Source organism: Amphibalanus amphitrite, unplaced genomic scaffold, assembly GCF_019059575.1.
Source record: "Amphibalanus amphitrite isolate SeventyFive unplaced genomic scaffold, NRLGWU_Aamphi_draft 001156F_arrow, whole genome shotgun sequence".
Classification (NCBI taxonomy): Eukaryota; Metazoa; Arthropoda; class Thecostraca; order Balanomorpha; family Balanidae; genus Amphibalanus; species Amphibalanus amphitrite.
Genome location: NW_024882650.1, coordinates 1 through 139,061, shown reverse-complemented (window position 1 = coordinate 139,061; position 139,061 = coordinate 1). Strand labels below are relative to the sequence as shown.

Sequence of the window (139,061 nt, the reverse complement as noted above, 5' to 3'; positions counted from 1 at the left end):
CTTGTTAGGTCGTTTCTACAAACAACCACATACCTGCATTTTAGGAACACAGAAATGTCAAGAAAATTGTCACATAGCCTTCGGCCTCCCAAATCATTTCGTCGATTCACGCATCCGACCGTGCCCCAAAGCGCCGGCGCTATCAAGGGTCATGACCAGTTTATTGCCAAACGCTTCTTATACGACCAAGTGCGGACGACCTATACGGCTCCGCAGTTCCCGTTTATTCTGCTGATATAGTTCGTTTTTCTTAAGTTTGCCCCTCACTGTAAACGTCTCTTTGAACACAGCACGAGAATTGCTAGCTGAATTACTGAGAAAACTGGTTAGCGCACATTGTATTGTAGATATGAATAATATTTTCAAAAATAAGTTTTTAACACCGACGATTTGACGTTATGTTAAGCGCCGTGCAATTTATTTATTAGTTCAGACATAATTCCTGAGGAATCGTCTATCCCTGTGGGCCTGTAGGTATTGGCAAGTACGATTTACGAGTCTGTGAAATAGTAAATAAATTTGATGAAATTGATCGTCTATGAAATCTTGTCAAATCAGTGTGCGCCAACCAGTTTTCTCAGTAATTCAGCTAGCAATTCTCGTGCTATGTTCAAAAAGACGTTTACAGTGAGGGGCAAACTTAAGAAAAACGAACGTTGGTGGTGAAAATCCGCAGACGGAAGCGACTGAGGACAGTATGCGAGGTCTCTTCCCTGCCTAAGTTGCACAGTCGTCTCAGCGGATGGCTCTCGCTTCTTTGATGATTCCGCGCTGATGCCAGGAAGCAATAAAAAGGTGTAGCTATCTAGGGTGGTCTAGCTATCCAGGGCGGATCTTTTCATCGCAGGAGCCTTTCAACCACAATGGAAGAAGCATGCATTTGTCGACAATCATAAACGCAACCAGCTTTGGGACAAGAACCGTTTAAGAACTAATGAACAAATTGCAGTAAGCACTCTCCCCTCACACATCAACGCAATGTTTTCCCTGTTGGCATATGCTCAGCATTCTCACTCAGCAGTCAGTGCGTGAAAGCCAGCATAAAACAAACCGTGCATAGTGCGTAACTTACGCACATCACTGCAACAATGTATCGTAACTTCGAAGGAATTGTGTAAAAACAGATGCTTTGTTGTGCACTCATTAGAAAATAAAACGTTTCAGGTAAGTGAAATACGAGTAGTAATACATATTTCCAATGCAGAACTCCCCATTGAAATAAAATTAACCCGCGCACCGACGGGGGTCTGCGCCAACTTAGTACCGACGGGGGGGGGGGGGGCGGATGACCGCCCCCCTTGAGATCTCGAGAACGAAGCAAGATAGCGACAAGCGGTAAACGGCATCGGATACGCACGGTCAAGATCTACAATTTTTACTAAGGTCATTTTCAGGTCAGGTCAAAGATGACGTCACAGGGGTCGAAAAAGCCAAAATGGCGGTGCTAAATATGGAGAGTTTTTCTCGAATAACTTTCGAATTGGTCAAGATAGGAACAAACTAAGGGCATCATCGTGATCCTCTCGTCAATCCGCATCGAATGATATATATGTTGACCTCGAAAGGTCAAGGTCAAAGGTTGACCTCAGGTCACGTGACCTCGAGGTCATCATGTATATCATTCGATGCGTCTTGACGAGCTGAACACAATGAGACCATCCACGCGTCTGTATCTTGTTCCTGTACGGAGTTATTGGCCAAAAACCTTTGGTGACCTTTGATGACGTCACATGACCTCACAGCTGCCCAACAGCAAAACAGACCTCAAGGTAGTGAAGGTTGATCGTATATGAAGTCATGTATGGTATATGGGGCCATTCCGACCCGTTTTAGTGGTAAAAACAGGGAGTTGATTTTTCCCCCATTGACTTATAATGGGGAGGTCGCGAAATTGACCTGACCTTAGGTCACCGATATCAAAATTCCGAGATATACAAATTGTAGCTACTAATGACCTAATAACATCCTGCGACTTTCAAAGGCCTCCGACATCTACTGTAGCTCTGGCACGGTGACAAAGTTGCAAAAAAGTGACTTGAGGTTGGGTCATTCAAAGTGACCTGGTGACCTGACCTTGAAAAATAGGAGGTTCAAACTTGCACACCATGTGTAAAATGGATAAGGGAATAGTCATACCAAATTTCGCGGCGCTACGCGCCGCGGTTTTCCCGCTATTCGCGAAAAACCTCAGGGGGGGCGGATATCCGCCCCCCCCCCGTCGGTGCGCGGGTTAACACGCGCAGTGGAAGGGTTGCGAATACTACGCCCAGTGGAAGGGGGGGGGGGCGGATGTCGCCCCCCCTAAGATCTCAGCTCCCAGTGGAGCTAGAAAGACGAAATTTGGAGGGTAGGTGGGGGCCGTGGGGAACTCTGTTGTGTGTGAATTTCATGACCTTAGGTCAATATCTTCAAGGTCAAATGAGGTCAAATGTGGTCAAATCTGCCATATTAGCGACTTTTTTGCGCTTCCACGCCGATAACTCAAAAAGTTACCGGCCGATTTTTTTAAATCTTTCACTATACGAAAGAACAAACATTTGTGAGTATGTATGGTGAATTTCTAGATAATCCAACAATAAATATGGCAGTTAGAAGCCTGCTAAGGGTAAGATGTCGCCGGCTGAAGCGGCGTCGGCCGACGCGGGAAACGCGGCAATCACAATTTTGTGTTTACACACTCATAACTCAAGTTGTTACCGGCCGATTTTCAAAATTTTTTAACCATATGATTGCTTGTACATTTCTCAGTCTTCTCACCGAATTTGACGCGAATCTAATATAATTAGCGGTAAGGAGCGCGATGTAAAGACGGAACCGTCCCGCCCCGGCACAGTCTACAATTCAGGCGGCGCGTAACGGCTAGCGCCGGCCGCCGCGCCGCCGCGCCGCCGCGGCGGCAGGATGTTTGACTTTACACCGCTATTACTAGAAAAGTTGTGAACCGATTTTCTTACTTCTTGCACGAGAAGATCCGCAATTCAATTCTGGACAGGTAGCCGAAATTTCACATTGATATTATGCTTGCGACGCGAGTTATTGGCGAAAAACAGGAGGGGTGGGCGAAATCCGCCCCCCCCCCCTTCCACTGCGCGTGTTAAATGAACAACTACGAGTTGGTGTATTAGTATGTGCCAACAGGGGAGCCCCACTTCTGGCGAATGACAATCTGTCTTCATAGCTGCCAGCATATGGTGGCGACGTAGTGACACTCCCCAGAACTGCACGCCACAATTCTACATGTTGCCGCGCCCAGGGGCCTTTCATTTTGCTCCAAGCGAATCGCTCCGGAAATATCGTACACTTCTGTTCAACAATCGACCATTTCGGTCATTGGTCGGCGTCGCTTTATTTGGCGCTCCTTCAGTCCAGTCAAACACCAGAGCTGGCCGACATTTATTAAACCGCGCAATACCCGGCTCGGGTCGCTCCTCGCGGATGAGGCCGCGGCACTTATCTGGCGAGCCCGCACAGGTCCAGGCGCCCGGCAAAAACCGTATTGAATTTCATAAGCCGAGCGGCCGAGGTGGCCCGCGCACGCGGACCTGCTGCGAAACAGCGGCCGTAGCTCGGTGCTCTAGTGGATGAAGCCCTGCGACGGTCCTGCATGATCTGGGGCAGCGTGTGTTGATTAGTGTGGGCTGGTTTTTGGACATGCTGCGTTTGCAAATCATTATTTTTTTTGTCCTTGCTGTTAATTTAGCTCTTTATGACAGTATAATGTATATCAGTGGCCACAGCTGACATTGATTTGCCCACGATGCATTGTGTTCGTTAGGTTTGAGCCAAGTTTCCCTAAACCGTCATGATCCAGAAAATTGAATTTTTCACTTCACAATTTCATACACACAATGGTAACTACATATGTACGAATTAACGGTGATGACGACATCTAGCTGACGAGAAAGAAAATTCAGCCTATGATTGTCTCCGGCAAATGTTTTTTGCCCTGAAAAATAATTAACCCTCGCATGTGGGGGGGGGGGGGGTCGGATGGACACCCCCCATGGTTTTTCGCGAATAACTCGCGTAAAAAGCGGCCGATCGCGACGAAACTTTCAGTACCCTCACATTAATCAATTTTACACCTACCCTGAAAATTTCATGACCCTGACCCAAATGACCTTTGACCTGTGACCTCTTTTCCGAGACCATGTTTGGCCGGAATCGTGATTCTGCGTATGTCGGCTCGCATTAGCCGCGCGTTTGCAAGCTTTTCGTGGTTTTAAACGTTCAAACATGTGATTTGATGTTGCTTCCATGCATTAGGGTGGGTGTCAAGGTCACCTGAAGGTCAGGTCGTCACCTTTGGTGACCTCGGGTGACCTCGGCTCACTTTTTCGAGCTGTACATGTTTCTAGGCTAGTTTTTGGAGCTGAATTCGAATTTAGCAACCATTTGAACATTTACGAAGTAGTTTTGGTGCCTTCGTAACATGTTACGAAGCTGTCAGAGGCGGTTGACACGTACTACGAATACCCGTCACGACGCCTACTGGTTGACCTGACCTGACCTGACCCGACCTGGTCTAAATGCTTAAAGACATCATCTGTGATCAAAACTAACACGATATTCGTGAGCAGCACCCCGAAAAACCCCTTAGCAGCCACACTTTACGACTTTCTAACAGGTGGTCCCGATTTTCCCGACTTTGGGTCATTGTCATTGACCTGACTTGGAAGGTCAACCAATGACCTAGGACCTTAAAATTGGGTATCATCGGCTTCCTCTCGTCACGGGCAACACGCTCGTTTTTTATCCGCGAAGCTCTAGCTCGATCAGGGGCCAAACGGCAAGGGGGGGGGGGTCCAACCGACCCCCCCCCCCCTACACATTAGAAGCTAGCAAACGCCGCACACATGCAAGGGTTAAAGGGACCCTCCCACCTTCAAAAAAGTTGATGAATTGGCACGAAAGTGATGTCGCTCGGTTCAGAAAGAGCGAAAACGAATATCTACCAAATTTCATCGAAAAATATTCACCGGTTTTCAAGATATTAGACTTTTACTTTTGTTTACTTTTTGGGATCTCCGCTGTTCCTAGCGACTTTATTTGAAAGTGCGACATTTGTTGCGCGCAAAGCAGCATATACCACCGCGTGCTACCAAACGTTTTAGTAAAAGATTTAAAAATCGTTAGATCTCCGCTGACGTCACAAATTCTAAGGGGGCATACCAATGCACTAGCCCCTTAGAATCCGAAAACTGCAAGTTTGAAATTCCATATCTCCGAATTAAAGCATTTGTCGATGTTATTGTTGTGAGTGCCCAAACCGGTATTTGCAGGCCATGGCCACCAATTTGGCAATCTCAACTCAAAACTAATGTTAAGGTGGGAGTGTCCCTTTAATGTATGCATTTTCATTTATTATTTACAACCAACTTCCGAATGCCCCTCAACGCTTATCACTAACTAACCCAAAGGATGAATTAGCGCAAGGGGAGGGGGCTCAACTCACCGGTAGTGGGGCAGGAGCCCATCGTACAGTTGCGAGTTTATAGTGTCTCACCTTCCTTTAGTATGCGGTGCACACTGCAGATTCACCACGAGTTCGGACCACACTTCAGATCCTGAGAAACAGGACATCACTCTTCCGTAAAGAGCAAAATAAATCCTGCCACCTTATGCAGAACATTAATATATCACCGCCAGCAATGGGGTGGACGTCTTCCATATGATCAAGGCCGTATAAGAGCATATGATTGAATAACTTCCCTATGAGTTGAATGCAGTTTCTCAATATAGCTGCATCTGTTTGAAGGCACCCGATGTAAATAATATTTGAACGACATATGTTTTGCTTTTAAGTTTACAGTATGTGAATGATGTCTTTTGATGTTGAAAAGAGCATATCTACTAGTACTAATACTAGTTTGGTACTTAAGTATTTCACTAGTACTAGTACCTACTAGTAATATCGTTGCCTACATGTGGTTGAGGTGGTGCATGGCTGATATCACTTTGAATTCGATTTCCCAAATGAATATTTTCGGGATGTAGTACGGATGTCATCTAAGGTTTCTGCTGCCTTTGCATTTTAGTTAGCCTAGATGACTCTGCACCGCCCTACTCTGAACCAGATATACAACTTTCACAAATATTGCACACCATTCCACAAATTCATCACACCTCCGCTCCCGTATGGATCCTCGGGGCCCACAGCTTGGCTGCATGGAGATTGCGGCCTAAATAGTTTTCTCGGGATCCATCCTACAGTGCAGCGAGATCGCTACTTTCGGCGGTCCACTCGCGCCTGACTCAGATTGCCGCCTTCTGATTGGTCCTCGCGGAGTATCAGCTGACTTTGTGACCGACCTCCACGCCCGAGGGCAAGAGGTCCCGGGGCGCTCGTCCGCGCCGCCCGCGCTGCTTTCGACGTGACAGGGTAATCCCGCTCAGAGAGATACAGCGGTCTGTGACCCACACGTGCACACATTGCTGGCCGGTGCGAAGAGAGGTCGCTGGAAAATCACCCGTGGTCAGACACCATACGAACTTCGAAGGGAGCGATGGCAAGTGCGGCAGACCTCGGGTGAACTTTCAAGTGCCATGGCGGCGTGGCGTATAGGTGTAGGTGTTATGTTTTATTTGAATAACAAAGTTGGTGCCATGGATGGCATGTAAGTACTGCATGTTTCATTTGATATGGTGATAGGATAGTTATCGATGGTATTTTTATTTAACAAAAGCCTGGGAATTTCGTTGTTGGTTATTACTTTCAAGACAGCCATAAGTTTACCAATCGCATGAAATAACCCACTGCCAGTGACGATGGATAGCATATACCACCGACAATATGTAATTTACGACTCTGAATACACTCTAAGCTTGTGTACTCTAAGGTTGTGCCTTTCCGTACAGTTCCTCGAAAAGAAATGGTCACTAATCAGTGGTCGGCTGATATATACGTAACTACTATTACTCATAACTCGTGCAATTTTGCGTATTACTGGTAAACTAGAATTAAAAGCATTGGCACGGGCTCACAAGAACTCTGGTGCAGAATTCCCTGTTTCAGAATTGGTAGTAAAATTGTTAAATATTTATGATAGACCCGGAGTGTCACAAGCTGCAAACACAACACGTATTAATATGGGCTAACTACTAACTGAGCTACTATTTCAATAACAGACTGTTCCAGCATACTAACTCCTTGAATAATATCATCTTTAATACCACTAAGTACCTCAATTTAGAGCCTAGCGCCGCAGTATTTTCACACTTCCAGTGATAATCATAACGCTGGGTTCGAAGAGCTGTCGAGCTGAGACGGACCATATGTAAATTAGCTGTCGAAATCGGATGGAGCGTGACCCAGCTCCATATGTCAGCTAGAACTCTTCAGTGATGCTTCGGCATCATTTCATGCACCATTTAAACGGTTCCTGCAGTGCTGGAAACAAGGGCGATAACAATGCCCGATTAGCGGCCAGTAGGGGTCGTCCAAGCGATCACGCAAAACGACACTAATGAGCCAAACACTAGGAGAAAATGGCGCAAACTTTTAAATAACAAATGAAAAGGACATACTTAATTGCCAGGTCTGGTCCAAACGACTTGCACAATTAAAACATCGATATCGATTTAAACAGCCTTCTTAACGGCATCTTTGAATATATCTAATTGATGGGCGCAAGCTGAGGGTTTCAGTTACTATATAGGAAATTTCGTTGAATGTGTTGAAACCTGGAAACTGTCTAGTAACGCTTCCATGTATAAATCTTAGGTGAGTAGTAACCGTTGAGGAAGCGAGAGGCCAATCCCATTAATCGTTAGACGCACCTTCAGGTGAGGGCATCCTTTGCAGCCGAGTCACGTTTGGACCGAGAGAAGTTACGATCTACGATGTGATATCGGAAATCGAGACTCATTGCTCATATCCTGTTACTTTTATCTCCGAGAGAGTGCTGCCTCGTCCACAGACTGAGCGACACGGTGAAAACAGGGCGCCTGGGGCGATTTGATCAAGATTCGTGAAGTTCACACGTGACGTTTAGCATGTAGAAGGCCCACGGAGGGGGAGAAGTTCCAAATGTCACGTGACTAATATGCCCTCCGGCGCCCTGTTTTCACCGACGTCTCACAGACTGAGCAATAGGGCGTCCCACTGTGTGCGTCGGAAGCGCGAAGGAAACACGTGAATGGCCTGCTGGTGTGCGCTTCCACGGTAGACCATGCGGTTATTTGCAATAGGACAATAATAGGTTGCTTTTGAAATTTGTTGATCAAATTTCACAGGAACGTCCCATATCATTGAGCAATTCAGTAGTTTATAGCTATGAACTCAGCACCGCAATTACTCTAGAATAGGGGAAGCATCCCTTGGACAGCATACAACTATGCATTGGTTTCTGTTAACCCGCGCCCGGCTGGGGGTCCTGGATTTCCACGCCCTGCTGGGGGGGGGGGGTGTTTGAACACCCCCCCCCCCCTTCTAACTCGGCTCCCGGGCCACGTAGCGATACGCGGAAGGCGGCGTTCGAAAGAGCGTCAAAAATAATGAGGAAATCACTTCGGTCAATTTTTTGGTCAGGTCACCAGAGGTCATTGAAGGCAAAATTTCGCCGATTTCCAGGTCGAATGTCGACAATTTCCAAAAAGCTAACGCATAACTCGGGAACCAATAGAGCTACAGCGCCGCGGAAAAGCGCATTCGATAGCCCTATTAACGCCCTTTCTGACTAATTTTCTCAGATTTGACCTAACGTCAACGGTTTTGCCTGCAGGGGGCAAAAACTGCAAAAATAGCCGATTTTTTCGGAATCAGTTTTTCTGCAATAACTTTTGACCCAAGCCTTGTACGAGCTTACTTTTACCGGCATCGTGTTCCTCTCGTTAAGACGCATCGAATGAACTATAACTAAACCTTGAAAGGTCAACTTGAAAATTTGACCTCAGGTCAAGGTCATGACCTGACCGGAAAGGGTCATGTTGCATATTAGTCGATCTGTATCGTCGAGCTGAACACATCTAAGGCGTTTTCATCGCTCTAGCATGCCTCTATCAAAAGTTATTTGCGAAAAACTATTAGATACCATTCTTGACCTAAGATGACCTCAGGGCATAAACAGGGGTCACGGACACCATTTTCATGTTCAGTGTGTCTAAACCACTTGCAATTCAGTGTTTGGTAGTGTTTATAATGTCTTTCGTCCAAAAGAGGCGCATTGCAATTTTCTCCCATTGACTTATAATGGGGAGGTCGCAAAATTGACCTGACCTTAGGTCATCGATATCAGAATTATGAGATATACATTTTGTACATGCTATTGCTCTTAGCAATCGCTGAAAGTTTAAAAGTGATCGGTCACTCAGTGTAGCTATGACAGACATTGAAACTTTTTATGAGGTGAGGTGACTTCAAGTAACCTGGTGACCTGACCTGGAATGACCTTGGTCTGAAATTTTCACAACATGTGTAGAATTGATGTATGATAAGGCGCCGTTTTTGAGATATTCGCGAAAAACCACAAGGGGGGTGTTCAACCCCCCCCCCCCAGCAGGGCGCGGGTTAAAGCGATGTTAATTACAATTGAGCTGGATTGTCTTACTGGGGCACATTCAAGGCGTATTCTGCAGCACTGTTCTCGCTGTGGGATTTTTGAGAAAAAAAAAACTAAAGCATCTGAGAATACGCTATTTACTGCTCTAATATTTTCCCTTTAAAATTCATAGAGTTGCCCGATGGAGGGCTTTGAGTGACTTGTAGAAATCGCTCATAAGTTATCAAAGTGGTCCCAACGGCTCTACTTTTGTGCGAGGCGAAGCGGTACCTCAGACATCTGTAAACATTGTAGTTTATTTGAAAGAAGCTGTTTCTCCTCTGTTCATTTATGTGGTGTTGAAGTATTTATTTTCCCGACTCCTTCCTTCTAAATGGCAAAAAAAAAAAAAAAATCCTTCCGCCTAGCCTGTGCTATTCTGAATGGCAGTTGAACCTTTGAAATTAAATCAATGTTTATGAATGAGGCCAACCCAGCTAACAGGAAACGTTACTACAACGTTGTCACAACGTCGTGTTTCGGTAAGTTACGAAATTACGTTTTAATTACGTTGTAGCAACGTTCTGAACGTTGTGAAGCCATGGTTTGGTCCGAAAGTCGTGGTAAAACGTCGTGACAACGTTTTATTGGTCCGTTGCAGCAACCGCGCACTTGCAGCATTGTATTTTGATAATGCATGGTGACATATATGGCCATATAATGCATTCCCTTTGACTTTCAATGCGCATATTCAGTTTTCATCGTGAAATTTGACATATTTTAACACTTGGACTGTTCACGTTGTCAGCTGGTGGTCGCCAACACGTTGTTAAAACGGTTTTTCACAACCTTGACATTATTGGTACTGAATAGTTAGCGGTGTTTTTACAAGTAAATTCTGATACGTTTCGCTCTCTCTCTCTCTCTCTCTCTCTCTCTCTCTCTCTCTCTCTCTCTCTCTCTCTCTCTCTCTCTCTCTCTCTCTCTCTCTCTCTCTCTCTCTCTCTCTCTCTCTCTCTCTCTCTCTCTCTCTCTCTCTCTCTCTCTAATATATATATATATATATATATATATATATATATATATATATATATATATATATATATATATATATATATATATATATATATATATATATATATATATATATATATATATATAGGCGCAACTGGAAAAACACATGGATCGTAGTGACGCAGTGGGTGCTGGCGCACAGTCAGAGACGCATCTTACATTGTTTTATCGAAACTTCATGAATACGTCCCACAAGGTTGACGAAACAGTCATTAAGCACATTGTAAAGAAAAATGTTAAGTGTGTACAAGACAACCAAAAACTACAACTGGTCATCTTTTACCAAAACATGAAAACACGTAGCCTTGTCATGAAAAACAACATCAACTCTAGCAGAGATAAGTTGAAGTGCACCAATGTAGTGTATCAATTCACATGTCCTCACGAAGATTGCAGGCTTCGTAAAGAAACATATATTGGTGTCACTACAACTTCGCTCTCTAGAAGACTCACTATGCATTTAAGAGATGGAGCACCAAAAGAACACATGCATGAGAAACACGGCTCAACACTTACAAGACAACACCTGACAGAGAACACCACCATCATCACATCATGTCACGATAAGTGAAAATTAGCAGTGTTAGAAGCACTACACATACATGAAAAGCGACCAACGCTTAACAAACAGGTCCAACAGTATTCCAATCTTTTACTCTGGGGAAGTGTAGCAGCATGAGAACATGGGTTAGAGCAGACAACTTACTGTGCTGCAGCGGTGCGATTTATGTGATTGTCGTCCACTGAATGTTTGTATGATGTAAGATATTTAGGAAATTAGGCTCGCGCAAACTTGCATTTTATTATTGTCATTTATGTATTGCAAACCGAAGCTTGCAAACGTAGCATCGAGCGAACCATGTTATCTTGAAAATGGATAGCGGTGTCTATTTGAAACGTCGAATTATGCATATAAATGTCACTTGGTAATCTTATCTTTGATCTGACGGCTGAGCAAAAAACACTCATAAGAACGATAGAAAAGCTTCAAAAGAAACGTGAAAAGGCAAAAAACGCGGTCATTTTTAATAAAACTTGTATTCAAGAATATATATATATATATATATATATATATATATATATATATATATATATATATATATATATATATATATATATATATATATATATATATATATATATATATATATATATATATATATATATATATATATATATATATATATATATATATATATATATATATATATATATATATATATATATATATATATATATATATTTATATATATATATATTTATATTTATATTTATATATTTATATATTTATAAAATATATATATATAACATGTGTAAATTGCAAAGCGTCATTGGCATGTTTTGCAACATCACAGGCGGAGCTAGAAGCTTGAAACTATCCCTATGTAAACGCGGCTGTTATCCGCGGCTGCCAGCAAGCCACGCGGGCCGCCACTCAGGCGAACGGTGGCTCGCGCCCTGACCTCGCCTGAGGAGCCGTGACGTCAGTGTCACCGGCCGGCGTTCAGAGCCAGCCGGCCGAGCCGCAGTCTACGCGGCGCGAGCGAGCAGTGAGGGCCGGTGGCGGGCGCGGCTGAGATAGCTAGAAGATGAAAGATAGCGCCAGTTGTCTGCGTTTGATGCGATTGTTGCTTTGACTGGTAAGTCAAAGTACCATTTACGAGTAGCATTTGCAAGATTGTGCCTTGTAATATCGTGCGATCTAGGCTATAGTTCAGTGTAGCTCTAGCCTCTAAGGTGTTGACATGTTTGATCTAGCCTGTCGCACTGTTACGGAAAGTGGTGCAGGTATTTTTGTGATTTTTTCATGAATTGAATGTCTGATTTTCCCTCATGTCTTCCCGCAGACGTCCTGCAACTCGTCAGCGCGCCTTGTGGCAGGCCTACCGTCGGCAATGCGGTAGCGAAGTGGCTGTCTGGAAGCTGCGACCGGAACGGGGGGTGCGCAGACCGTCTAGTCAGGCACTGCCAGCTGCCTAGGGACATCGAGGCCGCAAATGAGCCGGTGCCTAACGGTCCGCCGGGTGATCCTCCCAGCGAGGGTTAGTGAAGAAGTGAACTTCCACCAGTTCTGGCGTGCTAGCGGCTAGCGCCAGAGCCGGTAGAGCCCAATTCCGTCCCACGCCCCCATGGGGGCGCCCCAGGCCCCATGCCCCATCACCGATGCCGCCGCCGTCGTTTTTTTTTTTTGTAAATTGACCTGTATGATGTATTGAAATATACACTTCTTACATGCCTTTTTTTACACGTCTAGAGAACGGGAAGAGAGCGTCGGAAACACATTCTGAGTATGTTGCGAACACGTTGAGAGGGCGTTGCGAAAATGTTTAGGACGTTTACTCAGGGTCGCAGGGACGGCAATACGAAGTAGCGACAACGTGGTGCGCACGTGATAAAAACGTCGCAGAGACGTTGCCAAAGCGTTCTATACTCCTTGTAGTCACGTTGCGGAAACGTGGTGACAACGTTCCAGAAACACTGTTGGTACGTTACGGAAAACATTTCATAACGTTGGCGGGACGTTGTAAGAACAGTTTTGGGACGTCACGGCCACGTTACAGAAACGTTGTGATGACATTCAAATGCATGGTCGGATGACGTTGTCACGCCGTTGTCTGGAGTCTACAAAATTACGTTGTCACAACGATAAATCGGGACGTTGTGGTAACCATTTGACAACGTTTAAACGACGTTGTAACAACGGCAAATTGTTAGCTGGGAATGCGTTAGACCGCTCCGTTTTGCAACCGTTGTGTAAGAAATACGGCGGTTAAGTAATACACCTTATACCTACAAGTCCTGGAGAATCAGTTACTTCCAATGTCAATTATTTAAAATCAATCGAAGATTTGCTATGATAAATAAAATTATATCATACTCTGAGCTGAGGCCTCTTGCACCAAACTACCTAGCTAGGTAAAATAGAAAAACCGGTTTCAGAATAAGCTAATCTAACGGTGGTAAATTTGTTTGCAATAGCCCAATACATAATCCTACATGTCCTTGCTAAATTTTGCACGCAAATTGTTACATTTGAGACTTGGACTGGGTATACGATGCAAAATAATCCAAGCATTGGTGCAAGAGGATTTTGGTGCAAGAGGCCTCAGAAGAGCGGTGGAATTTGCATTGCATGCATTATAAATGTGTGACTCCTTGCACCTGAGATAAGCAGTAAACACTGGCGTGGCATCGGCACAAAAGAATTTATGTAATCTGTTATTGCGTATTTTTGAAACATTATAGCGGCACGTACTTTGTGGGAGATAGACGTCTCCACTGAATGGTTGCCAATAAGATTGAAACAGTGAACAAAAAAAAAATCAAATATGTTTATGATTTTTATGCGATTTTAGAGCTAATGCATGTTTTTTTCCTGCCCAGATTAGAGTGCTAACAATGTAGATATGCTTATTACAGGCGAGCTTAGCATACGTGCCTAGAGGAGTTTGAGGAATAACACGGCAGCAGACTGTCTTGAAGCTCTGACTATGATGAAATGAGCCTGCGACCCATTTCTGTCTCGTCCAGAATAATTGGTCTGATTGGCGCTAGTTGAGAGCGCCGCCTGAATGAAATGAAACGATAACTCAATTGTATGCCGTTCAACAGGAATACAATGGGACTAAAAATAAGCCGTGCATTGCCTACGATATTGCCTATTATACTACACGTCTTGTGCAATCATGCGCCTCATCCCTAAGCTGGCACCGTTTCGCGGCAGAGCTCAGACAAGCTACCAATAATCCGCTTGCGCGTTCCACCAATCAGCGTTCGCCTTGTATTTGGTCAACCTCACATGACTGTTCAGCTCCCCTGAGCCGCCGGGCAATCAGCATTTCTGCCCAGCCGGCGCTTCTGGCAGCGCAAATGGTCCGTTCCGCTGCCGCTGAGCTGACGCGTCGAGAGCTGCACGTCGTGGTCAGCTTCTGATCACCACGGGAGTGACGCTCACTGGGCGTCAGCAGCGCATCTTAGTCGCAAACATAGCAATCACGCACGGGGGCCGACTCAGCAGCGGCCGGTGTCGGCCGGTCGGCGCCAAAATGAGTGTCACCACTGATCCAATTGGTGTCATTTGCCGACCAACCGAAATGCCGCTAAATGACCCGGTCTGAGCCGCGCCGCGCGCGCGTTAGTGCTGGCTCAGCAGCTGCACGCGGCTTTCATCTGCGGCCAACGCGTTCTGCCGAGCCCGGCAGACTCGCGGCGCTTTTGAGGGAGAGACCTGCAGAAAAGCTCGGCAGATGGAGCCAGCTGGTGCGAAAGGCAATCAGCAAGCATTGAGAGACGAATGGTTCGTTTGTCGGTAGGCAGACTGTCACTGCGGAGTGCGCACTGCCGCGCGATGCAGGACTGAGGTGTGAATCGGTATCGACTGGCGACTGATAGAATTGAGAACACCGAATTCATCTGATCTTGTAACAAGCAATCAAAATCAAGGCCAAAATTTAGCCATATTGGGTCTGTTTTATTATCGAATCTTTTTCCTGTGCCATGTGTCGCAAATACCATACAAAATTCCCAAAGAGCTTATCAGCAAGTCCCTCATCATCTCGCAATTCCATAACTTATTAAATAGTGGACACTATAGCCACAATCCAACCTTCACATACAGCACATTCGTTCGACTCAGTGTCCTTGATTTGTCCTCCGGGATATCGCATCCATCGCTCACCGTTGACCGGCCCGATCACGGCAACTGATAGTCGCCTCTGTCGAACCAGCTGAGTCCCCGCCGGCGGTATCCCCGGTGGTAGTGACGTCAGTCTGACGTCATAGTGGCAGTCTGACGTCACAGTTCGACGGACGAAGACAGACGAGTCGCGCGCCGCCGGCCCGTCTCTATGTCGGCCAGGTTTTGCCCTGGCACCGAGACTGAGAGGAGCGGGTTCTGTATCGCCAATGCACTGAATGTGGTATCACTGGTATACCTTCTCGTAGGTTTTTTATACAAAACTGTTGATTATGTAATAAAATATGATCAATATTTGACGTGTATCATGCTCATACGAGTACCTAAAACAATATTATCAGAACACAAAACCAGCATAGGTACAACTGAATTGTCATTCTTACATCTTTCACAAGTGAATGATAAGGTTTTGTTCATGAGTTTCAGGGTACTATTGGTCTCAAGATAAGGGTCCAGGCGACCTGTAGGTTTGATGCGGTGAATACCCCCACCTTCGCCACACTCGCTCGGTGCTACGGAGCTCCGATCTCGCGACCGGTCACCTGTACTTGTAGACTGTGCCGCATGGCATAGCAGTCGAGCGGGCCAGCGGAGCTTAGGCGGAGACTAGCGCCGCGTTTGACAGAGAAGGACGCTCACCATTCCGGCGGGAGGGCCGCTCGCCATTTTAACTCCATGTAGCGTCTCGCTGACAATGAAAGACACTACAGGACGACAATATAGGATTCGGCAAAAGTTATGTCCACTACCTATGACAACACTTTCCTGTTCCAAATCGTGTCCACACAGCTGAGGGATGACGATTCAGGCTGCACTCCTGCATTGCACGGTCCTTGACCGCAGAACATGAGGTGACGAACGAACCTCGGGTCACGGATCACCGAGCTATGGCCAGTTTCACAGAGATTGTCCACCTGAACGGCTGCGTCGCTACGTGAATGTCTGAAATTTCTATCAAGGGAGCTGAACCAGACAGTCGGCATGCTCCAGGCCGAAATGACACAGCGTGTCATTGCTGATTGGAATTGGGACAGCTGCCTGTCGTTTTTGTTTGCAAGTCTTAAATAGACGAACTGTCTGCACAGTCCCGTGTTGGTGGGATAAGCATGCGGCTGCTGGCAGTGTTGCTGATCGTTCTAGTTTGCCGGCGTGCGTCTACCATTTCAAACGTTACAGAAATCGCATTGAAAAAGGCGACCGGGAAGAGGGGCCAGTAGTTGGCGACAAAATTGGCCAAGCGGCTCGCGCTGAAGCGCTATCACATCTCCAAACAGGGCCGTGGGACGCTATTGAAAGAGCTATCCAAGGCTCATTACCTACCTTCGGCCCAATACTAAGCCAACGCATGGTCAATGACATGTTGACATGCATTTTCAATCAGGACGGCGCGCCAGCTCATCGCTCTGCCAGGGCCTAGCGGTGGTGCGAATTGAACGTGCCAGACTTCTGAAGGAAAGAGATGCTAGTCGGCTGCCCTCCGGACCTCATCCTGATCGACGAACTTCGGGCTGTCGTCCAGCAGGACCTGGACAAACAGAAGCCGGCGGCCAGCCTCGGCGCCTTGTCGTTACAGCTCAAACGGGCATGATAAAAAATCCAACCGTATTTACTGCACAACCTAGTTGCCAACATGCAAATTTGCGTTCGTATGTAGGTCCCTGTTCATGGGGAATAAACTGAACGCTAAAGAGAATCGCTGTTCCCTATGTAGTAACTTAGAACATTTTTTAGAGGATAAAACTTATACCGGACCATGTAGCTCACGCATCATTCAATGCAGTTTCACCTTAGAATGCAAGACGTGGCAATTTGTTTAGGACATAGCAATTAATGTTGGTATGATCGACATAACGCCGAGAACGTCACTATTTATATCATTATCTTAATGGCTGCATATTTCAACCTTCATAACTTTTAATTTCCTACTGTTTCATATAATTTCATTTATGGCGCTGAACAAGTGTTAAACAGTTCATTTCAATAACTGCATTGTTAAACCTCCGGTAGGGTTAACCATTAAACAATATGTTAAGTGTTACTCTCGCCCCGTTCGCTATGTGTTCGCTCTATAATTCTATCAAACGTGATATCATTCCAAGTGAAGAAAGCACTAATAGTGTAGAGTGTAGAAGCCATTCCCACTGATGGGACTCGAAGCGATGCAGCTAGGTAATGCATAAGGCTGATTGGCGAGCTTCAGCTTGTAGACAAGACAAGGAAACGTTCTCAAAAATCAAGTCCACACGTAACAAACATATTTCAAGAGTGCACGTATCTCGTTGTCGTTGTATCCGTTATTCCTCGTCGGACCTATCGGCTTTCTGAATACCGAGAGGGGTCTAGTGTGTATGGGGGGGGGGCGCCGCCGTTTCGCCCATTATTAAGCTAAAAGCCTTGCAAACAAAAACAGCACCCAGTGATTCACAGTCAAGTTAAAAGTGTCAGATCAACATGTGACCTCTGAGGTCAGGTCACGTGCACAAGTGCAGGGTGTTCATTAGCGAATGACGTAAAGTAATCCCCCGCTGGAGCCCCAAATGATCGCCGGCCATCGTGCAGACGAAGCCTTCGACGACTCACGGCAGCGTTCAGTTCATCAAGGATCTTGGACTCTTGAGTTTGCTCCGCAATTTGAGTTGCTTGAGGTTAAACGGTGAAGTCCAAGCAGGAAAAATCCAGACTGCAGAGTGACCAGGGGTGCTGGGATTTTGTTCAGTTGCTCGAAAGTGAAGAGAGTCTAGCAATTCTTCAGTAATCTGTCCAGTATTCACGTTCGCAATGGCTTAAGAAACCTGGGAAGGCATTTTTAGATATATGGACTAGTGAAAGTCGTGATACCGATACCAAACTAAATACCAGCAGGAACCGTGGGAAAATACCGAAACCGAACCGACTTGGGAATATCAGGGAAATGCTAACTTTTTACCAAAGTCACAGTCTCTTTTACAGTAGCGAGGATTCACAATACCAACAAAATACCAAATGTGTTAGCCTCGAAACGCCAAATACCAAGTTGGTATCGGTTTGGTATCGGTATGCCAAAAAGTTGGTATTTGATTGACATTAAATAAAGACAATCCTCCACAAGAAGAAACTGAACTGGAAACATTATCGTCCGATCCTAATGACCGTCATCTCCCCTGACAGCATGGTGTCGAGGCTGGAAGCGTGCACCTTTTAGCTCACGGCTCACTGCTCAGTGAAGCGCCTTGAGTGAAGCGGAAGAATGGTTCGAAAGGGTGATATTGAGTGCCGAAAAGTGGCTCGCGCTACAGCAACCACCCGCAATAATTATACAGGCTCCTTCGCCGAGGAATCCACAAAAGTTGATTCCATACAAGGATGTGCACGGAGCGAAGGTCTTGGCCGATGTCTGCCGCACGGAGAAGCAAGTATTCTTCGAGCGACAAAACTGATTTTTGTTTGTGCTATGTAAAATGTCTAAGATTTATCATTCCAACGGTGAGCTGTTTATGCAATATGTCTTACGCCTCTGGCGGGGCTGACTTTATGTCATCTTTTATTGATGACCCTGTAATTTAGAGGATAGTGCGTGGATGTTTAAATGCGATTATCCCGCACCGTAGACAGTGTTTACAATTGCTTCACGTGCAAAGAGAGAAAATTATCAGATGTCGTGTATCTGATTTTTTAAACGTCTAGGCGATTAACAAACTGTTAAACGTCTAGTAGACATTTCGTCTAGTCTGAAATATGTCTAATTTTTATATAAAATGTATTCTTTATCATTAAGCGCCCGAAAGATATCGGCGGTACGGGATAAAATTATTTAACCGCTCGTAGGCAGAAAAATATTTTAAACGTCTCGCCTAACCGCTCGCCGTTTAAAATATTTGTTCTACCTACTCGCGGTTTAATATAAAACCACCTTGTATTTCCGTTGGAACGGTAGTTAATATATATTAAACCGCGATTAGGTAGAAAATCTTTTAAACGTCGAGCTGATAGGCGAGACGGTTAAAATATTTTTCTACCTTCGAGTGGTTTAATAATTTTATCCCGTATCGCCGGCATCTTTCGGTCACTTAAGTTAAAAAAATACATTTTATGTAAAAATACGGCATATTTCAGACTAGACGAAATGTATACTAGACGTTTAACAGTTTGTTAAACGTCTAGACGTTTAACAAATCAGGAAAACGACACCTGGCAATTTTCTCTCTTTGCACGTGAAGCAGTTGTAAACACTGTCTACAGCGCGGAATAATGACAAAAAAAAACTCAAATATCTATGTAACGTCGCTTATGACGTTGCACATGGTTCACAACGCAAAAGTTGAGCATCGACCTTGCAAGGAGTGAAGCGACACGAGCTCGACTCTATGTGCAAACGATAGTTGTAAATCATGTTTTTGTCATCAACATAAATTTTAATATTTCCTCGTTGAATTACGGTGGTGAGGGAGGTCACGTCATTGACCTAGCTTTACGTGAACTTCTAGAAATTATGAGACATAAAAGTTGCAAGGTCTCCGAAGAATATGAAGTCCTGTGAGTTTTATTTATCTGCAGAAGTTGACCTAGCAATGGCGGAGTTGCCAAGCCGCAATATTTTGGGACCGAGTGAAGTATTTTATGACGTCATAGGTCAGTGACTCGACAAGAATTGAAAATGTCATTGGTCGTTGGTGTCATCAGAGAATCGGCTTGAATCAAGTCAAGTGTGCTTTTTTCAGCTTTCAGGTTTCCTTTTTGAGAGCAATCGCAAGAAGTCTGGGGTAGGTAACACCCGTCACCCTCATCTATGGAAAGTTATGCTTTTGCGGAGTGACCTTCAAAGCTAGTGCGCCCCATGCACTGTCGTGTTTTCAGCTTGCTGTCGGGTTTCCAATATATGGAAGCCAGTTACAGGCGTCTCTTAGTCTCTCATTGGTGAATCGCACACACCACGTGTGGTTCATCAACGACCAATGAGAAGATGAGAAACGCCAGCAAACTGACAGCATGCTGATTTGGTGATCAAACAGCGCCCTGACCATACCCCTCCCATCTATCGCTGACACCCTGCTCGGTAACTCGTCTCGAGACGCGACTGAGCCAGGCCCTTCGACCGGTTACCGCCGCCGGCATAATTCCGCCTGATTCCGACTGCACCGCTGGGCACCACACTGTGGCGAGCGACCCCGCTGTCAGACTCGGGCCGAACGCACCCCCTCCCCTATCCCCACTCCAGCTGTGGCGAGGGTGAGGGTATTCACCGCATCAAACCTACAGGCCGCCTGGACCCTTATCTTGAGACCAATAGTACAATGAGGTAAGAAATTATTTTATCATTTGTGCAGAAATTATTTTCTTATTTGTGTAAAGATTATATTTCAAACTGATGTACTAATTTTTACCTCAGTGAAGCTCAAAACTCAAGCGAAACCTCAACATAACACCAGGAAAAAACACCATAATACCATGGAGTTCCTTCCATTTTTGAACTATGTAGAAAACAGAACCACAGACAACTATCAGAGCTGCCACCAGCAACTGAAGCAGCATGCCAACAGCACCAGACAGCTCGACTCGTCCTATTCCGAGCTCCGTACATGTGCGGCCAGTGGCAGTGAGCGGTTGTCACTTGCACTGCTGGCCATTGTGTGGTCGCCCGCGGTCATGAGACCGAGGCGTGACTCCCATATGCGGCGACATAAGTCCTCGGTGGACTGAGTGAGCCATTCCGGGTCGGACAGATTCTGACCAGCACGTAACCAGGTCACAGCGAGAGTCGCTAACTCCAACTGCAGATTCACTTGTTTGAGGGAAGCTTTAAACGCTGTTGGAGAAAAGGTGAAAACAAAATGGTCAGGGAGTATTGCGTAATGAAAAAGAAGAAGGAAAAAGAGTACCTAATTGAGTAATGAGTATAAAAAGTCACGCTTGTCTGACAATTTCTAAAGCGTTTTCCTTTTTTCTTTTGCTAAGTTGATAAGTTCATAAGTTTATCAAAATGCATCACTTAACCCTCGCCGGCCGAGGGGGGGGGGGGGCGGGTGCCGCCCCCCCATAGGGTTTTTTCGCGATAGCTCCGAACACGCTGGCGATAGAGAGCTGAAACTTGGCATACCTGACCTTTGATCCAAGCCGGATCTTTTGACACCAACCGCATTTTTGGGTCAGGTCAGGTCACTGACCTATGACTTCATAAGTGAACCTCTGCACGGTCTTCAGATGTCGCAACTTCGCAACGCCCTCACTGCCAGAGGAGATGTCACAGGGAAATGAAACTTGCAGGATCTAGTATCCATTATGAGTCTCACAACTTGTATATCTCGGATTTTTCCTAAAGGTCATATGAGGTCAGGTCATTTTCGTGACCTCACCATTATAAGTCAATGGGGAAAAATGAAAACTGCTATTCTGGCGCCGGGAACGATCTCAAACTATCTCAAGCACACAGAATCGTGATTTGATGCACTCCTTGCAAGGTTAGATGCGTCACTTTTGCAATGTTGACCTTGCGTGACGTCATTTATGACGTCATCAAGGTCATATTAGTTTTTCGTCAATAGCTCTTGATCAAATTGAGCTAGCGAGTCGAGAAAGCCACCAATAGACTCAGGAAGACCTGCCGAATCGAATGATATGCGACATGACCTCTTTCGACCAACTTCGTGACCTGGAGTCGGCCGGTGACCGCGGGCAGGGTCGGACGTGGGTCAGGAGCTCCGCTGTCGTGTGCTCCGCTTCCAGTGCGACCAGTATTTTTCCACGCTGTGAAGTGAACCCAGTGCCCCCAGTGCCTTGCGAGCCCGGCGGCTTTATTCGTATGCTGCGATGGATACGAGCAGCGCGGCCTGCACCGAAGAACGCCAATCGGTCAGCGAACTCGTTCGCAATTATAGTGACCCGCCCGGTGAGAGTCACAGTGGCGGGAAGCGGGACAGGTCCGAGTCCGGCGACCCAGCGCCGGCTGGAAAGCGTGGTGCCCTCGAACCTGGGCGGAGTCCGAGCGCTCGAACCAACGTGAAGGAGTACCTGGAGACCGCCCTGGAGCAACTGGAGACCAGGATGATGTCGTCAATCTCCAAGGACCTCCACGACTTCCGCGAGTTCATTACCTCCGAACTCGGCGCCTTGAACGACCGCGTGCGCGACCTGGAGCGACACGTGGAGGAAAAGGACTGCGAGGTCGCGGAGCTCACCAGCACCCTAGCCTCTACGAGGAAGGAGCTGAAGGAACTTCAAGACAGGACTGAGAACGCGGAGATGAACTCCAGGATCCCCTGTCTCATCTTGTCGGGCCGGGCCATGGCGCTCCGCCGTTCGCCGGGCCTGGGCGCGCCCCTGCCGCCGGCCGGTCAAGCCGTGCCTCCGGGCGGTGCGGCGGCCGGCCCCGCTGACCGTGCGTCAGCTGGCGCGCCGGCCGGGCCCGGCCGCGGCGCCGCGGGTGGGGCGCGTAACGAGCGCCCGGGCCGTGAGCGGGGCGCGGGTGAGACGGAGGACGTCTACGATCTCGTGATCAGTGCTGTACGTGCCCGTCTTCCCGGCCTTGACATCACGGAGGACGACATCGACCGAGCACACCGTCTCCCGGGTCCCAACAACAAGATAATCGTTCGCTTCGTGCGTTCGGGACCCGGAAGTGTGCGCGACCAGCTGATGGCCAGACGACTAGAACTACGAGGACACAACGATCTCTTCATCAACGAGAGTCTCACGGCACAGAAGAACGTGATCTACCGCTCTCTTCTGGAGGCGAAGAAAACCAAACAGATCTACACAGTCTACACAAGGTGGGGACATGTTCATTACAAAGCCGAAAAATTCGGCACCAGTACCAGAGTAGACTCGTTGGACAAGCTCCGTGAGCTCAAGTTCCCTGTAAAGGAATGAAGCAGATAGGTCAGCAGGATCAGAATATTTGTAACCGTGCCAGTTTTATCGTGTCTGTTCAGTTACCCGTATATTGTGTTCTTCTCCCTGTTACGATATCTATCTCTGTGTTTCTTTTGCAACCCGTCGAAATTGTGATAGGTGTCACCCTCTCAGCATTGGTGCTAAATGTTAGTGAATATTTCCGCTTGATCTTTTTTATTAGGATGTCGCTGTACGTATTTGTGACTCACAGTGTGCCATATATAAGTGTTTTGTCGCCTTTCTGTGCTTGGCCGATTTCTGTTGACAGATTCCAACCCTCGACGGGCCTCTATGCACTGTCTGCGGCGGCGGCGGCGGCGGCGGCCCGTCCTGCGGTGTCCCTGGCGGCGGGGGCGGTGGCTGGGTGGACCGGCGCGGCGCGCAGCCTGCTCCTCCGCCGGCGCTGGTGTTCGCTGGCGTTGCTTCTAGTTGCCGATCGTCGCAGCGTCGTGTCCCGAACCCTCCACACCAATTTCCCGAACCTTGGTAAGTCCCAACCCACGTCCCAGCACCGCACTCTGCCGCCACGGAATACGCCATCATTGCCATTATTACACAGACACCCGAACAAGTACGTGCACATTACCAGAGAGCCACACACGACACACTGCCGCATACTACTAGAAAAATAACAGAAAGCAAAATGAAAATAATAACTTTAAACACTAGAGGGCTGGGGTCTCAACACAAACGTAGAGACGTCATGCATTACTTGAAAGGCATGAAAGCGGACATAATCTTTCTGCAAGACACACACATAACACAGGAAAAAATATCATCATTTAATCTATTGTGGAATGGCAAGTCGCATCACGCCTGTTACACAAACAATTCGAGAGGCGCCTCAATTCTCATAAACAATAATCTACAGCATGACATTTACTCACAATTCATAGATAAAAATGGAAACTATGTAATATTACAATGTAAGATAGGCACCGACACATATTTGTTAGGCAGTATATACGGTCCGAACCGAGACGATCCGGAATTTTACTCCCGCTTAGACGAAATTCTTGAAGAGGTCGATTGTGATCACATTATTGTAGGAGGTGATTTTAATTTTGTTATGAATGCCGAGCTTGATAGCTTTGGTTACGTAGGTGAAAATAATGTAAATGCCAGAAAAAAGTTTATCCAAATTTGTAACAAGCACAATTTGGTGGATGTGTGGAGGCAGCACCACCCAAAAAAAACAAGAATACACACACACACAGAAATATTGAGCGATGTACAGTTCAATATACTCGTAAATAGTCCAAATAGCTTCAAAGTTCTGCTTCACTTAGTAAAATGTCTTTAGTTTAAGTATCTACGTGATAAATAAGCAAGGTATCCGTTGCACAACGCCATAATAAGTAAAGGCATCAAGAATTAGTTTGTTTTTATGCGACGTTTATTGGTTAACTAACAAACATCGACAGTTTTATTACACTACACAAGCATCTTTACGCAAAACAGGATAATGTAACAGCATAACAGATGTTCAAATGCCTAACTGATATGTTTCTATGCAAGGCAAGTGTATCCATACGCGAATGAGTGTTGCGTCGCACTGGTAATTGCGGTACACATCCAGAGCACCGTTCGTTTACGTCAACCAGTGTAAATTTAGCGAAATTTTGAGCTCACGCTGACGGCGGCGGCGCCATTTTCGCAATCTGTCAGTTGTGCGCCGGGGACCGCGGGGGCCGGCGGGGGAGTGTTGTGGCTGCAGTGCGCAGAGCGGGTTTGCCCATTCTTGTGCGATCAGTGAGATAAAACAGTGCTGTGGTGCTTATCTAGTTGGATAATAAGCTGAGTAATGAGTGAATATGTAAGTGAATAATAAGTGAACTACTGCATTGTGGTCATCGTCTGATCACTGCAATCAAGACCTAGTCTGAAATCCGAAGCGGAGCGACATAGAGGAGCTGCTGGAAATTATCCAGCTTTGTCGGAGTGCTGAGGTGGGCTTGTAATTTTTCATCTGAAATGCTGTCGTGTTATGAAAATAATGGATGCACTTTCATGCTTTTCTAGGGTTGATTAGGTATAGTTATACTAATATTTTGCCACATAGGCAATAGAGAGCCGATGGCTAATTACATAAATGAACAATAGTTTTGGCACAGTGAAGTAGTGCGTACAGATGACATATTTTTATCTATTAATTACGGGTAGTTGACGGGAGACGGGCCGTGGCTGCGGCCTGTAGCGGCGCCCCATGCATTGTGAAATATCAGCTTATGCATATGATAAGATTATGCTTTTGCGCTAATCTAACTTTTATTTCCGTCAGATGTGATGTCGATTCTTATAAATAAACGACAAACAAACATATAAACGTGTTTGCAGAATGGGATAGGCATTGAGTATCACTATGTTTCGTTCCATTTAGCTAGGTTCGCGGCTGGCGACAACGTCCCGCCGCGTGTCGCCTGCGTTACAAATTTTGCGGGCCCAACATTAGCTTTACCAGAAAAAATCGTTATAATAACAGTCATATTTGTGTAAATTTATCGCCATGAATTTGTGTACGATTACCACGCGAGTGTTCCTTTTGGTACTTTTTACCAAAAACACATATTTGTGCGTAAATGTAACGCGAGATTCGCGGTAAAGTTACACTGAAAGCGGTTCTCCTACACAATAGTGAAACACTACGAAGCTAGCAAAACACGCATATAAGTGTTCTTTTACCTAGAAAACAGAGTAATTTTACACCCAAAAAATGTTCCTTTTGGTACTTTCAATTACACCGTTTTTCCGCTCAATATTTCTGTGTGTGCATGGCACAAACCGAATTACAGACAAGGCGCACGTCTTGATATGTTCTGTATCAGTGCTCATTTATCCAGTTCGTGTGGTGAAATAGCGATAACCCCAGGATACCGAACAGATCATAACATGTTAACAATACACTTAAAGACTGCTAAATCACGTGGACCAGGTTTATGGAAATTTAATGAATCCTTGCTAAATGATGAAGAATATGTTAAGATTGTTACAGAGTGTATCAATCAAACAGTACACGATTATTGCGTCCCCGTCTACTCACACAGCTTTTTGTCAAGCATTAATAATTATAAACATATCCAACTCCGTATCAATGATGATTCATTCTATGAAACGATGGTAATGCTAATAAGAGGAGAAACAGTAAAATTTTCGAAAAGAAAGGCCAGGCAACGGCGAGAACGAGAAGAAGATCTATTGAATAGCATCAACAATTCATATTTGCAATACACACAAAATAAATCTGATGAAAATGCTACTCACCTTCGCGATAGCAAAGAAAAGCTTGAAAATCATCGAAAAACATACATAGATGGTCTGATTGTAAGGTCTAGAACGAGATGGCATGAAGAAGGTGAACGGTCATCAAAATATTTCCTAGGATTAGAGAAAAGAAATGCTCTGAGAAAAAATGTGTCAACATTAAAAGTAAATAATAAGATAATAACACAAACATCATCAATTCTAAAAATATTTACAATTGATATGCAAAATAAATACAACAAAGTACACAATACACCACCTGAGGTTGGTGAGTATCTAACAGCAAACATCAGCACAACTTTATCAAATAATGAACGAATAGCCTTGGAACAGCCGTTATCATACCAAGAATTGACAGAAGCGGCAAAAAAACATGAAAAAAGGTAAATCGCCTGGATCAAATGGCTTCACAGCATGTTTTTTTTCCGATACTTCTGGAACCTGGTAGGACCTTTTCTATACAGAGCCTTTACTTTCTCCGTCAATCAGGGGAAAATGCTACAATCACACAGGGAAGGTATAATTACACTAATTCCAAAACCCGGAAAAGCACCCGATAATGTCAAAGCATGGCGCCCTATCACCCTCCTTAATGTCGATTTCAAGATAATATCCGCTGCCGTTGCATCTCGATTACAGCGTGTCGTAGGGAAATTAATTGACCCAGCTCAAACCGCGTACATTAAAGGAAGGTACATCGGAGAAAACACCCGCATAGTATATGACGTTATCAATAGCGTGGTACACAATCAGGAATCTGGATTGATCATGTCAGCAGACTTTGAAGCAGCCTTTGACTCAATTTCGTGGGACTATTTATTAGCAGTACTAGGACAATACAATTTCGGACCATACTTGCAGAACATCATCAAAACGCTGTATTTAAACCATGAGAACTTCTCCAGAATTATTTTAAATGGCTTTATAGGGGGGAAAATATTTTTAAAATGTGGAATACGACAAGGTGACCCGGTATCTGGATACCTCTTTAACCGTGCTGTAAACACACTTGCAAATCAAATAAATAACTCAAACAAAATTACTGGTATCAAATTTAGAGAAGATATTGAAGTACGATTGGCTCAATATGCAGACGACACTGTACTTTTTCTTAAGGATTCTACCGAATGTTTGAGAGGCGCACTGCACGAACTCAAAACATTTTCAAAAATATCCGGTCTTCAGCTTAACGTAGAAAAAACGTCATGTCTCCAAATTGGTAAGATGAGACAGCGCGTTACCGATGATTTGGGTATCAAATGGGTAGAACAAATCAAGGTGTTGGGAGTAATTTTCACAAACAACATAAAAAACATTACTGAACTCAACTTCAAACCAAAAGTTGAGCACATCGAAAGAGAAATAACGCAATGGAAAAGAAGGTACTTGACCCCTATGGGGAAAATAACAGTAATTAAGTCGCTACTGTTATCTAAGCTGGTTCACTTATTTACATCGTTGCCGAATCCCTCTCAACGGTATTTAAAATCCATTGAACGTTTACTTTTCTCATTTCTCTGGGGAGGAAAACGGGATCCCGTAAAAAGAGCAAAAGTAATACAAAATTACGAGAGTGGCGGACTCCGCATGGTTGATATAAATTCATTTGTGAACAGTATGAAATTAACGTGGCTCAAGAGACTAATCACTTCAAACGCTGCATGGAAACAGTGCTTAAAAGTCCACTTACCACATTTTGAAAGCATCCCTTTATATGGAGCAAAAAAACTTAAAAAAGTTGCCAGTCAAATAGATAACCGTTTTTGGAAAGACGTTCTCGTAGCATTTAGCTCATTCAATGCAGTGTATAAGCCAGAAACGCCTACAATTCTTTTGGAGAGTCTTTGGTTTTCAGATTATGCAAAATTTAAGGGATCAATTATCAGAGACTGGGACCGTATGGGGATCAGATTTCTCTTGGATCTTTTCGACGAAACCACTGGAAATTGGTACACGAAGGATATGCTAGAAACCACTTATGACATCAAAATGACATTTCTTTGTTATACAAGTTTGATAAGAAGCTTACCCAACGTATCGGACACTGAGTTACGCGTCGGTACTTGTCGCCCCATCATACCATTAAAAATGAATCTTATATTAAATCATCCAAATTTCCCTCGCATGGCTTATCGCACATATGTAGAAAGCAGGAAATGCGAAATAGTGAACACACTGAATAGACAAAAAGAGAAATGGTTGCGCGATGTCGGACACTTTGAAAATAACAGTGTCATGAAAGTATTAGAAGCAACAAACTCAACCCGAATGCAAACATTTCACTATAAGCTAATAAATCGTATTATAACAACAAATAGATATTTAAAAATAATATCTATTAAAGACGATGACACATGTACATTTTGTAGACAAGAAAGCGAAACCATATTGCATATGTACTGGCAATGCCCGATAACTCAGTCGTATGTGTCATCCATTAAAACAGCTTTTGGTAGGCCATTAGCAACAAATCTGGGAAACCTAGCGTCATGGTTTTTCCTTGAAAACCTTAGCGATATAGAAATAATAATCATAACTCTAGCAAAAATGGTAATATACGAAGCAGGTTATAACGAGACACACCCTAGCATAGCTTCTCTAAAAAACAAACTTCGATGGGAGGCTGAAATTGAATTATACACAGCTAGGTTATCCAACACAACACACAAATTCAACAAGAAATGGGGAAACGTACAGCATTTAGTAAACAATTAAAGTTACCAAGTACTAGGCAAATACACACCAGCATTTCTTCAATCACAATATCAAACTAAGAACATAGACAATTCACGAACAAAAAGAGATTACGATCATCCTTATCCTTCTCCCAGCCTCATCATTCAGTCCCATCCTCTGTCACCGCGATGCTGCGAGCCGGTCCGCTGCGGAGGCGCGCCCGCGTGCCCCGGCGCCGGTGCGGGGGCGGGTAGCGGTCAGCGAGCGCTGGTGCACTGCTGTGGCCGGCCGCCGCCGTCTCGCCGCCGGGGTTTCCCTCGTTGCGGCGGCCGCCGCCGTCTGCGCCGCTGACGCACCAGACGAGTCCCTCTTTCTTTCTTTTTCGTTTTTTTTGTGTTGATTAGTTTGTTTAAAAAATAAAAAATCAGCCACCGCTCCCAAGACCCATCCGGGCCAACCCGGGACCGGCCTCTTTGACTGGGGCCGGTCGGCCGGCCGGGCGTGCGGGGCGCCGGCCCTACAAGTCGACGGCTCGCACGTCCGGCCGGTGGATAGGGGGCGCCGCCCGCGATACCCCTTCGCCGGGCGGCGCGGGCGGTGGCTGATGGCCCGCCGCGTTTCTTTCGTCCATGAAAGGACACCGGGGCGGCTTGGCCAGGCGGGCCACACCACATCACGTGGTGGTGGCGAGCTATATTTTTATAATTCGGTCGCCGCCCAGTCAAAATGCAGTTGAAATGTGGCGTCCGATTTGTGTATATTGCCAACACTGTATGCCAGCGTGTACGCTCGCCAAATATTACTCGCACGTTGTGGGGGTTTTGAAAGCCCTATTGTGTCGGTGCATATCAGGTGTTTGCGGGTTTAAACGTCTCAACCTGGAGCGCTCGTTAGCATAGACGGGAAGCCGGCTGTTTCGTGTCAGAAGCCATGACAGAGACTGTCCTTGTTGGGCTTGAGAGCCCTCGATTATTATTTACTTGTGTCATATTTGTATGGTTTGTCAATAAATGGTTGAAAAAAAAACTTCGTGACCTGGGGGTGCTGACCTGACCTTGACCTGAGGTCAACACCCCAATTTGACCTGACCCGGACAAAAAGTATATCATTCGACGCGCCTGAGCGAGGCGAACACGATGCTGCCAAAATCGCGGCTCTGCGGCCGTTTTTTGCGAAGTTATTCACCAAAAACTGAACCGTACCCTGGGGCACTTGACCTGACCTCAGAGGTCACCGGTTGACCTAGGACCTTAAAATCGGGTACCAATCTCTGCGTCTCGTAACGGCGCACACGCTCGTTTTTTCCGCGACGCGCTAGCTCCACCAGGGGCGAAACGGCGAGGGGGGGGGGGTCGTACCCGCCCCCCCCCCCCTCGGCCGGCGCGTATGTAGAAAACCAATAGGTCCGGCGAGGGTTAACCCGCGCCCGGCTGGGGGTCCTGGATTTCCACGCCCTGCTGGGGGGGGGGGGTGTTTGAACACCCCCCCCCTTCTAACTCGGCTCCTGGACCACGTAGCGATACGCGGAAGGCGGCGGTCGAAAGAGCGTCAAAATAATGACGAAATCACTTCGGTCAATTTTTTGGTCAGGTCAAAGGTCAGGTCACCAGAGGTCATTGAAGGCAAAATTTCGCCGAATTCCAGGTCAAATGTCGACAATTTCCAAGAAGCCAACGCACAACTCGGGAACCAATAGAGCTACAGCGCCGCGGAAAAGCGCATTCGATAGCCCTATTAACGCCCTTTCTGAGTAATTCTCTCAGATTTGACCTAACATCAACGGTTTTGCCTGCAGGGGGCAAAAACTGCAAAAATAGCCGATTTTTTTTTTTTTCGGAAAGTTTTTCTGCAATAACTTTTGACCCAAGCCTTGTACGAGCTTACTTTTACCGGCATCGTGTTTCTCTCGTCAAGACGCATCGAATGAACTATAATTTGACCTTGAAAGGTCAACTTGAAAATTTGACCTCAGGTCAAGGTCATGACCTGACCGGAAAGGGTCATGTTGCATATCAGTCGATCCGTATCGTCGAGCTGAACACATCTCAGGCGTTTTCATCGCTCTAGCATGCCTCTATCAAAAGTTATTTGCGAAAAACTGTTAGATACCATTTGTGACCTAAGATGACCTCAGGGCATAAATAGGGGTCACGGACACCATTTTCATGTTCAGTGTGTCTAAACCACTTGTAATTCAGTGTTTGGGAGTGCTTATAATGTCTTTCGTCCAAAAGAGGCGCATTTCAATTTTCTCCCGTTGACTTATAATGGGGAGGTCGCAAAATTGACCTGACCTTAGGTCATCGATATCAAAATTCTGAGATATACATTTTGTACATGCTATTGCTCTTAGCAATCGCTGAAAGTTTCAAAGCGATCGGTCACTCGGTGAAGCTAAGACAGACATTGAAACTTTTTATGAGGTGAGGTCACTTCAAGTGACTTGGTGACCTGACCTTGAATGACCTTGGTCTGAAATTTTCACAACATGTGTAGAATTTATGTATGATAAGGTGTACCAAAAACCGCCGCCGTTTTTGAGATATTCGCGAAAAACCACAAGGGGGGTGTTCAAACACCCCCCTCCCCCAGCAGGGCGCGGGTTAACATGGTCTACGACTCTGCTGATCACAAGAAAGACAATGACACCATTTTTGAAGCTCCGGCCTCATTGTGTGCGAAGTTATTAGCAAAAACGTAGTTTCACTTAATTTGACCTCAGTTGATCTGACCCTAGCGTTCTCGCAGCATGCGAACCCGCACATGACTGGGGTATTTTCCATAACGCGAGTGGCTGGGGGGGGGGGGGGGGGGCTCTCCAGAACACCCCCCCCCTCTCCTATCTCCGAAACTACTGGGCCGATCATCAAAATTCCAACGGCGTCTGATAGCCCTGGAAGAACTGTCAAACGGAACCTATTTTCATTGAACTCGAGGTCACCCATGACGTCACAGGTCAGGTCAAAGTAAAAATTATAAGAATTTTGGCTTGTTCACAATTTAGACTCTGGCCGCCGGCTGACAAGTCCGATCAGGTTCATTTTTGGTTTACGCACTCCTTGATATATGCCCTAGATATCCTGAGGGAACCGAACTTTTACTTGCCGCTGAGGTTACCGCAAGTTTCGTGTTGATCCACATCAAACGGTTTAGAAGATACGGCCGAAAAACGGGAGGGGGCCTGGCCTCTGTAGAGCCCCCCCCCCCCCCCAGTCATGCGCGGGTTAACCCGCGCCCTGATGGGGGGGGGCCATTTTGGCCCCCCCCCCTGTGGTTTTTCTTAAATAGCGAGAAAACGGCGGCGCGCAGCGCCGCCAAATTTTGGGTACCTTACCGAACATCAATTTGACACCTTCACACAAAATTTCAAGTCACAGGTCACCTTAGGTCAGGAGTTATTGAGGTCAAACTGAGGTCATGTTCAAGTAAAAATGAGCAAAAAACATGACATCTTGAAACGCTCACCAATTCTACAGTTAACAAGCAATTTTAAAGTTCTTTATGTGGTTGTGTAGACAAAAGACGGCGCTACAAAACTGCTATCTCGGATTTTCGAAATTTTGGGATTTTGACCCCCAAAAATAAAAAAAATTGATTTTTTTAGAAAAACTCAAAAAATTTCCAAAAATTTTTCGAATTTCGAAAAAACCGGAATATATGTGATAGCCCCTGCGCTGTTCGATATACATACCAAATTTTAGATCGATACCTCTTTTTTGGCCAAGTTATAGCGAAAAAACTGTTAAAAATTGATGACGTCAAATTTTTGAACTCAATTTTTAGCAATTCTAGACCTCGTAGCGCAAAACGGAGACCACCATTGAACTCCCCGTGACGAGCTGCATCGAATCGATACCCATTTTATGCAAAAATATCAACTTTGAAATTTGACCTAATTTGACCTGACCTTGACCTGACTTTGACCTGACCTTGACCAAAACGTGACCTAAGCTGGCCCTAAAGTCTGTCTGACCCACATAATCGCATTTGTCATGTAAAATGGACCATAAAACATGTATCACACGACACTTTCATATTGTGACCCCCCAGTGACCTGACCTCTGTGACCTGACCTGGTATCAGTGACCTCAAATAGCAAAATATGTGTTTGAAGAACATTTCCCCATCGATGATTTTCAATGAAATGCATTTTACACGATTTTACAACGCATTTCTTGAAATGCCTTTAGACGGTGAAAATTCGACCTTTGACCTGACCTGTGACGTCATCGGTTTGACCGAGGTCAATGAAATTGGGTCACAAGGTAGTTCCCCGTTGGGGCTATCCAACACCGTTTACCGCTTGTCGCTATGTTGCGTGGTTCTCGAGATCTGAGGGGGGGGGGGCCAAAATTGCCCCCCCCCCCATCAGACCGCGTTGCTCGGCAGACCCCATCTGGGCGCGGGTTAACCCGCGCCCCGCTGGGCTATTCAGCCATACGCGCCCTGCTGGGGGGGGGGGGGCAGATTCTGCCTCCCTGTCTAACTTCCGAACCGATGGTCATAGAAAGACGGCGAAAACGGCAATCGAAAGCTCTCAACAAGGCGGATCTTAAGAGCCCATTTTTTTTGCTTAAGTAGGTCAGAGGTCAGGTCAAGGTCAGGTCAATGGTACAAAATGCAAGTTTCTACAGTATCGGCCTTGCACCGTAGTTGCCGAAGAATGGACTGAGACTGATTGCCCAAAACGTGTTCTTAGACTACCAAGACAATATTCGTTGCATACAATGTCATTCAAAGGTCAAGGTCAAGGTCAGGTCAGGTCAGATCAGGTCACCAAAAACAAAATATAGAAAAGGGCATGTGCGACACATGTTTTATGGGTCATTTTACTCAAAAATTCAATAGGCACACTCAATAAGTGATATGGACCACCTCTGGATGAATTTCAGGTCGAGGTCAGGTCAAGGTCAGGTCAAGTGAGGTCAAATTTTGAAGTTGGTTCTTAAGGCCTAAAAGGGTGGCTATCTGATGCAGTTTTTCACGGCAAATCGAATGGTGCTATTCTTGTTTCCGTACGAGGTCTAGAACTTCAAAAAAAAAAATCATTTTTCAAAATTTGTGTGTGTCGTGACGTCATAAAATTTTGAATAACTCCCACATTTTGGAACCGATTCTTCTAAAAATTGGTATGTAGCTGCACATAGACCACTTCTCTAACATATATTCCGGTTTTTTCGATACACTCAAAATTTTGGATTTTATAATTATTTTCCCAAAAAAATCAGTTTTTTGAAAAAAAAATTGGGCCAAAATCATTTTTTTTTTCAAAAACCGAGATAACCATTTGATAGACAAAGTAGAATCACGTATGACCTTTTTAGTTACGTCTTGATTCCTTTAAAAAGGAAGATGTTAGCGGCGTTTGACATTTTGCCGTTTTTGAGGCGAAAATGTTGGACATGACGTCACTGAAACAATTTTTTCAGAAGTTTTCCGACGGATCTCGCTCAAATTTTCAGAAAACGTCTTAAATTCATGCATGATAAGGTACTAAAAGTTTGACGCCGCTGGCGTAACGCGTTTAGAAGTTATTGGCGAAAAACGGGAGGGGAGGCAGATTCTGCGCCCCCCCCCCCCCCCAGCGGGGCGCGGGTTAATGACCTTGGATCACTTCATCGAGTTTTACTTGTTTCCATTCTAGTTTTTGGAGCTGATTTCGAATTTAGCCACCATTTGAACATTTACGAAGTAGTTTTGGAAGTAGTTTACATAATAACCAATATGCATTTGGTTTGTTGATCATTTGGTCATGTTTGTCTTTAGCTCGACCGTCGGCATCGTTCATGGAAAACATAGCTATGTCATTCGAATCCTTTCAAGCGTCACGGAGGCAAGCCGCTTGCGGCAGCGTAACCTTTACACAGACGGCACTCGGACGGCGGATAAATAAGTCGAACGGCGTGCCTTTTGTCGCCTGTTTGACAAGTCAGCCCTTGTATATTGAGGTCCGGCTAAAATGCACGGTACCCGAGTGTACATAGTGAAGGTCGATGTTCTTTTGCTTGTCACCTTAGTAGGGAACGCTATGGACGATGGTTTGTTGCTCGATACCGCCGATGGAGCGACACTTCGCTCGCCTTGGTCGGCGCCAGTGCGCCTGTGGTAGTGTCCAAGTCGCCTGACCGTCCGCAGCAGCATCACCCGCTCTCGGCAATGGCTGTTATACGGGTGACACCGCGTCCTTGCCCACAAGGTACTGAGGGCGCCATTGCTGCAATCGCTGCCATTGCAGCCTTCTTCTTGTCATTTATGTAAAGCGCTTGCTTTCATACTATGATACAGTCACCTGAGTTAACCCTCGCCCGCACATGCCATTTTCCCATCCTAGAACGCACATGGGGGGGGGGGGGTGGTGGTTGCCACCCCCCCCCCGCGCCATTTCGTTCCTGTTGGAGATAGAGCTTAGCGGTAAAGACCAAAAAGATTCTTTGGGAAGAGACGAATCCAATGATACCCAGTTTTACCTTCTCAGGTCAGTCATTGACCTTCCAGGTCAGGTCAAACTAAAAAATGTTGCTGTTTTGGGTCACCGTTGGATATCAAGTGCGCTGCTTATCAAATACCGATGACGATGCTGTTTTCTGGTGCCAAGCCAGCTAGAACCTCATTGTTACACTACCCGACCAGAATTTTGCTGCTGAGGTCATTTCAGGTCAAGTTAGGTCAAGGTCAATTATATGTGTTTGTATGTCTGTGTGTGTCTGTGTGTATACTGATGTGTGCACCGATTGTTTTTGGGTCCATATTACATGAAATCATGATCTGAGAAGCTTTTACCAAAAATGCAGTCAAAAAACTTCACAAAAAGTAAATTCAGCTTGCCTAAAACGCAATTATCTTAGATGACCTAGGTTGACCTTGACCCTGACCTTGACCCCTGTACATTGTCGAACAACATGTTCCATGATAGGTGGGAGGTAAGACTGGCAAAAAAGGCCGAAATCAGGGTGTCAAAAGCTCACAAGGCTCATGGCAGGTGCAAGATGTTGAGAATTGGCCATTTGGGTCATGACATGACCTGAAAAACAAGGTCATATCTCCGAAACCAAAAATCACAGAAACTTGAAATTTTCAGTGGACCTCAAGAAAGAATAGAGGAGCAGCTATACGAAAAATCAGCTTTCTAGCTCTAAAAATGTTGAGTGCAGAGCAGAAAGACTACCTGGGGGGGGGGGGGTGGCAACCACCCCCCCATGTGCGGGCGAGGGTTAAAGCAAAGATGAATTTATATGCTTGAATGCCTTGTATGTGTGACATTTAGCTTTTGATTAGGTGATCGTTTACGCTATCTAACAAAGATGAAAATAGTGCCGCGGCAGGCCGCAAAACACCAACGCTATACGCGGAACACCTTTAGAATAGTGTTCAAATATCTGTATTTGTTGCAGTGCTTGCTGGATGATCGATATTGATAAATTAAATATTTATTTGTATGTTGTTATGACCTTTCCTCCTTCCGAAAAAAATCCCAAAAGGTAAATGATTTAACCCTCGCCGGCACACGCCATTTTGCGTCCTTTGACGGCACAACGGGGGGGGGGGGGGGGGTACGACCCCCTCGCATTTGGCCCCTGATCGAGCTAGAATTTCGCGGAAGAAATGAACGTGTTGCCCGTCACGAGAGGAAGCCGATGATACCCAATTTTAAGGTTCTAGGTCATCGGTTGACCTTCCACTGGTCAGGTCAATGACCCAAAAGTCGGGAAAATCGGGACCTGTTAGAAAGTGGTAGTGTGGCTGCTATTGAGTTTTTTTTTCGGGGTGCTGATCACGAATATCATGTTAGTTTTCATAGGAGATGATGTCTTTAAGCATTTATACCAGGTCAGGTCAGGTCACATCAACCAGTAGGGGTCGTGAAGGGTATTCGTAGTACGTGTCAACCGCCTCTGGCAGCTTCGTAACATGTTACGAAGGTACCAAAACTACTACGTAAGGGTTCAAATGGTTGCTAGATTCGAATTCAGCTCGGAAAACTAGCCTAGAAACATGTAAAACTCGAAAAAGTGAAACGAGGTCACCAAAGGTCAATGACTTGAACTGACCTTCAGGTAACCTTGACCTCCACCCTAATGCATGGGAGCAACATTAAATCACATGTTTGAGCGTTTGAAACCACGAAAAGCTTGCAAACGCGCGGCTAATGTGAGCCGACATAGGTACATACATACACCGAATCGCGATTCCGGCCAAACATGTCCTTGGAAAGTAGGTCACAGGTCACTTGGGTCAGGATCATGAAATTTCAGGGTAGGTATAAATTTAATCAATGCGAAAAAAAGTTTCGTCGCGATCGGCCCCTTTTTACGCGAGTTATTGGCGAAAAAAACTTAGGGGGGTGTTGTATCAACCCTCCCCTTCCCCCCTGTGCCGGCGAAGGTTGATTGTTTTCAAATGTATCGGCCTCGTGCCTTCATCAAGGAATCAATCGAAAGAACACTTTGCATCGTTTTACCGAGAAAAACGATACAAAAGTGTTATTTTGACTTTTCTAGTGATGAAGGGCTGTGACTGATATATTTTAAAACTTTGAATTAAATCAATATAATTTTGGCATAGCGTATTTCTTCAACGGAGTTGTTCTTAGTCCCATAACATCAATAATGACCAACGATCATAACTTATTAGGTACAACCTATTTGGTCTAAAAAGGAGCGCCAATGCAGTTTTTGAATTTTGAGTGGGTATGCTAACACCACAAAAAGTAATCAATATTGATGAAAATAATTAATTAAGTTGTAATGTTACCGAAATCATTTGTAAATTTGTGTTCATGAGCTGATTAATAAATTACCTGACGAAAATGTATTATTCCGGACTAGCAGTGTGCATACAAACGCAGCCATATCAGCGTCAGACTGCCCACGAACACACCCAGACACAGAGTTTCGTTCCGCAGGTACCGGCTCGTTCCTGCGAGCGATGCGTCCGGCACTGCTGGGTGCCACCATCTGCAGCCTGTTACCCGTCTCCATCTCCAACGGATCCTGGCGGCTGTGCTCGGTGCCGGCAGCGCGCAGCGCCATCCTCTTCACCGCGCTGCTCGCCATGTATCTCTTCTGCATCGTCACTCGGCACACGCTGTTCATCAAGTTCTCCTCGGCCGTCGATGTGTTTAATTTGATACAGTTCTTTCTGCCCCCACTGCGCTGGGTGGGCATATTTATTTGGGTCTGGAAGAACGCCTCCCGGCTGGAGAGCTTCCTGGCTGCGTTTTTACAGTACGAAGAGCAGTTTGGGGCAGTTGACTATCGTTCCAGCAGTCGCTATATTCGCTATTATGTCGCCTTTTGTGCCCTCATGACAGCTATGTTTCCCCTTAATATAGCTAGAGATTATGCTCAGCAATCAGTCTGGTTTCAAGTAGCGTTCGGCATTAGCGCTAGCACCATTTACAGCGGCATGGGTTGTTGGCTTGCCATCTTGGACGCCACAAGCTGGAGTCTGGTGGACATGTATCGCAGCTTGGAGGTCCCCTTGCAGACAGCGCTGCTGAAGGGCAACGTCCCGCAGCTGCGACGTCTGGCTCGTCAGCACGGTCACATCACTCGTCTAGCCGGCGTGTTCTGCGGCACGTTCGGCGGCATGCTCGCCGCCTACGTCTACATCACGCTGATCGAATTCTCCGCGTCCATCTACATGAACATCCAGCTGACCCAGCCGTTAGGGCCGCAGGGACTGGTGGAGCTGATCTTTGCTCGGCTGATGGCGCCACTGCCGGTCGTGCTGCTGCACCTGACGACCAACGCCGGCTACCAGGCGACGGCCCACTCCCAGCGGGCCGCTGACCGGGTGCGTGAGCACCTGCTGACCAACAGCGCCACCAGGGAAGACACGGAGCTCACCGAGATTCTGAACAAGCTGGAGCAGCAGCAGGCCACAATGAACATGTCCGGCTACTTCGTCCTCGGCAGAGAGCTGTTTATTCAGAGCATGAAGGACATCGTCACACTGGTCATCGCCTTGGCGCAGTTCGACATGGCAGCCCCAGCACAGCAGGATAAAATTTTAGGACAAGCACAGAGCAATGTCGTGGCTGACTCCCAGAACTCATCTATCAGCTCTGCAGAATAGGTCACTTTGCGGATGCTTATCAGAATCATGTCTGGTCCCACACTATGTACTTGAACACCACCGGCGTTCATTTGCGGTGCCGGTAGGTATCCTTGCTGCTAGAGCGTTTATTCGATGTACGACTAATGTAAACAAGCAACTTTTGCTCGCTTTTTAGTTTTCTCACAAGCAGAATCTCCAATGAGCTCTCTACCGGTAATTCATGTGAGTAGGTATATATAGATCGCATGATATACTTAACCCGCGCCCCGTTTGGGTCTACCGAGCAACGCGCCCTATTTGGGGGGAGGGGGGCCAATTTGGGCCCCAAAGATCTCGAGAACAACGCAACCTAGCGACAAGCAGCAAACGGTGTTGGACAGTCCTAACAGGGAACTACCTTGTGACCCGATTTCATTGGCCTAGGTCAAACCAATGACGTCACAGGTCAGGTCAAATGTCGAATTTTCACCGTTTACAGGCATTTCAAGAAATGCGTTGTAAAATCAAGTAAAATGTATTTCATTGAAAATCATCGATGGGGCGTTGTTTGTCAAACACATGTTCTGCTATTTGAGGTCACTGATACCAGGTCAGGTCACAGAGTCAAAATATGTCAAAATACCAGGTCACTGAGGGTCAAAATATGAGAATATCATGTGATGCATGTTTTATGGTCCATTTTATATGCCAAATGCGATTATATGGGTCAGGCAGCCTTCGGGGCCAGTTTTGATTATGTTCTGGTGAAGGTCAGCTCAAGGTCAGGTCAAATTAGATCAAATCTTAAAGTTGATATTTTTGCGTAAAACGGGATTCGATTTGATGCAGCTCGTCACGGGAAGTTCAATGGTGGTCTTTGTTTTGCGCTACGTGGACTAAAATTGCTAAAAATGAGTTCAAAAATTTGACGTCATCAATTTTGAGCAGTTATCCGCTATAACTTAGCCAAAAAGGTGGTATCGATCTAAAATTTGGTATGTAGATAGAAGAGCGCAGGGACTATCACATATATTCCGTTTTTCAAAATTCGGAAAAAATGGATTTTTGCGCTTTTTTAACTTTTTTAATTTCTTGGGCTTAAAATACCCAAATTTTGAAAATCCTAGATAACAGTTTTGTATAGTCGTCTTTTCTCTACATAAGCATATAAAGAACTTTGAAATTGCTAGGTAACTGTAGCTTTTGTGAGCGTTTCAAGATGTCATATTTTCTGCTCATTTTTGCTCGAACATGACCTCAGTTCGACCTCAAGAACTCCTGACCTAAGGCGACCTAAGAATTGAAATTTGATGTGAAAGTGTCAAATTGATACTCGCAAAGGTACTGAGGATTTGGCGGCGCTGGGCGCCGCCGTTTTCTTGCTATTCTGGAAAAACCACAGGGGGAGGGGCAAATTGGCTCCCCCCAACGGGGCGAGGGTTAACGGTATACGCTTTCGCTGACATGCCTTCTAATGTCGTGACATATCTGCCTTAGGACTTGTGCACTGTGCAGTACGTCTAGTAATCAAGTGGAGGGGCACACCGATGTGGACTGTGATGGAGCGGTTGGTCCGACCAGGAGGGTCATTTGGACGCCGACAATACATACTCTCGTCCTTCCGCGCAGAGGTAAACAGTGAACGACGGCTTGTATGGAAATCCTCGCTGTTATCCGTGCGCTACTCTCGTTCTAATAAACCAGATGAATTGAGTAAGAGTAAGGAATAGTAGTGCAATACATCTGAATTGTGTCCTTGATGATAAAAAACAGGGATGCGGAGCCGGAGCCGGAGTCGGAGCCGGAGCCGCCGGAGCCGACATATTTTGCCCGGAGCCGGAGCCGGAGCCGGAGCCGTGAAACAATATAGCCCGGAGCCGGAGCCGGAGCCGGAGCCGCCAAAAAAGGGGGCGACTCCGGCTCCTTTTTATTTTCTGAAGAGGAAAAAAAATAATTGACCTAGTTCGGTTTGACAGTACAAGGCAGTAAAACATATGGTACTTTACTTACGTCATGGGCCATCAAGTGAATGAAAAAAAGCCGAATATCCCCAGTATCCCACAGTACCTACGCAATCAACTTCTTGTCTGCTCCTCCCCCCCCACGTCTACTGCATCCCCAGAACATGAGGACCGGTCATCAGGTGACGGCCATTGTTTTCAAGCCAGTGGCAGTGGACTGCGACTCCCAGCACCGTCTCTTCCCCTCCCCCCCCCCACTCCCACCCCCCAATGCAGCCGAGACTGGTGTCAGTTTACGATGGTTCAGTGAACTCCAATTCGCGGCGACTGCGTTTCCAATGCCATCGCTTCCTAGTCCTTTGTTCTGCCAGTTCTCTCCGAGGTGCGTTTGCGCGGGGACGCGGTGAGCCGGTCATGGCAAAGAGTAACGCGTATAACCAATCCAATTTTTCTTCCACTCGTATTTAATTGATTGCATAGGGGATGTACTGAGTCGGAGCCGGAGCCGCCGGAGCCGGAGCCGCCGGAGCCGGACCATTTTACTCGGAGCCGGAGCCGGAGCCGGAGCCGCCACAACATTTCACCCGGAGCCGGAGCCGGAGCCGGAGTCGATTTTTTCCTCCGGAGCCGGAGCCGGAGCCGGAGCCGTCTGAAATTTCCACGGCTCCGCATCCCTGATAAAAAACCATTCACACGATTTCGCAATGTATGTATTTAGACATATTAAACGAAGGTGAGTCAACAGTTCACGCACCATCCATATATACGCGCATGTTTTATGGTTATATTTACAATGACGATAGTGGACAAATGCGTGATAAGTTTTGAGATAACTACTGCCTCTTGCAGCACACTGAACAAATTTGTCATCACATTCACATATAGGAATAACGAAACACAATCGCATACTCTATGTAGTTTGGCGACTGCGCTTGTGTAAATGTTGAGAGATATAATATCTATGCATGTTGCGACTGAGTGGCACGAATCGATCGACCGAAAAATGACCACATGCCGTAAATACAGTGATTATAAGTTGCAGTGACCCCTTGGCGAAACCCTATATCCCAATGTTCCCTTACTCCTTAGTCCTTACCCAATGCCCATGCCGAAAAAGACAATCCCTTGAAGCAACATAAAATGACACATAACACAGTCACTATCAAAAACCAGGATCTGTCGGGTGGCTATGGTAGGTGTGCTCTCTTTATCCCCAAAACATCGCCAACAGGAATTTCTTCTCCAACCCATAACTCCGCCGGATGACATCGGAGGTCGAGCCGACAGTAGAGCGGCTCGGAGCGTCCGCCGCGGCGGACGGTGATCTGTTTTTTCTGCCGTCTCACTTCTCCTCTCTAGGGCCCCAGTAACGGATGGAGTCCGACAGAAACCGGTGCAGCCATACCATACAAGGCTCGTACCAGAGACGCCCGTGTCAGGCGACTGTTCTGTCACAGAGTCCTACAGTCGAGGACCATGTCTCTCGACAGCGGTCGTAGCCGGCATACTGTGTCAGCTGTGACATTGGCCAGACACTGGGAGACCACGCAGTTCCTGAGGGCGCCGCTCTAGAGAGTAGAGACATCCAAAGTCTCTGAGGGCGTTCTAGAGACTTCCGCAGTCCCTGCAAAAAAACACGAAAACACCCGAAATCCCTAAAGGCGATCTTAAGACGCTATCAGTTCCTGCGACCGCACTAGAGACACCCACCCCTGAGGGCGCCTCAAAGACGCCCACAGTGCCTATGAGCATCCCAGACACGCCGCAGTTCTTGAGGACACTCTAAAAATGCCCGGAGTCCCTGAGGGCACTCTAGAAATGCCCGCAGTTCCTGAGGGCGCTCTAGAGAAGCCCGCAGTTCCTGAGGGCACCCCAGACACGCCGCAGTTCCTGAGGGCACTCTAGAAATGCCCGCAGTCCCTGAGGACACTCTAGAAATGCCCGCAGTCCCTGAGGGCACTCTAGAAATGCCCGCAGTTCCTGAGGACACTCTAGAGAAGCCCGCAGTCCGTGAAGACGCCCTGAAGACGCGCCTCATCGGCCCATGCCCACCTCCGAGCGAGCTTGTGGGGAACAAAATGATTGGCTGGGTGACGCCTTGACGACCGATGGTGATGCATGGAATGGTGGAGAAGACTGAACGGGGTTCAGAATAGCTTCATCATGATACGACGATAAAAGACAGGTGGGGTGGAAGGATTGAGAGCGATTATGTGAAACCACGTTGGATGTGAAATGAAAATGAAACCGTCTGGCTAAATTTCCTTATATGTGTGCACGTAGCCCGGACAAATCATGAGCCATGAATGTAACCAGTCCACACTGAACTGGGAATTCATGTGACTACTGACTTCTGATGTAGTTTGCAATTGCTTTTCATTAGGAAGGCACTACAATCAATTGCCGTTGTCCACAAGCTGTCGAATAAAATTGTCATGATTAGCCCAGTCAAACCATTGGAAGGCAGCAAATTGATAAGAAGTAAGAAACAAAAGTCACAATTAGCAAGCCACTATACACAATAACTCTTTCAAATGCCACCTTCTACTTAAGCAAGTCGGGTGCTGATTAACATCATTTCGATAAAGGTGCGCGGATCTAGATACAGATGCAAGCGGCAATTAGAAGTTGGAAAGCACATACCGTACACTATATTTTGTTATATACCGATAGACGCATACCACCGTCGAAGAAAAGTTTAAAATCTTTCAAGACACACTTCACTCCAAACAAATACGCACTCTCACGAACTCTGAGGAGCACAAGCATAAAACAATCATTCACTCCAATTCGATGAACGCTAACTTGCGTATCATCATTTGAGCATTTACTGAATATCCCCAGTTCTACACACGCGTAGATACAGACGCCGACTCGATCACCGAGTCCATCCAGTGTCTCTTATGGAGTCTGTGAATACACTGCTTGAACAGTTCAACATGCTTTTGAGTGGCCTGAGTCGAGATCAAGTTTCCACGGAGTTGGGGATCCGAGTTGGAGCGCCCCTGTCCTCGGTAAGACGGCGAGAAGGGGCGCCCCTGTCCTCGGTAAGACGGTGAGAAGGGGCGTCCTGCTCGGTGACAGCCCGGGGTAAGAGGCCGAGGTGAGACACGCTGCTGGCTGCCGAGCTCGCCGAGTCGGACTCCACGTCCTCGTCAGGACTGAAGTGGTTCGCTCGCTGGATGGCTTGTCTCAGCTGAAACAGACATGTCAGGTCAGGGGCAGGTCAGAGTGAGGTCAGAGTCAGGTCAGGTCAGGTCAGGTCAGGGTCAGGTCAGGGTCAGGTCAGGGTCAGGTCAGGGTCAGGTCAGGGTCAGGTCAGGGTCAGGTCAGGGTCAGGCCGGGGTCAGGTCGGGGTCAGGTCAGGGTCAGGTCAGGGTCAGGTCAGGGTCAGGTCAGGGGCAGGTCAGGTCAGGGGCAGGTCAGGTCAGGGGCAGGTCAGGTCAGGGGCAGGTCAGGTCAGGGGCAGGTCAGGGGCAGGTCAGGTCAGGGTCAGGTCAGGGTCAGGTCAGGGTCAGGTCAGGGTCAGGTCAGGGTCAGGTCAGGGTCAGGTCAGGGTCAGGGTCAGGGTCAGGTCCGGTCAGATCAGGTTAGGATAGGTTCAGGATCAAGTCACGGTCAGGTCACGATCAGAGCAGGGTCAAGGTCAAGTTCATTCAAAGATATTTGTCTTTTCCACCACCCCCTATCAAACCTTTTCGCTCTTAACTTCAAATTGAATAATCAAGGTTTGTTCAAGGTTGAACCGGAGTCATTCACGTGCATTTCTAGGCTACCATAAAATGAGCAGTTGTTACCGTTGCTCCATTGCCAATCCCAACAATCAACCCATGTATCAATGACACATTTTTTCAGGCATGCACTTTTGATTCATGAAGAAGATTTAAAAATAAAAGTTATGTCATGGACATCAACTAATTTAATGGATTCATCATTGCAGTGCAAACATTTGAGGTTCACCGGTAATCCGTATGTACATATTTGTATGTTGGGAACTGTTTCTTGTGTCCAACAATGAAAATAAAAATAAAATAATATAAATAAATAAATAAACCAATGATAAATGCATATCATTCCGACATCAAGAAACGATCGGTTTTGTTTGGTTTTCGGCCCGCATCGATTCAATTGCACACAGTATTATGTTTTATTTCTTAGGTGTATTGAACTGGTCCCTCGCACTACCCTTTTGAACCCGCGCCGGGCCGGTGCTCAGAGACTTCCGCGCCGGGCCGGGGGGGATGTCTAAACCCTCCCCCTTATAACTCGGCTTCTGGACCACGTGGCGACACGCGGTAAGTGGTAATCGAAAGAACGTCCAAAATAAGGACGAAAACACTGGTCATTTTTTGGGTGAGGTCAAAGGTCAGGTCACCAGAGGTCACCAAAGGTAAAATGTTGGCTATTTCAACATTTTGGAAACTGCCAACGGGTAACTCGGGAACCGATATAGCTACAGCGACGGGGGAAAGTGCATTCGATAGCTCTTTTAACCCTCTTGTGTCCTCAGGTTGGTTTAGCCTCCAGAGGGCAAAAACTTCAAAAATAGCCATTTTACGAAAAGTGTGTTTTTTTTTGGCAATAACCTTTGACTCAAAAGAGCCAAGATATTACTTTTGCCAGCATCGTGTTCCTCTTGTCGAGACTCGTCGAATGAACAATAATACTCGTATGACCTTAAAAGGTCAACTTGAAAATTTGACCACAGGACAAGGTCATGACCTGACCGGAGAAGGTCATGTTGCATATCAGTCGATCTGCATCGTCGAGTCGAACACTTCTAAGGCGTTTTCATTGCTCTAGCATGATTCTATCAGCAGTTATTAGCGGAAAACTGTTAGATACTATTCGTGACCTGAGATGACCTCGGGGACATAACGAGGGGTCACAGGTGGGGCATTCCACGATAGATCGTACCAGGCCCGTCACCCTCATCTCTCAGATTTTAATGAAAATCGGTCCTAGGGGTAATCATAGGCCCCAAAGACGCCTGGCAAAATATCAGACTTCTCAGATCAACACTTTTTGAGTTTTATTGCATTACATTTTTTTAACTTCGGTATGTAACGGTGAGTTTGATGACCTATAACTCAAGAACGGGTTAAGTAACCAACAAAAAGTAAACAACACTAAGCTTGCGATGAATCAAAAATTAATATTACTATTTAAAAATTCCAAAGAAAAAATTTCATTTTTGAGCAAAAGCCTTAATCTTTTTTCATTTGCCTCTAATGACTTTTGGGACCAAAATTTTTCACATTTTTATTTTTTCAAAATAATCTTAATGTCATTGCAAATCGACATGCAAAAAATTAGAGAGGTGTTCTTTCTATAAGTTCCTCATTTTCCCGCAAACAAAATGGGTTTCGGAGGGGTTGATACGACCCCAGCACGCCGTTTCGCTTCTAATAAAGCTAGAGCCTCGCGGAAAAAACGAGCGTGTGTGCCGTTACAAGTCGCAGCGATTGGTACCCGATTTTAAGGTCTCAGGTTAACCGGTAGCGTCTGAGGTCAGGTCACGTGACTGAAGTTACGGGTTCGGTTTTTAATAAATAACTTCGCAAAAATGGCCGCAGAGCCGCGATTTTGGCATCATTGTGTTCGCCTAGCTCAGGTGCATCTAATGGTATACTTTTTGCTAGGGTGAGGTCAACTTAAGTAGTTGACCTCGGGTCAAGGTCAGGTCAGAGCCCTTTAGGTCACGAAGCTGGGCAAAGGGTATCATATGGCATATCATTCGATTCGGAAGGTCTTCCCGAGTCCATTGGTGGCTTTCCCGACTCTCTAGCTCCATTTGATCGGGAGTTATTGACGAAAAACTCGTACGACCCTAGTGACGTCATAAATGACGTCACGCAAGGTTAAAAATGCAAAAGTAAAGCATTGGACTTTGCAAGGAGTGCATGAAATCACGATACCATGTACGTGGGATAGTTTTAGATCATTCTCGGCGCCAAAATAACAGTTTTTTATATTTCCTCATTGATTTATAACAGTGATGTCGCGTGACCGACCTGACCTCATGTAACCTTGCAAAATTCCCAGATATACAAGTTGTGAGACCTCTGGAGGACACCATGTATGCGTCCTGTAACTTTCATCTCGGACAGCTATGGTCATTGGCGTCCAAAACAGTGTCAGAACCAAACAGCCTTTTTCACCCTCGCGCTTATAGGAAAGAGGGTTGAATGAACCCTCTTTTCACTTTTTTTCAGATGACTCAGACTTGAATTGAAATTTCAGTAGGGTAGACCGGGGCAAGTCGCCCCGCCGAGGTAAAACGCCTCACCGATGTTTCTCGGAACTGGCAAGGTTCTGGGGAAACATCCTCTCTTCCATAAAACGTGCACTATACGATCATTATATGAGCAGACTGGAAAGAAATTGTGATGACTCTTTAGGGAGATATAGCCGAAAATGTGTTTTTGGAGTGATTTTTATGTTTTGTTGTCAGATTATGCATCATGGCGTTCTTTTATCGTCCACATCAGGTTAACGACTTTTATGTATTTTGAACAACTATTGTCTAACGCTTATAATGCCGGGTTGGTTCGTGTTAGATTATGTCTTCCTGGAGTGCAAGGCGTTGTTCTCTGACCGAACTACGTGATGGGGTAAAACGCCCCAGTAGGTCGCGGGGTTAAAAGCCCCATGGGGCGTTTTACCTCATGTGTTGTTCGGACTACCCACTTCCTAATGTTCAGTAGCTGGCGAACGGTATGTTTCTATGCATTTATATGTACTTTTCTCAGCAACTGGATGGCAAAGGAAGTATTTTGCTAACATTTGCATTGTAATAATTTATTATTTGGCCTTGTGAGGCAGGTGAAAAACCTGCTCATACAATAGTGTCGTAGCTGAACACCTGATAGGATGGAAGGTGCTAACTTCAGTGCCGTGCCTCCCAAGGTCTAACGGACCTCTCATATAAGATTTAGTCAACTAGCATGTTTAATCTTTAATCTAGAGTATGGGGCTTCTTGCCCCAGGCCGTGGGGCGTTTTGCCCTGGGGTTGGGGCAAAACGCCCTATTTGCAGTTGCTTCACAAATCACTTCCTAGCTGGGAGTCCGATCACAAGTGAATGAATTTGAGGGGTGGAATTTAAAGTAAAATGTCCAAAGAACGCATTGAGCACAAATTTGGCCTTTCAGGTGATGTGGGACAAAAGTTATGTAGCAAAATAAATTATCTGGGGCGTCTTGCCCCAGGCTACCCTAACCCGTGCTGTCACTAGGCAGCTTTACCACGCCATTTGTAAGCTCCCCTCCCGAAATCACTATTCGAAACCGTTATCGTGACGTAAAATAAATACATTTATAGAAAGAACACCTTCCTAATTTTTTGCATGCTTCTTAACAATGAGCCAAATATTTTTTTAAAGAAATAAAAATTCAAAAAAATTTGGTCCCAAAGTCCAAAAAATACAAATGAAAGAAAACTGGATATGTCATATATCAAAAATAGCGTATTTTTCAAAATTTCAAAAATACATATTAATCTCTGTTTCATTGCAAGTTCAATGTTATATAACATTTGGCATTTGAATAATCCGTCTTAGAGTTACAGCCCGCCAAACTTAGCGCTGCAAAGCAAGATCCAAAAAATGTTATACACTATAACTAAAAAAATACTTATCTGATAAGCCTGAAATTGTTACAGGTGGATTCAGAGCCCCTGATTACCCCTGAGACCAATTCTCGTCGAATTCCGAGAGATGAGGGTGTCAACTTGGAAAAAAGTGGTACGATCTATCGTGGAATGCCCCAGGTGCCATTTTCCAGTTCAGTGTCTCAATTTTACCTGCATCCCGATGTTTGAGAGTGTCTAGAATGGCGTTCGTGCAAAAGAGATCTTTTCAATTTTCTCCCATTGCTTGACTTTTAATGGAAAGGCCGTAAAATTGACCTGAGGCCAGTTTTACCAACAGAAAAATATCCGCTTGCCGGAATTAAGACCGCTTCACATACGGAGCGTAAACGCGATGGGCACGTAAGCAGATAGGGCTTTACCGTTTATGCTCCGCATGTGAAGCGATCTTCAGGCAAAAAATCCGGCAGGCGGCTATTTTTCTGTTGGTAAAACTGGGCTCTGACCTTAGGTCACCGATATCAAAATTCAGAGATAAAATTTTTATAGATACTGTTACTCTTATCAATCGTTGAAAGTTTCAAGGCAATCGTTCAGTTGGTGTAGGTATGACGAGCATTCTAATTTTTCTGAGGTGAGCTCACTTGGCGTGACCTGATGACCTGACCTTGAGCGACCTGGGTCTGAAATTTTAACAACATGTGAGGAAAAGATGCACAACCAGGTGTGCCAAAAAAGGCGGTGCTCCGCGTCGCCGTTTTTTAGATATCTGCGAAAAACGCAGGGGGGGGGGGGTGTTCAAACACACACCCCGGCCCGGCGCGGGTTACCCCTCGCCCTGGCAGGCGGGGGTCGATGCGACCCCCCCTTAAGGTTTTTCGAAGATAGCGTAAAAACGGCGGCGCGCAGCGCCACCAAATTTGGCACAGCCTATGGGACAACCCTTTTATTTATGTCCTGAAAATTTCAGGTCCGGGTGACCTTGGGTCAGGTCACCAGGTCAGAAAAACCGATACAAGGTCATGGTCAGATTTCAATTTTCTTTATGTACCTGTCCAACTCACAGTTTTGGACTGATTTCTTTCAAACTTTCAGGATGCGCTAAGTTCACCTAGTTGTACATATAACATATAGTTCAGTTTTTTATGTCAATGACCTGAGGTCACGTAGATGTCATTACGTCGTAAAGACTATGATAAATACTCAATTCGTACTGTACTGGTACTGGAGATATCCGCTTTGTTCTATCACTTTTGTGCTTTCTATCACCGTTGGAAACTTTCCCCCTGCCGTTTGGCCCATGATCGAGCTAGAGCTTCGCGAAAAAAATGAGCGTGCTGCCCGTGACGAGAGGAAGCCGAGGATATCCAATTTTCAGGTTCTAGGTCATTGGTTGACCTTCCAGGTCAGGTCAATGATCCAAGAGTTGGGAAAATTAAGACCTGTTAGAATATCATAATGTGAGGTGGGTAAGGGGTTTTCGTGGTGCTGATCACTAATTTTATGTTAGTTTCAATCATAGATGATGTTTTCATGCATTTCGGCCAAGTTGGGTCAGGTCAGCTCAGGTCAACCAGTAGGAGTACTGCAGGGTGTTCATAGTAGGTGTCATACGCCACTGACAGCTTCGTTACATGTTACGAAGGCACCAAAACTACTTCGTAAATGTTCAATGGTTGCTAAATTCGAAATCAGCTCCAAAACATAGCTCGAAAACATAGCTCACTTTCGAGCAATGTAGTTCGAGCATTTTCGAGCTCGAGCTACATAGCTCGAAAAAGTGAACCAAGGTCATCAAAAGTCATTGACCTGATCTGAACTTCAGGTGACCTCTACACCCACCATATGCATGACAAGCATCCTCTCACATGTCTGAACATTTGAAACCACAAAAAAGCAAACGTACGGATAATGTGAGCCGGCATACGCCGAATCGCGACTCCGGCCAAACATGGTCTCGAGGATTATGTCACAGGTCAAAGGGCATTTGGGTCAGGGACATGACATTTTGAGGGTAGGTGTGAAACTGATGATCTCGAGGGTACTGAAACTTTCGTCGCGGTCGGCCGCTTTTTACGTGAGTTATTTGCGAAAACCAAGGGGGTTCGTTCGATCCCCCTATAAGTGCCAGGGTTAATTATTAAATAATTCAAGCAGACATAAAATGCGTAAACGTAAAGGACAGAAGCTTGACACCTTATTTAGCACACGTTTTCCAACATAAGATCTAATCTATCACTTTCGGGGTCAGGTCGCTGAGTTGTGATGTCAGATCTAACGTCATGTCCGACCCAAATCGACCTTGTCATACTTTGAGCGAGGTCGCATGTCTTCTTGCGAATGTAATGTGTTTAACTTGAAAGTGGAATAACTAACGTCAATTGATATCCCATGAACCATGCAAGGTGATCCTGCATCATGCTGCATTAAGGTCAGGAACATACAAATGGCAATGTCATGCATGGCAGAAGTTGCGAAGGGTCTATTTGAGTTATTCAGCGCATTCATTACGCTTCGTTATTTTTAATATCAATATTCTAAGCTTCAAATTACCATTGGATGTGGCAAAGTTAATGCCATTTTCTACCTCAACTCTTCATGAACACACTATAAATGACCCGCCATGTGTTAAGGTCATCCAGTTCATGCTACGGATTTGTGAATTAGGCATAGCTGGTTGAATTCTTTGTGACTTTCCTCTATGCATAAAACCCCTGCTAAAATCTTTTCCTGCTCGAAAAGTGACGCATGTTTTCGTAACATCGACACTGATAGCTCATGTCGTGCATAAAATGCTGCATCGGTCGATAACATCCAAGCACCCTACAGAAAGCAAAATACGTGAACATTCACAAACTATAATGAAAAATGCAAAATGCATTCAGCTCTACGTAAAATAGAGAGGAGAGAAGAATCCCGGGCGACTTACGTGCGCTGCTGTCTCACTGCTTTACATTAACAAAACGGGACTGTTGGGCTCGGCATTGTCTCTATCCTTAGTCGTGCTCTCTAAAGCTTGCCTCAGCTGCATGAGGAAGGGCGTACAAGGTCAACATCCAGAGCGGCTGGGCACCTCGGTCGAAAAGCGACAGCACACCGAAGGCCAGGAACAGCGGAAAGAGAAGTGACACCAATTTTATATAGTCAACTGCAGATACAGCATCACAGCAAGCAGCGAAGCGTAACAACACGGTTGCGGTCGTACATACATAACTTAGTTGTTGTGTGGTCTACATAAGATTTGACGTAATCATAATAACTAAGGAATTACTATGGTTAATATCGGTTGAGAAGACACTATTTCTTCTAAAACTGTTGCAGATTCATGAATCAAGTTTTCGGCAAAAATAATGCTACTGAAGACATTTAGCGTTCTCTAGAAATTCCTCAACAACTTTATTCATCTACCACCAGCTATGAAGACAGCGCTTCTAGGTCCTAATATTCAGTTTTTGAGCAGGCACAGTCCACCAAGCACGGCAGATTTACTAGATTTACTACAACATCCTGAACTCGGAAAAACTGCTTCTTTTGTTAGTTAGGCATGCAGCATACACAATCCCCAGCCTCAACGGCTGGGTAAATATCTATCGGCATTTGAGAGCCGCACAAAACCGCTATCCCGCACACGAAGCTTCCAAGTGACCTGATTCCATGCCCCACGGGGCCACACACCAATCTCTAAGCACGATCTGGGACCATACATTGACCTTTTTTCGTGCTCTGGTGAATCTAGTGAACCATCCCAAGCTCTCAGGTCAGTCAATCGGCCTCCTACTGACCTCCCGCGTCGTGGGCCAACTCACTGACCTCCCTCCACACAGCCACTGACCTCTGACTGCACACCAGGACCTCCAACTGACCTCTTTGAGGGCGACGACTCCTATAAGGCGGCCGATGGCTGTGACGTAGGCGTGGTTCAGTCCCAGCATTGAGAATAGCGAGTGCACCTTCAGCAGTGAGGTGCGCTCCACTAGCTGGAACGGGGCCGGATCTGTGGGCGGCACATGCAATCAGGTCACTGAGGCAGCTCAGCACAGCTCTGCTGTGTACTTCATGAGCCAAATCAAAGAGTAAACATTGCTCTTCGCCAGCAGCAAAAAGCCTCGGGGTCATCGGGCAACAGACAAGACTCATTGGGATAATGTAGGTAAGGCGACTGAGTTGTTGAGGCTAATTGCTGGGGTGAGTTGAGTTTAAGTTTTGTATTCAGCCCGGCATAAACCTGGCCAGCAGTCGTTGAAGTACAATATCTTCTGCCCAGGCTTTGCGTACACAATTTGGTAGCCTCTGGAACTATAGATAAACACTAGGGTGACCCGCGTGCTCCGCAACGCGAAAAGGGATATTTTCGATCGGCGGGTGTTCGGTTGTTCTTCTGTCGGTTGGGTTATCTATTCATTTCGGTCGATTGCTTTTTGACGGCTAAACGTTTTGGTTTGTGGAAAAAATATCCACCGCATCGAGGTGCCCGTGTCTGATAAGCATGCTTTCCACTTCAGAATCTGTCAAATGTGCTTTATAATTTAGGCGCGTAGTTTTATGACAAATTAAAGGCGTAGATAATTTTCACTAAAAATCGTTTTGCAGAGGTTTGAAACATTTATATTTTTAAGAATACTGTTGCTTGTCATGCAAACGTGATGATTGGATCTTGGAGAGAATTGAATGCTCTTTCCAATGATAGCATTTTCAATTGTCAAACGTATCAGGTTAAGCAGCAAAATCCGTGTAATTATTTAGTGGCACATTTTGGACAAATACCCTTTAATTCAGCGATTTTTTCCACATTGTTTTTGATCAATTAGCTTTTCACAATTTTTCCATGAGAGACGGTACATTTTTATTGCTAATAGGCGCTGTTTCAACTCATTCCGTCTGACGATCACCTGAAATTAATATAAATTCCAAAATCCGTCCAAAACGTCCATTTTTCATAAGAAAGTGTCCTCCCCGGTGCACGTGGCGCGTGCCAACCCCTGCACCGCACACCATTCGATAGCCCGTTCGATTCTCTACACGATGCTGTTTTCCCCGTACCGGTCGGGTCCACGGTTACCGAGATATTGCACCGGGACCGGACCTGTGTCGGGCAAATTTGGCTGTTTTCGCCCGTTTTTGCCAGCCGATTAATACATGTAAAGTCTATGACGCGAATTTGCACTTTTTGGGCACGCGCCACGCGCTCGCTATCGATCCGATCGAGCTGAGACCCATCAAAGGCACGTTGTCCATCCTTGTTCTATGAGTTGCGCAGCGCGGTAAGTCCAACGGTGTGACCTGTAACCCGCGCTACGTAGCACCATGTCGCGGCCTTCGTAATAGACAGAAACTACGTCACCTCAAATAGTAATATAGATTCGGCAACCATAAAACGCATTGATTCCTAGCCGAGAGTATAGGTCGGCTAGGCCTGAGACTCCTTGACGACATGAATTAATCGCCGCACTCAGTCGTACTAAATGCAATAACCACGCCATTTGGACATCTGCAGCGTCTGTCACATTCGACTTGGCGCTCGACAAACTAGAGTGAAGTTTAATTGCATGCAGTTGACCGCATTTGTGACACCACCATGTCGCAATTAAAGACACGTCAGACACACTGCGGCCATTCTTCTTCGTTTCAAGTTTCATATCACCCAAGTTTTACCATGCTTGTTATTATGTTGAAATTAATCATGCATACTAGATCAAATGTACCCTTATTAGCATGTCATAGCCGCCTTCCGGTATAACAAATGACTCAGTGTTATTTATTTCAATGAAATTTCTACAAACAACAAACACTTTAATCTTGTTATGTGTAAAAGCTTATAGAATTCGGTAAGGTTATATGCTTGCAGTAACAATTAATTTGTATTAGTGATGAATTTATTTTATTCATTGCTACACGTTTGACAAAAGCTTCTGCTTACCTATTTTGCAATCTTCAAAGTTGACCTCCTTGTCCAATTCCTCTTCCTCCCAGAGTTTCTGGTCTTCGTAAGACATGTCGATTACTCTCTCGACCGGCTGGTGAGAACATGGTGAAAAGCAAAACAACAATCAGCATAAGCAACCGATGGTCCGAGCGCAAGTTGTATGCTTGATTGTTTGTTGTACTTGATTGTAAGTTGTACAATGCTCTTACTCGTCAGTAAATGTCTAACGAGGGTAAAATCCGAAGCATACTTTTTTGCGTTATAACTTTTCGTACCTACAACTATTACACGCGACAGATTGGGACTGGAGAAAGAAAACACGATATTATTATGAAAAAATAGTCTTTCTCTGTTTCCGTTGTATGAGCCAAGACTGACTGATTGTGCATCGAGAAGGGACCTCTATCATTAGCTTAGTGCCCCAACGAGAGAAAAATAAAAATATCATAAAATAATTAAAGAAATTATCTGCAAAGGGTTCATGAGATGGATGGAGAAAAAATCGAAGCAAGAAAAACGCATTTAAAGCAGATCTTATAAGATAAAGAATGAACATAAGCCAGGCAGCATATAAGGTTCAGAAAGGCGCTACCAACCAGTCATCTAGGGTAAGCATATGGGATATACAAAAAAATCAGTTGACTTCGGTGATGGTATGTTCAGTACAAAGTGCGATGCAGGGGAGACACGTGCCATGACACCGGGCAGTTCTTAAATAGCTGTAGTGTTTGTGCTACCAGCTCTTTTGTTCCAAGTTCAAGTTCGCAATTTTATGTTTCATTCACAAGTTATGAAATTAAAGACATAACTGATGAACTGCCCTGAAAAAAGGCAATCAATTTAAGGCTTGCTTCAATGCCAGCTTCGAACAATTGAACTAGAGTGCGTTGAAGCGATCCAATCTGCTTTTTTAAGAATGGCTAATAACTTGCAATGCATTGTAAGCAATTTGAAAGCAATTCATAAATTAAATGAAATTTTTGAACTTTGAAAACTAGCATCTAACACTGCCAATTTGCAAAAAGGTTGGAATTATGTAACCGGGAAAGGTCAGCACCTAAGTATACGTCTCGTTGTAAAACAAATTATACAAAAGGAAAAGTGTTGGCTGACAGGAAGTGATATTGCATGCCATAATTGTGGTTGAGTGAGAAAAAGCACCTCATATCGCCGCACTAGGCGCATGGCCCTCTCCAGCTGAAACCCAACGACAATGCGATGTCAGAAAATGTCAAATAAACCGGCTAGCTGGAAATAAAATGACCCTACTACGCAACAAATCACTAACAATTAGCCCCATTTGCCATGATGCTTGACAACTTTTGGTAACTTATACTACAAAATAATATGAGCAGAGGTATTTATTTACTCCGTAAAATCGTGTATCGTGGCTCGGCTCATTATATTTCCTGTGACAGCTGATTCGATGTAAATACAGCATGGCTGATAGCTGTTGGTTGAAGTTATTAAAATTGAACAGATATTTACTAATTTGTGTCATAAAGTAAAATTAAGCTTTTGCATGCTAATGTATTGGGCCACTGAAAAATTTCGCAAATTGTGTAACATATGCTGATAAAAATATAAACAAATATGGAATCAAATAACGCCATCCATTGCCCTCAATGTTTGATAAGCCCTGGCTAGCTGACCACGAACTTCATGGAGCCCGGCAATACACTTCCGAGCTTCTGCGAAATGGGTTTACGAAAGTTCTATATCTCCAGACAATTGCAGGCGTCGCCTGGGGAGTGCACGCCTCATCCGATTTTAAACGCGGTCGTTGTCAGCCCTCCTGTCCGATGCAGCTCACACCACCCATGGGTAAACCAGGTTACTCCCACTGAGCCCACACAGACGAACCCGGCTAGCGCGGGTGACCCAACATCGTCCTGCAGTCGGGAGACTGTTTGTCGTTTGAAGAACCACTTTATCATTCATTATTTGACCACACTCCATGTTTTATAATGATGGATCTACGAGCGCGATCATAACCATTCTACTTGAATTAATGATCGCTTCCTTATTCTAACTTTTAACCTTATTGTTTCGTGAAAGTCATGTGAAAGGTATACAAGTGCGGAAACACAGTAAAATCATTTGACAACAATATTTTGAATTTAAATTTCATTCACGACAAAACTTGTTTGCGTGATAAACAATGGTTTTCATTTATTTACATATTTACCATAACATTTCGTAAATCAACGTCACCTGGGAAACAAATAAACGCTATTTGACAACACAAATAAATACAAAACAAATGTGTTGCCAAAAACTCCCAAACCCGAATACAGCACCATGCTTACCAGGGTGACGCGTTTCTCCGTCGGAGTTAGCCGCGACCGTGGCGGATTTTCCTCGCGCGCGCAGTTTTCGTCCTCGGGACTATCGCCGCTGCTGGCCGCCTTCTTCCCGTCGGCTGAGGGTGCTGATTGCAGAACATGGTCCAGCGCCGTCTGCATCCTGAACGAACAACCACAACCGAGAGTCAGCATAACCAGCCAATGAGGAGCTCCGACGCGTTGCGGTTTAATAATATTTACACTTTTAGTGCGTGTGTTATACCTATTATGTGTATGTGTCAGCCGTCAGGAGCGTTCTGTCAGCATGGAATCAATGTTAGCATTCTGAGCCAAGTGTTTGGAATTAGAGCAGCAAAAGTGTCCCTACCAGCTTTGGAGGGGATCACTCGTCACGTGACTGATTGCAGCCATCCGATTGGACGCCGTGGGTCATCAGCAAGATCCGCCGAATCCTGTCGCAGCGAGCGACCCTGATCCGCAGTTGACGTACGAACTCACGGCTCGTGAAACGAGGCTGCGTCGAAATCCTTCTCACTTTACTAGCAGGCGGGTACATTTATAAAAATGATTTGATGATTTACATAAATTGTTTCATTATGCTTAATGTCATGCATTCAGAGAGTAGGTAGGTATCTAGCAAAAACTGCACTATAGCGCGGGATACGGCATAACGCGGCGCCTAACATAACGACTGTGAGGTGCGTGTTATTCCTTTCCCTTCAATATACAGTATGAAGGACAGCTAGGTAACCGTTTTTCATACATGCGCAGCACCAAAGTACCATATCTCACTTTTGAAACTCAAACCCACCTCCTCTCCAGCACAGCAATTTCCCAAGGTCGCCACAAGCCTCACCACATCACATACAGTCCCATAAAGCAGCCACTCTCGGCCGTCTCACCGGCCATCCGTTCTTGTTTATCCGCTTACCTGCTGTCTCCCGTGCCGCCGGTGACGGTGGCGTAGGGCGTTGGCACGTGGCCGGCCTCGCGGCTGCTCGGGGACAGTCGAAACGAGTTGGTCTTCTTCAGGATGGGCTTGAGCGGCCGACGGCCGGCCGCCGCGTCGGACGGCGTCGGACTCGACGATCTGACGACACCTGCCTCCTGGGGGCGGGCGAAATTTCCCTGAGCCGACAGGCAATGAATAGTTACCGCTCAGGTACGGAGAACGTTCTTGGGCAAGGGCAATGGTTGGCAGGGGATGGAAGACTGAGTGGGGTTGTGCGGTGCTACTTCTAAAAACAGTGAACGGGCCAGCTGATGCATAAAGTGAGGCTGTTTATCTTTATAGACCATAAATACATGAGTTATTGAAAACAATTAATCGACATTCGACACCGTGTAAGTACTTATTTTGACACGTTTATATTGTTCAATTGCGTTGCTACATAACAAAATAAAATGATGCCGTCTTTGAACGCAGAGGCGACAGCAACACCTACCCTAATTTACGCCACAAAACTAATAATATATTACCTTAAAAATTCATACTTTTACTGTCGTATTTCATCGAATACCTACTATTTCGCTGAGATTAGCTACCTGCCAATGCAATGATCCAAGGAGGATGCTAGGAAACTTATTCAATTGAAAGAGTTTCACCATCTACATATATTCGATCGATTACGTTCAGTCCAACCTCGCCGCGCATATTTCCCGGAGGGTCGTTCAACGCCTCGGGGCCACATTTCATCATTGGTCCGTGAGTATTCCCTCATATCGCGGCGCACGAGCGTGATCCATTTGCCATATGATTAGTGGGCCAGCCGAGAAGGCGAACGCATGACTGGTCGCCTCTGTGATGGCTCTATATCGGATTAGCGCCGTTTGGTCGGCACGGAACACTGACAATAGCCCATTACGGCCGTACCGGAGACCCAGTCGCCGCCTAAATGGCCCATCTTCCCCGGGCGCCGGGGTGGCCGGGCAGGGCCGGCGCGGGGCGCAGCGCCCGGTCGCCGGCCCGGCCGGGCCATTTCCTCAGCACCGGGTCGCCGCGACCATTTTCGGGACGGGGATGCGCGATATCCCGCCGGGTAACGGTCGGGTTTAGCGGTCGGAAATAAAACTTATCACCGACGACGACCCGGAGAACGAATCGATCATCACGAAACCGCCGCTGGTGGGTGTCGCATCTCACGACAGTCGCAGATCCACTGATAAAAACATGCCAGAGACGACCGTGTCAAGTCCTCGAAACTCAGACACCATTCCAAGAACTTGGAGACGTTTCACACCGATTCGTCACGAACTGTTGGAAACAAACTTATCGTTGCAAAAGTTTTTATGGCAGCGAAATCGTTTCGACTGTTGCTCCACGATCATTGAGTGCAGCATAGAATTGGCCGTGAGTGTGACCCTACATCCATTCTTGCAGCTCCTCGGTGTGCCTGGTCCTGCAGCCTAATGTACTTACATCAAAACAACCCACTGCAGCCCATAGGAGAATAACAAAGAATAATGAAGTTGTGTTCCACAAACGACTTCAGGTGACGCTACCTTACCGAGTCTGGTAAAGGCATTCGGTTATTTGATCTGTGCAACATTTAAAGGAGAGAGATCGGGCTATCCAAGGAAAATAAACCATTTAAACCTAGTTACCTGAGTGCGCTCTGAGACCAACCCTTTCAATTCCGTCTCAGCTGGCTCTTTTTTAGGCCATACCAGGGCTTTTAGTACCTGCTGTCGACGCTTGTCCTCCATCACGCCGGCTTTTTGTAGACGATACCGGTGGCAGACAGGCGGGCCACTCCGATAATGGATCATCTCGCGGGCCGACCGTGGTGCGCGGGCGGAAGCCGGTGGCGGAGGGCGGCCGAGGTGCAGACGGGTCGCGCCCTGGGGCGGAGATCGCCACTGTCCAGGACAGGGTAGGGGCGAACGGAGGACGGATGGGGAGACCATCACTGCCTGCCGCCTAAGAGACGGTGATGGATCACACGTGAACAGAGATGAAGCGAATCCTCGTCTGGCAGAATGGCTCTTCTGCGAGTCGAGGTTGATTTCAAAGTGTTCAAAGTTGTTCCCAAGTGATCTCCCAGCTAGTCGGAGGTATAGATAGCTCTAATGGCCAGGCAATTATTGAACTACAACAAAGAGCAACTTAGCGCGAGTTGAATGTCTGATCAATGTGTGGCGCAATCGGTCGGGGCTCATTCAGGTAGTCGAGGTTTCGCTTGGAAACTGTCGGAGAATCAGACTGCCGCTCGGAAAGATGTGTTGTGTGTTGTGCTGTCAGTTATCCCCGTGTCGTCGTGTCAGCATACAGTGTTGTGATGTCAGTCGGCTGTGCTCATTGCTCAGTCAGCCTGTCAGTCGGTACACCAACTGAAGAGCTGCCGTTCAGACGAGACCGCGCCGTCGCTCGGCTAGCCCCGCTGTATACCTCGGGCTGTATCATGTTGTCACCCGTCCCTCAGCGACGACCGGTCAGAGCGGGGAGATTTCCGTCTGTGACCATTAGCGGCCACCCGATACCCCGGATATGTGCTACACCAGTCCGCGATCGGCGCATCCCGTCCCCGCTCCAATCAGGACCACATCTGACGGGCGAGCACTCGCTCCCACTGACAGGCGTCGCCCTCACTCCTGCACGGGAGTGTCACAGAGTGACATGGTGCCCTAATGCGCCGCAAACGCCAGCACGCCACGGCGCTGAAAAGGCACCGCCCGAGCCCAGTAAATGGATGGTTCACGTGACTCCTCAGAAATCCGAGCTGAGCGAAGGAAGGACTAAAATATTTAGTTTCATGTTACGTAATTAACCCTTGCCCGCACATGGGGGGGGGGGGGGTGGTTGCCACCCCCCAAGTAGTCTTTCTGCTCTGCACTCAATATTTTTAGAGCTAGAAGGCTGATTTTTCGTATAGCTGCTCCTCTATCCTTTCTTGATGTCCACTGAAAATTTCAAGTTGCTGTGATTTTTGGTTTCGGAGATATGAACTTGTTTTTCAGGTCATGTCATGACCCAAATGGCCAATTCTCAACATCTTGCGCTTGCCATGGGCCTTGTGAGCTTTTGACACCCTGATTTCGGCCTTTTTTGCCAGTCTTACCTCCCACCTATCATGGAACATGTTGCTCGACGATGTACAGGGGTCAAGGTCAGTGTCAAGGTCAACCTAGGTCATCTAAGATAATTGCGTTTTAGGCAAGCTGAATTTGCTTTTTGTGAAGTTTTTTGACTGCATTTTTGGTAAAAGCTTCTCAGATCATGATTTCATGTAATATGGACCCAAAAACAATCGGTGCACACATCAGCATACACACAGACACACACAGACATACAAACACATATAATTGACCTTGACCTAACTTGACCTGAAATGACCTCAGCATCAAAATTCTGGTCGGGTAGTGTGACAAAGAGGTTCTAGCTGGCTTGGCACCAGAAAACAGCATCGTCATCGGTATTTGATAAGCAGCGCACTTGATATCCAACGGTGACCCAAAACAGCAATACTTTTGTTTGACCTGACCTGGAAGGTCAATGACTGACCTGAGAAAGTAAAACTGGGTATCATTGGATTCGTCTCTTCCCAAAGAATCTTTTTGGTCTTTACTGCTAAGCTCTATCTCCAACAGGAACGAAATGGCGCGGGGGGGGGGTGGCAACCACCCCCCCCCCCATGTGCGTTCTAGGATGGGAAAATGGCATGTGCGGGCGAGGGTTAACAAATAACAAGGCTCCCCTCGAATACGTGACAGCTTATCAATGGCTCCGGCTTGGAAAGATAAAGACAAAGTAGTGGTTCAGTTGTCTTCAATGGCGGGTCAGGGACAGAATGGCATGGATGTCCATGCCCACAACGATTGCCGATACCAAAGAACAATGCCACATGCAGCTGCTGCATATATCGCGTAAAATTTGATAAAACACAGTCTTTTAAATAGATACATAGCTCTTGAATAAGATACTTATTTGAATGCTCGTTTTTTCGTGATTTTTTATGGAAATGTCATATCGTGGCACTCCTCATAAAACAACTTACCGGGATATGCAGCTAGACTAAATGCAAATACCACCATATCTTAGCTAGAACATGCAAATCTTACTTCACCGCACTCTTCATCAGACAAATTACAAGTGGAAGACAACAGCTGCAATTAAAACGATTCGCAAACACGTCAGACAAATTACGCCGACAAAACATTATATGAAGATTTCTTCGAACATATCTGTAATGGGTGTATTTAGCTACATAACAAATGGATCACTGTCAATTCTAAGCAGCAAGCAGAAAAAGCAGAAGCGGCTCTTTTGGCTTTTCAAACTCGCTCAAAAGCTGGAAAGATGTTGACAAGCTTACAGTTTGCCTAATATTACCTACGAGTTAAGAACGGTATTCAGCTGTCGCTAGCACACAAGCTCAGAAAGAAACTAACCGTAAATAAAGACAAAATCAAACCCGGATGCACCTTCATTATCTATTAACCCGCGAGTTGCTGGGGGGGGGGGGGGCGTTAAACGCACCCACCTTTTTCGCCGGGCCATAGCATAAAAACGGCGCGCCACAGGCGCGCCAAATTTTACGTACTAGAGGTGGCAAAAGATGAAAATTTTGGGAACCAGACTCGAACCAGACCCGGCTGGACATTTCTGGAACCAGTCGGACCCGGTCTTAGTTGGAATCGGAACCAGTTGGACCCGTTCCCCAACAGTCAATGGATACAAACTACTTGTAGGTATCATTAGTTGCATCGTGTAAAACAGCCTATTTCCAATTGGAAATACTCATGAGCTACTGTGCGCAAAGAAGCATTCACTTAATTCACTTCATATTTTGCAATAATGTGTAGTGTGCAAGATGTATAGTTTATGGAAGGACCCGGTTGGACCCATCAGAAAATTTCCAGGAACCGGTCTGGACCCATATGGGTCCAGACTGGTTCTTTGGACCGGGTCCTCGGGTCCACATTTTGCCACCTCTATTACGTACCTGTACAGAATTGATTGATTGAAGTGAATTGTGACAAAGTTTAAAAAAATCGGTCGGAAATTTTTTGAGATATGGAGGTTTTAGTGACGTCATGATTTCTGAGTTTTCGACCAAAAACGGCATATGTTCAAAAAATCATATAAAGTCACACGGACATACAGACATGCCGTAAACGCCATTAGACTGCCAATACCATGAACAATCAAATGGCTATCTTCGATTGTTGATTATTGTTCCGCATTTTCCAAAATCTTGAACTGAATTTTGGCAATTTCTCGTAACTACTTCACGACCATGATACATGCATTTCTTAACCCGCGCGGGGCTGGGGGGGGGGGTAAATTTTACCCCCCCTCGCGAATTTTTGCGATATCTCAAAAACGGCGGCGCGCAGCGCCGCCAAACTTTCAGTACCTTTTCTTACATCAATTTGACACGTTCCCTGAAAATTTGAGCGAAATCCGTCGGAAAATTTTTGAGAAATTGACGTTTTAGTGACGTCATGTTCGTCATTTTCGCCTCAAAAACGGCAAAAGTTCAAACGCCGCTAACATCTTCATTTTTAAAGGAATCAAGACGTAACAAAAAAGGTTATACGTAATTTTACTTTGTCTATCAAATGGCTATCTCGGTTTTTTGAAAACTTTGGATTTTGGCCTAAATTTTTTCAAAAAACTAACTTTTTTGGGAAAATCATTATAAAATCCAAAATTTTGAGTCTATCGAAAAAACCGGAATATATGTCAGAGAAGTGGTCTATGTGCACCTACATACCAAATTTTAGAAGAATCGGTTCAAAAATGTGGGAGTTATTCAAAATTTTATGACGTCACGACACACATTTTTTTTGAAAAATGACTTTTTTGGAAGTTCTAGACCTCGTACGGAAACAAAAATAGCACCATTCGATTCGCCGTGAAAAACTGCATCAGATAGACACCTTTTTAGGCCCTAACAACCAACTTCAAAATTTGACCTCACTTGACCTGACCTTGACCTGACCTCGACCTGAAATTCATCCAGAGGTGGTCCATATCACTTATTGAGTGTGCCTATTGAATTCTATGAGTAAAATGACCCATAAAACATGTGTCGCACATGCCCTTTTCTATATTTTGTTTTTTGGTGACCTGACCTGACCTGACCTTGACCTTGACCTCTGAATGATATTGTATGTAACGAATATTGTCTTGGTAGCCTAAGAACACGTTTTGGGCGATGAGTCTCAGTCCATGACTCCATTCTTCGGCAACTACGATGCAAGGCCGATACTGTAGAAACTTGCAATTTGTACCCTTGACCTGACCTTGACCTTGACCTCAAACTTTAAATTAAGTACATGTTTTTAGTAGTTCGTGATGAGAGCTTTCGATTGGCGTTTGAATTTTCCAAATCGGACCGTTAGTTCGGGAGATAACAGGGGGGGTAAAATTTACCCCCCCCCCCCAGCCCCGCGCGTTCGGCTGGAGACCCCAGCCCCGCGCGGGTTAAATTGAACTTTTTTAGCCAAACACTTAGGTACACATACATATGGTCAAATGAATGTCACCATCGTGTTCTACGCCCCAAATTACTCATAAAACATGTGTCACAGGCTGCGAATATCAGTTTTGATTTTCGGGGATATGTGCCTGCCCGGTTGACCTGACCTTGACCCTGACCTATGCTTGACTGACCCCTACATAAAGCTGACACTCTTGTAGGCCTTATATGATGGATTGTGCACCGTTTTGACAGAGTTTATGACGAGAGGCGCCCATTGCGAAGTCCTGAAGCCCATGCTACTGAAAGCCCGATTTCAGGTGTTTGACCTGACCTTGACCTGACCTGTGACCTCAACATTCAACTTTAAAGTACTCATCTGAAGAGTCTCGTCGCGTTCTTTCGTTTGCCGCCTCGTGCGTTTCGCTGCGCCTATTGGTTCTCGAGTTATCGGCTGGGGGCGTTTAACGCCCCCCCCCCCCCTTCAGCAAACGGTGGGTGGCGAAATACCCCAGCAACTGCCGGGCTAACACGCGCACTGCGGGGGGTTGTTTTCAACCCCCCCCCCCTTTGGTTTTTTCGCTGTAACTCAAAAACCAGTGAAGCTACGGCTTTGAAACTTTGTATAACTGTTCATCAAACAATTGTACATCACCTCTGAAAAAAATAGTGTTAGGTCATGCAAGGTCAGGTCACCAGGTCACGATAAGTGACCTCAGCTCATAAAAAGTTTGACGCTGTGCTACATCCACACCATTTGACTGAATGCTATGAAACTTTCAGAAACATATTAGGAGACCATAAGGAACATTTTGTATATTTCGAAATTTTTATTTCTGTTACCTTAGGTCAGGTCACTTTTTGGGACCCGGCATGCAATTTCGGGCATAACTCGAGAAGTATGGGACATAGAAACGTCATTCTTTCACCATCTCGCTTATTTTATCAAGACGCGTCGATCAAAATGCAACTTGACCTAGTTTGGTCAAGGTTTGACCTAACATGACCTCGATCTCAGGTCACCTGAGGTCACCAACGGTTTTTTTCAATAACTTTTAATTGAATAGAGATAGAGACTCTGTTCGACGTTTCTCGTGTTTGTCTCGTCAATGCGGATCGAATGATATGCAGCACCTATTTCGGTCAGGTCATGACCTTGACCTGAGGTCAACTTTTGAACTTGACCTTTCAAGGTCATATTATATACCATTCGATGCGCCTTGACGAGCTAAGAACGATGGTGTGTGAATTACTTATCTATCTCTTTGAGAAGAAAAGTTATTGCAGAAAAAGCATTTCCGGAAAATTTGCAATATTGATCTGACATTACATGACCTCTATAGGTTGAACCGTTGACCTTAAGTCAAATCTGAGGACAGCTTAGCGAAAGAGCGTTTCAACAGCTATCGAATGCTTTTTTCGCAACTTTCTAGCTCATCTAGTTCCCGAGATAAAGCGGGAAATATGGAGGGATGTCGAGATCGCTAAAAATCGCAACATTTTTGAGTTTGGTGACCTCTGCTGACCTCGTTTTTGACCTGACCCAAAAATGATCTTAGTATTTCTTGTAGATCTCATCTCAACCTATCCAACGCCGTTTACCGCTTGTCGCTACGTTGCGCCGTTTTCGACATCTTAGGGGGGGGGGGTGTTTTCAACCCCCCTGCAGTTCGTGTTCGGCTCAGACCCGCTGCAGTGCGTGTGTTAAATGATTGCGAGTGTATGCAAGTATACATCATAAATTAAAATACATTCATTATTATGAGGCTTCGGTTTTCTTTTATCATTATACTTATCATCATCATGAGCCTCAAACAAGCGCTTTCTCATATTGTTCAACATGAGTTTCGTTCGTTTAGCCAGTCACCCAGCGACTAACACCGTGACGCACACAGCACCACTCGTCAATGGCGCGCCTGCGGTGCATATCTGCGGGGTATCTGGCCGTGCAATTAGGTGCTGTCGGTCGGCACCCCTGCAGGGCCCCGATTGGGGAGGACACACAGTACCGCGCCGGTCCCACGGGCGGCAGGGCGGCGACGGACCGGAAAATACAGGTCCGCACCGGTAACGAGCCACCAGCACCTGCTGGATGGGAAAACAATTTGTGTGGAGATAGAATGCATCCTGGTGGGCGCCGGTGGGATGCCACCATCGCGGACCGGCGACAACAGCAAACTTGCTGGAATTGTGAGCAGGTGACGGCTTGTCACTGGGTATCTACTGTATTAGTTTGCGATTGCGCGGGATCCTGCAGAGCGAGATATTCAGGAAGGCTGAAGATAAAAAACATGGTGTTATTAGAAAACTTTTGGGGCTATGTTTATATGTGACCTTGTGCATTTCTTATCCCTAATTTTGCATTTGCAAGAGCAGTGAACGGTAGAAAGAGCGTGCTTTTACGCTTTTTACCTTCACATTTTAGTGCATGGGCTTTGAATAGTTAAGTTGAGGTAGAAACTAGAAGAAAACTGTTTCAGCTATCCGTCCATTTCGTAACCATCTGATCAACATAATCATTAATCACCTCTGCAGAAGTTTAGAGCGCATCCTCGTTTTCTTTTCATACAATTTCTCGTTTTCACAATCAACGATCGTTGATCTTACGTCCCTCTACCACCACCTCCCGAAGCATGTCATAGCTGTCGCTCTAATTTATACCCCGCAATGTCCCAGCAGCTTGCACCGACCAACGTCACACCTCACTCCACCTCCCTCTCACATCCTTCCACCCGTCTCCCCCCGCTCACCTGGTCTGACTCCTTCTCCTCTGCCTCAGCACCGGACAGCCGCAGCGACGGTAGCTTCACGGGCGTCACGGCGAACCTGGACGTCCTCCTGACCGGCACCGGCTCCTCCTCCGTCTCGCGCTCGTCATCTGAAGGACAGGCGAGCCGCGCTCCGGATACCTCCACCACGGAGGGCTCCTCCTCGGCGGGCGGCTCGGGGCAGGCGGCCACGTCGGCCGCCTCGGCAGCCTCGTGTTCGCGGCGCAGCTCCTCGCGGCGTTCGAGGGTGGCCAGTGCCACCAGGTCCTTCCAGTTGCGGTTGGGCCGGCTCAGACGCACCCTGAAGGGCGAGGAGGGGTGGTATGTGGGAGCGGCGTGGGTTTGTCGTTTCACACAGCGCTGGTTCAGTAGATAGGGAGCAGGTGCGGATAGGGAGCAGGTGCGACGGCGGACCATGTGGATCAGCCGTGACCGTTAAACCGACAGCTGACAATGTACTACGGGGACGAACGGAAACGTATTACAGCGGATTGCAGGACTGCGGATTGGAAACGGACTGGTAGCCACCGCTACAAAACTATCTATAGCCACATGTTTTGTTGTAGCACGAGAAAACATGAATCTACTTTATGGAAGTCAGGGGAGGCAATGAATCTTCTCTTCTTTATATTATCATAATGATTGTTAAAACATAAGACGCAGTCTATCTAGGAACAATGTAAGACTTAGGTCATCAGTTACCTCTAAACGGCTCAAGCTAAGCAAAAACGGTTCTTTGCACTCTTTTGAGTGTCCACTTACTCATTCATCCATCGTCTACACTTATCTAGGTTCGTTGTTTCTGAGATGGCGACCCCATCTGATGCACGCTGGGCGAATATCATACCATACGATAACACGTTCCGCAGCATCCGGTCTACTTCTAAACTGGAGTGACCCTAGAAGCCGCTGAGCAACTTCTGATTTCGCTATGCATCTCACGAAACCGATACCACCGCCCATCAATGCCGGGCCGGGTCAGACAGGCCTCACTTCTGCAATGACACATATCGGTGCCGCGCTGCAATTGGTGCCCAGATGCAGCACTCTGCAGTCATCTGCCCCCTCTGCAGCGGTGCCAGATGTCGGCCGATTCGGTAAATCGCTCCAACTTGCCCGGCCCGTGCAAGACAAATGGTGCTAGCCAGGATTTGGCCCGCTGCGAATATTGGTCACTGGCGACAGCCGGCTCGGCCCGGACGGCGTCACTGCCGGCCATATGAAGGCGGCAGGCGGCGCATTTTCCACCTCCCAGGTGCCCATGGCGAGCCTTTCGACACCGGTTTATAGTCGGCCAGAGAGAGATTGGTGGCACACCGGGGGCCGAATGGCTCCCAGCGATAGATGCGTGGGTGTGCATCGGTGCGGCTCAAACGGACAGCGAGACGGTGCAATCGGTGGTGCGCGACGGGTAACGCTCGGATGTATTTTGTTTAGAACTTATTTAATTTTACATGTACATAGTGTGTGATATCACTATATTTATCATTTACATATTGTCTAGCGATCAACATCATATAATTATTGCGCATCTCCTTGGAAATTGTAAGAACAACGGCTTCATTGTATAAGGCTCGACTTAGAAATGGCAAGCTACGTCGTGAGCTCGAAGTGTAAATCAGTGTCGGAGATCCATATAGACAGGTCATCCATTTCTCCTCCACGCAAAAACATGAATCGTGTATCAACACACGTTTCAACACAACCAATCATTTGATTATCTCTTGTGCAGCCCTCTCCTGTCTCTACGCAAGCATCATACAGCAGATGACAACTTGCATTCTTATTTCTTTTTTCTGATCCTTTTCCAAACCCAATCGACTCAATAAAGGGTGTCCTCTCCCTTGCCCCTTCACCCAGCTGACTCACTTTTTTTGCGGCCCTCTCCCTCGCTGACTGACTTTTGTGCTGCCCTCTCCCCCAGTTCACTCACTTCTGTGCTGCTCTCTGCCAGCGAGTGACCACCTCCATCCTGCGGTCCCGGCCCAGATGTTTCTCCAGCAACAGAACGAGGTGTTTCCGTTTGATGCTGCCCAGGAGAATCATCGACTCTGTCACAAAGTGGGAAGAAAGGGACGGTTAGACGCGGTGGGCACGATCTACATGTCTAGTTTCTTCTGACATCAAGAGCGTAATGCACTTTCTACGAGTACAAACGTCTGTTTACACTTACGTCCTTGCAGGAAGACTCGGAATGTACGCGAAAAAAAATGTTCCGTTTCAAATTGAGCGATTGCTTTTTTTTTGTTTTGTTGGGTTAGGCCCTTTCGGTCCAATGAGACCATTTCAGAGCCGGGAGGATGATAGGATATAGGGGGAGACATTGGTCTGGGCAGGCACCCTAGTGAGTCGCCGGGGCTGAGCCCGTCCAGAGGACAGGCCACCCAGCCCCAAGGCACTCACTGCACCCGGCTACGGGGTGCGTTCCCTCGGGAGCAGCGGTGCCGCTCCAAGGGAGCAGCCCGCATGAGATAAAGTTGCCTGTCCAGCCCGGAGGGGGGTTGCGGCGTGGAGGAGAAGGATTTCAGTATCCTGAGGATAGAAGCACGGAACGGTGAGGGAGCGATTGCCGCGGAGGACAATACTTATCGCGTCCTTCGGCGGTCCTTGGTAAAACTATTGACGGGGTGATTGCATTTCTGCCATTTACAAATATTTGTTGAACTCCATTATTTCGCCGAGCTATGACTGGCTAGCGCTGGAGAAATAATCCTTAAAATTTGTGAGGCGAAATGATAGGCTTCAGGAAAGTCAGATAATGACAACATTGGCGTTCATATGGTCGATAATTACAGTTGATTACGGAACTGGCCTCAACTAGAGAATGGTTATTTGATGCGGGTAATGGCGGATGAAATATCTTAGCGAGCCCGTAGTATCTTTTGATGGGGCTCTTAACGGAGCTAATATGTAGTAAGATCAAGAGGGGCTGCGAGGCACGGTATGACATAGCTAGGCTGGCCAAAAACTTATGAACTAATTATTGACCTACGGAAACGTTATAATAAGCAGGACAGAATGTGTAGTCGCGTGACCAACGTTCTTGAAATGGATCTATAAGGAATGAACCTCCAAAGTAGGTGCTATCAGCTATGTGCATTTCACAACGTACAAACAGCGCTTTAGCATATGAATATAGTTCCTATTATCGGACGTTCGGGCACAATATGACTGCGATATCTCGCTAGTATTGGCTAAAATATGTGTCAATGCTAACGTCAATACTGTGTCAATAGCTGATGCTTTAGTTGTTTTGTCAAAGCAATGTCTCTCAGATGGAAGCGGTCGCTGAAATTCAAAGGCACCACAGGAAGCCGTTTCCATTTTCTTCGTTCCGCAGTTCGAGGATACGGATGTCCGAAGCTCTGTCATGCATTGCGCAATTTCACGCGTCATGTTTCCTTTGCCGTCGTTTTGTAATGGCCACTGCAAAAAATACGCCGGACCGTTCCATTTCATAATTTTGAGAGCGCCGCGACATCTGAGCTCTATTCAAGAGCAGTGAACCCAGAAATCTTGGAGACAGCAATTGTTCCCTTGGATGGAGAAGAAAATGGACAAGAATTAATGTGGCGCTATGGAAGTGTCGAAACCTACTGAGTTTTTCAAATATGTTGCGTCAGCTGCACTTAAAATACACATTTTGTTTAGGATACAGGAAGATGTGTTTAAAGCAACGCTGGAATATGTAAATGGAAGCCCTGTAGAAAAGATAGCAAATGTTGCCGCAGCAAAGCTGCATCAGAAAAGGGGATAGTTTTGATGGGACGACTTCTTGGGTTACGAATTCATTCAATGACTTTAAACTCTTTACGACGTTTTAACAGGTCCCGATTTTCCCGACTTTTGAGTCATTGACCTGACCTGGAAGGTCAACCGATGACCCAGGACCTTAGATTGGGTATCATTGGCTTCCTCTCGTCATGGGCAACACGCTCGTTTTTTTCCTCGAAGCTCTAGCTCGATCAGGGGCCAAACACGAGGGGGGTCGTACCAACCAAGATCCCTTTACTACTCAGGTTGGTTCACTAGGGAAATAAAGGCGCCGTGGTGACGTCATCAGAGGAAATCCTTCCCGTTCAATTGAAGGAGTCATTTGAATTGCTGATTTTGGCTCGATATAGTCCTATTTTTTAGTTTCAGCCCCATTTATCGTAATGAGGCGAACTCATTGTTACATTGGTACAACTTTTGATGACACATAATCATTGGTTTTTGCTCCAGCTCGCTCGAAAGATGATGAAATTTGCATGCATACCTATCGGTCAAGGGAGATTCTATCGCCGTGGTGACGTCACAGTAAAGGGATTCTGGAGCTCGTGAACGGGGGCTGGTACCAACTCCCTCCCACCCCCTTGTGCCGTCGAAGGACGCAAAATGGCCTGTGCCGGCGAGGGTGATCTCAAAAACCTGCCTCAAGTGTTCATTATTTTACGTTTGGCTTCATTTTATAGACAGAGGGTACTGTGTTTCAGCTAATTCATTACGGAGCGAGCGAAGCGAGCGGAGTCTCATACTGAATTAACCCTCGCACGACCAGGCCATTTCTCATAACACGAACGACCAGGGGGGGGGGGGTTGTTACGACCCCCCCCTGGCGTTTCGAAACGGAAGGTCGTAGAGCTTAGCGGAAAAAAACAACGGATTGCTCTCAACGAGATCTCGCGATTGGTGGTATATTTTTTGGTCCTAGGTCAACATTTGACCTACTTTTGACCGGTCAAAGGTCAAATTTTCGGAAAAATAGACTTTTTTCAACTTTCGGCGGCGATTGCGGCAAAACGGTGGGAGATATCGACTTGAAACCTTCACTATCGTGTTCCTTGATCAATTCTCTATCGTTTGGTATGTATTTCGTTTCCCTAGCTCTAAAAATGGCGCGTTGGGAGCGCCGGAAGTCGGCAAGGTCACAGTCGGCGGCAGAAATTCGAAAAATCAAAATTTAAATTTTTGAAATCTGATTGTATTTTTGGATTTGGGAGGTCCATTTGCTCCCTATAGAAGCTAATATTGCTGCATATTCCCATTGAGGTGACAAGAATTAGCAAAATAGTGGTTCGGGCGCTTTTCAAAAATAGTACCGGACGCTGTTCCTCTTGTGACGTCATAGCTCCGTGACCTGACCTGACCCGGTCAAATTTCTTATACCATATGATAGCCAATACTTGCCCCAACATGCATGGGAAGTTTCATCACGATCCATCAACCGATGTCCGTACCACCGGCAGGAAACCTCGGGCGTTGGCACTCAGTTTGTGAAAATCCGGCCGGAGGCTGTACCTCTTATGACGTCATAACTCCATGACCTGACATGACCCATCAAATTTTTTTCGGCAAAAGATGCGCAAAGGTTGCCCCAGAGGGTATTGAAAATTTCAGCCCGCTACGACAAGCCGTTTAGCGTGCACTTCGAAAAACCTTTTTTTTTCTTTTTTTTCCCATATGTTTATTACATATATGTATCCGAGAACACGGGTTACGAAATTGTCACACCGGTGTCCCCCAAACACGAACATACAGACATACACCATGTGAGACACAGCCTTCCACGCTTAGTCCCCTGTACAGCTGGCAAGACGGGAGATAAGTAGCGGCATTCAGCACGGCAAACAACCCCCTCAACCCCACATGAGCATCAACATAACGTTGCGGTGTGCACCCGCCACATTTCATCTGCATTTTGATTGGGCGGCGGCCGAGCTATAAAAGTATAGCTCGTCACCACCACGCGACGTGGTGTGGCCCGCCTGCCATCAGCCACCGTGGGCCATCAGCTACCGCCCGCGCCGCCCGGCGAAGGGGTATCGCGGGCGGCGCCCCCTATCCACCGGCCGGGCGTGCGAGCCGTCGACTTGTAGGGCCGGCGCCCCGCACGCGGGAGGCCGGTCCCGGGTTGGCCCGGATGGGTCATGGGAGCGGTGGCTGATTTTTTGTTTGTACCTAGAACAGGAATCCCACTACATACACTCCTCCCCCTTCCAATCCTGAGCCCACGTCTGTCCATTGCACAATCAAGTACTACTCGTACACAAGGCTTCCCACAGTAACCCAAAAGTTTCATCGAACCTTTTTCTTCCCCCTCTGCGTGCTACGATGCATTTCTCAACTGATATATACTTTGCAAGATACAAAGAAAACCGCTGTACGCTTTGCTCTTCACCAGACCATCGACATTGCCATATAAACTGTTTTCCTAATAGTACACACACGCGTAAGGGGGCTGCCGTCCATTTTCCTTTACCAGTTACGTTACCTAAAAGGATATCTTCTGGTGTGAAATTTTTCGGTAAAACAAGCGTATGTTTCAGTCTCATCCAAAATTTCTTTGCGTCCTTACAACCCCAAAAAACATGATATATATATCCTCGTTGGGCTCAAAGCAACGATCACACATGCTAGACTCTTTTATTTTCATCCAATTAAGTACTCTATTGGTAGGCAATATTCGATGCAGGATACGCAGTTGCAACCATTTCAGTTTAAAATCTTGTGTACTTTTATATAGTATCTTAAAGACTGATGGCCAAGAGCTTTGCACTCCTTGCAGTTCCTGCTCCCATTTGGTTTGTGCTTTGCGAGGACAAGACAGCTTATTTGATTTCATAAGTGCGGAATATGCCCACTTTGCAACCTTTATAGTTTCCTGTAAAGTAACATATATCTCCGGCCTTACTTCTCTCACCCTCGGTCTTTTCTCACGCAGTATTTGTTTCCATTCCTTTGGGATTGCTTTTAAGATTCTATGCCACAAAAGGAAGTTCCCAATGCCATATTTTCCTGTCAGTTGATCGGGTGGCATCAGCCTGCCTGCATTTCTATCGTAAATGTCGTTAATACGTAGCACACCACTATTTTGAAGCTCTTTTTCGGTATTCCAACCATGTCGTCCAAATTCAAATATCTATTGTGCCACAAAGACTCATACAATACTAATCCGTCTGTTTTGTCCTCTTCTTCAACCATTGTTTGCCAAGCTAGATAAATCTCCCTCCAGAATTTGTCCGGGAACTTGCATTCGACCTCCCTTTTGGATAGCTTACATTCAAATATTGAAAGATTTCCTCCTATTAGGAGTTTGTTTTGTACTACAAATTTCCACTTAGCGTGATTGTTTTCATCCAAAAAATTTTTGATCCACATTATTTTCAGGCTGTCCGCTTGCGCTGATGGATCAGGAACCTGCAGCCCTCCCTCACCATAATGGTTTTTCATCGTGGTCCTTTTGATTCTATCTATTTTCCCGTTCCATATGAAGTTGAACATTAGACACTCCAGTTCTTTCAGCATCCTCTTACTACAGGGTGTCCCAGAATTACCCGGACATTTATTTTCTGGCTAAAAGTACGACTGCGCTCGCTTCTAATGACATACAAGCATCATACTTTTATAAGATATCCCTTAGCTATCGAGATTGGGGACTGTGTGCTTTTGGTGGCCGGTAACGACTCGAATCAATTATTATCCAGAGTCAAGTAAGAGTAGTCCTTTTCCGTTTTCATCTTAAGCCACTAATAGGCAACCATGGTGAATCAACTCCCGTTCTCAACTTTGTAAACGGACTTTCGGCATGGTTTTTGCTGGAGAGCTTCAGCAGCTCATCTGCAGGCAGTTGGGATTGAGCAAAGCGCAATTATATCAGCTAACGAAGCCAGAGAGAGCAAGAGATAAACCTGATTGACAAGCTTGGGCTAGGCCAAAAAGCGCCATGCACCAGTTGTCAAACAAGTGGTTGCTTGTCATAGACAAGAAACGTCACCGATCTAGCTAAAACACTAGCCAAACAATAGATCAGGATTATCTACAAAACATCAGTCTACTTTGCACCACTATCTTCGACAAAATTTTGGAATTTGGGGTCCTTCGCCAGAAAAATATGCGAAAACTACGGGAAAAGCAGCGCAAATCACTACAATTCATCCCAAAAACATAACATATACAACAAAACAGTATATTGTAGAGTTCTGCACGGCTGCAATTTTCCACAGCCTAGCCGCCCCGCAGCCATGGCTCCACAGCCACAGCCGCCCACAGCCGTGGCAAACTGTGGGCAGCCAGCCGTCAGCCGGCCGTGGATACTTTCAATGAAATGCAGTTGAAACATATAGCCAAAAGCACATTGCAATGGGCTATAGATTCTCAAGCTCATGAAGCATCAAAGGTTTAGTGGTTGTGTATCTGGCTTTAGGCCGAAGGCCTGAAGCCTGATGCGCATCGCATGCTTACACAAGCCCTTGCAAGAGGTTAAGAAAGATGGGTAGGTAGGTACCTACCTCAACAGAAAACATAAACAACGAACCAGAATAGAAGCACTAGCAGTGTAGACATGTCTAATGCCAAATCCTGAAGCATGGTTGTGGGACAGAACAACAGACCCTGATGCTTTTCATTATCAATGTAAGGTATGGAAAATGAAACTGAAGTTGATGGACTGTCAAACAGTGATTGTCTAGTCAAAACTCTTGCTTCTTTCTTACCTTGCATATTATTTGGGGTGTGATATGCCAGGCTTGAAGCACCCTTCTGAGCAAGTCTCCAACTAATTTGATATGCAAGGCATCAACACACTAGTGAACATCCAAGAAAGAAAAACATTCATCTATTTTGATTTTTCCAAATAATGATCTTCGCTCAAATCCTCAAGGACGTGCGAGCCACAATTGCCTCTTTCAATCAAAAATTTTACTTGAGTTTTTAATGACGTCAATAGCAAAGAAGTGGCAATGAATTGTTTTGTGTCACTATAAACAGCCATAAAAATTATAAATAATAAATAATAATGCTATACAACTAGAAACTTGCTCTCAAACAAAGATTGATGGTCAAATTTTAACATTTTTAGAAGAAGACGTCATTTTATTAGTAAAGTCAACAGCTCGCGTAAGAAATATTGTGTTCAGGGTTTTCACCGTCATGTGAATTACGTGTTCAGGGTTTTCACCATCATGTGAATTAACCGTGAGTAGGGTTCATGCTCACTTATAATCTAATTCCATTGGCTTCGTTGATCAGCATTTTCTGTTAGCGGTCACTCACACACCAGTTTGAACATAAAGCGCCAGTTTTATATTATGTAATTGGACTTGCCGAAAATCCAGAAATACGTCTAAGAGTTATTTTAGATAATATTTTATGAAGCCTTTACCTGCCTTTACCTAGGCGTGATTTCTTTTTCTATTACCTGAAAGAATTATTGAACGCTCGTCTTCAATAGCTGTAAGGTGCTCTCCTAATGACCAGGTGAGATTGATTTGAGAGGGATGTGACAATGCAACATGTTGCATTTTCTGAAACTACCAAGCTCTTGATGATGAAGGAACAATTGGTACATATAATTAGTATTCTGTACCAGAGTGCAAACTCCCCTACAGCAAATGGTAAAACCATTACAGGTTTTCAAAGGCTTCACCACTTTCAATGTTGCTGGGCATCCTTTGCATGATTTTTACAGGCTAGACTGCTTATCAGAATGTAAGATTAAGGATTTAAAATTTTATATTTGAGTACTTAAGATTGAGCTTGAAATCTCACAGCCGTGGCCACAGCCGTAGCCGTGTTCTTGGAGATATTTACAGCCGCCCCGGCCCACAGCCGTGGGGCTGCAGCCAGCCGCGGCTGCAGCCGGCCGGTGCAGACCTCTAGTATATTGAGGCACACTTTGTGGTCTAACGAAGGTATTATGTCATTTGAACCGCCCGAAAAAGGCTTGTGTGAACGTCAGATGGCTACAACGCCCCAACAGCAGAGACGGCCAGGCACCCGTCGAAAATCAAATTGTGAGACATTTTGAGCCACCGTGCACTCATTGGGCTTGATATGATGGCCCAAAGACAACCGTTGGCACAGGGTACTACTGCGGTAATATTCTACCAGTGCGAAAACTGGATGCCGTGAACCAAATGGCCATGAACGGGTTTGTTTTGGAAACCAAATCTGTTGGAAGCCAAAGGCTGCGCAATGTTCAGACATGGAGCTTCTCCACTCCAGATATAAAAAAACGCAGCAAAAGTGGCGTAGGCAGAAATTTTTGTTTTGGGGGATAATACCTTATGGCCTGGGAACACTTTGATGTCAGTTTATCTTATATGATCGTATTATCCTCCAGCAAGAGGTCAAAGAAAACAGGCCTACACCCAGTTTCGGGAGACCCGTAAAACAACTGAGACCAGCAATGGCTGGCATTTTCCATCATTGTCGGCTGATCTTGTAACAAGCGTATCTATTGCATGTGCTATTTCACAGCCACCCTAGTTGACTATATTAGGACGGTAAAAAGAAAAAAGCGCAATCATGTTTGCCTCATTTTATACGCTAATTAACAGTGTCCGGGTAATTATGGGACACCCTGTAGGTTTTTCTAACACCGACATATGATAAACGAGTTGGGACAGCGCCATTGATTTAATTAAGTGAATTCTACCAAAAGGCGTTAATCCACGTTTTATCCATGGGTTTAATAAATTTTTTAATTTAGCTATTTTGCTTGCATAATTTTCCTCTGCCATGTTCCTCATCATCGGGCCTATTTCAACTCCTAAATGTAGTTCACCTGTTTTGTCCAATTTAGCCCATATTCTTTACATAGAATATCCTGTCTTATTTTATTTCTTCCTATCCACATGATATTCGTTTTACTTTTGTTCAGTTTTAGTCCTGACACCGTTTCAAACTCCTCACAGGTTTTCAGTGCTGCAAGTAAACTTCCTTCCGTTCCGTCTAGAATTAATGCTGTGTCATCCGCGTAAGCGGACATCTTAACTTCAAAGCCGTTTATGTGTATGCCAGCAATACTATTTCTGGCACGAACAGTTTCGCCGAAAGGTTCGATGCATAGTAAAAACAGAAGACAACTCAAGGGACACCCCTGCCGCAATCCCCTTCTGATACTGTAAGGCCGAGACAGGTGTCCGTTCAAAGTTATTCGCGCCGTAACAGGATCTTGATCCGAGTCTCTGTACAACATGGATATCCAATGTTTAAATTTCGGTCCAAAGTTGAACTTATCAGTTACTTCAATCAAGTAATTCCAATTCACACTATCGTATGCCTGCTGTAAATCACAAAACATTATGAGACCTGGAATGTTTTGCTCGCTGGATTCGTTCATCAGATCTATTAACCCTATTAGTGGCAGGCTCCTGGCTACCCCCTATTAGTGGCAGGGGGGGGCTGTTTACGACCCCCCCTTGATATCTCGAGATCTAACGGGCCGATTTTCAAAATTCAAACGGTATTCGATTTCGCTCAACGTGATCTACATTTCTAAAAAATAAAATTAAAAAATGTCAATATGGGGGGTGGGGGGGGGGGGTAAAAACGGGCAAATTGCAGATACATTTTAGACTGTTTATCACGGCCAGGTTTCTGAACCAATCTTAACGCAACTTTTGCCGATCGATAGAGAATGAACCAGGAATTCACATGGATCCTAAAAATATGCATTTTCAAAAATCATAGGCGGATACAGATCATTGAGATTGGGGGTACACAAAAAGTATAGTAAATAAGGTTTTTGTTGGTACTGTTTCTAAAAAGGGTGGTAATGGTCTTGTTATGTTATAATTTTCTTATGAGAGAACGACTAAAATTGTATTGGTAATGCATAGGCGGTGTCAGGGCACCTATGTTGGGAGGTAAAACATAACCCCCCTTTTTGACGCCTGGATCCGCCTATTATAGCAAAAACGTGTCAAAAGAGGATGCACAATAACTGTATATGTTATCACATGATACCTTTTATTCACTGTTCGTAAAACTGGTGCAGCATCGTGATCTTCGCCCAAATGACTCGCTTCACGAATAGGACCCCCCAATTCCCAGTGCTCTGGAGCCGCCCCTGGTAAAGTTATGAACTTGAAATTTTGAGGGAATGTGCCCAATTTAGTTTTAGGAAAAGTCAGAAAATTTCAGCATCGTAGCTTCAGCGGTTTCGGAGATATTCCCGAAAAACCTGAGGGGTGGATAAAAACAACCCCCCCCCCCTGCCACTAATAGGGTTAAGAGTCTTACGTTTTCCCCGATATATCTTCCTTTTAAAAATCCTGTTTGATCTTCATTGATGTGATCATTAATCATTTTGCCGAGTCTTATAGCTAATGTCTTCGTAATAAGCTTGTACAAGACATTCAAGAGACTAATAGGCCTCAGGTTCCTCACCAAGTGAGTACTTTTACCCTTTTTGGGTATTAAGGTGGTGGTACTACATGTTAACAACGATGGAGCTTTATCAATCTCTATCAATTCCTGAATTACCCCGAAAATCAATTCTTTTAATTCGTTCCAGAAAACTTTGTAAAACTCAGACGTAAAACCATCGGGACCTGGGCTAGCCCCTTCTCCCATCGTTTTCAACGTTGATTCCAGTTCCGTTATGGTTATTGGCTGTTCCCCGATCTGAATTCGGTCGTGAGGTAACGGCTTAATATTGGATAGGAAAGTTCCCGAGTTTGCCTCTGGTGATACTCGGCATGGCGCGTACAGTTTTTCAAAGAAAACAACGCACTCCTCCAGCATGTCCTCAATGTTACTGGATATTTTACCGGGAGCGGTATTTTCTAATTCTAAGGCCATGTATGGCCTAAAACCCTTTTTAACACGCATTAATTTATGAAAGTATCTTGAACCCTTTTCTCCAAATTCTCGCCAATTTACTTTGCACTGAAACATGTTTCGTTGAGTTTGTTCACCTACTAATTCATCCCTCTCCTGTTTTAGTTTAATAAGTCGTTCTCTTTCCTTTTCATTTGGCTCGTCACATATTGAATTTATTTCGTTTTGCAGCAGCTCAAGTCGTTCTGATCTTTTTCGCTTCATTCTACTGGAGAACTTAATCGACTCTCCCCTGATAGCACATAGCACAGTCTGTAAGACCGTATGTTTACTTATGCCTTCAGTATCATTTGATGCTATGGTTTCAGGAATAAAACGCTTCATATAATCTACGTATTCTTCGTTGAGAAGAAGATTGTTGTTTAATTTCCAGTAAGACTTCCCCCACACTGTTTTCCCAATTTGCACTTCTAAGGTAATCAGTTTGTGATCCGCCAGATATCCATCAAGTATTTTTGCTATCGGTTTGATTTGTTGTGAAAACAAACATTCACTAATAAGAAAAAAATCGATCCTCGATTTGCTCATCGGGCGACTTCGCTGGTAGGTGAACTTTTTCTTCCCCGGATTGTTCACACGCCAGATATCCACCAAGTCTTTGTAATCCATGAATTGTGCAATTGCTTTTTGACACCTGTGGTTGTTAATAACTCGTTTTGCCCTGGTAAGTCTGTCAATTTTCATGTCTAACACAGTATTCCAATCGCCTCCCAAAATCATAGCGTCACAACTGAAGCGATCAATACTTTGAAACAGCTCTTCCAAAGCTCCAGGTTGATCATAGTTGGGCCCATATATGTTCGCGATTACAATCACTGCCCCATTTATTTCGGCTTGCATGACAATATATCGCCCATTTTTGCAAGTGTCAATTCCAAGAGATTCTATTCTACTTCCTGGGAGCAGGAAGATGGCCACACCCCTACTCCTACTGTCGCCGTGGGCGAAGAAACATTTGCCGCCCCACTCGTTTCTAATGATTGCTTCTAATTGTTGGTCGCTGTGCGTCTCCTGCAATAATATTACATCGGCGTTCATGTTTTTCAGCCATGTAAACAGCTTACGTCGTTTTGGCACTGTGCCACTTGTTGCTTTGAGCCCATTTACGTTCAATGATACTATATGAATTGTCAGCTACTTTAATTCGGCGTTTGGCACGCCGACGCCACCGACAACCCCCGAGCGGCGACACGTATAGATTAACCACGGTACGGTGCGGCCCGGAGCACACACAACACCAGACACAGTTTTCTTAAAAAGCTAGCAACACATGCGGACACTTCACCGTCCCTTAACCTACGAAGCGAAAAACAAAAGCTGAGCGTAATTGCACAAAAGCTCCGAACGGGTCTTAGTCACGCGACATTCCTGTACACGGCCGGCCCCGACAGCTCGCAGAGCGGCCGCCGGGTCCAGTCAGCTCCCTATCTCGTCCCGCCCCTCCCTGACATCTGGTCTGGACCTCTACGCAGTCCAGGTATGACGTGACGTCACTGTGACACAGGAACGAAAAAACCTCAGGGGGGGGGGGGGTTGATACAACCCCCCCCCCCTAGGCGTTCTAGGGTTAAGGGAAAATCCTGAGTATGAGCGGCCGGCCGGCCGGCCGTGGGGACGCTCTTCAAAAGCGTCTTAGGAACGGGACATCCGATTGACAAGCGGTCTTCTTTACTGAATGTCACTTGGACGTAAAAGTTATGTGGTGTGATGGCCATCATGCGTTCTTGCCAACCACCGCACGTGGCGCGTGGTAAAGTTGGACATTTTTTAAGAACCCCCAAAATTGCAACCTCAATAACGGCGCAACGGTTGGGCCGATTGAACTGAAACTCGGTACACAGTAAGGTCTCCATCAGATAATTAACCCGCGCCCGGCTGGGGGTCCTGGATTTCCACGCCCTGCTGGGGGGGGGGGGGTGTTTGAACACCCCCCTTCTAACTCGGCTCCTGGGCCGCGTAGCGATACGCAGAAGGCGGCGTTCGAAAGAGCGTCAAAAATAATGAGGAAATCACTTCGGTCAATTTTTTGCTCAGGTCAAAGGTCAGGTCACCAGAGGTCATTGAAGGCAAAATTTCGCCGATTTCCAGGTCGAATGTCGAAAATTTCCAAGAAGCCCACGCATAACTCGGGAACGAAAAGAGCTACAGCGCCGCGGAAAAGCGCATTCGATAGCCCTATTAACGCCCTTTCTGAGTAATTTTCTCAGATTTGACCTAACGTCAACGGTTTTGCCTGCAGGGGGCAAAAACTGTAAAAATAGCCGATTTTTTCGGAAACAGTTTTTCTGCAATAACTTTTGACCCAAGCCTTGTACGAGCTTACTTTTACCGGCATCGTGTTCATCTCGTCAAGACGCATCGAATGAACTACAACTTGACCTTGAAAGGTCAACTTGAAAATTTGACCTCAGGTCAAGGTCATGACCTGACCGGAAAGGGTCATGCTGCATATCAGTAGATCCGTATCGTCGAGCTGAACACATCTAAGGCGTTTTCATCGCTCTAGCATGCCTCTATCAAAAGTTACTTGCGAAAACTGTTAGATACCATTCGTGACCTAAGATGACCTCAGGGCATAAACAGGGGTCACGGACACCATTTTCATGTTCAGTGTGTCTAAACCACTTGTAATTCAGTGTATAATGGGGAGGTCGCAAAATTGACCTGACCTTAGGTCACCGATATCAAAATTCTGAGATATACATTTTGTACATGCTCTTAGCAATCGCTGAAAGTTTCAAAGCAATCGGTCATTCGGTGTAGCTATGACAGACATTGAAACTTTTTATGAGGTGAGGTCACTTCAAGTGACCTGGTGACCTGACCTTGAATGACCTTGGTCTGAAATTTTCACAACATGTGTAGAATTGATGTATAATAAGGTGTACCAACAACGGCGGCGCTCCGCGCCGCCGTTTTTGAGATATTCGCGAAAAACCACAAGGGGGGTGTTCAAACACCCCCCCCCCCCCGCCAGCAGGGCGCGGGTTAATCTGCATGTGTTAAGGTTGGGGTGCTACAGCACGTGCGCACGTGCAGGGGGCGCTCCCAGATCTCGAGAACGGCTGGGCCGATTGCGCTCAAATTTGGTACACGGTTGGGGACCAGTCAGTAGGGTACCGTGCAAAAGTCAGTTTGGACCCCGCTTGCACGTGCGCACGTGCAGTGTGCCGCTTCCAGATCTCGAGAACGGCTAGGCCGATTGCGCTGAAATTTGGCACATCGCTAAAGACCGGTTAGTAGGGTGCAGTGCACAAGTTAGTTGGAGGTACCCCCTCGCAATTTCGCACGTGCAAGGCTCGTCCTCTCGCTCGCTCCGTTGGTCGCCCAAAAGGCGTTTTACTGGTTTCCTATCAATGACGGTAGAGTAGACAATTGTTCGAGTTTCTGTGCAGTTGACGAAGACACTCCTGAAGGATCCCGCTGACCACACATCTATGCATATTTGTGATGTTGAAGAAAAGTTTAGGTACATGAAAAGGACCAATATGTCTAGCCTTCTGAAAAAGTGATTTCGCCAAGTCGGTCAATAACAAAAGATGCTAAAAATGTCTTCGGATTTGAATAGAAAGATTCGTTCTGAATTAACGCCAAATATGAATCGACAATACACAAGGCCACAAGCACACAAACCATGGAGAAGCTGCGTGGTCGGCGGCTGGCACGAGTGTCCCATCTCTGTCCTGGCGTCGGTTCGCCATCCTCTCTCTCTCGGCGACCGCTATCGAATTAGCCGTCGGCAGTCGCCATAGTACAAGTTCGGTAATCAGATCAGCATATGGCGGCACAAGTTCCCGGAATGCTCCGGTGGCGCCCAGAGACCAGCGCGGACACCAGGAGTGTCTGTCTGCCCCCCCCCCCTTCCCTGTGACTTCCCGCCCCGCCAGACGCAGCACAAAGCACTCCGCCTCGTGACAAGGTCGGTGACACTGTGCATAGGTGAGATGCCGTCATTAATAACGCTGAAAGTGTATGCCACCCAGAGTAAGATTTGTTTCATCAGAAATCCCAGGGCAGGATGAAAAATGTGCTTTAGCTTCGCCGCCTTGCGTTATTAAAATTTATTGCATATCTTCAACCTTGAAAAGCTGCTTTTGTCAAAAACTCACGCAATGTGTGAATATTAGGTAGATATGCTTACATACTTTTTTGAGGTTGCTTGCTGTTTACAGGGACCCTCTGCTTATCAGTTATATTCATAATTATTTACTGCAGTTGAAGGTGCGTAGCAACATATCTTTTGTACACTCAAAGCACAAAAACAGTCATTCACACCATCGGAACCAAAGCGGCTCATTGCAGATCTAGCTGGGAGCCTTTACATTCGACAGAGCTCATTCCTCCAAGGAAATGTCAATGGTCATCGGTGGTTTCGAGGAGTTTCCCGCCGGATTTGTGGAAGAATTGCCTCAACAAAACCCAGATGTCCCTCTCCCACGCCCGCCCTCGGCTTCCGTCAAAGCTGAGCATGAATCGAATATCGAACGAGTTTGGTGGTGTCACAGCAGCATGATTTGTAGTGACTGCAGCATCTTCAGAATACCAACTACGGCAAGGTATCGGGAGACATAAATATGTGCAGTGTGACTATCTCTTGAAGATCGTATTCGCAGGCTCTTTTAACCCTATTCCTGGCGGGGGGCCTCAGGAGCCCCCCCCCCCTGAGGTTTTTTGGTTATTTCTCCCAAACGCGTTGAGCTAGGAAGCTCAAATTTTCTGACTTTTCCTAAAAGGCTTCTACGCAACATGTCTTAAAATTTTGAGTTGATCTGACCTCAGGTCAGGTCACCAGAGGCGGTTTGGTGACCCTACCTCAGAAAAGTTTGCAATCACGCCAGAGCTAGAGTTTTTGACCGATCAATTTCTTCTCTTCAGGCTTTAGTTAGGGTACCAGTATGTGCAATTTGTATATCTCGGAATTTTTATATCGGTGACCTAAGGTCAGGTCAGTTTCGCGACCTCCCCATTATAAGTCAATGGGGGAAAAATCAACTCCCTGTTTTTACCACTAAAACGGGTCGGAATGGCCCCATATACCATACATGACTTCATATACGATCAACCTTCACTACCTTGAGGTCTGTTTTGCTGTTGGGCAGCTGTGAGGTCATGTGACGTCATCAAAGGTCACCAAAGGTTTTTGGCCAATAACTCCGTACAGGAACAAGATACAGACGCGTGGATGGTCTCATTGTGTTCAGCTCGTCAAGACGCATCGAATGATATACATGATGACCTCGAGGTCACGTGACCTGAGGTCAACCTTTGACCTTGACCTTTCGAGGTCAACATACATATCATTCGATGCGGATTGACGAGAGGATCACGATGATGCCCTTAGTTTGTTCCTATCTTGACTAATTCGAAAGTTATTCGAGAAAAACTCTCTCCATATCTAGCGCTGCCATTTTGACTTTTTCGACCCCTGTGACGTCATCTTTGACCTGACCTGAAAATGACCTTTGTAAAAATTGTAGATCTTGACCGTGCGTATCCGATGCCGTTAACCGTTTGTCGCTGCGATGTGTAGTTTTTGAGATCTGAAGGGGGGCCGAATCGCCCCCCCCCCCCCGCCAGTTTCTTGTCCCGGCGGAGCCCGCCAGGAATAGGGTTAATTCATTCGCACTTCTGCCCTGCGTCTGTGCCCTCGTCCGTGTTCGTGTCTCTGTCGTATTCGTTTTACATCCGTGTCCGTATCCGTGTCAATATCCAGCTCATGTATGTGTCGATGTCCTTTGCCGTGCCCGTGCCCCCCCCCCCCCCCCACACTGGCGGCACTGACCGTGAGAATCGACCAGCGGGACGCTGCTCAGTTTCTTGTTTTCCCTCAGCACCTGCCGCAGCTGCCGGTGACTGATGCCGTGCCAGATGTACTTCACCTCACGCACCATTATGTCTTCCACGTATATCGAGTAGGCATCTATCGACATAAACACAATGGAAGACAACGGTAAAAAATAGGAGTTAGTGAAGCAATATGAATTGTCAAACAGTTAAGTGTCTTCTTTAGCTTGAACGACTCAACATCTCAGTGGCCGACATAGGCGACTGCTAACGATGAAATTCATTAACAAAGGAACCAATTATAAACAATTGTAGAACCTTTACATCTCAAATTTTATTATGATTTTTATAAGAAGGTAAACATCTTCGAACTGTTGTGGATGGCCATTGGCCAGTCATATATCGATGTTGAAAAAGACCAGCTGCGGTAAAGAACGCGTTTCACTCACTGGTGGAGGTGAGAATGTCTGGCAGGTAGGGCAGCTTCTTTATCTGGATGATGCTGTCGTAAATGGACGGCTGCAGGAGCTGTGATACGGCGTTCGCAATCAGAACAGCAATCTGCGAAACATCAGGAACGTTTTTTGCACAGATGACGGTGTTGAATACACAAAAAGAGCTTCCAAGATTCGGTAGGGTACAAGAATGATAAAGAGTTGCGACTTCAAAAGTAGCACATTCTTACGTCATCGCCATCTTGACACTGTTGATGTGACATCATTGCCTATCACATCACAGACAATGTGCCCGACCATGTAGCATGCCAAAGTTCTGCCACTGCGCATTGGCGTGATGAGGGGTCACCGGCCAGGTTTCTCAGAGCCAATCTCCCCGGTCTTTGCGGTACTGCTGATGGCAGTCAGTAGATTTCCGGTAGATTTGGCCGATTCTGCCCCAGCGGTCAGCGCGCCCGGGGAGATTTGGCCAGATTTCCGCCACAGACCCTGCGGTTGCCGCCATATCTAGCAGCCGTGCTGTTTCGGCGCCGTGCTCGCTGTGACCCGTGATGTGACTGGATTGGGGCGGCCCGGTCGTGTTATTTTTCCGACCACAGACGTAGCCGTTTCCACACAATCAGCAGAAGTAAGCCTGTCGTGGTGTCGCCTCAAAGTGGTCCCAGAGGCCCTATGGCTAGATCAGGGGTGATAAATTGGCAATGATTTCAACAATATGAGCAAGGAATAATAACGCTACTTGCAGCCATAATTAGCAATCAGCATGTCCTTAATTTACTTTCCATTTTCATAATTTATTTCTAACATATGGCGGTATGGCCAGACAATAATTCAGAGAAACTGGGCACCTCAAGCTCTCTCAAGATTTCCATAATATTTTTCTACCTCCGCTCGTGCCATAACAGTCGATTAGACAGCAGCATTATGGCAACAGATCCTTCTAATACCGGGCGCACCATTCAATACATCACGTGGCTGGCGAAAACAGGGCCATTTCTCGTGGCGGCACACGGTCGGCCGGCGCTGGAGGGCGGTGGCGACCCCCACCGGACACGATTTGGTAGCCGAGGTCTGTGACGTCAGCCGGGCGTGAAGTTTTCCCTTCACCATAGGCTTCACACACAAACCGGCCGAAGTTCATGCCAGGATAGCCCGGCTTGAAAGTGCAAAAATGATTAAATTTTGCCCTCAATAGATTCATTGCTTCATTTTATAACTAAAAACGTCCGTTATTAGGACTCAATGAAGGTAAAAAGTACTCAAAATCGAAGTTTAAGAAAATGCTGTCCGAGCACAATCTGGTAACATCACGTGACCTCTTTTAAGCAGAATGTATATAATTCAAGGATGTTATTACACGATTGCTGCCTAAAACATCATAAATAATACGCTTGTAACATTTATTGCTTCTGTTTAAGTCATAACATTGCTAAACGCAAAGTTTATCATGGAAGTCACGTGACCAAAGGTATAGCAGGGGTTGGGACAAGCACTCAAAGGATTTCAAGTTTTTTAATTAAATTATATAAGTTTCATGATGAAATTGATAGAATGTATTTTTTCCTAATGAAATACAAATTTTCGTATGTAAAATATTTTCCTTATGGGCGAAATTCTCCATATAAGAAATGTCAGTGACGTCACCAGGGCTTTACTGGGCTTTACTAAAAACATCGGACCTACCTGTTTCTTATAGGTATCTTGGGCGGTGGCAGCCCGTGGCAGCCGGCTGGAGGCTGGCTGTCGGCCTGACTGGCACCTGAGGCGGCGTGCCGCGCTCTCACAGACACCTGTCCGCTTGACAGACGTCTCGAGAGGAGCGGGGCCACACAGCCGAGAAGGAGAGGATACGCACAGCCACAGAGTGGTCTGAATCTGGACGCAGAGAGTAGCTTGAGATGCGAAGTGGTTTGAGATTGGAAGTTCAGTGGTTTTATCGGGACACAAAATGATAAAGCATAAAAACAGTAGGGTTGACAGTATTTCTGAAAGATACCTGAGGTGCGCTGAAATTCAGGCTCCATTTCATGAGACGACAAACAGGTTTCCTTATTTGTCAACTTCCACTGTTTGCATAGCTTGACTTTTCTATGTAACACAGTACCTACCTATTGACAAATGACAAATATTTCTTCAATAGCCCAGAGACCTGTAACTACTGTTTACGACCTACCAGTAATGATTGCGCCAAGGTGCCCCTGCATATTCCCTGCCTCAAATGCATGTTAGAAAATCAAATTGATGTCATTAATGCGATTCAAAGTTCAATGCATTCACTTTCATACTTCCACGATTTAATAACAACGTTACTGAAGCGTGATCGCGAAATCCACGTAGGTATCAGCTAGAGAAAGTCTTTCGTAGCGTAAAAGACCTCCCACGAATTCTTTGTTTATCTGCATTTCAAATGCGTCCAAACGTCGGGCTAGCAACAGGCCTGCATTTGATGCGGCAAATTTACTACTGTTCCATAATGCAGCGCTGTTATGGAGAAACGTTGAATTATTTCCGTCGCTCTCCGCGTATAGACTCGCTAGCCGCACGCGCAGCTCGAACTCACCATGACTGGAAGGATGTGAGTGATCTGTCCGGTGAGCTCGAACACAATCACTGAGGTAGAGATGGTGTGCGTGACGGAGCCGGCCAGAGCCGCCGCGCCCACGATCGAGTAGCCCCCTGAAACGGACGGGAAATGAGCTGGGGCGACGGCCGCGCTGAGCTGCGGCGGGGTAGACTGACCCGCACGGCACGAGTGCGTTGCGGTACAGCCTACCCTATCAGGTAAAACGAGGAAAGCGGTTCTACCAGTTCAAGCGTCCGAGTATTCCAAAGACCGCAGTGTTTATCAGAATCTGATGTAAGATAAAAGATTTGTATCACAGTGGTATCTCGTCACTGGCACTGAGGAGAACTTGCAGCCAAACTTAGCAGATAGCACAAAAGTGACGTAAGCAATTGGAACTTAGCCTGGTGCCTTGCGACGTCCATGCCGACTTTTAATTTGAAGTTCCGACCAGCACAAAGGCACGATCGGCCTGGCAAGGCCCGTTCGCTGGTGTGAAATGGTACGACAGAGCAAACAGACAGGCCAAACACAGGGTATGGCGCAGGGCCAATCAGTCCCTGTCCAATTCGATCTAAAGACGGCACGCCCGCAGACGCTGGGCCTCGAGAGTCGAAGGGGAGCTCGGTGGACGTCCGGAGCAGTGGTGTTTGGCACCATGTGCAAAATAACTGGACGATTCGCGTGGCTCGAGCCTCTCGGGTGACGCGAGACGGTGAGTTACAGCCGCTGGCCACTGGGTTCGCGGCGGTCAGCTGACCCACTAAATATCCCAGAAAATGACAGCTGATCTCCTGTTTTTATTTTCAGTGGCAAGTCAACAGGGTCATATGCCAATGTGGTGTGATTTGTGTAAATGCTAGATAAAAATCAAACTAAAACGTCTCCAATAAGCTTGAGACAGATGTCGTGCGCATGCTAATGCTGTCACTTGAGCGCTGAAAAATAATGAAATAAAAATAAAGTCTAGTGCTGGCGTGTTTCCGGTTGCAAATTGTAAGTCAGCTGGCCCAATTGACTGAAAGACAGATAGCTATATGGAATCGGAAATTTGGTTTAGAATCGACCGAAAGCAGCTACAGTGCAGTATGTTCATGTTCAATGCTCAAGTGATCGAAAAATTTCTATGAATGAAATATTGCAGGCCGTAAGCATGACTTTCTATTTCTAGTGAGGACTCTAAGTTCTTATTCTAAGTGAGGACAGCATTTTCGCTTATCCAAAAACATCAACAAAGTAAACATGACTTTCTAACTACTTCTAATTTCTAACTGAGGACAGCATATTCCCGTTTGTCTAAAACATCAACAAAGTAAACATGGCCACATGGATTAGGTAGTAGTCAATGTTCAACACCGTTTGTATTACACGTATACTGCCAATGTATGCATAAAGATTGATAGTTACATATTTAGAGCGCAATTCCGTTTATTACGGACCGTTCTTCCCCACAGCCTACCTGGCCGGATTGGTGAGATGTGTCCGCCGTAGCGCACCCCCTGTGGAAACCACATAGCCAGCAGCTCGCCAACCAGACGGCCGAACGCCGCGCCCATCTTGAACACCGGGATGAAGATGCCCGAGGGTACCGGCAGCGTTGAGGCCACCACGCACATGCCAAACTGTAACACAGGAGAAGGGTGGTCATTAACCCGCGACCTGATGGGGGGGCTATTTTTTGCCCCCCCCTCCAGACTTTTCGATATATCTCCAGAACCGCTGCGCCGATCGTCACCAAACTTTCAGTACCCTCCCGGACATCAATTTTACACATTGTGACCAAATTTTTTCCAAAGGCTATGATAGGTTGGCCGGAAACTCTTGACGTCATGTTCTGCCGTTTTCGACCCAAAAAAGGGCTTCGCGGGAAGAGCTGTCAGGCCTATAGCTTTGCAAATACAGAAAAATGATAAAGACATAAAAGCTGTAGATTGGACAGGGCTACAAAACTACTATCTCGGATTTTTGAAATTTTTGGATTTTGACCCCCAAAAATAAAAAAATAGATTTTTTGGATATAATAATCGAACAATCCAAAAAGTTTTTTGAATTTCGCAAAAAACAGAATATATGTGATATTCCTTACCGCCTTCCATCCACATACCAAATTTGAGATTGATACCTCTTTTTTTGGCGAAGTTATAGCGAAAAAACTTCAAAATTGATGACGTCAAATTTTCAAACTCAATTTTTAGCAATTCTAGACCCCGTAGCGCAAAACAAAGACCACCATTAGACTCCCCGTGACGAGCTGCATCGAATCAATACCCATTTTATGCAAAACTATCAACTTTAAAATTTGACCTTTTTTGGCCTGACCTTGACCTGACCTTGACCTGAACTTCACCAGAAAGTGACCTAAGCCGTACCTGATAGTCTTATAACCAACATCATTGAGTTGGAAATGAAAAATTGGCCATAAAACATGTATCACACAACCTTAGTAAAGTTGGGCTCATGTGACCTGACCTGTGACCCTTGGTGACCTGACCTGTGACCTGACCTGGTATTGCCAGTGCCTCTAATAGCAACATATCTACTAGGCAACTGACGCCCTACCGCTGATTCTCGACAAAATGCGTTTTCCTCGGTGTTATAGCGCATTCCCTAGATGACCCGTGAACGGTGAAACATTTCATCTTTGACCTGACCTGTGACGTCATCGGTGACCCCGAGGTCAATTAAATTTGGTTTCCCACGACAAATTTGACAGGCCTTTCGAACGCCGTTTGAATTTTGCGGATCCGTCCAGCAGTTTCGGAGATACGAGGGGGGGGGGGGGCAAAAAATAGCCCCCTCCCACCAGGTCGCGTTATAAACAGACCCCACCAGGGCGCGGGTTAACAGGGGTGTAAAGAGTAACATGCGGATTGGGGATGGAGCTGATGACAAACGGGAGGCAGGACGTGACACACAGGGTCATAAGGTCCAAATGACCCCGTGATATATAAGTAACTATGTGTCAGTTGCCCGTACGGAGCTCGAAAGTTCATGTTGGGTGGGGTGGCAACGGGAAAAGCTAATAAAAGTACAACACATTAAGCGATCAGTCGTACTTTCTTCTGATCAGTATTTCGGTCACGAAGGGTGGGACTTGAAATGGAAAAAGCCACTCTGATCGGCGAAGCAATTGAGCGGGTCTCCAAACTCTAAGAAAAAGGAACAAAAGAGAGCCTAAAACGAGCGGCATCGATGTGATTGGCCGTGTGGTTGTGTGCTCCTTGGAGTTGGCAATAGGAGGCGTGACAGGACTGCGAGGGCAGCAGAGCACGGCCCATCAGTGAGACCGCACTGGGGCAGCGCTAATTAAGTTACGAACAAATGTAGAGGAAAAGGGCATCGGGTACTCGGAAGAGAGACACACGTCAGCCGTTGTCTCTGTTACTTTGGGTCACATGACACAAACCATCCTAATAATAATATACACAAAGAATAAAGGAAATAGTTGGGTGAAGCAAAGATAAGAAGGGAGCGGGATAGGCCACGTGTCGTTATACGCATACAAGGCAAGGTTACAACTTAAAACATACCATATAATGCCGTATAAATAACGATAAATACCGGTTATCATTTCGAAGTTTGTGAATGTTTAGAGGAAGAAGCAAAAAGCTTTCGACTTTATTTGACATAAGATATGGATATTGATGGATATGATCGAACCACCCGAAACATAACGATCGTCATAAAAGCGGCTTGACTGTAACTTATCACACGAGTGATTTGAGATGCGGGCCTGTTCCCCATTACAACGCCGCAGCAGCAGGGGCCACACACTGATGTTTGTTTTCACTTCCCGGCGTACCGTCGTCTGACGGATAACAGTTATGTGTCGTGACAAGAAACCAGACTCCTCTAAAAACTGACAGCTCTTGCCACCTAATCTCCTCATATAGATGCGATTTTAGCAGTCTGTATACCCCGTGTCGCGTCCAAGCCGACGGAACGAAACGTCACAATTCTCTGGACCGAAATAAATGAGAGCTGAGAGTTATTTATGACATGGTGCGGAGATCGATTATGAAGGCCACCCTGAATCCGAGGGAACGTATTGTTTTAAAGGACACGGTGCCATTTATTTTCTCTGTCTAGCCAGAACAAAGCGTTCCAGATATCTTCGAGAGAAAATGTAAGGGATACAGGTCCTCTAAAATAGATTTAAATGACACAAGTAGTCACCATCTCTTAGTTATGCAGCATGCACCAGTGCCATTCAAATAGCAAATATGTAAATGATATGAAAAAGTGTGATGGCGGCAGGCTATACGAAAAATATCCATCTTTCCCTCTTTGTCCCAAGTTTAAAAGAGACGCCTAGGACCGCATTCTACATGAACGGATTTAAAAAAGGAAACGCGGTAAACAATCACGAATGGACAATGGACATAACAAAAAGCCGAAAAGCAAGCTGCAACAAATGCACACATATCTTCAGCAAAAAGACGATAACTCAAGGATCTCTTATAATCGAAGCGCGACAACCCACGGTCGTGTCGCAGTCTCTACTCACCGTGACTAGAATGTAGATGCAGAGGTTGGCGTAGAAGCTGGTGTACGGGTTCGTCCAGTGATTCACTGCCTCAGCCTCGTCCACCGTGAGATCACTTGAGGACCAGGTGAAGTTGGCAAACAGCTCCAGCACCTGACGTAAGGATCAGTCAGTAGAACAGGAAGTCATGATCTTTGCAAATGTGTTGTGGCATTTAGAGTGGACACTGCAACCCCTTTGTCTTCAAGCAATGAATTATTTGCGCTCTGTGCTTCGTGACATTGTCTTCATTGAGGGAGGCTTAATCAACTGGCATTAATGACAACTGTGTGATGTAAGGAAATTATATTTGTAAAGCTTATCTATAATATCCTTTTCCTTCCCATATCATACAAGGGATGAGCCGGTAAAAAGTACATACGTACAGAGAAATATCAGACAATCGTAAAGTACGACATGGAAGTATGCTATGACAGGCCCAGTCGGCCGCACCAAGCGCCACCTGCTGACTGAGCAGAGAACCAGAGCTTGCTGACCTGATCGTGAGTGGTCTGGTCCGCTGCCAAAAACTGTCCCAGCCCCAGCGGGAACGTCGTGGATGAGATCAGCAGTGCCACCAGAAACGGGTACAGGAACCGGCTGCAAATGGAGAATTACACTGTGAGCGAGATGCAACGCTCTCCTGAAAGATCACACGGCTTTATCGTACTCCATGTCTATACAACAGCATACAAATAACAATTAACAATACAATAACAACAACATACATTGAGGTACCTATTCCTGGGCGCTGGGTGATACACGATAAGTGTTCGGAAATACACATTTACAAAAAGAAACATATGATCATTAACCCGCGCCCCGTAGGGCTATCGGCGGACCCTACCACCCGTAGGGGAGGGGCCGTTTCGGCCCCTCCCCCCTAAGATCTCGGAAATTTAACGGCCGATTTTCACAATTCAAACGGTGTTCGATAGCCCCACCGGGGAACTACCTTGTGACCGAATTTCATGGACCTAGGTCAAACCGATGACGTCAAAGGTCAGGTCAAAGGTCGGATTTTCACAGTTCACAGGCATTTCAAGAAATGTGTTGTGAAGTCGAGTAAATTGGTAATTTATTGAAAACCATCGATGGTACATTGTTCGTCAAACACATACTTTGCTATCTGAGGTCACTGATACCAGGTCAGGTCACAGCGAGGTCAGGTCACCGGGGGTCACAATATCCCTCGCCCGTATTGGTGTTTTTCCAGCCGCGAACGTATAAGGGGGGAGGAGGGTTCCGTTGGACCCCCCCTTGCCGTTTCGCCCCTGATCGAGCTAGAGCTTCGCGGAAAAAACGAGCGTGTTGCCCGTGACGAAAGAAAGCCGATGATACCCAATTTTAAGGTCCTAGGTCATTGGTTGACCTTGCATGTCAGGTCAATGACCCCAAAGGCGGGAAAATCGGGACCTGTTAGATCGTCGTAAAGTGTGGTTGCTATAGGGTTTTTCGGGGTGCTGATCACGAATATCATGCTAGTTTTGATCACAGATGATGTCTTCATGTATTTAGGCCAGGTCGGGTCAGGTCAGGTCAGGTCAACCAGTAAGGGTATTCGTAGTAGGTGGCAACCGCCTCTGACAGCTTCGTAATATGTTACGAAGGCACCAAAACTACTTCGTAAATGTTCAAATGGTTGCTAAATTCGAATTCAGCTCCAAAAACTGGCCTAGAAACATGTAAAACTCGAAAATGTGAACCGAGGTCATCAAAGGTCAATTACCTGACCTGACCTTCAGGTGACCTTGACGTCCACCCTAATGCATGGGGGCAACATCATATCACATGTTTGAACGCTTGAAACCACGAAAAGACTGCAAACGCCCGGCTAATGCGAGCCGACATACGCCGAATCGCGATTCCAGCCAAACATGGTCTCGAAAAGTAGGTCACAGGTCAAAGGTCATTTGGGTCCGGGTCATGAAATTTTCAGGGTAGGTGTGAAATTGATGAACGCGAGGGTACTGAAAGTTTCGCCGCGATCAGCCGCTTTTTACGCGAGTTATTCGCGAAAAACCATGGGGGGTCCGTTCGACCCCCCCCCCCCTATACGGGCGAGGGATATGAAAGTGTGGTGTGATACATGTTTTATGGTCCATTTTACAAGACAAATGCGATTATGTGGGTTAGGCAGCCTTTGGGGCCAGCCTGGGTCACATTTTGGTGAAGGTCAGGTCAAGGTCAGGTCAAATTAGGTCAAATTTCAAAGTTGATATTTTTGCATAAAATGGGTATCGATTCGATGCAGCTCGTCACGGGGAGTCTAATGGTGGTCTTTGTTCTGCTCTACGAGGTCTAAAATTGCCAAAAATTAAGTTCGAAAATTTGACGTCATCATTTCTGAACAGTTTTTTTGCTATAACTTGGCCAAAAAACGAGGTATCGATATGAAATTTGGTATGTAGATAGAAGACGGCAGGTACTATCACAAATATTCCGGTTTTTTTTCGAAACTCAAAAAACTTTTTGATTTTTCGGCTAATATATAAAAAAAAATGTTTTTTTTATTTTTAGGGGTCAAAACTCAAGAATCTCAAAAATCCGAGATGGCAGTTTTGTAGCCCTGTCAATTCTACACCTTTCAAGTGCTGACCATTTTTCTGTATCTTCAAAGCTGTAGGCCTGACAGGTCTTCTCGCGAAAGGTCTTTTTTCGGTCGAAAATGACAGAACATGACGTCATTCTGACGTCATTTGTGGCCGTCCTATCATAGCCTCTGGAAAAATTTTTAGTCACAATGTGTAAAATTGATGCCCGGAGGGGTTCTGAAAGTTTGGTGGCGATATCTCTAGCCGTTTAGGAGATATCGACGGACAAGGACAGGGAGGGGCCGTTTCGCCCCCCCCCCCCCCTACGGGGCGCGGGTTTTGATTAATTACCTATGTGAGGAATAAGCTATAACGCTGTGAAATACGCTGAAGTATGATATCTGCAAAGGGATTAATGTAATCAGCTGCTTTATGTTGGAATCTATTAACACGCGCAGTGGAAGGGGGGGGGGGCGGATTTCGCCCACCCCTCCTGTTTTTCGCCAATAACTCGCGCCGCAAACATAATATTAATGTGAAATTTTGGCTACCTGTCCAAAATTAAATTGCGGATCTTCTCGTGCAAGAAATAAGAAAATCGGTTCACAACTTTTCTAGTAATGGCGGTGTAAAGTCAAACATCCTGCCGCCGCGGCGCCGCGGCGGCGCGGCGGCCGGCGCTATCCGTTACGCGCCGCCTGAATTGTAGACTGTGCCGGGGCGGGACGGTTCCGTCTTTACATCGCGCTCCCAGGCGCGTAACCACCACTGGGGACACCGGGGACCAGTCCCCAGTAACTTTTGGGTTACTGGGGACCGTCCCCAGTAAAACCGACGACCTCCTCAGTTTGCTTAAATAGCCAAATATTGTCTCTAAATCGACGTGAAGAGTAATATGTAGTCAACGGAAGACAAAACAATGGATGGATGGAACAAAATGGATGTTTTGTTTAGCCAACGCCCAAGTGGGCCCCTCAGCCAATTTCGCCATAGGGGTTGGGGCCTGGGGGCTTTTTGGCCACACCAGATTATCTCGGAAAGTAAGCAAGCTAGAAAGACGCGGTAAAAAGCAACAGAGAGCTCGCTACAGTATCTTTCAAGAATAACCTATGTCATGTTTTATCGTCATCGCTGAGGTCACTGGTGGTCACTAAAGCTAAAACTCTCACGAACTTTTGTTCCCAATTTTGACAACTTTTCACAAATCGGCGCATAAGTCAGGAACCAATAGAGCTGCGTGCTGCGGAAAGCGCATTCGATAGCTGTTTCAAAGGCCTTTCTGAGTAATGCTCTCAGATTTGACCTGAGGTCAACGGTTTAGCTTCCAGGCTAGCGTTTCATTAATGCCGCATTTGCCGTTGCTGAAACTCGTTGGCTATATTTCTGGCTAACATTTTTTCACGCCGGCGGATATTTTTTCGCCTGATTGGTGAAACTCGTCAGCGGTTTTTTGATAGAAAAATTGCGTCAGGCGGCTATTTTTCTGTTGGTATAGCTGACCTCTGGTGACCTGACCTTAGGTGACCCGGGGTAAAAAATTCACAGACGATGCGAAATTTAGGTATCATAACCTATACCAAGTTTCGCGGCGGTGCGCGCCACGGTTACACGCGCAAAAAAAAACTGGCAGGTCTGGCCAAAAACGTCCCCCCCCTCAGGCAAATGCTGATCCTAAAATATAATATTTGGTCTTCGCGGCCCTCCATGTGGTCCCCAGTAACTTCAGACTCGTGGTTACGCGCCTGCGCGCTCCTTACTGCTGATTACATTAGATTCGCATCAAATTTGGTGAGAAGACTGAGAATTGTACAGGCAAACATATGGTCAAAGAATTTTGAAAATCGGCCGGTAACAACTTGAGTTATGAGTGTGTAAACACAAAAATGTGATTGCCGCGTTTCCCGCGTCGGCCGATGCCGCTTCAGCCGGCGACATCTTACCCTTAGCAGGCTTCTAACTGCCATATTGATTGTTGGAGTAACTAGAAATTCACCATACATACTCGCAAATGTTTGGCCTTTCGTACAGTGAAAGAAAAAAGAAAATCGGCCGGTAACTTTTTGAGTTAGCGGCGTGTAAACGCAAAAAAGTCGCTCATATGGCAGATTTGACCACATTTGACCTCATTTGACCTTGAAGATATTGACCTAGGGTCATGAAATTCACAAACAACAGAGTTCCCTATGGCCTCCACCTACCCTCCGAATTTCGTTTTTCTAGCTCCAGTGGGAGCTGAGATCTTAGGGGGGGGCGACATCCCCCCCTTCCACTGGGCGTAGTACTCGCAACCCTTCCACTGCGCGTGTTAAAAAGCACTTACTTCCTGGACAAGAAGCTCTTCATACACGAATTACTTCTCATGAAGACGACGTATCTCCTATGCAGCCACACGAAGAAAGCACCAGCGAACCCGGCCACAGCCCTGCGAAACAATGCGAGTAAAGACGACTCAACAGTATTTATGCATTCACATCATGCACACACTCGAGCTATATGCGAGGCAACAAAGAATGCACCTAGTATGTCGCATGCTATATTTTGCGTCTTAGCATCCTTAAATAAATCATTTTGAACGCACGATTTATGTTGAATTATTCTGAAATCGTAGCTATATGCAACGATTCAATCTGATATGTGCATTACGTTACTCTTATCGGTGATCGTTACCATCATAGCATCACAGGAAAATGAATATAACCTGTCCAGATTACAGGTGTTACATTCATCAATAGTTACAAACCATATTATATATGCAATTACGTACCCAATTAAAGCAAATACGAATAGCTCTTGCGGATCGAATGGGAAATCCACCTTGAAATCCGTCTTGAATAAGGCAGTTATCGTTTCTGGAAAAAGATATGTGGTGAGATCACATGCTGGTGTGGATACGCACATCAGTCTCCAGCAGATGAACAGTGCTACCAACAAAACCCTTCACGAGACTTCGTTATCACCCTATGCACACACGCGGGACTGTGCGCTTTGCAACAGCACAATACATTTGAATACACATTAATTAAACACTGTTCAAAAAAATACTTCCAGCAATTACGAAAAGCCGCCATTACGTTATCCATGCGAGAAACTCATAATGCATTCATGTTTTGTGCGGTGCTATATGCACCATGCATATATCCTTCGCCCCAGTGGGGGGGGGGCATATGTTACCACCCTGTCGCGTTTTTCGCGTGTAAATAAAAAAGCGCGGCGCGTAGCGCCGCGCCGCTTGGGGTAGCTTTTTGTACATCAATTTTGGACAATGTGTGAAATTTTTGACCCCAGGTCATGTCAGGTCAGGTCACCAGGTCAAGTTAACTGACCAAGCCCAAAAAAAGTTTGCAATCATGTCCAGTCTGCAGTGTTTGTCAGAAAGGTTTCAAACTTGGTGGATTGCATGATGTTATGGGCGCCTACAATTTGTATATCTCGGATTTTTTTATATCCGTGACCTAAGGTCAGGTCAGTGGCGTGACCTTACCATTAGGGGAAGCGGGGGAACACCGCCACTGTGGGAAACACCGCCACCCCATCTGGCGGCGAAAGTATGAACTATAAAGTGTAAAAATCCGTTATTTCCTATTAACCGCACGAAGGTAAGCGTCTTCTGATTTGTGTTCCGGTGTTTCAGTGTAATCGAAGCTCATTGTGGGCATTTAAAGAAAAATGCACATTCTCTTATTAAAATTCGATGAGTTGGGAGCACTTTTGAATGTCTTTAAGTAAAGACTCATTTTGATTTACTTGATTACATCGAAAAATAACTGATCGGCTTTGTCCAGTAAGATAGGTTTGCTTGAACCGTGTAGTACATTCTTGCCGCTGGCGATTTTTGCTTGTGATCACTTATTGGGGAACACCGCCACCCCGTGGCGGTGTTACCCCAATTGAGGTTGCGGTGTTTCCTGTTCGTAGCGTGATAAGTGATGAAATTCCAAAGACACGCTTTACTTATGTTCGTAGATGTTTCTAAGTCGGGAATAAGCAGCTTATTTGACTTTTTACTTTATATTTTTCATGCATCCCGACCAAGCACTTGCCAGCTGTATAAAACTGGCAAACAGCTGATGAACCTATACCTATTTAGGTGTCCATTACCGATTATTTGCGAAAATTACCACGTTAGGCGGCACGCGTATTTACAAATTGCAACCGAGCTCCGCCGTGGGGTAAGGTGGGCAGGGGTTTTCGCACTACGGCTGCGGTTGAACTACCGTCTGTGGTAGAAACTTCAGGACGATGGCGCGTTTCATACGAAATCTGGCGCAATGTTTGTTTGCTTCTGTACTTGTACTGTTATTTGCTGTGAATTCTTGAAGTGGGAGTGTTTCAATAACAATTTATGGATTATTTGAGTTTCTTTATATAAACATAATACTGATATGATCAATTACTTAGTTTGGGAATTGATACCAGGGTTACCGCTGCTAGGGAAATTTCCCTTTTCTATGGAAATCAGCGAAGATCTAGGGATCTATGGATTTCACACGAAATCTAGGGAAATACCACAAACCCGAAAAATTGTTTTTTCAACAATCGAAATCATTTCTTAAAAATAAATTTAGTCCAAACCTTTTGATAGGAAGGATTCACAAGGACAGAGCCACCGCTAAGCGAAGCTTGTTGCGGTGACCCTGCCCTCTACCCTCCGATCGCGCAATTCCAGTTCTATGGCAGAATTTAGAGTCCAAAGTTAAACGTTCGCACATAGCCGCGCCCTCATAGACGGCCCCCTCACTGACTTCGCCTGGCTACGGCCTGCCACCAATCGCAACCATACCTGTCAGGAGGCCCATATATGTCCAGCGCCCGTCGCGCTTCGAACCCAGACTGTTATAAGCGGGAACGCATGCTCTCACCACGCGGAGTCCAATGCTCTACCAACTGAGCTACGGGATCGGCTCTCCAACGCTTCACCAACAGTGAGCTACGGGACCGGGTCTCCAACGCTCTTTGTTGTCTCCAACCCTTGTTGAGCGTTGTCTCCAACGCTCCATTGTTGTCATGAATTATTCTTCCGCATGTCATATCAAATAAATATGGGAACATTTTTCACAAAATTCAAGTTTGATGCTCTCGTTTTAAAGATATAAAGGGAATTAGGTACATATGTATGCATGTATATATAATGCTTGCTATTATTTCAAAACAAACTCCTTCTGCTTTGTACCATTTCGGGTGCGGCTAATTTTTTACATCAAAGTTTTTGTTTTAGCGCGATTTTTACAATGTCTAGCGCGTATCACTTCCATACGGTCAAACTGACGGTGCAAAATCAAATAGGTAATGCATCGACTCTAGTGATGTCAATAACGGAAAATCGGAATACCGATACCAAATCAAATGCCAACCGAAACCACGGGAAAATACCGAAACCAAACCAACTTGGAGAAATGAGGGAAATACCAATTTTTTACCGATTTCTTAGCCTCTTATACATTAGTGAGGGTTTATGATACCAACAAAATACCAAACACATTACGATTGAAATACCAAATACCAAGTTGGTATCGGTTTGGTATCGGTAGGTATACCAAAAAGTTGGTATCCGATTGACATCTCTAATCGACTCGTCTCTTACGCCAGCACTACCGCTTCCCATACGGTAGTTTCCCGCGTCGGCCGCAACACACCACAATTTGCGATACCTATACCACAAAATTATATTATACCACATACAGTGATTTGCTATACCTATGCCAGCCATTTCATTAGAATCTCTGACGCTAACGTCACAGAATGTAGTTCATTGCTGTTTTGGGACGCAACGACTATAACACGAATGGTTAAAATGATGAAAGTACGTCAAATTCCATGAAAAGAACCGCATCTAGGGAAATGATTTTCAAAATAGGGAAATTTTCGTGAGAATCTGGGGAAACCAGCGAGACGCCAGCGGTAACGCTGATTGATACACATTTTGTAGAGATTTGTCTGGCAAATGGTGTAACAAACCTCAAGCCTATCATGATCTGAAGCTGTTATAGGTAACATCAAAATTGCTTCAATGTTACCTTGTACCTTGTTGGAAAGACTGGAGCATGGTTCAATATGATGCGTAAAAATTCAAGATTTGTGCGAAAGCTTGTGACTGAAGAACGAAAACAGTTTGATATGATGGCTCAATCAAACGTGGAAATGGACGACAAAAGTAGGGTTTCAACATTCCAGCATGTGAGAATAACTTCAGAAATTCATAGTTCTTGTAGTATTGCATTCTTCTTATGTACAGTTAATAGGTTTTGTTAGGGTATTTCAAATTCATTGTGTCAGTTGTGAGTTGAGACATAGATGGATTGCGGAAAGTTTTTTAGAATCATTGTATGGTTCCTAGCTAGGTACCTACTTGTTCGGTAAAAAGGTATGTGATGAATGCCATGAGAAGGTTTTTTATGATTTAATATATGGTCGTTGTTGTACCTACAAAAATGCAAGCTTACTAGCAACTAGTTTCTGAATCAAATCGAAAGTACCTATTTGCCATGAATGTAAATATGTACCTGCAAAGTATGTCAATAAATTTGTGTGATGTTGACCAGAGAGTTTTATCATCTGGGCATTTATGTCGCTTCCTACATTAGGTGTTAAGCATAGTAATTACGGATGAACTTTGTGCCAATATCTTCAATGCACATTGCACAATGTATTAGCATGTCTACAACCCTCACTGATCCTGCTATAGCTATCACCAGTATAACGCCTTATGGGGCGACTAACGGAGCGAGCGAGAGGGTGGGCCTTGCACGTGCGAAATTTCGAGGGGGTACCTCCAACTGACTTGTGCACGGCACCCTACTAACCGGTCTCTAGCGATGTGCCAAATTTGAGCACAATCGGCCCAGCCGTTCTCGAGATCTGGAAGCGGCACCCTGCACGTGCGCACGTGCAAAATGGGTCCCAACTGACTTGTGCACGGCACCCTACTAACTGGTCCCTAACCGTGTACCAAATTTGAGCGCCATCGGTCCAGCCGTTCTCGAGATCTGGAAACGACCCCTGCACGTGCGCACGTGCAGCAGCACCCCAACCTTAACACATGCAGATGAATTATCTGATGGAGACCTAACTGTGTACCGAGTTTCAATTCAATCGGCCCAGCCGTTGTGCCGTTATTGAGGTTGCAATTTTGGGGGTTCTTAAAAAATGTCCAACTTTACCACGCGCCACGTGCGGTGGTTGGCAAGAACGCATGGTGGCCATCACACCACAGAACTTTTACGTCCAAGTGACATTTAGTAAAGAAGACCGCTTGTCAATCGGATGTCCCGTTCCTAAGATATTAGCTTTTGAAGAGCGTCCCCACGGCCGGCCGGCCGGCCGGCCGGCCGCTCATACTCAGGATTTTCCCTTAATTCAGTATGAGACTCCGCTCGCTTCGCTCGCTCCGTAACTATAGGCATTTGGCACCAGCTTGACCAAGGGCATGAACTTCACAGTTGCACAACCTTTTGTTTTGTCATGTACCACCAGTCATTTTTTTTGTGCACCAGTCACTTTTTTGTGCACATAGCAGTGCACACAACAATGTGCAGAGGGCCTACACAAAAACAACATGATTAGTGTGCACTATGCACAGCATTGTACCCTGATTATTTGAATATTTTGACCACTCAACAGTCAACAGTCAGGAGATAATTATCTAATACCAGTATAACGCCTTTTGGGGCGACTAACGGAGCGAGCGAGAGGGTGGGCCTTGCACGTGCGAAATTGCGAGGGGGTACCTCCAACTGACTTGCGCACGGCACCCTACTAACTGGTCTCTAGCGATGTGCCAAATTTGGGCACAATCGGCCCAGCCGTTCTCGAGATCTGGAAGCGGCACCCTGCACGTGCGCACGTGCAAAATGGGTCCCAACTGGCTTGTGCACGGCACCCTACTAACCGGTCCCTAACCGTGTACCAAATTTGAGCGCAATCGGTCCAGCCGTTCCCGAGATCTGGAAACGACCCCTGCACGTGCGCACGTGCAGCAGCACCCCAACTCTGGCACATGTATATGCAGTGCCTAGTGGGTGCCTACCTACATGCCAACTTTCAGCGCAATCGGCCAAGTAGTTACCGAGATATTGCAACAATTACAAAACTGACACCTCTTCGTTTTGCACGTGGCACGTGCATAAGGGGTCACCCACATGCATCGGGAATAGTCCAATACTTGGTAGAAGGAATGAAGCTACCCTACAAAAATTATTGCGTGTAAATCGGTCAAGTGGTTGCTGAGATATAAGCCTCGCAAAAGCGTGACCACGGCCGGCCGGCCGGCCGCTCATACTCAGAAATTTCCGTTAATCTAAGGAAAGACTACGCTCGCTTCCCTCGCTCCGTAATCACATTTATTATAATAATAATAATAATAATACATGTTTATTTCATACCATACGTGGTACATATAGGCGAACACTAAAACAAACACACACAGACACACCACCAAACAACCAATACACAAGCCAGGTACTCTTTCCTCAGAGAGATGCACTGGTCATAAGACACGGTTGCGTCGTTCCATAACGAATCTTGCTATGTGTGCAACAAAAACATTGAATAGATCTGGCGACGAAGTGGCATATAAGTTGAGATTCAGCAAATCGTACTTTTGGCGATGTTTTGTATGCATACGGGCAGACAAGCCGTTGCTCCCGATGGAACTGGCTAGCAAGGCCACAATCAGTGTGTTGGAGGCCTGTGAGAGTCGAAGCCAAAAGACTAACTGGCGATAGGTGATTTGCATTGGGCAGGTCAGCATGTGAAGATCGTGACACAGATCATGATTCCTACTCCACCGAGGGACTTTGACAAGCTTCTTGAGACAACTGTGGTATGCTATACACAACTCTCGAAACGTTTGCTGGTCACGATACACGTTCCAGAGCTCACTTTACATTATACATCACTTGTCAAACAAAAGCATGATGACACACATTTTGACAAGCAATCATGGTAGTATTCCAATAAGTTGGACAGTCACCTCCCTGGGCGTCATTTTTCCGGGAAGGTACCTCTGCAGTGTTGTGGTAGGCTAGGTTGAATTGGGTTAAGTTAGGCGAAGTAAGGTGGTTAGGACCAGGTCAGACCGTAAGGCCTGGTCAGGTTGATTTTAATCTTTCATTCTAATTTGACATAGATACCTATTCCCTATGTTTTTGCTCCAGCCTGAATTTCATTAGGTAATGAGTTAATTTTGCTTTGTTTTTATCTGTCTTGTTTTGTGTTTTTGTCCCTTATATTTTGCCCCATAGGCAAGGGTGGATCTTTTCCAGGAAAGGTGGTGGAGCATGATTGGAGGCGCTCAACCAGACGGCATAGGAGGGCACGATTTCTGAACGCGCACTGATGCCTGATTCAAGCCACGCTGTCTTCATGCGGGGCGGCGCGCTACTTAAAAGTCCCTAAAAGAACGGGAAATGATGCCGATAGAACCTTCAATCATTCTGGGCTAACGCTTATGACTTGGAAAAAGTCGCGATCCCAATTCAATCGAAAACCTGTGGGCTCTTGTTCAGCAGGAGGTGTATGAAGAGCCACCCGCCATAAGCACTGCTCAACCGCAGGCACAGGTTTAGACGGCGTTGGTCCGCATCAAAGCCAGTGTGCTGGAGAATTCATTGGCTGAAATGCTCCAGAACGTTCACCACTGTGTTTTTATGAAAGGTGGCTACAAGCTCAGTTAAAAGAAAAAGTACCAGATTGTTTTGCTTTTTAATTACAGCGGGAAGAAAGGTGTCCGGATAATTTCGTTACACCCCCTGTAATGTTCAAATCCTCCTCCTATAATTGGGACAACACAAGAGCCCGTTGGAGGGAGGCCTGAATAAAAAAATAGTTGCTAAATTCGAAATCAGCTCCAAAAACTAGCCTAGAAACATGTAAAACTCGAAAAAGGAACCGAGGTCATCAAAGGTCATTGAGCTGACCTGACCTTCAGGTGACCTTGACACCCACCCTAATGCATGGGACCAGCATCATATCACATGTTTCAACGCTTGAAACCACGTGAAGACTGCAACCGCGCGGCTAATGCGATCCGACATACGCCGAATCGCGATTCGGGCCAAACATGGTCTCGAGAAATAGGTCACAGGTCAAAGGTCATTAAGGTCAGGGTCATGAAATTTTCAGGGTAGGTGTAAAATTGATAAAATCGGGGGCATTGAAATTTTCGTCGCGATCGGACGGTTTTTACACGAGTTACTCACGAAAAACCGATAAAGCGCACCCAAAAAGGCAGAAATATGCACATGCGATATCCTATACTGCAAAAAAGTGCATCATTTTTTAACGTCGCCGACAAATTGTAATTACCCTAAGCTCAGGCAGATGTATGGAAGAAAATGCCCCAAGTGAAATACACTACGGCGGAAATAAAATACCCTACGGCGGAGCTCGGTTGCAATTTGTAAATACGCAGGCGGCACGGGCGGACATCGATAGTAGCGCCTCTATCGGTCACTAGGGAAAGCTTGGCTGTAGGCGACGAAATACCGGCTGAGTTGTCACACGTTGAATAGGTTTAGGCATAGACATCAGTCTTGTGAAAAAGTTGAACTTTTGCCTTCAATATTTCTACAGGCAATTTTAGAAGTGTCTTCACATAGATTACAAAACCATTTAGATTATTCTATTCACTTCAAGCCTTTCCTATTGTTCTTGACGAGATGCGGGAACTATTTCTAATTAGTGTTTCTAGCTTAGTAAAAGAACATATTATGCAAACGATGAAAAGCATAAATGGATGATTTTATATGCAATTTTTTCTAACAATTAATGGTAAATTATCTACATATCAAGGAAAAGATGCATGCTAACTGATAAATTAAAGTTCTTGGGGCCAGTTGTTTTCCTCTTTTCTTACGTCGCCCCAATGGCCGCGAATACACTAGTGATAACGCCTATCGACTTACCGACAGGAAACTCATCGCACGCGATCTCTGAACAATTAAAAGCTTTCGTAGGGATGGGTTGGGTTAACATCAACACCGGTGGCGGGGTTACCCACACAATTTGTAGGCGGCAAATATGCAAGGTATTTTTAAAAGTCGTGATACATGAAAACCTTTTAGGAGCATGCAAAATAAGTACCTAAAACACGTGAGCAAATGTTTAAATATTGTAACCAAGACAATAACTACCAAGAGACTTCACACATATTCTCTCATTTTGGCGAAAAGCTTAGGGGGGCGGTGTTACCCCCGCTTCCCCTATAAGGCAATGGAGAAAAATGAAAATGCCTCTAGATCCGTGTGTACGCATAGGAACAGTCCAACTATTTCAGAATCACAATGATTTAGTCCACTCGTGATGACCAAGGTGTCATTTTTGCTGATAGCCTCTAGACAGGTCATCCGAGGTCACTTGAGGCTACAAACACTTTTTTTGTCAATAACTCGCGATTGGAAAGAGATAGAACGCTGGGGATGGTCTCATTGTGTTTGTCTTGTTGAGACGCATCGACTGATATGCAACATGACCTTTTCCGGTCAGGTCATGACCTTGACCTGAGGTCAAATTTTCAAGTTGACCTTTCAAGGTCAAATTATAGTTCATTCGACGCGTCTCGGCGAGGGGAACACGATTCTGGCAATAGAAATGCCGTGCCTTTTTGTAGTCAAAAGTTATTGTCGAAAAACACTTTTCGTAAAAACAGCTATTTTTGAAGTTTTTGCCCTCTGGAGGCTAAACCGTTGACCTGAGGTCAATATTGATTATGACCTTTTCAAAAGAAGAGCTCAAAAGCTATCGTTTTCTGTTCCATACGTTTTTCTAGCTACCATAGTTCCTGAGCTAGCGGCATGTTTTCTGAAAAATATAATGACAATCGGCAAATTTTGACCTTTGATGACCTCTGGTGACCCCAATATTGCTCTAAGGTGAAAAATGACTGAAATACTTTCAAACGTACGCATTGAGAGCTATCGACTGCTTTTTACCGCGTCTTTCTATCCCTCTTAGTTTTTGAGTTAGAGGTGGATGGTAACATATGCCCCCCCCCCCCCCCCCCCACTAGGGCGAAGTTGGCTGAGACCGCCACTGGGGCGCGGGATATATCACAGCCTTCCTTCGTCCACAGCTGCACTTCATACACTCATCCTTAAGCACACATCTATACATACATCCACAAGCATACACTTACCAGCACCCCTAAATATCTCTTCCCAAATCCCATTCCTTTGTCAGTCCAATATTGAGTCAAATCATGCACAGCACCGCTCTGGCATGCCACTTATCGACCCTATCCCTACTACTCATCCTTGAACTACATGTACATACAGTACCCACTCAAAATCCTATACATTCATCATCGAACCATACACAGCTCCATTGGAAGGCATACCTTCATCCTCGAACCATACAGCCAGCAGTCGGAACACCATTGCCCCGCACACGGCAGCGAAGAATCCGCGCCAGTAGTTTCGAACGGCAAAGTACACCGATGTGACTTCTATGCTGAACAGCACACCTGCCAGAAGCAGAGATGGTTTTGTTAGAGAAACGTTGCTGAAATACGAGTATTGCGATGGAGGTTGGTTTGGGTAGCATACGTAACTGTCTGGCATCGTTGTTTAACTATGCTTATTATTAATTAGCTCTTGCTACCACTCTAAAATGCCGATGATAGACCCATTACGCTAGACAATGCAAGATATCGAGGCATTACACAATGCAAGTGGTAAGGCAAGCCCGCCAGACTCCAGAGCGATGCGGAACAGCGCTAGTCAGTCGGGGCGCATCATCGTAGCTCCAAATTCTGCCGCTCTGAGCGCTGGGGTCACTGTCGGAGGTGTCGCTAGCTACATGATGGTCAGTCGGAACGGACCACCATGAGCTGCTAGAACAAGGGCACGTCAGCATTGCATAACGTAACGCAGACCCTAGCCTCAGTGTGCGCACGGTGCGTGAATCAAAGAAAACATCGCTCACAATAAGTCAGTGTGTTTTGTTTTGATTTGTTTCTGTTCTTGCTTGATTCAGCGAAAGGACGGTGTTTGTGAAGTTAAATGTGTCCGGAAACATAGGTATTTGAGTATCTTTTTTGCTACGTAACGGTGACGTAACTATTACGTAAAAAGAGACATCGGTTTTATTTTCTGCTAGCCTGTTCGCAATACGTTTTCATGCTGTCACTACTGAAGTCAGTCTGCCAATCGCTGTTTTCTTTCCGTACCCAAAAATGTTGATATCTAGCAAATCGGAAAGAGCCTTTAGCGAAAAAAAAATAAAACCCCTGCAGTTAAAAGAGGCAGTCTCTTAAGCGTGCAGTTATTCTAGACGAGCCTATGCTATCAAACATCCGCAAGCATGTCACATCCAGAACTGAATTTACTTTGCTATTGTTAAGACCCCATTTTCATTAGCAAAACGATAACTAGGTGTGAACCCCTGCAGTAAAAAAAATGAAACAAATTTACAAAGCTCTCAGTAGGGCTATCGGCGGACCCTACCACCCGTAGGGGGCGGGGGCGTTTCGCCCCCCCCCTAATATTTCGGAAATTTACCGGCCGATTTTCAAAATTCAAACGGCGTTCGATGGCCCCATCGGGGAACTACCATGTGACCAAATTTCATTGACCTAGGTCAAACCGATGACTCACAGGTCAGGTCAAACGTCGGATTTTCACCGTTCACAGGCATTTCAAGAAATGTGTTGTGAAGTCGAGTAAATTGGTAAGTTATTGAAAACCATCGATGGTACATTGCTCGTCAAACACATACTTTGCTCTCTGAGGTCACTGATACCAGGTCAGGTAACAGAGGTCAGGTCACTGGGGGTCACAATGTCAAAGTGTCGTGTGATACATGTTTTATGGTCCATTTTACATGACAAATGCGATTATGTGGGTCAGGCAGCCTTTGGGGCCAGCTTATGTCACGAATTGGTAAAAGTCAGGTCAACGGCAGGTCAAATTAGGTCAAATGTGAAAGTTAATATTTTTGCATAAAATGGGTATCGATTCGATGCAGCTCGTCACAGAGAGTCTAATGGTGGTCTTTGTTTTGCTATACATGGCCTAGAATTGCCAAAAATTGAGTTTGAAAATTTTACGTTATCATTTTTGAACAGTTTTTTTCGCTATACCTAACTTGGCCAAAAAGCGAGATATCGATCTGAAATTATGCGGTGAAATTATGTGGTATGCGGATAGAAGACGGTAAGTACTATCACATATACATATTCCGATTTTTTCGAAACTAAAAAAAATGATTTTTTGGCTAATATATAAAACATGTTTTTTTTTGGGGGGGGGCTCAACAATGAAAATTTTCAAAAATCCGACATAGTCATTTTGTAGCCCTGTCGATTCCACACCTTTTATGTCTTAATCATTTTTCTGTATCTTCAAAACTGTAGGCCTGAGAGTCTCGAAGGTCTTTTTTCGGTCGAAAATGGCAGAACATGACGTCATTCTGACGTCATTTGTGGCCAACCTATCATAGCCTCTGGAAAAATTATTGGTCACAATGTGTAAAATTGATGCCCGGAGGGGTCCTAAAAGTTTGGTGGCGATACCTCTAGTCGTTGAGGAGATATCGACGGAAAAGGACAGGGGGGGGGGGGGGCGTTTCGGCTCCCCCTACGGGGCGCGGGTTAAAGAATATATTTTTTGGGAATAAAGCAAAACTTGTCTTCCGCTTAGAGAGAAAAACTTTGTTTGTATACCTTGCTCTTTCACACGGAACATCTGGGTCAAGTTCAGTGACTTGACCACTACAATACAATCGAATGGGAAATGCGAAAAATGCACATTATACACCTATCTGTGCTGTATGTCTTTCTCTCCACGTCTCTGTCTTCCTTTCCCGCTCCCCCTTCCTCTCCCTCTTTCAACTTCTCTCTCTCCCTCTTTCAACTTCTCTCTCTCTCTCTCTCTCTCTCTCTCTCTCTCTCTCTCTCTCTCTCTCTCTCTCTCTCTCTCTCTCTCTCTCTCTCTCTCTCTCTCTCTCTCTCTGTCTCTCTCTGTCTCTCTCTCTCTCTCTCTCTCTCTCTCTCTCTCTCTCTCTCTCTCTCTCTCTCTCTCTCTCTCTCTCTCTCTCTCTCTCTCTCTCTCCCTCCCTCCCTCTCTCTCTCTCTCTCTCTCTCTCTCTCTCTCTCTCCTTCTCTCTGTCTCTCTCTGTCTCTGTCTCTCTCTCTCTCTCTCTCTCTCTCTCTCTCTCTCTCTCTCTCTCTCTCTCTCTCTCTCTCTCTCTCTCTCTCTCTCTCTTTCTCGCTCTCTTTCCTTCTCTTCGTTTCGTTTTCTCTATTTTCTCTCTCGTTCTCTCTCATTCACACACAAACAGGCAGTGATATTTCAATTTAGCCCGTCCACCAAGCCTAAAATACCATCAAAACTGTTCGGAGCAGACTTCTGTTCAGAAAACAAAACTGCACATTGTGGCTAGATGCGTCCTCATTTGAATGCATTGTGAAACACTCCCGCTAGAGGCAAACATCATCATCGTTTTCAGCGTGGTTTCATATGGGTTTTCTCTCACTATACCAGCTCTCTTCAAAAAATTACATCAAACAGTGGCGCAAGCAAAGATGGAAACGAATAATAACCCTCGCACTTGTCGGGGGGGGGGGGGTCGGATGGACCACCCCATCTTGGTTTTTTCGCAAATATCTACCTCACGCAAAAAGCGGCCGATCACGACGAAAATTCTAGTGCCCTCGAGATGATCACTTTAACACCTACTCTAAAAATGTCATGACCTTGACCGAAATGACCTTTGACCTGTGACCTATTTCTCGAGACCATGTTTGGCCGAAATCCCGATTATGCGTAGGAGCTATGACAAAAAAAGTAACGGGAATTTCTTTAGAACCTTAGAATTAAGAGAATTACCAAGAAATTTCTTATTGCCCCATTTTAATTAATTCTCTCCCAAGCACATGCAACATGGTGTTTGCTTCGGCTAAGCACGGAAGTAGTCGGCAAAATCATATTCTTTTAGGGGTTTCATAACCCTCGTCACGGTGTTCTTAACCCTCGCCCTGGCAGGGCATTTTTCATAACACGGCCTGGCAGGGGGGGGGGGTCGATGCGACCCCCCCCCCCCCTCGCGATTGGCTCCTATGGCACCTAGAAACACCAAATTTGGTAGGTAGGTGGGCCCCCTGGAGTTCTCGCCCCTGTGCAAATTTGGTTGCTCTAGGTCAATATTTAGGGGGTTTTGGGGGGTATAAATGTAAAAATTTCGCTAAAAACAGGTCAAATGTTTTTCGCTTATAACTTTTGATCTAATTAAGATAGGGCAAAAGGAAAAGCACCAGTGAACTCAGCACGTCAAGGCGCGTCGAATGATATACTTTTTAGCTTGCTTAAGTGTACTTAAAGTTTTTCTTAAATTTTAAGTAAACTTAAATTAATAAATTAAGTTCAAGTTAACCCGCGCCCGGCTGGGGGTCCTGGATTTCCACGCCCTGCTGGGGGGGGTGTTTGAACACCCCCCCTTGTAACTCGGCTCCTGGGCCACGTAGCGATACGCGGAAGGCGGCGTTCGAAAGAGCGTCAAAAATAATGACGAAATCACTTCGGTCAATTTTTTGGTCAGGTCAAAGGTCAGGTCACCAGAGGTCATTGAAGGCAAAATTTCGCCGATTTCCAGGTCGAATGTCGAAAATTTCCAAGAAGCCAATGCATAACTCGAGAACCAATAGAGTTACAGCGCCGCGGAAAAGAGCATTCGATAGCCCTATTAAAGCCCTTTCTGAGTAATTCTCTCAGATTTGACCTAACGTCAACGGTTTTGCCTGCAGGGGGCAAAAATTGCAAAAATAGCCGATTTTTTCGGAAAAAGTTTTTCTGCAATAACTTTTGACTCAAGCCTTGTACGAGCTTACTTTTACCGGCATTGTGTTCCTCTCGTCAAGACGCATCGAATGAACTATAAGTTGACCTTGAAAGGTCAACTTGAAAATTTGACCTCAGGTCAAGGTCATGACCTGACCGGAAAGGGTCATGTTGCATATCAGTCGATCCGTATCGTCAAGCTGAACACATCTAAGGCGTTTTCATCGCTCTAGCATGCCTCTATCAAAAGTTATTTGCGAAAAACTGTTAGATACCATTCGTGACCTAAGATGACCTCAGGGCATAAACAAGGGTCACTGACACCATTTTCATGTTCAGTGTGTCTGAACCACTTGTAATTCGGTGTTTGGGAGTGTTTATAATGTCTTTTGTCCAAAAGAGGCGCATTTCAATTTTCTCCCATTGACTTATAATGGGGAGGTCGCAAAATTGACCTGACCTTAGGTCATCGATATCAAAATTCTGAGATAAACATTTTGTACATGCTATTGCTCTTAGCAATCGCTGAAAGTTTCAAAGCGATCGGTAACTCGGTGTAGCTATGGAAGACATTGAAACTTTTTATGAGGTGAGGTCACTTCAAGTGACCTGGTGACCTGACCTTGAATGACCTTGGTCTGAAATTTTCACAACATGTGTAGAATTGATGTACGATAAGGTGTACCAAAAACGGCGGCGCTCCGCGCCGCCGTTTTTGAGATATTCGCGAAAAACCACAAGGGGGGGTGCTCAAACACCCCCCCCCCCCAGCAGGGCGCGGGTTAACCAAATTGCATCATATCGCATATCATTCGATTTGGCTGATCACCAGGAACACAATGATACCATTTTTAAGCTCTAGCGTCATTATGTGCCAAGTTATTGGCAAAAACGTCATTTGACCTCAGTTGACCTCATTTGACCTGACCCATGGATAAGTACACCAAACAAAGAAGCACCAAGTGACCTGCTGTTAAGTACCGTGGTTTCAAAGCACAAAAGTGATAGAACGAAGCGGATATCTCCAGTATTTTCCGAATTTAATATTTTCCCATAGGCTTAACATTACGACGTAATGACCTCTAACTGACCTCAGGTCAGTGACCTCAAAAAAGCCGGACTATATGTTACACAACTCGGTGAACTTAGCACATCCTGAAAGTTTGAAGGAAATCAGGCGAAAACTGTGAGTTGGACAGGTGCAAGAAGAAAATTGAAATTTGACCATGACCTTGTACCGGTTTTTCTGACCTGGTGACCTGACCCAAAGTCACCCGGACCTGAAATTTTCAGGTCATATGTAAAAAGGTTGCCCCATAGGCTGTGCCAAATTTGGCGGCGCTGCGCGCCGCCGTTTTTACGCTACCTTCGAAAAACCTTAGGGGGGGGTCGCATCGACCCCCCCTGCCAGGGCGAGGGTTAATCTAATTTAGGCACATTGTAGTCGGTAAAATCATATTCTTTTAGGATTTTCATAACCCTTGTCACGGTGTTCTTAATCTAATTTAGGCACATTGGGTGAGTTCCCTAAAGCTGACTTTTTAGTCAGGGAAAAAACAGAAGTACCATGATGCAAGATCTATTGAATACGATGGATGTTAGAGTCCTGCGGTCCGACTTTTGGTCAAAAATTACTTCCAATGAAGTGTTTTGTATGAGAGCGGTTGGCATGATGGAACAGTCATTCCTTACCCATGTAGCTCTCAACTCTCCGCATCCCCATTGCTGTAGCAAGGCGGTGCAAACATATTCCCTCATTATATCAAGCTCCTCTACTATCATTCCCACCACTTACATATATTAGTTGGTTTATCTTAGTTTATATTACTTTCTGAAGGCGGGCTTGAAACGTTTTTTTTTATTAGACAGTGCTAAAACAATAAAGAAGTAGGTGAATATCAGTCAAACATTTCTAGACACATTTTCTCAGGTTAGTATTCTCAGCTTGCGTAACCCTCGGAAGTGCAGCTACATATAGTGAGTCTATGTAGCCTGGATGGTGTATCTAGGCGGGCTTCATGGCGCCACAGCAGGTTTTGTGCAGCTCATAAGCCTTATGTTTATGTACCGTTATCGGTCATAGCTTGCACAGACGCTGAGACAACTGTTGCATTGGGGGCTACAGGCCGCCGGATGTAAAACGTTTCGCAGACCTGCATCGTCATATGTTTACAATTACTGTGCGAATTGCTGGAAGACCTTTCTCTACTGGTTATGTAACGCTGAAACTGCAACGAAACTTGAACAGCCCATGGGAAGAGGTAAAAATAAGTGAAATTATTTTTCGAGATCTGTCCGGATTTGCCCTCAACATTTCTTTCGACTTCGAGTTATCTTGAAAACCTGAGATCGACAGCATATATTACATCATATTATAGGATAAGTGCTCGCACAATTACCAGACGTGATACAAATGGAAAAATGCATAATCATAATCAGAATACCTAAGCAATGTTTTCAGTCTTTCACAAGAAGAACGAAAGCATGCGATGCCTAACACGCCCCTTTCAAGCCTGAGTATCCAAACATTTATATATTCGGGAACTGACAGTTATGCAGACGTCCCACGGGTGAGGCATGGCGGGCCGCGGGCTCAGACGCGAGCCCTCACGCTTACGGCTACCGATTGGGATGATCGGCGTTTTATGTAATGAGCGGTGAGCACGTTTGTTTATTGTTGCATGTCCCAAATGCGGCTCACGTTTCCTTATATAACGTGCTCCCTGCTAGCCAGCCGATAGGTACGAACCACTCGACTCCAGCCGTTTCCGCTTGCTCAAAAATAGCCATCAAGTGTTCAGTGGCTCTGTTTTGAGACACTCGCATACTTACGCAACAATGTGTGCAGCCTCAGGCAATTTCGCGGTCTGGTACTGATGCATTGACAGAGTGAATGAATGAGTGAATGAGCTGTCTCAATGTCGGTTCATTAGGAGGGCGTCCATTTATATTCGTGTAAGCCAAAATATCGTATAAAATTGGTTAATCGCGGTCCGAAACCGATTCGAATTCAAAGCAATTTCATCTTAGACCAAAACCGAAAACATGGTTAATTCTTTGTCATCAGAAAATCACAAAGACGACCTCCTACTTTAATGAGGATCAGGAGTTGAGAAAATAAATATCGCTACCAAACACTTGAACATATAAATGACTGGATATATTTAAAACGGCTGCATAACGATTACAAATCCTGAGATAACATAATCCTTCAAAAGTAACATCTGAGAACAAACATATCGTTGCTATTGATCGTGCCGTAGGACGTCAAAGTACGGCAGGTAACGCACCCATCTGTGGCGCGGGGCGGGCTATGTGGTCTTAGTCTCACGGGCCAGTTTGATGGCCCCCATTATACAGACCAGCGCAACGAAACAGCCGACCGCCGCCAGCGCCGTGGCAGCCATCGGGAAACCGTACATATCGGTGATAAAGCCGCCCAGCGTGGGTCCTATGACGTTTCCCGTGGAGAACACGGCGCCGAACACGGCTGATACGAACGAGTGCGTGACCAGGTTGTCCTCCATGCCGTGTGCCACGCACACGCGCACCATCCGGCTCATGATGGGGATGTAGGCGCCGCCAATGGCCGTCTCTCGGATCACCATGCCCAGTCCGAGCAGATACCAGGCGGGCTGCAGGCCGGCCAGAAGCGGGGACGGCGGGATCAGCAGGATGCCCAGCGCCGCGACCAGCAGGCACGGCGCCGTCAGGGCGTACGTGTTGGGCACGCGGTCCGAGATGCGGCCCCAGATCAGGCTCGAGACTGTGTAGCAGCTGGACGAGACGAGGAAGAAGAGGCCCAGCTGGGCCGGTGTGATGCCGAGCGCCACGCGTACGTACGGCTCGATGTTGGGGTCGAGGGCAGTCAGATACATGGCTACCACCAGCACTGCCGAGCAGCATATCCAGTTCTCGGCGGCGCTGAAGAAACGGAGCAGCCGTGCACCGGGCGGGCCGCGGCGAGCCGCCTCCCTATCCTCCGGCCCCGTCGAGTTGTCCTCGACGACAGGCATCAGCCAACGGTTGGCAAACGCAGTGACAAGCAGCCCGCAGCCGAGGACGTAGAACGGCGCCCCGTAGCCGGCCACGTGGTACAGGCCGCCGCCGAGCGCAGGTCCCAGCGAGAGGCCCACGCCCACCAGGGTCTCCGACACGCTCATGGCCGTGTTTGGGTTATCGGGGAACTGGTTGATGATGATCGCTCTGGCCGCCGTGTGCATGGCCGCCGTTCCGACCGCCTCCAGAGCGCGACACGTCAGACAGGCCGCGATGAACGCCATCGAGTCCTGGATGATCGGCAGCATTCCGAACGCCACCGTGGCGGCGCCGGCCACCGCCAGGCCGATGTTGTAGAGCCGCGTCACGCCGAGCACAGGCGCCACGCGGCCCATCACCGGGAACGCCAGCAACTGCGAGAGCGCGTAGCAGCTGAACACGGCGCCCGAGTAGGTCTGCGGCAGGTTGCGCCGGTGCGCCTCGTGCGGGAAGAACGGGATCATGACGGCGATGCAGCAGCCGGCCAGCAGACCTCCCACAGAGAGGCTACCGAGAATGCGCCGCTGCCGGCCGCTGAGCTTGGAGCTGCCGGGGGCGGGAGCGATTATCGCAGTGGCCTCGCTGTCGAGATCCGAGGACGCCGAGCCGGTCTTGCCGCCGGTGACTCCCAGGTTGGCCATCTCCGGAGGGACGAGGCGCCGCCATGTGCTCTCGGCGGCCGGCCTGGCGTCGCTGGTCTCGTCTGGAGAATCACTCGCCAGCAGGCCCTCCTCACAGGGCACCGCCGGCGGCGGAGTCGGGTCGCACGTCTCCTGGCCCATGGTGCACTGCACTGCGCTCGCTGGCACACAGACTCTCCCCGCAGCGGTCAGCGGCCGACTGGCTACCCGCTGAGTCACAGACGCGAGCCGGGTCGGCGGTGGTCCCCTCTGTCGGCGTCTGGCACCGTCCCGGTCCGCTCCCGCCCCGGCACTGCGCCCTGTGCCGCCCGGCCGGCCGACCTATCCGCGCCGCCCCATCCCCTCGCCTCCCCGGGCGGGCCGAACGCACGCAGAAACGAGACAGGGCCTGCTCAGCCTATTGACGGATGCCAGGCATTGAGTTCTAGTTTCTTAAGTACCTCGCCCGGTTTGCAGATAACAGTAAGCGACGCAGTCATCGGCCTGACTGGCGTCTGTTGATAGGAAATGCGATATGCTTATTTGTGTGTTTCTTCAAAACTATGTAGTCACGCGGGCCGGGTTCGAGTCGCCTGCGTTCTCTGAGAATAGCTGAGAGGAGTCAATCGTTGCAAAATAGAAAATTGCGAAAAGAAGCGACAGTCTGAGCCACCAATGCGAATGACACGGAACATATGACATGACACACGCACATATCATTCAATTCGGCGGATCATTAGCAAGCTCTCTATCAGGCTAGTTTACATAAATGTCTTGGAAGAGTGGATTTTTCAGATAATTATGACCTTTTATAACAAGGTACCCATATCTCGGAGATACACACAGGACCCAGAAACAGCACAGAAACAGATTCGGTTGGCCTTTTGCAACTCACTTTGTGGTTTGTTAGGGCTAGAATGATAAAGGTTTGACATATGGAGGTCTTGCATTATCAAAATTGTCTATATGTCTTTTATTTGCATCGCTGTGACATTACGCTATAAAATTACATAGTTGCGGATAGCTATAAGCACTCAACATGACTGTAAAGAAACCGCATTTGACTTACGATGCACTGCGTGACCCAAAATCTACATTAAAGACCTCGGTTTCAATTTTTTCCTAGAGCCGTTCAGTAATATATAATGATAATGAAAGCATTTTATAGAAATATGAATAAAGCACGCACAAATAATGTTCCCCTCATAAAATGGAATGACATGTTTCCAAGGAAAAGGTTTAAAATATAGAACAGAGTTGTGTAAAAAGGTTGTCATCAACGCCATTCTCCCATTACGTTAACCCTATTAGTGGCAGGCTCCTGGCTACCCCTATTAGTGGCAGGGGGGGGGGGCTGTTTACGACCCCCCCCCCCTTGATATCTCGAGATCTAACGGGCCGATTTTCAAAATTCAAACGGCATTCGATTTCGCTCAACGAGATCTACATTTCTAAAAAAAAAATTAAAAAATGTCAATAGGGGGGTAGAGGGAGGTAAAAACGGGCAAATTGCAGATACATTTTAGACTGTTTATCACGGCCAGGTTTCTGAACCAATCTTAACGCAACTTTTGCCGATCGATAGAGAATGAACCAGGAATTCACATGGATCCTAAAAATATGCATTTTCAAAAATCATAGGCGGATACAGATCATTGAGATTGGGGGTACACAAAAAGTATAGTAAATAAGGTTTTTGTTGGTACTGTTTCTAAAAAGGGTGGCAATGGTCTTGTTATGTTACAATTTTCTTATGAAAGAACGACTAAAATTGTATTGGTCATGCATAGGCGGTGTCAGGGCACCTATGTTGGGAGGTAAAAAATAACCCTCTTTTTGGACGCCTGGATCCGCCTATTATAGCAAAAACGTGTCAAAAGAGGATGCACAATAACTTTGTATGTGTTATCACATGATACCTTTCATTCACTGTTCGTAAAACTGGTGCAGCATCGTGATCTTCGCCCTAATGACTCGCTTCACGAATAAGACCCCCCAATTCCCAGTGCTCTGGAGCCGCCCCTGGTAAAGTTATGAACTTGAAATTTTCAGGGAATGTGCCCAATTTAGTTTTAGGAAAAGTCAGAAAATTTCAGCATCGTAGCTTCAGCTGTTTCGGAGATATTCCCGAAAAACCTGAGGGGTGGATAAAAACAACCCCCCCTGCCACTAATAGGGTTAAAATGGTGAGTTTTGGTATACTGAAATTATGCACACTCACGGTGGAGAATCCATTCTCGTCCGCGGTTCGGTTCTGTTCTATTCCTGTACCCTCCCGTCGGAGGACTCGGACCTATGCCAAAGCCGACGATTCCCGTCGTCCGCAGCTTTTTTCCGACCGTCCCGAGCACCTCCGGGCCACTAGGTATATGTGAGGGCCACAAACAAGCATGGCAAGGCTCCCAAGTAAACCACAGTCAACATAAAGGGAACGATCAAGGCTTAACCCTAGAACGCCTAGGGGGGGGGGGGTTGTATCAACCCCCCCCCCCTGAGGTTTTTTCGAAGTGCACGCTAAACGGCTTGTCGTAGCGGGCTGAAATTTTCCATACCCTCTGGGGCAACCTTTGCGCATCTTTTGCCGAAAAAAATTTGATCGGGTCATGTCAGGTCACGGAGTTATGACGTCATAAGAGGTACAGCCTCCGGCCGGATTTTCACAAACTGAGTGCCAACGCCCGAGGTTTCCTGCCGGTGGTACGGACATCGGTTGATGGATCGTGATGAAACTTCCCATGCATGTTGGGGCAAGTATTGGCTATCATATGGTATAAGAAATTTGACCGGGTCAGGTCAGGTCACGGAGCTATGACGTCACAAGAGGAACAGCGTCCGGTACTATTTTTGAAAAGCGCCCGAACCACTATTTTGCTAATTCTTGTCACCTCAATGGGAATATGCAGCAATATTAGCTTCTATAGGGAGCAAATGGACCTACCAAATCCAAAAATACAATCAGATTTCAAAAATTTAAATTTTGATTTTTCGAATTTCTGCCGCCGACTGTGACCTTGCCGACTTCCGGCGCTCCCAACGCGCCATTTTTAGAGCTAGGGAAACGAAATACATACCAAACGATAGAAAATTGATCAAGGAACACGATAGTGAAGGTTTCAAGTCGATATTTCCCACCGTTTTGCCGCAATCGCCACCGAAAGTTGAAAAAAGTCTATTTTTCCGAAAATTTGACCTTTGACCGGTCAAAAGTAGGTCAAATGTTGACCTAGGACCAAAAAATATACCACCAATCGCGAGATCTCGTTGAGAGCAATCCGTTGGTTTTTTCCGCTAAGCTCTACGACCTTCCGTTTCGAAACGCCAGGGGGGGTCGTAACAACCCCCCCCCCCCCTGGTCGTTCGTGTTATGAGAAATGGCCTGGTCGTGCGAGGGTTAACCCAGCAGGCGGTCGGCCTCCCGGCCACCTCCCGCGCGGTGGGGGGAGGCATATTTTTGCCCCCCGTATCTCCGAAACTACTGGACGGTTCCATAAAATTTAAACGGCGTTCGATAGCCCTGTCAAAGTTGTCGAAGAAAACCAAATTTCATTGACCTCAGGGTCACCGATGACGTCACAGGTCAGGTCAAAGATAACATGTTTCACCGTTCACGGGTCTTCTAGGGAATGTGCTATAACACCGAGAAAAACGCATTTTGTCGAAAATCAGCGATAGGGCGTCAGTTGCCTAGTACATATGTTGCTATTAGAGGTCACTGACAATACCACGTCAGGTCACAGGCCAGGTCACCAAGGGTCATCACATGAACCCAACTTTACTAAGGTTGTGCGATGCATGTTTTATGGCCAAATTTTCATTTCCAACTCAATGGTGTTGGTTATAAGACCATCAGGTACGGTTTAGGTCACTTTCTGGTGGAGGTCAGGTCAAGGTCAGGTAAAAAAGTCAAATTTCAAAATTGATAGTTTTGCATACAATGGGTACTGATTCGATGCAGCTTGTCACGGAGAGTCTAATGGTGGTCTTTGTTTTGCTCTACGAGATCTAGAATTGCTCAAAATTGAGTTTGAAAATTTGACGTCATCAATTTTGAACAGTTTTTTCACTAAAACTTGGCCAAAAACGAGGTATCGATCATCTTAAATTCGGTATGTGGATAGAAGGCGATAGGGACTATTACATATCATTCCGTTTTTTAATTCAAAAAACTTTTTGGATTGTTCGGCTATTATATTCAATTTTTTTTTTTTTTTGGGTCAAAATCCAAAACTTTCAAAAAATCCGACATCACAGTTTTGTAGCCCTGGTAATTCTACACCTTAAATATTTAAACATTTTTCTGCATCTCTAAAGCTGTAGGCCTGACAGCTCTTCCCGCGAAACCTTTTTTGGGTCGAAAATGGCAGAAATGACGTCACTCCGACGTCATAAGCGGCCAACGTCTGGGAAAAAATGGTCACGATGTGCAAAAGCTATTCTCGGGAGGGTACTGAAAGTTTGGTGACGATCGACGCAGCGGTTCTGGAGATATATGGAAAAAAACTAAAGGGGGGAAATGCCCCCCCCCCCGCCTGGAAGTTTAAAGTACGATGTGTAATTTGATACCCTCAAATGCTGCCTAGTCACATGCCAGTTTCTAATAACGAACATCGTTCACTGCATCTTGCTGCAAAAGAGGAGAGGATCGAAGTGAATGGTGCTTGAAGAGCGGTCGCATGTACAAAACTTAGCCTTGAGTATTGCATGTGCCTTACTGCCACATGCTGAATTTCAAATCATGGAGATGCGACACAAATACAACTAGATTTTTTATAAGCTTTTTAGATTCATTCTCAAGAGTAGAATTCTGTTATAGGTTCATTCCATCGAGTCACATTAATTCCCATGCCAGATCTGTCTTATTTCTCAGCCATTCACCTAACTGACCTTGTCTGAGAAGCGATATCCAGTCACAACTTACTTCCATGGTGTTCCAGGCCACTCTATAGCGAATTTGGTCATGGAGAGCATGCCGAGGCTACGTCTGGCAAATCGCACGACTGCTTTCGTACGCCTCGTATCCGATCCGGTATTGGATTCCGATTTGGACGCCGAATAGCTGCCTGAATGACTGTAAATTCGGCTTTTGATCCTTGCTTTACTCCGGATCGAGAATGGAGGATTGGCAGTTCCTTACGTCTGTTAGTCCCTGACGAGTGAATGCCAGAGCCAGTGTGAGCGATTGAGCGGCACCGTTGCTCACGATACCCCCGAACATTCATTTGGCATCCCTGATCCCAATCTCGCTTTTTGTCAGATAATGTCGCCAGTCCAATTCCCGATCGCCCAATAAACACAGAGGTATAATCGACCCTCTTCACACTCAGCGATATAAAAAGTTCACATAAAGCACAGTCGTGTTCACGCATCTGACGTTCCTACTGAGCTTCAAATACCACCAAAGGAGTGAGGAAAACATCCTCTACGGGACAGAAACGTCACACGTTCAATCTTAATCAACCACAATCAATCGAACCGATTTTTCACCCATTACTTTATATCGCTGGCGAGAGGTGGTATGTAATAGCCATAGCCCTATGGACCATCTCAATAAGCGTCTACGTGTCTGTGTGTCAAATGTCTACATATGTCCTAATCTGTGTTTTAGCAATAAACATTGATTAAAAAAAAAACAGACAAGAGCGCACTGACCTCCGATTGGAGCCGCGAAGCTGCAGGCCACGCCGACGGCACAGGCCGCCGCCAACATCTCGCTGTTCCTGCTCTCGTTCTCGTAGATTCCTTTGAAGGAGGTTACCATGCGGGTGAGCAGGGTGGCCACGATGCTGGCGATGTGGACGAACGGACCCTGGTGGGCAACGAGAAATAGGTAAAACGAGGTCAACTGGTGGCTCGAAAAGGGTTACTGGTGAGGTATGGAACTGCAGTGCATATGCATGCGTTGTTGATATAAGAGGTGCCTATATTTTAGGAGCATTGGCTATACACGAATAACCAATCGCTTCTCAATGACGCTCACATAAGCGCCTTAACCCGCGCACCGACGGGGGGCGGATATCCGCCCCCCCCCCCCTGAGGTTTTTCACGAATAGCGGAAAACCCGCGGCGCGTAGCGCCGCGAAATTTGGTACGACTATTCTGTCATCAATTTTACATAGGTATGGTGTGCAAGATTGAGCCTCTTAACTTAACAACTTAACAAAGTGACCTGGTCAGGTCACCAGGTCACTTTGAATGACCCAACCTCAATTCACTTTTTTGCTACTTTGTCACCGTGTCAGGGCTACAGTAGATGACGGAATCCTTTGAAACTCGGAGGATGTTGTTAAGCGATTGGTAGCTACAATTTAAATATCTTGGAATTTTGATATCGATGACCTAAGGTCAGATCAATTTCTCGAACTCCCCATTATAAGTCAATGGGGAAAATAAACTCCGTTTTTTCCACTAATACGCGTCGGAATGGTCCCATATACCATACATGACTTCATATACGATCAACCTTCACTACCTTGAGGCCTGTTTTGCTGTTGGGCAGCTGTAAGGTCATGTGACGTCATCAAAGGTCACCAAAGATGTTTTGCCAATAACTCCTTACAGGAACAAGATACAGCCGCGCGGATGGTCTCATTGTGTTCAGCTCGTCAAGGCGCATCGAATGATAGGTATACATGATTTCGAGGTCACGTGACCTGAGGTCAACCTTTGACCTTGACCCTTCGAGGTCAACATATATATGGTTCGATGCGAATTGACGAGAGTATCAAGATGGTGTCCTTAGTTTTGTTCCTAGCTGGACCAATTCGAAAGTTATTCGAGAAAAACTCCCTCCATATCTAGCGCCGCCATTTTGACTTTTTTGATCCGTGACGTCATCTTTGACCTGACCTGAAAATGATCTTTGTAAAAATTGTACACCTTGTCAGTGCGTACCCCATGCCGTTTACCGCTTGTCGCTATCTTGCTTCGTTCTCGAGATCTCAGGCCCCCCCCCCCCTCCCGTCGGTTCTAAGTTGGCGCAGACCCCCGTCGGTGCGCGAGTTAACCATTACAATATCCGACGCTCAAACTGCTAAAAAAGAGAGCAAAATATTGATTTTAAGAAAGCGTCACTAAATAAGACTTCACCGATCCATTATTTGACTTCTGGAGAAAGATATCTGATGCTGTACAGGAAATTGCAGACCAGGATAAAATACAAACCTCATAAAGCTTTCTCAGGGCGGACATGAAGCAACAGCTAGCGATCAGCAAAATGAGCGCGGGATGCTCTTTTCGATAAGAGCCATTTTTCATCCCGGTCCGGCGTTTCGACGGTCCGGCGCTATGGTTCAGAGTACATACATTCCCCGAACAAAGTCTTTTTTTAGGGTTTGGGATGTTCGCTCTCAATGACAGCTCAATGATAGCCTGCTCACAAAAACATACAGTGATTGTTGTCGCCGGTTGGGTTGTTATGGGGAGAAAATCATAACAACCTGCCAATAACCGTGACAAGATGGATTTCGTACAACCACATTTTCTGTATAAATTTAAGGACTCAAGCGAAGAAAATAAATACTGTCTCACTCCTAGAGATGAGGTCAGATGACTGATATGGAAAATGCAGACAATAATCAATTTTATAATTCTGAGTAAATAAGTGACCCAATAACCTGTCAGTTTTATTCATAAGTGCTCAAACTTGTGAAGCGTCGTATCCAGGACTAAGCTGAGTGCCTCGGGTCAGCCGACGATATCAACCAACTCAGACGTTGCAGTTTCAACAAAATCAATGCTTGCATTGGCCTGAGCTGGTCAGTCTGTAAGGCCGTCCATCAAAGTCGGCTTGAACAGTCTGCATCCGCTGAATTCATCTTGCTTCTCTGATGAGAGTCAACGCTAGAGAGCCACGCAAAATAAGTCAGTCATCGCAACTCGGTCACTCGTAGAGAGGTCAGCGACGCGAACATTCTCGCATGGTAACTCCGAAATGCATTGCACTAGACCAATTGGCGCCCGCCGTATTGATTAGCCAATCCTGCGAGAACGCCGCCGCTCACATCTCGGCCCCGAGCGCACAGCCGGGCAACGCCGGCGGCCGAGGAAAAAGATATCCGGGATGTCAAAAAGACCCGACGCTAATGGAACTCTAAGGTTCTGGGAAGCCGATGCAGCAGTGTAGGCGTTTCGGATCGATTGGTGGGCGCACTAACGCACCTCTAGCGCGCTCTGTTTGCGAACTGCAATGTTCAACGAGAGTGAGCATTGAACAGTACACAACGTCATCCGTAACATTCTGACAAGCTGTGAATCAACAATTGTCTAATCCGTCATTTTTTTAAGAGTTTTAGTTACTTTAAATGTCGCCATCCGTAAATTTGCTAGTTGAGCTCTCCACTTATCCAAGCATGATGATTGAAGCAGTAAGCGCTAACAAATATCCATATTTACAACAAACAAAAACATCATTACTTGCCCAAACTTTTGTTGTTATGTCTAGCTAATACAGTGGCTAATCACTACTATTTTTTGTATTTACACTTCTCCCAAGCCCGGCCTTTCTTGCTTTCAATAGGATCCTTGACACCAGTTTGTCACGCTTTCAGCATCACAAAAAAATGGACGTGGATCCGCCTGGTAACGCTAAAAGAACGGCTGTTCCTCTTCACGGACCAGCAATATCAACCGATAGAGCCTCACATCAGGCGATCGTGATCTTCCAGACCCACAGGCTAGCTGATAGGACTTTTTAACAGACAGCAGATGACACAGTCACATGAGCAGAGGAACCGAAACTAGCCGGGTTTCGCTTTCAATATCTCTGCCTAGAGCACTAGAAAAGCTTCAGGTACATTTACGGATAGCTGCGCATTTACTTTACTTCGTCTTTGTGATGACCCATGTTGTCAGGAGGACGCAAGAAGTTATCACCGTCCGGCGAAAATACCAACCGAATTAGATAACCAGCCAGGCCGCTACATGACGTCATTCCGGCCAGCATATGCCGTCACCCTGACCGCCAAACTTTGCACGCGGCCTCGGGATACGGCGTGGGTCCTGCTTGGTCTGGTTTCATGAATATTTTGTCGCGTTTCTCGGAATGCCCGTCGACAGAGCGGCCGTTTCGTCGGCCAATAAATCTGCATCTCGGAGGGATCGGCGCCGAGTGTCGCAGAGCCACAGTGTCCAAAGACAAGACTCCGGAGGATTTGGGACATGAGCGATGACGCAGGCGAGTGCCAGCAGAAAAGGGGAAGCTGCCAGAGATCAGATTGTGTAACTGTGAAGGTCGAACAGTCGACGCAGAGAGTTTTGGCTGCAGGCTGATGAGCAAAAACTTAAAACTACAGCACGGTAAGTAGGTTATCAAAGTGTCTAATTTTTCCCACTCCCACTCCCACACACTCCCACTCCCACTCTCACTCCCACTCCCACTCCTCCCTCCCCTCTCCCCCTCTTCTCTTTGTTAAACTGACCTCCTTTCCTAGCGGTATTCCGGAGCCCAGACAGGCTGTCAGGCCCACTACTTTGGCCACCAGCGTGCGAAACGTGAGATATTCATCTAGAGGAACGCCGCGCAAAATGGTCTTCATCTCCGGAATGCCGGACCCTGCCGGAAAGAACACAGAAGCCAACATCAGGAGATCAAATGTTACCAGGGGTAAGTAATTACGGAGAAGAGCTGTGGGCCATCAAACGGACTTTTTATTGTGGTACAGCCGACTACATCATTGTCAAACAACAGGTAACTCGCAAAACAACCAAACAAAAGTAGATACACGTAGATAAAGTTACAAACAAATGTACAACAATACCTTACAAATGTAGGCAAGGTTAAGGGGCTTTTGCCAGCGATCTATATCCTTTACCTACTGATTTCAGATCTGCAGACTTTTGGCTCTCACCGACTGCCGATTTGGAGACGATGTGTACGAAACCGGCTGAGAAGAGAATCAGGCTGATGGGTAGAGTGACCCAGGCGATGTACTGGAGCACCGGGTGTGTGGTCAGGTCCCGGTACAGCCAAATCCGAGCTGAAACAACCATGGGCACAGGGCGTGTAAGGGAAAGTATGTACATTGTACATCTAGAAGAAATCAAGTGGCATACAAGCATGAGTTGCAAAGGGCGGAGGTAAGGTACTGGCTAAGCCCTAAGTAAACGAAAAAGGTCATTTGGAAAGGTAACGCGTTCAGCGTTGTCATTAGCAAGGAAGGCGACCAGCCAACTTCAAACTGAAACAATGAAAAAATTGAAAATAAAATTTGGAGCGCGCCCGCCAGAAAGTTACTCCGACCCCCTCCTCCCGCCTTCTTCCATCAACGTGTTTATAGTTTAGGGTCCTATAGATGCTGTCGTAACGCATGCGAAAATCCAATCCCCAAACCATTACTAAATCCATTCATAAATCACATCCACACGCTGTAACCGGGCTATGAAATGCAAAGCAAAATAGGTACGCTCTGCCGGGATAAGAAAAACAAAAGATCGAGTGTGGAATCGAGGTTGATAATCGAAACCGTTCGATGATTAGAAAAACTGTCGGTGCCAATTTATGCGCGCTTTTGCTGAACCACGTAGCACAGAACTTTGACCAACTAGTAACACAAAATCGGACCTTTTTTAGGCATGACACATCAATCAGTAGGCACTTGGCATACCGTTGTTATAAGGTATTACGCAATGAGATAATTTAGGAAACGTCGTGTCACCAATCACTAGTGGACGACAAAAGATGTAAAGGACCGCAGGTGGCCCTTGTCTCGTATTTCGAGTGTTGTCTTAGCTCGATCGGTGACCACCTCCGTGATTCGGCAAATAAGACTGATAGCGCAAATCATCAATCTCCCAAACCCACGACAACACGCCCAGCGGCGACCACTGCGCGACCTGTGACTACTTCTCAGCCACTTCTTCCTCAGCACTTGACTCGCCATTATTTGGCGGTCGGTGCCATGCACCTCTCCGGACATGTGTACGGGCGTCGGTCAGAACTCTGAGTTTGTTTTCAAGAGAGATGGATTCCCAGCTGGAATACCCGGTTTTGAGTTGCCCCGTGGATTTCCATGATACACTCCTTGGTGGCAGCAGCTCTTCAAATCATTGACCCTACCACGTCATAAGCATTGTAGGCCTTATTATATCTGGTTTCAACAAACCAGCTTTTAGAGTACGATTTTTATTTGCCTTCTTCGAATTTCATTGACAAGGTGGCAAATAAGAAGAACTAAGAAATACGAAATAGAAAGAGGGACTGTAGCTAGAGACAGACAGGCACACAGACCGGTTGATAAACTTAATACACACGCGTATACACACACATAAAAACAATTTGACGTCGGCTCCGATTGTGATCCCCGAAGCAGAGTTCTATCAATTGGAAACGAGGATCACCCACGAATCGACAGCGTGATACATTGACGTGAGTATAAACATGACAACTATTCCAACATTAGACAGAGGTTACGCCTGACAGGAACTGATATGGAAGCGGCCACCCTTATCAATCGAACTGGTGACGCTTGTTTTCTCTTGTTGAATCTACATCGTCTAATCGCGCCAAAATATACATACGGAATCGATAAGTAATGTTTGGATACAAATATTAACCCCCGTCGGCCGAAGGGGCGGAGGTCGGGTGCAACCCTCAGAAAGTTTTTGGAGCTGAATTCGAATTTAGCAACCATTTGAAAATTTACGAAGTAGTTTTGGTGACTTCGTAACATGTTACGAAGCTGTCAGAGGCGGTTGACACGTATTACGAATACCCGTCACAGCCCCTACCGGTTGACCTGACCTGACCTGACCCGACCTGGTCTAAATGCTTAAAGACATCCTCTCTGATCAAAACTAACACGATATTCGTGATCAGCACCCCGGAAAACCACATAGCAGCCACACTTTACGACTTTCTAACAGGTCCCGATTTTCCCGGTTTTCTGGTCATTGGCCTGACCTGGAAGGTCACCCGATGACCTAGGACCTTAAAATCGGGTATCATCGGCTTTCTCTCGTGACGGGCAACACGCTCGTTTTTTCCGCGAAGCTCTAGCTCGATCAGGGGCCAAACACGAGGGGGTCGTACCAACCCCCCCCCCCTTGTGCCGTCGAAGAACGTAAAATGGCCTGTGCCGGCGAGGGTTAAGGTGGGATGGGCACTTTAAAGAAGACCATACCAAATCGGATGACATGCGATTTGCGCTCATTCCAACTTTTGTAATCTGGTACGGCGGCTGTCACCTGAACTTGACCAGTAGCAACATCCTAACCTGACCTGTTTTAAACAAGAAGCACATTATATTCGACGCGCCTGATATTGACTAACACGATGGTGCCAAAGTCAAGTCGCTGCGACCATTTTTGGCAAGGCTATTTGCCAAAATAGAACCATGAGTTGCGTCATTTGAATAGAGTCGAAACGGAACAGAGCCAGACCTTATAGAACTCTCTTGGCAATATCAATTGGCATGTCAACTAATCCAGCATAGTAGCCGTAGACAACTGAGCTAGTTTCCGGGGAACTTCAAAGTCACCAATCAAAAAGTCCCGCTTGGAGACCAACTTAGTAATCGCCGGCTGTAAGCTGTAGTTCACTGACTCAGTGGATCTACTCAGCCTTATCACGATAATGCCATCTGCCGTAACTTTCAACGAGCTCTTCCCGCAATGTGAATGTATTTGTGGATCATGCCATGCTCAACTTTTTCAAAAACTTCCCGATGCCCTGTTTACAAACTGATAGTGGTTATTTGATGGCTGACTCCGGCTGTGTCTGCAAAATTTCAGTCAAACTGGCTGAGGTCATCTAGGCAGGGTTCTTGCGGGGTTACAAGTGACTAAATCAATGTCTGCAGGCTTGCCAGTGACTGTGGTACTGTCTACAGGCGAATTAGGGTCTTGTCTGCTGGCCGACTGCCGTTAGTGGGCTGACGTTTTGAGAGCTCCTGCAGTCAAACCTGCCGACTGATTGTGATTCTGTCTATGTACAGGCTGACACAGACCAACAACCAAACCCTGTCTATGGGCGCAGTATGGTTGTGCCTGCCTGATTATCATTATCGTCTCTTCATGGGATATTTAAAGTTATACACTCAGGGTAATAAGACTTCTGTCTGCAGGCTGACCTATGACTATGACCATACTACGACTGCGCTAATCATAATTATGTCTGCAGGCTAACACCGGTTACATCTGCGGGCTGACCGGATCTGTGTGAGGCGTTCGATCGGTCGCCGCCCACGGTCTATCGGCCATTACCGTGGCGGCGGCGGCCGGGCCAACCCTGACCCTGACACACTGGCCCCCTCCCGGCGCCGCGTCGATGCCGTACCGCGGTGCGTCGGCCGCGACGACCGGCGGCGAGCCGGCAGTACGCCGCGGAGAGGCGGGAGCCGAGGCGCCCGTCGGCGAGCCGCGACTGAAGAATCCGGGCCACACATCCATCCGTGTTCGGAATATCGGTAGACGTCGGCGGGTGGACGTCGGACACTGTCCCGCGGCGTCCTGCCAGCCTCGTCACAGAGCCGCCACTGCAGGCTCAGATATTGATCACAGTTTCTGGCTCGGTAGCGGAGCCCAGGCGTGATATTCAGTCCGGCGGCTCAGCGGCGCTGGAGATCCGCCCGCGCTGCCTCCGAGCACGCTCCGTCCGCGAGCACGTGCAGGCTCACATTACACGCGGCTGGGTGCACAGCGTTGTCGGCCTGTCACTGAGCCATTCTGAACCCGAGGAGGAACAGAACGCATGGCTGGGTCTTGTAATGGGACAGAAGACTCGCTCGCGAGTTGGGTGAATTTCGGGAACACAGCGCATGCTAATGATCTGCGAGCATTTCTGCACTGAAAACTAAAATGATTCCGGGGGGGGGGGTGATATTAGGAGAATGGTCTAAAACGAAACCCCAATTATTCCCGTAATATACTTCAAGTAGCACCTTTTTGGCCTTAGATGCCCCCAATATCCCAACATTATTACCCTAATATGCCTGTTGGATGGCTAAGTGGAATCAAAATGATTATCTGGTTATGCCTCCATTATTCTTACGAAATGCCTAGTGTATTCCCCCTGATTCTCCTCTATGCCCCCTAGCATAGTTCGGATGCTCCGTCTAAACCCGATCTATGCTCCTTTGATGCTATCTATATACCCCATTGATGCTCCTTTGATGCTTGCTATAAACCCCATTGATGCTCCTTCGATGCTCTCTATATACCCCATTGATGCTCCTTTGATGTTCTCTACATACCCCATTGATGCTCTCTATATACCCCATTGATGCTGATTTGATGCTCTCTATACACCACATTGATGCTCCTTTGATGCTCTCTATATACCCCATTGATGCTTCGTTCCGCGGTGGCGGATCAAGGGATGGGCTCGCGGGGTCATGCTATTCCTCGTGAGATCCCCATGAGATACCTAGCGCACTGATTTCTTTACCCACACAAAGGTAAGAGACGCCATTTATGTAACCACCTTCGCCCTTCCTCTGAATTTCCTGGATCCGCCCATGCCATCGACGCTCAGCCACACCAACAGCAACCACGATACGCTTGTGTGTATAAGAAAAACATACTGTATTGATTGGAAAGACAACTGCCTCTGCATTCATTTCAAAATCACAGCTTCCTAGTTGCCAAGAGACATTCAATTTGTACTATCCATATTAAACATACGTCACGCACACGCCTCATATAACAAATGCCATATCACATGTTGAGATCCAGGCTGTAAAAAACACATGACACACGAGAAGCGCCGCTGGCTCTTCTACGATGACCGTTCCCTCTTACGAAGGAGTCGCAAAACAACCGGTGCCCCTTCAAATGGCGTGGTTTTTCCCACCTTGGCTACACAACGAAAGTTGAGCGTGTGGCTCCTACGAGTTCCCCCTCCCTGACCTCAAGAAAGTCCGACAACGTAGCCCAGGGGCTGCCACAGGATGTCAACAGGCCCGCCCATGCCGCTTGTGACCCCTTTTCCTGTGGGGCGGGCCATCACGTCCGTCTCCATCATCTCCGTCCATCATTCCGTCTCCACTCCGCCCCTGGGCTTACCTCACTGCGCGGGCACACTATGCTGTCAGCACCGACAGATTTTTCAGCGCGTCCGCCGTCGCTGTTGACTCTGCCGGCAGCCCCATGATGTCGTGGACGATGAACCACATCGTGGAGCGCGATGCACGCGACACTTTCTGGTTGAAGACGTAGTGGGCGACCCCGAAGAGAAGGAGTGCCTCTTCAAGGCACTGGGCGCTGGCCACCACTGTTTCTTCGACCACGATGTCGAAACTCGTCTCCCGCTCGTGTATCACTAGGAGACGTGTCATCGTCGCCGCTGGCACTTCCATGACGACCGTTCCCACCCTCAATAAGGCTCAATTCCAGCCTAAAAATGGCACCACTCGCAACCACACAGCACCCAACACCGCTCTTCACTGATCACCGGAAATGGCGGAGAAAAATGGCGGACCTTTGGCGCGTTCCTGATGCTTCCAACGAAGAATCATTGAGGAATAATATGGTTCTACTCGGGTGATATCCATAGTATTTTGAAAGAATCAGGCAAAGGAAGCATAACAGAAGAATATGAAAGCATCTCAAGGGAATATGAGCCTCCCTGTGATTCCGGCAAGATACCCTCTGGGCAATGAAAGGGTATATTGCAAGAATAGATAGAGAATCATAAAGGCGTAACTATCAGCGACTGGGGTATCAACAGCATCTTATACGCACGGAATCATGCAGAATCATTTGGGGTATCAATGGCATAATATGGCTCTCACAGGGTGATATCAAGAGCTTATTAAGAGAATCAATAATTCATGGAGGACGAGGGAATATCATGGGAATATGAAGCCAATTGCGATTCCATGAATATACCCCATAGGTATAATGAAGAGATCAAAAGGGAATAATTGGGGTAAAGACTTCAATGATCAGGGCATCAGGAGATTCATTTTGGTTTTCAGTGTGGTTGTAAGTTACGTGTGATTAACGGTGGAATCGTCGTTCGTCTTCTTGACCCGCGCATGACGGGGGGGAGGGGGGCTCTACAGAGTCCCCTCCCGTTTTTTGGCGATATCTTCTCAACCGTTTGACGCATCAACACGACAATATCGGTACCTTCTGCGGCTCAATTTTATATCTTGTGTCTGTATTACAACTTCCTAGCTACCATAGGTCGGCTGAAAATGACGTCAGATTGACGTTATGTAGGCCGATTTTGATGCAAAACTTTGAACTACGGCAATCGATCTCAAGAGCCCAGTTTTTAGGCTTTTCTTCGAATGAGTGGACTGCAAATGCACATGGCTATCAAACTGCTATCTTGGATTCTCAAACTTAAGAAAATTTGCATAATATACAAATACCATAACAAAAAAAAAAACTTATTTTGATGTTTCATTTTTTTCTTTTTACTTTTCGAAACAGCCAGAATAAATGTGATAGTCCGCCTAGCAATAACCTGCTATAGAAAGTTTTCGCTAGATTTCTTCAAAAATGGCTAAGTTATCCCGCGCCCGGCTGGGGGTCTTGGATTTCCACGCCCTGCTGGGGGGGGGGGGGTGTTTGAACACCCCCTCCTTCTAACTCGGCTCCTGGGCCACGTAGCGATACGCGGAAGGCAGCGTTCGAAAGAGCGTCAAAAATAATGAGGAAATCACATCGGTCAATTTTTTGGTCAGGTCAAAGGTCAGGTCACCAGAGGTCATTGAAGGCAAAATTTCGCCGATTTCCAGGTCGAATGTCGAAAATTTCCAAGAAGCCAACGCATAACTCGGGAACCAATAGAGCTACAGCGCCGCGGAAAAACGCATTCGATAGCCCTATTAACGACCTTTCTGAAAAATGCTCTCAGATTTGACCTAACGTCAACGGTTTTGCCTGCAGGGGGCAAAAACTGCAAAAATAGCCGATTTTTTCGGAAACAGTTTTTCTGCAATAACTTTTGACCCAAGCCTTGTACGAGCTTACTTTTACCGGCATCGTGTTCCTCTTGTCAAGACGCATCGAATGAACTATAACTTGACCTTGAAAGGTCAACTTACAAATTTGACCTCAGGTCAAGGTCATGACCTGACCGGAAAGGGTCATGTTGCATATCAGTCGATCCGTATCGTCGAGCTGAACACATCTAAGGCGTTTTCATCGCTCTAGCATGCCTCTATCAAAAGTTATTTTCAAAAAAAACTGTTAGATACCATTCGTGACCTAGGATGACCTCAGGGCATAAACAGGGGTCACGGACACCATTTCCATGTTCAGTGTGTCTAAACCACTTGTAATTCAGTGTTTGGTAGTGTTTATAATGTCTTTCGTCCAAAAGAGGCGCATTTCAATTTTCTCCCATTGACTTATAACCCGCGCCGTGCTGGGGGGGGGGGCGTTTTTACGCCCCCCCCCCTCAGGTTTTTCGCGAATATCTCAAAAACGGCGGCGCGCAGCGCCGCCGTTTTTGGTACACGTGTTCCTACATCATTTCCGCACATGTTGTGAAAATTTCAGACCTAGGCCGTTCAAGGTCAGGTCACCAGGTCACGTCAAGTGACCTTACCTCAGAAAAAGTTCAAAGGCTCGCTATAGCTACACCGACTGAACGATCACTTTGAAACTTTCAGCGATTGATATGAGTAACAGTATGTATAAAATGTATATCTCAGATTTTTGATATCTGTGACCTAAGGTCAGGTCAATTTTGCGACCTCTCCATTATAAGTCAATGGGAGAAAATTGAAATGCGCCTCTTTTGGACGAATATCGTTCAAAACGCTCTCAAACATCGGTTCATAGGTAAACATGACACACTGAATAGGAAAAATGCACCTGTGACCCCTCTGTGTGCCCCTGAGGTCATCTCAGGTCATGAACGGTCGCCAGCAGTTTTTTGGCTATAACTTTTGATAGAGACGTGCTAGAGCGGTGAAAACACGTCAGATGTGTTCAGCTCGACGATACGGATCGACTGATATGCAACATGACCCTTTTCGGTCAGGTCATGACCTTGACCTGAGGTCAAATTTTCAAAATGACCTTTCAAGGTCAACAAATAGTTCATTCGACGCGTCTCGACGAGAGGAACACGATGCTGGCAAAAGTAATGTCATGGCGCTTATGAGTCAAAAGTTATTGACGAAAAAACGTTTTTCGTAAAAACGGCTATTTTTGGAATTTTTGCCCTCTGGAGGCTAAACCGTTGACCTGAGGTCAAATCTGAGAACATTACTCAGAAAGGTCTGTAAAAGGGCTATCGAATGCGCTTTTCCGCGGCGCTGTAGCTCTATCGGTTCCCGAGATAGCCGTTGGCAGTTTCCAAAATGTTGAAATAGTCAACATTTTACCTTTGGTGACCTCTGGTGACCTGACCTTTGACCTGACCCAAAAAATGACCGAAGTGTTTTCGTCCTTATTTTTGACGCTCTTTCGATTGCCGCTTACCGCGTGTCGCTACGTGGCCCAGGAGCCGAGTTAGACGGGGGGGCGTGAAAACGCCCCCCCCCCCAGCACTCGGCGGAAAGTTCAGGCCACCAGCACGGCGCGGGATAATGGGGAGGTCGCAAAATTGACCTGACCTTAGGTCATCGATATCAAAATTCTGAGATATACATTTTGTACATGCTATTGCTCTTGGCAATCGCTGAAAGTTTCAAAGCGATCGGTCACTCGGTGTAGCTATGACAGACATTGAAACTTTTTATGAGGTGAGGTCACTTCAAGTGACCTGGTGACCTGACCTTGAATGACCTTGGTCTGAAATTTTCACAACTTGTGTAGAATTGATGTATGATAAGGTGTACCAAAAAGGAGCGCCGCCGTTTTTGAGATATTCGCGAAAAACCACAAGGGGGGGTGTTCAAACACCCCCCCCCCCCCAGCAGGGCGCGGGTTATAGGTACCTTATAGAGATGGCAATCGGATACCAACTTTTTGGTATACCGATACCAAACCGATACCAACTTGGTATTTGGTATTTCAATCGTAACGTGTTTGGTATTTTGTTGGTATCGTGAACCCACACTAATGTATAAGAGGCTAAGAAATCGGTAATAAGTTGGTATTTCCCTCATTTTTCCAAGTTGGTTCGGTTTTGGTATATTTCCCCATAGTTTTGGTTGGTATTTGGTTTGGTATCGGTATTCCAAATTTCCGTAATTGACATCACTACCTACGCATTGTTGTAAAAACTTTACAATGTTTTTCAAGTCCGTTTTTAGTACGTTTTTGACATAGTGCAGCAAAATAAATAGCACCATCGTGATCCTGAGCTCAAACTGCATCTGATAGGCACCTTTGTTGTTGACAAATATCATTTTCAAAATTTGACCTTTTTGACCTGAAAATGACCTGACCTCAGCCAAATTCAACTGCAAATGGCCTCAAATGACACAAGCGATACTGTTTTCCAATTTTATGAGTGAAATGAACCATAAAACATGTGTCACGTGACCGATACATATATAACATTTCGTGACCTAGGATGAACTGGCCTTGACCTGAAAAAGTACAAGCTGTTACCCTCCGTGTATCTAGGGCATATATCAACGAGCGCGCAAACCAAAAATGAGCCTGACCTGACGTGTTAGGCGGCAGTCAGAGCCTAAATTGTAAGCAATAGAGGTCTGCACCGGCCGGCTGCTGTGGGCCGGGGCGGCTGCAAATATCTCTATAGAACACGGCTACAGCTGTGGCCACGGCGGTGAGATTTTAAGCTCAATCTTAAGTATTCAAATATAAAACTTTAAATCCTTAAAGGGACTATCCCACCTTTAACATGGGGTTTGAGCTGAGATAGCCAAGTTTGCGGCGAGGTTCAGAAACCACTATCTATCTAGGTTGCAACCCCCGTGGCCTCTTGGTGTTGAAGAAATTCGTTCCCTTCATTTGAAAATGGGCCTTGCGCAAGGCCCTATCTTCAACATGGAGCGACCGTTAGTGTGACGTCACCTCGTTTAGTCATTCTGATTTAAATGGGTTTGTTCGTTGAAAAATCGCTGAAAACTTGGTCTGAACTTTGTTGTGGTGCCTACAGAGTAAAAAGAATCAGCTTTATGACAGTAATGACTAATGTGGCCTGGGGATGCAGGTAATTTTGGGCTGTGACGTCACATATTTGAAAGTTTGTGTTTGGAATATGGGAAGCCTAAGATGTTTAATGAAAAATAAATGCCAGAACCGTGTTCCTGGTCATCCAATCTATAAAGTCGGACACAATTTAACTGGTTTTAACAACATTTTAGAAGGTGGGATAGGATCCCTTTAATCTTACATTCTGATAAGCAGTCTTGGTCTAGCCTGTAAAAATCATGCAAAGCCCAAAGGATGCCCAACAACAGGTGAAGCCTTCAAGAACCTGTAATGGTTTTATCCAGGGGTGCGGAGCCGGAGCCGGAGCTGGAGCCGGAGCCGCCGGAGCCGGCATATTTTGCCCGGAGCCGGAGCCGGAGCCGGAGCCGTGAAACAATATAGCCCGGAGGCGGAGCCGGAGCCGGAGCCGTCAAAAAAGGGGGCGACTCCGGCTCCTGTTTGAAGAGGAAAACAATTATTGACCTAGTTCGGTTTGACGGTACAAGACAGTAAAACATGTGGTATTCAAAATGGCCCTGTTTTGCACATACAGAAGCAACGTGCACCAATCGAATCGCCTTTTTTTTCTTCCACCCGTATTCAATTAATCGCATAGGATATGTACTGACTACTGAGTAGGAGCCGGAGCCGCGGAGCCGGAGCCGCCGGAGCCGGACCATTTTACTCGGAGCCGGAGCTGGAGCCGGAGCCGCCATGACATTTCACCCGGAGCCGGAGCCGGAGCCGGAGCCGATTTTTTTCTCCGGAGCCGGAGCCGGAGCCGGAGCCGTCTGAAATTTTCACGGCTCCGCATCCCTGGTTTTATCATTTGCCGTAGGGGAGTTTGCACTCTGGTACAGAATACTAATTATAGGTACCAATTGTTCCTTCATCATCAAGAGCTTGACAGTTTTAGAAAATGCAGCATGCTGCATTGTCACATCCCTCTCAAATCAATCTCACCTGGTCATTAGGACAGCGCCTAACAGATATTGAAGACAAGCGTTCAATAATTCTTTCAGGTACCTAATAGAAAAAGAAATAACGCCTAGGTAAAGGCAGGTAAAGACTTCATAAAATATTATCTAAAATAACTCTTAGATGTATTTCTGGATTTTCGGCAAGTCCAATTACATAATGCAAACAAATGCTGATAATTTTTACTTTAACCTGACCTGTGGCGTCATCGGTGACCTCGAGGTCAACGAAACTAGGTTTCGCTCTATATTTTTTCCAGGACTATCAGCCGCCCTCTGAGTTTTGACAATCGGCCCAGTAGTTTCGGAGAAAGGAGAGGGCTCTGTAGTCTGTAGGACCGCCCCTTATATGAAAATTAAAACAAGAGATTAACTGATAAATTATCAGTGTATGCCTTATTTTCATTTTCATTTAACATAAGTCTAACCCACTTAAAATTATAGCCTGGACCGAAGAGTTGGAGAAATATCATCCGATTTCAGTCCGCTGATCCGGATCATGAGTGCCCATGGAAACGTGGTCTATTTCATCACCTGCCACTTCGCACAGACATCAAATCAGGGTTGGAAATAGGGAACAATAAGCAGCAGGCAGCCGCCTCGTGTGCCCCCATCCTGATTTCGTCCCATCAGTTATCGTCGGCTCGTGTGCCACCTTTTAGATGGTGAGCGCATAATCGAAGCATATATCACCCATAAAGTTCTATTGTTGTTGGTCGCCAACCAATTTGAGATTCAGGCCCACGTCATTTAGAAGCAGAAAATCGCTGAAATCAGCCACAAAGGTCGGGATGGATCAGCGCTATCGTTTCAGTATTTCTGTCAGAATGGGTGACGTGGAGCATTAATGTCAATGTCGATGATGTTATAGTTAACTTTTCACTGAGTCGCTAACGGAAAATGCTATAATCTTCTTTACTCTTGTATGCTATCATGCTGTCCTTCTCTTTCTGTATGCATTTAAAATAAGAATAAAAGAAAGAATGGGAACGCAGCTGAAAATATCATGGCTTATGGACCTAAGCAAACTTGACAAACTCCCGTCGTTTCACAAAAAAATCTCTTGAACTCTCCATCTCTTTAACAGTATCGCTACAGATCTTTCCTTTTTCTATTCTCTCTCTC

At 46.1% G+C, this 139,061-nt stretch overlaps 1 protein-coding gene across 1 annotated transcript; it reads right to left on the bottom strand.

Moving 5' to 3' along the window:
- Positions 1–41,739: 41,739 nt before the first annotated feature.
- LOC122370659 (chloride channel protein 2-like) lies at positions 41,740–130,338 on the bottom strand. The gene is made up of 20 exons (XM_043346449.1): positions 130,197–130,338; positions 126,801–126,929; positions 126,372–126,505; positions 122,605–122,761; positions 107,860–107,985; positions 98,293–98,377; positions 97,849–97,950; positions 93,492–93,594; positions 92,977–93,108; positions 89,929–90,091; positions 88,467–88,582; positions 85,901–86,012; positions 85,450–85,587; positions 68,995–69,112; positions 67,044–67,362; positions 57,801–57,976; positions 56,873–57,029; positions 54,558–54,654; positions 52,504–52,634; positions 41,740–44,247 (listed from the first exon to the last, which is right to left on the bottom strand). Exons 1-20 carry the CDS (start codon positions 130,336–130,338, stop codon positions 44,017–44,019), a joined length of 2,868 nt encoding a protein of 955 aa, XP_043202384.1. The 3' UTR covers positions 41,740–44,016.
- Between the last annotated feature and the right edge of the window lie 8,723 nt (positions 130,339–139,061).

What these genes read in the sequence shown, in the direction of transcription:
- LOC122370659 (XM_043346449.1), bottom strand. Translation starts at nt 130,338, where the DNA reads ATGGATGTGTGGCCCGGATTCTTCAGTCGCGGCTCGCCGACGGGCGCC. An exon ending in CGTCTCCAAATCGGCAGTCG is followed by an intron (nt 126,506 to 126,800) that starts GTGAGAGCCAAA and finishes TCTTTCCGGCAG; the next exon opens with GGTCCGGCATTCCGGAGATG. An exon ending in AGGAGAAGGAGTCAGACCAG is followed by an intron (nt 57,977 to 67,043) that starts GTGAGCGGGGGG and finishes GCCCGCCCCCAG; the next exon opens with GAGGCAGGTGTCGTCAGATC.